This window comes from Caloenas nicobarica, chromosome Z (assembly GCF_036013445.1).
Source record: "Caloenas nicobarica isolate bCalNic1 chromosome Z, bCalNic1.hap1, whole genome shotgun sequence".
Classification (NCBI taxonomy): Eukaryota; Metazoa; Chordata; class Aves; order Columbiformes; family Columbidae; genus Caloenas; species Caloenas nicobarica.
In genome coordinates this window covers 3944175-4088353 of record NC_088284.1, presented here as the reverse complement: position 1 = coordinate 4088353, position 144179 = coordinate 3944175, and the positions used below count along the sequence as shown (strand labels likewise).

Here is a 144179-nt window from a genome sequence, read left to right as displayed (position 1 = left end):
TGCTATACGCTTAAACAGATTTTTCCACTTTGTTTTTGCTCAGAAAAACAAGATGATGAAAAGAAACATGGCCACAGATGCCAACAGACACAGACTTGAAGATGTTCCTGCCTCCAGGATGGCTCAGCCCTTACCTGGCCAAAGGAGCTGCCTCCTCAGCCAGCTTGGGGCTGAGCATCACGCTCCCTCAACACACCATGTGGTTGTCTCTCCCTACAGCCATACCTTCATTTCCATTCCTACCCCTCCAGAGAAACCACAGATTGCAAAAAATTCTGCAAGTTAATTATTTTCTAATTTTGGGGGGGTCAAAGTCAGCCTTACAGCAGGAGTCTAGACCAGATGAAATGCAAAGATCCCTTCCGACATGTCTTATCCTATGGTCCTATGGTAACTGGTGTAGTTTTGAAGCATCATTTGGTTTTGACACTCTCTGCTCTAACTTCCTCATAGCCAAGCTAATGAAGTATGGGCTAGATAAGTGAACAGTGAAGCGGACTGAATGGTTGGGCTCACAGGGTTGTAGTCAGTGGCCTGAGTTCCAATTAGAGGCCAGCCATTAGTGGTATAGCCCAGGGGTTATACTGAGGCCAAAATGGTTTAACATCTTAATTAATGACCAGGGTGATGGGGTAGAGTACACACTCAGCAAATCTGGGGAAGATACAAAACCAGGAGTAGTTTCTGATACACCAGAGGGTTGTGCTGCCATCCATAAAGTCCTCAATTGGCTGGAAAAATGGGCTGACATGAAGTTGCACAAGGAGAGGTGCAAAGTTCTATATTTGGGGAGGAGAAAATCCATGCACCAGTAAATGCTGAGAGCCACCAAGCTGAAAGGCAGCTTAGTATTAATTAAAAAGGCCATGGGGGTTCTGGTGGACACCAAGTGGACCATGACCCAGCAACGTGCCTTTGCAGCACAGATGTCAAATAGCCTCCTGGACTGCATTAGAAGGAGCTTTGTCATCACATCAAGAGAGGTGATTCTTCCCCTTTACTCAGCACTGGTGAGACGTACCTGGGGTACAGTGACCAGTTTTGGGCTCCCTGGAACAGGAGGCTGGGAACATAATGAGTCCAGAAAAGCTCCACTAAAATGGTGAAGGAATTGGAGCACCTGTTGTGCAAGCAGAGGCCAAGAGAGATGGGACTGTTCAGCCTGGAGAAGTGAAGACTCAGGGGGATCTTATCCATTTGTACAAACATCTGATGGGGAGAGTAAGAAGGTAGAGCCAGATTCTTCTCAGCAGCACCCAGCGACAGGAGCTCAGCTCCAGGGAGTGATTTCCCCGCCAATGAGGGATGACAAGGAGCCTACAAACATTGGCTATGTTTCACAAATCCACAACCTGCAGACCAGAACTTCAGTTTTAGCCATCTGCAGAGCTCCATACATGGATTTACATAACTTTAAAGCTCCTGTTGGAGTCCAAGCACTGATGCCGCTCCTTGTGCAGACCTAATTCTTGCAGTGCAACCTGAGTCAAGGAGCACAGGCAAAACCAGCAGTATAATGGCAAGCTGCTACCAACTGGTTTTCTGAACCATGAGAGGGGCGTGGAGACAGAGTGTGTGAAGACGAATTAGGGCCGTAAGAGTCTTTTCTGGCAGATCTGATGAGTTCAAGCACTGTATCCAGCTAACACAACTAGATGGCTCCTGCTTGGCAAGCTGACATAGTCATGGATCACTCAGGCATTTCTCTGGGACAGCTCAGGTACTAAGCACCAACCACCAAACCCTATTCTGTCCATGTCAACCACTGGGCTACATCGAAGGGATATTCTCAGAGCTATCTTCCGGCAGAGCACAGCAGGCAAAAGAAACACATCAACCAGCTCCATCAGCAGACAGCTGATGAGTTAAGCCATAAATTCAGTTCTCCTTCATGATGTGGGACTTATGTGCCAGATACCAACCCCAGCTGCCTTGTGCTCAGCACCAAGTGGTCTTCACATGTGTCTAAAATGAAGAGGCAAGCTGCTGGTCACCTGTGTTACCTGCATGATCAGTTTGTACACCATGGAATCATAGAATATTTTGGGTTTGAAGGGACCTCCAGAGTTCATCCAGTGCCCCCCCTGCCATGAGCAGGGACATCTGCACCAGCTCAGGTTGCTCAGAGCCCCGTCCAGCCTGGCCTGGGATGTCTCCAGGGATGGTTCATCCACCACCTCTCTGGGCAGCCTGGGACAAGCTCTCACCACCCTCAGGGCCAACAATTTCTTCCTCATGTCCAGCCTGAATCTCCCCTCCTTTAGTTTAAAACCATCACCCCTTGTCCTATCACAACAGGTCCTACTCAAAAGTCTGTCCCCATTTTTCTCACAGGCCCCTTTTAAGTCCGGAAAGGTGCAATAAGGTCTCCCCGGAGCTTCTCTTCTCCAGCTGAACAGCCCAACTCTCTCAGCCTGTCCTCCCAGCAGAGCTGTTCCAGCCTTGGATCACTTCTGGGGCTCCTCTGGCCCGTCTCCATGTCTGTCCTATGCAGAGGACCCCAGAGCTGGACGCAGTAAATAACAGGCACAAGGCACATCTTGATCCTTTTGACAAGGAATGGCCTCTGCTTTTGCAGTCTCCCCACCTGGAATCCCAAAGACAGGAGTAGACACCTACACCTTCAAGTGCTCAGCACTGGAGGTTTAGCACCGAGCACCCGGCTTGACACGGACTGAATTACACCTGGGAGGTTTTCTACCATTCCCCCACTTCTGCACCAGTCCTATAGAGAATCTCCATCCTCAGGACTGCTTCGGCTGGCTAAGGCACAGAGGCACTCCTGCAGCTGATTCCAGCAACCAATCTGGGATCTGGTCCTATCCTTTTTAGAAGGTAATTGTTGGAAATCTAGGGATTTCCTAAGGTAATCGTCACAGTAATTAAACCCTCCCCATAGCTGGATGTGCCTATCGTCCAGTGAACCTGTTACATGGCAAAGGAGAACATCACTCCTCTGCCTCTAGATGACAGAGCATGGTGCTGCCAGGGACCTCTTTCCCATGTAGGCATCAGCAGACTCTGATCCTGTTACTTATTAACCAGCTCTTTGATAATCTAAACAAAGCATCTCTCCAAGACATCCATCACAGACCTGAAAGCCAGTGGCTTTTTTATTAACCTCCTCCAATGTGTCAACCACCTCATTACGGTGCCAGAATCGGACAGAACAGACCTGAACCTGGTTTTCTGGAAGGGGAAGGCAGCTGCTGAGCCTGCAGAGCCACCATATCACTCCGGAGATGGAAACAAGGCAGCCCAACAGCAAATCCTGCCTGCTCCACGTGCTGCATCCCTTTCACAGAAAGCAGAAAAGATGCTGTCTTCATTGACACTGGTGCCTTTTTGATGAAGGTTTGTTCATGCAGCAATACTAAACTGACAACTGTTATCAGAAATCCCACTCTTAGAGAATAAAAAAAAGGGCAATCTCCTGTTAGAAAATCTCCATCAAAAGGCAGTGTGCTGTTTTGGCTGAACCCAGTTAATTTTCAAGACATTAGTTAATTTTCTTACTGCTAGTTAGCATGGTCCCTTTGTTTTTGAATGTAGTTCAAGAATAACAAGACAGCACCCTGGGACAGACTGATTGTTTTCTTCTAGTAACTCTCCAGGGTTTGAAAGAACGTAAGAACTCACTGATGTTGATGCTTGTTGGTAGGGAAGCCACAGTCGTCCCTCAGTTTTTCATGTTTTGCAAGGAAGCAGGTGTATAATGCAGGGACGAGCAGATCCAGGACATCTGATACAAGTTGGCCAACAGAAATGTTCAATACAATGAATATCACATTCCATATTTAAGTGGGAAGCTGCGGGGAATGGCTCTCATTCCTCAATGGCCACCATCCCTGGGGGGGTCCTGCTCCTGTTCCTTCTCCCAGGGCCTGGTTCCAGAGCCTTCCCTGTGCCCTGCTTTTATCTCTGCACCTTTACTGAACTTGTGGTGTTCATCTTCTGGCATTCACTGCTGGGAGCACACATTCTAGTGGTTACATATTTGCTTTGTATCACTTTTACTATTATTGTATTTCTTTATTGATTATTATTTATCATTTAGGATGAGAGGAAATGGCCTCAAGTTGCACCAGGGAAGGTTCAGATTGGATATGAGGAAACATTTCATCGTGGAAAGGGTTGTGAAGCACTGGAACAGGCTGCCCAGGGCAGTGGTGGAGTCACCATCCCTGGAGAGGTTTAAAAGATGCATAGATTGATGGGTTGATGGGTTAGTGCTAGGTTTAGTTTGTGGTTGGACTCAATGATCTTATGGGTCTCTTCCAACCAAAATGATTCTATGATTCTATTAAATCTGTTTCTCTTTCATCTCATGATTCTTTACTCCTCTTTCCTTCTCTCCAGAGAAGGACAGATGAGTTCTGCCAGCCCAGCACCAAACAATATCAGACAGGCATCCTGGGAATGAACACAGTGAGAATTACATTGCTGCAGCTCTTGTAGATGCTGAGGCTGTTTCCACAGGGCTGGAGGGAGCAAAGTCATAAAGTTTGATGGGTTCTGGTTCAACTGCAAACCATTCACTCCAGCACCCAGGTGAAGTTGCAGGTTTGCTTGTGTAAGCCATAACTGTAAAAGAGTCCCAAAGTGAATGAAACGGTGGTTTACATCAGCCTAACAGGTTCCTTAAGTTCGCTAACTTCTTCTCTGCCCTTTCTTCTATAATTCACTCTCTCAAGACTTCCTTCTCCAGCCTCTTCTCTGCCTGTCACAGCAATTTCGCAGCCTTATAAACCTCTCAAGTATGCCACACTTCTGATATTTCAGATTCCTCCAGTGAGCCAGGGAGGCCAGGTTGAAAAAAAAGTACCCTTTGACTTTCCCAAATGAATGATGAAAATAAACTGAACAACAGAAGGCCAGCAGGTCCTCCGCTTCGGTGTGTTAACAGATAGTGCCTCTGAAAACTACCCAGAAATGGGAAAACTCGACAGTCTGCTGAACGTGACACATTGTGATGCACATTCCCAGGTGTTCTGAAAGGAAAGGATTCTGAGCTGCCTTGGATAAGGAGGATAACGCTGAGGAGGTCAAGCTCAGGTATACTGAGAGTCTGCTTTGAAGCCTTGAGTCCTTTTAAGTGGTAGAAGGGGAGAAAGGACAGAGTTAAAGGAGGTTTGGCTAAAAAAAAAAAAAACACACAAGCAGCTGGGAAGAGGACATTTGGAGAGGCTTTTGGCAAGAGACCAATGACAGAGCAAGAGGAAAGGTGGAGAATTCAAGAGGGAAACTTCTTAACGTTTGCTTGGAGCTCACCAAGTGGGAGGAGAAACCAACTAATTAGTAATATCAGGACAGGAGCCATGATAGCCTATATAAACTGGTGAGGCATTTTCTTTTTCCCACTGTCTTAGCCCTGCTTTCTTTCCATCCCAGCCAGCAAAGCAACATCTACCCCTGAACTCTTCGGAGAGGTAAGAGCAATCTGTTTGCTTCTTTTAATGCATAGCAATAAACATGCACCCTTTTGCTGAGCTACTTACTTACCCGGAGCTTTTTTCTCTCCCAAAATACCTAAGAAGCAGCATTTGAACAGTGCTCCTGAGTGAGAACAGCTAAGGCTCAAGAGGAGCACGGGGCTTAGGGGATGTCATAAGAAGTTCAGTTATTGAGGATTTTCTAGCAGGGTGAGGATTTACTAGTACTACTTAGCCCAGTTGGCTGAACCTTTGAGGGGGAAAAAAAAAAAAAAGAGCTGGAACTCTTCAACATCTCCTTTTTACTGCCTTTCCATTCTGCAAAATGAAAAATACCAAGACAGTAATAATATATAGTTAATGTGATAGTATCTCTGGATTTCTCTGACCCTGCGAGACTGATCTCTGAAAATTGAATTGCGAATGAGCTTAATGAATATTTGAATCTGAGGGATAAGCTTTCCTTTGAACTAATGCTTTGGAAATATATCTTCTATGGGGAAAACCTGAACTATTTTTTTCAGTGATGGTCAAGTGCATTATAATGTCTTTGTTTTGGGGAGTGTGCTTGTGCACACGTGTTCCTATACATAACACAACACTATACTTCTCCAGCTTTACTAAACTGGTGACATTACACAGGCTGTGCTGGAATCAAAGTTGCTGAGAATCTGGCCCTTTCCTCCTATTGTACTTGGATGCAGGAATTCCTCTAAAAACATGCTGCACACAGAGCTGGCTGCCCGCACACTTCACAGCAACAATTTGGAGAATGCAAGATACAAAGACTATCATTGTGCAGTAGCAGTTCCTTGGACAAACAAATACCATTCGGTAATTTAAATCCTCTAGATTTACAGAGTATCCTGGATTTCATCAGGGAGAAAGGAAAATTCCAGGAAGAAAAGAAAGTGCTAGGTAAAAGTTTGCTGCATTTTCAGAGATAAAAGCCCAACACCTAGTGACGCAGGCACCAGCCTGGAAATAACCACTACCTGGTAGTATTAAAAAATTAGCCAAATAAAAGCCTCTGCTTCTCTCCCAGCTGCAACACAGCACCACTCTAACAGGCATAACACACAATGAATGTGTGACAGGGCTTGTCTCAGTTTCAGTATGTGAATAACAAAGTATTTGCAGGCCAGATGTTGCAGGAGTGCAGCAGCAGCACAGGGTCTGCTTCGCTGCAGCTATAACGAGTCATTGCTGAGATGCCGTAGGTATGGTGTGACATGGAAAAAGTTTATAAAAGTGGAAGAGAAATTGACTTAGGGAGACAAGAAATTGCGTAACATTGGTAGTTTGTTATGAGACATTTATTAACTCTGAAAAGATGATTAAAAAAATAGATTAGCTTCTGGACCCTGTGATGATTTCATTTTCATGCAAGAGAAACATCTGTTAGTTTGGTTTGGATTTTTTTTTTCTATTCTCATGAGTTCCATTTCACAGCTGATACAAAAGTATTTAGATACTTTTAGCTGCAAAACTTTCCCTCTCACTTACATGAGCAGCCCTTAATGAGGATGGCAGTGAGACATTATCCAGTGGCACAAAGATATCTAGGCAAGAATGAGCAACAAACATCTGGAATCACTGGGGAAAACCATCAGTGCCCCAAATCTAGCTCTCACTTTCCACAGTACACTATGGCAAATAGTTTCAAACAGTTCCTCTGAACGCGCAGCAGAACACAAGTCGGTACTTGCACCACAAGAGGTGAAAATCAGATTCAGACTTGCTCTGCCTGGGTCCTGTTGCTACTCCTACACACCAGCATCGGGAGCCCACATTGTATTTCCTACCAAATGTGTGTCTGGAGCAACTCTCCAGAGCACACGTGAGACCAGGCAGCGCACTTCAAGCTCTGTGTCCGAGAGCAGGGCTTACACAGTCCTTAGTTAAGAATCTGAGATCAAAAACCATTTTTTCTACACTGAGAGAAATAAAGAACAAAAAAAATAAACCTGCCCCGCTGCAGAAACCAAACAGTAGTTTTCAGCAGAATAGCACTTTCACAATATATTTCCATTTGCTTCCTCCACATACTAGGAAAAAAAAAAAAAAAAAAAAAAAGAAACTTAACTGAAAACTACATGTTAATGTAACTTCAACAGCAGGTCTTCAAAAGACCTGCTGTAGACTGACCTTCATGGAATCACTGTCGGAACACACACATATCAGGTTGAATTAAAATTCAGACATCACTGCCTTAAAAATCTCTGAGCACCTCCATTATTGTGTAATGAGACACCATTTGTCTTCTGCCCTTTCTCAAATAGCTGCTATTGCCTACTCCCTAAAACAAATTAATGTGTTGGCAGATCCTTAATCTGAGCATTTATGGCAGCTACTGCTTCTTACAACGTCAGAAATTATTAAAATTGCCCAAAATATTCTATGCTGGTGCCAGTTTCTATTTGGTTCATGGCTCCTTTCTACTTTCTTTGGACAACTAAGTAGAAGCAGTGCAAGTTGTCCTTCTGGACAGGTGAAACAAGCCTTACAGCTGTGGTGACAGCCAAACCAACACACACACATAGGAGGCAGCCTCCTCGCAGCACCTGGGATGTGATTTGGGGTGGTGGTGAAGTCAATGGGACTGAATCTGGGTCTTTACATGGTCACAAAGACCCCTACTGAAACTAAGAGTGCTGAAACTAAGAGACCCAGCTGCTCTGCAAGTGATGAGGGTGTTTCATGATGATTTCCTCCCCTTTAGTATAAACAAATTTATGGAGAAGAGGAACCAAAGTTCATGTGATCCTCCTCTAGAAGGACACATCACTTGATAGACAGGGACAGAAAGAACGTAAGTTTGATCAGTGCTGATGGCCAGAAGGTACCTATGATCACCTCTCCAAATCTACTATTTTGAATATTCTGGAAGAACGGGAACATAGAGCTTTGACTCGGGCTTTGTTGGGGGTGAAGTTCAAGTCAGGTCAGTGGAAATGACCCACCTGGTCACCTGCTCTTTTTGCTGTGCCAGGTGCATTGACCTGACTTTATTTCTGCCCATAGAAGCTCAGAGCAGAGGAATTCTGCAATCTCAGGCTTGCACCGTGCAGGACTGCCTTAAGTATGTGATTAAATGCCTTCCTGTGGCAAAGAAATTAATCAGGTTTTGATGAATTAGGGCCTGCAACTTGACCCCTTTTATCCTCCACTGTGCAAGGAGAACAGACAATGACTCCAACACTTCTTCACATGCACATTACACCCCACGCTGCAGACTCCTGTGGTGCTGACAGCTCCTCACTCAGCATGCGTGGAAGCATGTTGGGGATGTTAGCACGGGACACACAACATCACTCTGCAAATGGAAATGCGACAGCCCTTGACTTTATGGATTAGCAACAGAGAGAGCCTAAGCCACATAAAGAGGAAGATTCTTTAAATTGAAAATGTAAATGCACTTTCACCAAATGAAGAACATTTATCTTGGCTGGAAATTTTGATTTAACTGAAAGTGCAGCCAATTCACTTATTCTATTATTTCAGAATAAAATATGAGAAAAGCGAAGGTTAATGAATCAAGGTAATGAATTATAACTGAGCCAAGAAAAAGCCTTCCAGCACCAAGACACCATCCCTAGCAACAGTCTCATCCTTTTCTTTTGTTCTTCCTCTAGTTCTTTTCTTTTCTTCTTCCTCTAGTTCTTTCCTCTTCCTCTTTGCCTTTGTGTTCTACACAAAATCCAACATTCTTCTACATACTGGTCCTGTCTTCAGCCTCTTTCATATGGCACCTATCTTTGCCTTCACTGGGACCTGCCAGAAGGCAGAAAATGCTTGTTTGTTATTTCTGCAAGTATTTACTACTTCCTGAAATGACACCATCAGCCTTCCAATTACATACAGTAAGAAACTGGCCAGGATGTACATTAACCAGCCATTTCCCTACGCAGACTCAGAGCTGCTTGACCATATATGTAAGTGTAATGCCCAGGGGGAGGCTGCTTCAGCTTAAGTACTCAGCACCTGTATTTCTGAACTATGAATTCTCTTCCCCAGGTGCCAAGATGGCTTTTACTGAAGTTGCAAGTGAGTCAAAGGATAGCTCAAATTATTACTTGCTTGTATCATCTTATTTAGACTATTAAGTCATGATCTAAATTCTTCACTTCTTGCACAAGCTGTTAGTGACCAGTGAGACCTGAAGCAAATCTGGGTCTGTATTCATTCAACAACGTACCTCTTCTTGTGATTTCTTTGTCCTGACAATTACCAGGAGTTAGTCCTTCTCTTCAGGAAACTGAGTACACACCAGAGAAATGTTTGGTTGGTTTTTAATTTGCAGCTTAACACTAAGAATTGGCCCTTAAACAAAAAATGAATTGCGTATAAGACATCATCTTTAAAATCTAATGTTTACAGTTAGATGTAAGTCTCTGATCCACGTGCCTGAGTGAAGCTGTCTAGAGCTGTGTGAGGTGCTAAAGGGTGTTCCAGCAGCTCCTGGCATGTCTCTCATATAGAACCCATCTCTGTCAGTCCTGCATGGATGCTCCAAACACCTTAACTTAGGCCTAAACATTTCTGTTTGGCCTATAACACTTCCCTCTCTTATGCAAGTCTTGATATACTGCCTTCTAAATTTGAGTCTTTTCATTAGTCCTTGAGGTTTTCATACTACAGGTCCCAAAATGTGATCACTTATCTTGTCTTATGCTAAAGAGCAAAGACAAGTGTAGACCATCTAACACCCTACTGAGAGAAGAAGGCAACGTAACTAAGGCAGAATGGAAAGCAAGCACCTGAATCTGAGCTTTAATCTCTTAAATTGGGTTCTGGGTACTTCTGAAGGTGAGACAGCTGAAAGTACAATAGAGAAAAAAACTGTGTATGTATGCACGTGAGTAACAGAGTAAGACATCATGAACAACCCTCAAACTAAGCCCATATTCATGAGAAAGGTTGAACTGATCCCAACAGGTGACAGTACAGAGACCTATATACCTAACTTTAGGTGCCTATTATTGATGGCTGACAGATTAATTCAAATTGGAAATATAGGGTTAGCAGCAGGGAAAATTTAGCTATTGAAGCAGCTTTCTAGATTCTAGTTCAACTTCTACCAGCTTCTGCGTTCAGCTTCTTTCAAGTTGAATCTTGAGGTAAGCTTTAACTTCTGTGAAGCCAGTGTCTCCTAATGCCACCTAATGTCACCCTTTAGATCAAGAGCTGCTTGACTTCTAGAAAACATGGTATCGCTAAGCAGCATGTCGAAAAGAGGTGAAATACCGCTATGACACGAGGATCAGCTGTTTCTTCTCATGTTCACATCTATGACTGTATGAAAGTCTGGAAGGACAGCACAGCATCCCAAGAGCACTAGAACAGAAAATGTGCTCATGGGGATATGAGAATCAGGTGTTGGGAGTAAGGATTTTCCTCTTTCTGGCTCCAAAATAACACATAGTGAGCAACAGTATGTGGTAGAGAGAATAAACACAGATCAGTAAGAGGCATTGTAATGAACTTTTTTTTTTTTTCCTTGAATTTTACCAAAGGGACCATGGAAAACAGTGTTGATGTCAAGACAGAAACCAAAGGGGAAAGAAATCCAATAAAGCAGAATCCACTAAGCAAAGCTGGGAAGAGAGTTTGCAGAGCTGTTGGGTACATCACCGGAGACATGAAGGAATTTGGAGCCTGGCTAAAAGGTAAATCTACTTCATCATGACTAATAAGGGGATTCCAAAGAAAAATTACATCAAAGGAGTAATAACTAACTTCTCAGTAACATGATTCAAGTTGGAATAGTACAGAAGCTCTCTCTGCCACAATTTATTTCCATTTTGTAGGGGAAAAAAAACAGCTTTGTGCAGAGATCCACATACTGCTTAAATCTTGAGGATGACTGAGATGGCATTTACCTCCCAACATGCCATGTACAAAGCGAATTTAGTCCCACAGAACATAGCCCAGAATGGTAATTTTGTGCTCTGCCATTCTTCATAATGCTCCCTGTCCTATCGGCAGAACAGTTTCTGTCAAGCCCAATGCCATTGTGAAGTTAAATTACTCGTAGGTAGGTGTGTTTGGTTCCTGTAATAAATCAGTAACGGGATACACACACAATTTGCCATCTGAGGCACAGACATCATAAATTAGCCTGTTCGTATGAAACCAGGCCAAGGTACTTTATAACATGGGACTCTGGCAAACACACTGTTCATCTCAGCTTTCCAGCTGTGAGACTTCAGTATAGACCATATTAAATCCCAGTCAGGTTTTACAGTCTTGTTGATTCATTGCTTCAGTCATGCTGCCAAGTCCCACTGCCAAAACTGTTTCTGAGTTTGAAAACAAACATCCCAAATCAGTCTCATCTGCATATATTTTTTTTATTATTATTTAATTTGATCTCTTCCAGATAAACCTCTCGTGATCCAGTTCATTGACTGGGTGCTGCGTGGGATATCCCAGGTGATGTTTGTCAACAATCCCCTCAGTGGGCTTATCATGGTTGCTGGCTTCCTGGTGCAGAACTCGTGGTGGACGCTCACAGGTTGCTTAGGAACAGTTGTCTCAACATTAACAGCACTTATTCTGGGTCAGGACAGGTAAGTTCATCCTTTTCCCCTTCAAAACCAGACTATAGCTCAATGCCGATTTATGTGTTAAAGAAGCAACATGGGTGAAAAACGTATTTAGCCTTCACTGGCTATGTATCTGATCTGGCAGGATCAGACAGATCTTCCCATCAGCTGCATCTGATGCAAACGGACACTGAACATAACTGTGGAAGGGATAGCTGGGGCTGAGAGGACATAGGACTTGGGAAATTGAAGGTCAGTGCCAGAGTCTTGGCAGGTTGTCATCACAGAGTCACGGCTGCATGGGGAGGGGGTGATGTGAGCAAAGCGCCTGCAAGGGAGAAGATTTCAGGGAAGGACTGGGCAGCCACCATATGAGGAAAGGCTGAGAGAACCGGGCTTGTTCAGCCTTGAGAAAAGACGGCTCAGGGCAGACCTCATCACCATGTTCCACTACTTAAAGGGTGGATACAAGGAAGATGGAGACTCCCTTTTTACAAGGAGTCACATGGAAAAGATGAGGGGCCATGGGTACAAGTTATTCCTGGGGAGATTCTGATTGGACACAAGAGGGAAATTTTTCACCATGAGATCAGCCATTGGAATAATCTACTCAGAGAAGTCATGAATCCCCCAACATTGGACACTTTTAAGATTGAGCTGGATACAGTGCTGGGCCGTATTGTCTAGACTGTGCTTTTGCCAGGAAAGGTTGGACCAGGTGATCCTTGTGCTCCCATCCAGCCTGCTATTCAAAGATTCTCTGAGTCTGCAGCTGTTTCTCTCACACAGATCAGCCATTGCAGCGGGTCTGTATGGCTATAACGGCGTCTTGGTGGGATTGCTTATGGCTGTCTTCTCTGCCAAGGGAGACTACCACTGGTGGCTTCTCCTGCCAGTAGCACTGGTGTCCATGACGTGGTAAGTTGGATGGCTACTCTGCTTCTTATTCCAGCCCCACTGTCCCCACACCAAGACTGAGTTGTTGTATTTTTAGGCACCATACAGACTACAATGAAAAAGAAATACAACTGACACATATGTGCTCCTACATCTGTGTCATTGTTTGCACTTTTAAACTCAAGTGTAATTGTGAGACAAATAAAATACCCACATAATCACAAATAAACCCAATGGGCAAAAGAAAAATCAATGGCTGATCATATCTAATTCAGTGCCCTAAATGTTAGCCATATTGCTGCAATGCGTCAATGCATCTTTCTCTCAAGCAGAACATTATTTTAACTATTCCTCACCACCATCAACCACAAGCATTTAATCTGTTGAAGCCACCATATAAAAATGTCCTGAAAATTTACCTCCTCAGGCATAGAAGCTGATCAGTGGTCTCAAGACATGACAGTTGATGTTAATGAAAACAAACTAATATACTTCACTCATATTTATGACACCATAACCTGCAAGGTACTTGGACAGCAAAAAATTTGAAAGCTGGTCTTTTGCCTCCAGATGTCTAGTGGGAGATTGCTAAACCACGCATATCATCTGTCTGCCTGAAGTTCATGTAGTGTTATACTCACTTTAATAAGCACAGCTTTGATGTCAGCCTTTACTTCTGATCCATTAGCTTGAAAAAGGACACACAGCCACCTTCACAGTTCATGCAGACCTGGCACGGGTGTCCTAAATTCAGTCCACTTCAACTGTTAAAAAAAAAGAGGAAATACTGAGACTGGTCTGTGGAAAAAATTCCATTAAAACACTGGATCCTCCACACGAGTTGGGGATCTTGGCTCATTCACAGCCATCAAACTCACCCCATATATTGCATAATGTGACAGGAATCTATACATTGATAACGGCCTGGGAAGGGTAGGAAATTTGCCAAGTGTTACCAAATGACCCTAGCGTATCTCTGATTTTATCAGAAAGACTAAGGAAATTAAACTTTAAATATATATATATATATCTCCTGGGATTAGTGTTTTGGTTTGTTTTGTTTTTCCTAGCTGACAAGCTCCTAGTGACACCATTTTGCTCTTCTTGCAGCCCTATTTTCACCAGCGCTTTAGGCTCAGTCTTCTGTAAGTGGGATCTACCTGTTTTCACTTTGCCTTTCAACTTGGCCTTGACCCTCTACCTGGCTGCATCAGGACCCCATAACCTCTTCTTCCCTACAACTGTCATCCAGCCTGCAACAGCAACACCAAACATCACCTGGACAGCTGCTGAAATGCCAATGGTAGGATTTTACAAATAAAACCACTACAGAATCATATTTTCTTCCTTTATGTTACTGCGTTATGGCCTGGCAATACAAAATTGCATTTATAAGATATCCATTGTCCAAAATGTAAAGGTTTACTCTAGGAATTGACATTTTTGATAGCTTGAAAATAAGAATCTTTTTGATATCTGGTATGTTTCATTTACAGTTGGATCTAAATTATAATCTCCAAAGAGCCTTTAGAATCTAAATACCTATCACCGTGCAAATACTGATCAGCACCCCATAGATGAGGCTATGCCGAGACTACAAATTAACTCATAGGTTAATTTTCATTTTCCATGTAGAGTGTGCTGTGTTTATAAAATTGCATCTTTCTGATTAGAATGGAACAAGTAGATATTACCATGGAAGAATGGTTACAAACTTGGTTGCAGGCACATGTTCACATATTTTCAGTTCATATCCAAGGGGCACCTTTCAAAAAAGAAAATTATTCTCCTGCATAGTCTGGTAAACAACATAGATACTAGACTAATAGCTTTCCCCTAAGGCTCAGTCGACTATTTTGAGGAATTCCCAGGGAGTGATTAAGGAAGTTAATTGACACTAAATAGCAATCCACACAAGCGACATTTCTAAAAGAATTACTACCATGGTGCATAATTTTATGCAGACTGTAAATGGACTGTCCCATGTGGAGGAACACAACATTTTGACAAAAAGTGTCTGTCCTGGTTTCGGCTGGGAAAGAGTTAATTTTCTTCCTAGTACCTTGTATAGTGCTGCGGTTTACATTTAAAATGAGAATAATGTTGATAATACACTGAGGTTTTAGTTGTTGCTTAGTCAAGGACTTCTCAGCTTCTCACAGTGTGCCAGGTGTACAAAAAGCTGGGAGGGGGCACGGCCAGGACAGCTGACCCAAACTGGTCAAAGGGATATTCCATACCATATAATGTCATGGTCCATGTATATCTTGGGGGAAGCTGCCTGGTGGAACTGCTGCTCAGGGACAGGTTGATTATCAATCACTGGGTGGTGAGCAATTGCATTTTGCATCACTCATTTTTTACTATCGTTATTATTGCTGTTATTATTATTATTATTCTTTCTCTTTCTGTCCTATTAAACTCTCTTCATCTTAACCCATAAGGTTTACCTTTTTTTCTGGTGCTCTCCTCTATCCCAGTGGAGGGAGGGTGGAATGAGCAGACAACTGTGTGTGGTATTTTGCTGCCTGTGTTAAACCACAACAGTGTCCTAAAACCATTTCTAAGCTGTAACCAAGTTGGGCTCTGTCCCACCAACCCAGCAATTCTCATTGAAATTCCTGGTGAATCCCAAGGGAGTTTTAGGTATACAAACACATCAGGAATACAGACTTACCTGAATAAAGCCTTGTAATTCTGTTCTATTACATTATTGGCCACTTCGTCCTCATATCAGCCCACTCAAAGCTGAATACCTTCTCAAAGGCATCATCTATTTCCATTTCCTAGATTCACAGTCATGCATCATAACAGAATGCAAAAATGGCCAAGTCAGCAGCACGTGTAAGGATGATTAAAAAAGTCCTTTCCAAGTCCTTTCACAAAAGACATTTACCTTTGATATTAGAGCAAAAACCTGGCAGAGGAGCTCATGGCTAGGGAATAAGGCAGAACTCATTTTCATCAAAGGGAAAACCCTGTGGAAATGTCCTGACATCTCCTGAGAAGTGTTCAGACTTTCCAGTTACAGTCTAGAAAGAGAGACTGCATACAACAAATGCCAAACATGAACCTGGCTAAGAAAAAAAAAAAAAAAGTTTTCTTAAAAAATAAATGAAATTACAGAGCTAATAACAAATTGCCTCTCTTTTTTTTTGGCTTTTTTTATTTTTCTTTCAAATTTCTGCAGCTCCTACAATCCATTCCAGTTGGGGTGGGCCAGGTTTACGGCTGTGATAACCCTTGGACTGGGGGGATCTTCCTAATTGCTTTATTCATCTCTTCTCCACTCATTTGTCTGCATGCGGCAATTGGATCAGCAGTGGGGATGCTGGCAGGTAAGGATTTGACTTGTGTCACAGGTCTATATAAAAGCATGGGGAATAAAAGAGGAACTGCAATGAGTGGAACATTCACAGTCACAAATGTTTCTCCCATTGGAGAATGACTGCTTGAAAAAAAAATTATGTATACACTTCCGTTTTAAGAATTCTTTTGATTGACTTCCCCATTCTCTTACCTTGTTTTATGATGGTGGAAATCTTCAGAAGAAATAAGACTATTTTTGGCTGAAATGAATTTTTATCATGAAATACTTCATTTCTGAATATATTCTGATGGTTTTAGGAGCAGCTTAATAAAAACCGCAGCCATCAGTCTGAATGTGCAGGCCTCAGGGATGCATTTAGGGCTCACATGTATGCTCTTTCACTTATATATCTTCTGCTGAAATAATATGGACAAATTCAGCTCAGCAGCACCAGGGAAATTCTGCCATGACTGCATTCGACTAAAGTGCCTCTAGTCTTAAACCGTAGCAACACAACTACAGATAGGAAGTCAGCGTACATATGCAGGCTGGAGCCCTAAAAAGTTGAATTCATGCCATTTCTAGCTCCTCTGATCCCTTTGGCCAAGGAATGACAAATCTTCGATTTATTTTGCAGCTCTGAGCTTAGCAACACCTTTTAGTGAAATCTACTCTGGGTTGTGGGGCTACAACAGCTCCCTCTCATGTGTCGCAATTGGAGGCATGTTCTACGCATTCACCTGGCAGACACATTTGCTGGCAGTTGCCTGTGGTACGTACCCTACAGATTTTCACTACTGCCATGTTTCCTTCTGAAGTGAAACAAGATGTGTTTATACTGGAGGTGGGCTGAATCCGGATGGCCACCTCTAGACAGAACAGATGGACTTAGGTGAGACTGAAGAATGGTGGAGCTTGATGTTGGAGCCATCGCTCTAATGTACCCTGACAAAATAAAAGTGGTACTTTTGTTTTCAGCCAAGGTTGTGTTCAAAACAAGAGGTGTAATCAGTGGATGCTGACTAACTGAGGTCTTTGAAATTAGATACTTAATTGTGAGGCATTAATTGTGTTCATTGAGTGTTGCTAGATGCATCATGTTGTTTTTTCCGGTCATAGATAGAATCTCAAATACCTTTCTTTTGGGAAGGACATATCTAAACTTCAAGAAAACTGGAGGTCCAGATCAGTCCATACCTGCAGTTAGACAATAGAGTTTCTTCAGTCTGTTGAAATGGAAACCAAATGCATGAGCTAGGCAACACAAAATGATTGAAGAATTATTTATAAGGCAATTCCATATGAAATTTCAATATCACTGTGAGCTGGGAGTGAAACTATTGCTCATTCAGTGCTCATATAAAAAAGATTTAGCTTTGTATCTCATTGACCCACCCTCTAGCCCTAGGGGCATGAAAGATGGGGGTGGAAGGGTTATTTTCCTCTTTAACCCCATCCATCATGCTACATACTTTCCACATCAGTCCATTTTTCAAAACCCCTTTCCATAGTCACATTTTTCATCACTCCAGTTCTTTTTTATTTTGCCCTTTCCATGAGCTCCAGGTTGGAGGGGACACAGTGCAAAGGAAAAAGCTTTCAGAGGGGCTGTCCAGGTGTGGTCATAAACATTGGCTGAGCTACCCAAGGCAGTGTGAGATGTTTATCCCTGCTATTTTCCTCCATGAGCAACTGAACTCACCAGGAACTACCTTTCTTTTTCACAGCGCTCTTCAGTGCCTACCTGGGAGCAACAGCGAGTAACATGTTGTCCGTGGTAAGTACCTTATCAGCTGAGGTCTTGCTTCCAACAGCAGATCTGAACACTCTATGTTTTCTTGGCTTGTCAGGCAACACACCAAGACTTGGAGAACAATTCAGCCAAAGGCAGAGCTGATCCAGGAGAGGGGACACTATCTGCCCAGGGATTTGGTGTGGTTCCCACTGAAACAGGCCACTTTCAGCCATAATCACTTTTCACGCTCAGAGCTTGCCACAATTTCCACGGCTCAATCCTCAACACGTCTGAGATAATTATATCTCTATACTTAGTGCTAGAAGCTATTGAGTAAAGGGCCCTCCACATGTATAAAGAAACCTCAAATTTGCTTTAGCTGCTTTCCCCAAATGCCAAAAGACAGTCAGTACAGCAGCTCAGGATAAAAATGAATGTTTCTGGCAGCCACTCCTGTCTCATCTCCATCCAAGACTACTGCAGATGCACAAAGAGAAGGCAACCTTCTCACCACAGATGGTAGATGTTGCGGGTTAACGCACAATGTCAAGATCTCATAAATACTGCCTCCTCAAAGAGGGACTCCATGCAAAATGAAGTCAAGGCTTCCTTGGCAAAGCTTATTCCAAGTCGCCTGACTCTAAGTTTTGTTTAAGGGTTAAAGGGTCAAATGAAAGAAAGACACATATTAAATAAGTGGTTTATGTTTTTACTTGCAGTTTGGGGTGCCATCAGGAACATGGTCTTTTTGCTTGTCTGCGCTGACCTTTCTGTTAATAACCACAAATAACTCTGCCATCTACAAGCTACCGCTCTCCAAAGTCACCTATCCAGAAGCCAACCGAGCTTACTATCTGAAGATGAAGAAACATCGGAAGTCTTGCTATGAAGTATAAAGACCAAACATGAGAGATACTTCGAAGATTTTAAGGCAGGAGTGCAAGGTGCTTCCCCCCAAAAAATCCATTATTTCTGTGCTACAAAGTCAAAAGACTAAAAAAAATGGCGCCTTCTGAGTGGGGAGACTTTTTCCATCACATTCATTTGTCCTGTCCTGATTAAATAGGACTGTGCTGTGCTGGAAGGACCTTTCCCAAGACCAATCTGTAATGATTTAAAAGCACATATGCCTGAAAAGACACTTGAATTTGAAGTAGTGGGGAAAGCACCTAGAAATTGGGAAAAAAAGGCAAAAAATCTGTGAAATTTGTGAAATCCAAGTCACAGCAATCGGACATAAAGCAATAAAGAGCAGAGCATCTCTCACCATCTGATGGGACCTCTAATTAACAGCTAAAACCAGCTTATAACAGCAATAGGATGTGTCTTAGAGAGCTTCATAGTAGCAGAGAAGTGAGATAAAGAGTACCCTTTGCTAAGTAGGAAATAAGTGGTTGAAGAATTCTGCCTGAAGAATCTCTCAGGCCCGCTGGAGAGAGATTTCTGCTAGCAATCATCACACGCAAGATGGGCACAGATAAATTGCAGTTAGCATTGCTAACACATGCAAGACTTGTGTAAAAATCACCATAATGGCAGGAAGCAAGTGTCTATAATCCCTAGCTTTTTGATGTTTTAATTTGCATTAGGCTCTAATATTGTTTCATGAAAAAACGTTTTAGGCCTACCCAGCTGCAGAGAAAGATCTGCAGGCTCAAAGCCAAGAAGGCAACTGCCAGTGAAGATAATCTTTTTCAGCAAAAAGAAAATGTAAGAAGTTACATGATTTATGTTGATCTTGAGATTTTTCTTAATACTTGAATTTGGCCATGGGCTAGCAGAGGAGAGAACAGTAGCAAAGTCACTATTGTCCCTTTTCTATACAATAAAATGTATCTGTTCAGTCTGTATACAAGCAGAACTAGTTTGAGCTGATCTTCTTGATGCACACCACCCACCTAGCCCACAGATACCAAGCAGCAAAATGGTGCGCTGTCCCAATCTGTTACCAAAGTCACTTCTATGCCGTCTCTTTCCGCTCCATGATGGGAAGAAGATCACTGGGGGACTGTTGGATGTAGCAGAGATCTGCAGGGGACCAAACTTGTGCCACCTTAGCACAGGGTCCTGGAGTCCTCAGGCAGGAAAGGAGGAAGCTGACCTTGCACCCAACCGGGCTAGTCACCTCAATGGTTTGGTCACCTCAATGGTTTGGTCACCTCAAACTCAGACACCTTCCTACCTGGTTCACTGAGATACTTCATCTCATGTTGCAACTGACATCTTCATCACGAACACTCCGTGTGGCCAGGTCCTTCAGTTGGGATTAGCCTACACGCAGTAATGTCATAGAATTGTAGAATGGTTTGTATTGGAAGAGACCTTTAAATGTCATCTTGTCTATTGCCCCTGCCATAAGCATCTTCAACTAGATCAGGTTGTTGCTCCTGGGAAAGTAGATCAAAACCTGTTCTTCTTGTAGCAGAGGAAATAAAAGGTAGCCTTTGAGTAGTGATACTGGTGATTTTTGAGGTTGGGGAGGGAAAAAAAGAGTCTTTTTATGAAAACCAAAAAGATCTGAATGAAAAATACTTGGGATTAACTGCTGGAAGTATTTTCTGCTGAAGCATTGGGTTTTCAGATGTTTGACAGTATTTCTGTATGACTGACACTCCAGAGATCACTTGTAAAAAACATACCATTTGCTGTGTTCTACTTGGTAAATATCTACACAATATTGTGTGGGGATAATTTTTAAAACACATATTCATACTTCTTTGAGTTTGGTGTAAGTTTTCTTATGTTATCACCACTAAGCTCTTCCAAAGATAGGTTACCTCTTAAATAAGTGGTCTAGAAGACACTGGAAAAGAAAATTATGAAAACAGTGTGTGGGGGATATTTAGGAAATTTTAACTTCTGTATAGGTGGCACAATCAGCTGAAGACAGAGTCTTGTGCAGAACTACAGTTGGGGCTGAAAACTTCCTTGAGACCAGACAGGTCTTGTTCCCAGGGCAGATGCTAGCAGGACCCATAGACTGGGGTTAGACAGGGTCATATTCTGTCCTGAGGGTGCACCTCTCCACTTTTCAAATTGTGATGGAAAAGGATGGTGTCTGAACTCACATCTCCCCACCCAGGAACACAAGTGCCCCAGAGAGTAAAACCTACAAAGGCTAGCTTTCAATCTTTATGTCAAAATCTGCACTTGGATAAGAGCACATACTTTATGAGCAGTGCGAATCATCAGTTTTCCTCTGACTGGTGCTGTTTCAGCTTGCCGTTGCTGAGCAACAGCGACATTTCGGAAGCGCTGTAAAGAAGCCATAGGCACAGAACAGAAAAACAACAAAAGACGAAGGACATGTCTCAGCCATTATAAAGATTTTGCACATCATTCTGAATAAATTCTTCATTTTATGCTACCCAGAGAATTCATTCTTTCCATCATCTCATGCAAAATAACAGTTATTTTGTAATTTGACATGTGTATCAGTCAGAACATGCATATCATGCTTTTTTCCCGTTATTATTCATAACACAGTCTTTGTTAGCAGAACTAATTTAGATTATTATTGAAACCATTCTCTTTTTTCTCTTTACATCAAATAAATGCTATTCAAGCCACATTTTTTTTTTCAAGCACTCTTTGCATTCTTGTTTCTGACACACAGGTGATGTACGACTCATAAGAAACATTTATGCTGGGCAGGAGTTTTGGGGCACTTTCCTGGACTACTTCCTTCTCAGTACCAGTATAATACAGCAAAAGAGGTGTCACTGCATTTAATATTAAAAAAAAAAAAAAAGAAATTGAAATCATCTGTTTGGAATCAGATTTTATCTAAAAGTCTAACTCAAATGGACTGCCTCACTACGAATTCCTAAGCCACTCTCATTGCTTCTGTGGTTCTTAGGGACATGGTTTGGAGGTGGACTTGGCAGTGTTAGGTTAGCAGTTGGACTCTAGGATCTTAAAGACCTTTTCCAAGCAAAATTATTCTATGATGCACATAATTCTCTCCAAGAGTCCCAGTTCCATGTCAAGCAGCTGCCTCAGTCTCCACCATTGGACACTGGTGTGTCTCCTGCCCCCCAGTACGTTCTCCTGTGGTTCGGCTGCCCAGTAGCCCTGGCTGCAGCCACACACCTCGTAGTCCTGCATGGGGTTTGCTGTTGGAGGTAAGAGGAGGGAAAGCATGAATGACAACTTAAGACAAGAAATTGCAGGATGCTGAGCAAGGGCCAGCAGATATTCATCAGTAAAGCCCTATCTTCTCCCCTCACAGATCAGTGCTGCTCTCTCACGGAGCCCAGGGCATCTGGTGGCACCAGCAGTGGTACCAAGAAGTGGGCTACAGCTCTCATTTCCCCTTCCCCCAGCAAACCAGTATCTGGGCAAATGCCGAAAAGGCCAATATTCATCCATGCAGCGAAGATGCTACTGCCTTGGTGATGCTGAACTGGCAGGAGGAAATATTCAGCCCAGGTCACTTAAGAACCAGACCCAAGAGTCAGCTGCAGAAGCAAGACCAAAACCAGGAGGTGTGAGTGCAGCACGGCAGCATTTCAGATGCTCAAACGCGTTAACATGCAACAACAAAATCTCCTTTATTTCATCCTTCAGAGCTGCTGTGGGTTTTTTTTTTTGTTTTACCGTATTGTACATAAAATATAAACAGTAAGAAGAATGCTTGTGTTGGTAATTATCTAATCTTCTGAAACTTGACATTTAGTATAAAGGGTAGCACTGACACAGAATTTGGCCATAGTTAGGAATAATTCACCCACTAAGAAAGACGTCAGCCATTAGAAAGGGAGGGCTGTTCATTTGAAAGAAAAACTAGATTATTTCCCCCTCCCTCAGAGTACAAACTTTGCAAAGGCTACTATGGCAAGCGAATTGTTAGACACAAATGAACATCCCCCTGACGCTTTTTCTTTGTCTTGCCATAGAAATGTGGCTTCAGGTAGCAAGGCCTTTTCCTGTTGCCAGGAGTTCAGCTTACCTGAGGTATGGAATGAGGTGGGAAAATGGTATACCTTCCAAAGCAAAACCAACCCAATGACTTCTGATCCTCATTCTGCTTATTCCCAAAGGCACAGATAGATGAAGGTAATTTGCAGTTAGTTTCCCATGTGTACAAATGGGAAGTGTATAAGCAGGAGCTGGAAGCCCTAATATTTCATAGAACTGGGCCAGACGACTTGGGTTTAGGTCCCCAAAGGCTACATCCATGCTGGTAAATGAAAAGGATCAGCTGCTGGCACACAGACACCCATCCTGCTTGATGGAGCACAGACACTTTGGCATAGTCCCAGTCTTTGTCAACCAGCACAGAATCACAGAACAGTTTGGGTTGGAGGGACCTCCCCAGCTCCCCCAGTGCCCCCCTGCCATGAGCAGGGACATCTGCACCAGCTCAGGTTGCTCAGAGCCCCGTCCAGCCTGGCCTGGGATGTCTCCAGGGATGGTTCATCCACCACCTCTCTGCCCAACCTGGGACAGGCTCTCACCACCCTCAGGGCCAACAATTTCTTCCTCATGTCCAGCCTGAATCTCCCTCCTTTTAGTTTAAAACCATCACCCCTTGTCCTGTCGCAACAGGCTCTGCTCAAAAGTCTGCAGTCCAAAAAGCACTGCAAGGGGTCTCACCACAGCAGAGCAGCGGGACAGAGTCACCTCCCTCCACCTGCTGGCCGTGATCATGGTGATATAGCCCAAAATACGATAGACCTTCTGGGTTGCAAGCACACATTGCCGGCTCGTGTCTAATCTTTCACTCACCAGCACCCCCAGGTCCTTCTCCGCAGGGCTGCCCTCCCTCCCTTCATCCCCAGCCTGTGTTGATACTGGGGGTTGCCCTGACCCCCTCCCACAGACAGTGACCAGACACAACTCAGCAAGCAGCCTGGGCTTCTCTTGTCTCCTCAGCACTTTCCTAAACCAGCTAATCTGTAAAGACATTTCACTTGTAAAGGGGCCCTGAAGGTTAAGCTACCAACCTTGAGGCTGACCCCTTCTGACTTGCTATGACACTTCAATGCAAAGTAAAATAACTTGGCTTCACAGCGTTCCTGCACTTTTGATCAGCAAGAACCCTTTCATGCCGAACGGTTTGCAAGCGCAGCCTCCTGGTCCTGCACTGTGGGGTTGCTGCCCATCCCACCTCCATTGCTGGGGCAAAGATGCCCTCGGCATACATGAGGGGCAGAACACAGGAGACCCTGATTCCTTGCTCTTTACCTGACACAGAAGCACACACCTACGGGTTAAAGAGAGGAATAGAAATAGAGAGGGGGAACATGAGTAACTCCGCACCCTGCTGGTTCTGGGCATCACCCAAGGGTGTCACTGAAGAAGGATGCCACCAAACTACCCTAGTGAGTGATGCAGCTTGAAAGTTGGCCCTAAACGCGAAGTATAGTCAAGTGCCAAGGGAAGGATTTCTCACAACGAATTCAAATGCTTAGAACTTAGCACCAGATCAGTTCTGCAAACAAACAGAAGTATCACTGCTCTGGTGAGACCACCCTGCAGTGCTGGTCCAGCTCAGCACAGGACAGACATGGACCTGCTGGAGAGGGGCCAGAGGAGCCCCAGAAATGATGCGAAGCTGGAACAGCTCTGCTGGGAGGACAGGCTGAGAGAGTTGGGGGGTTCAGCTGGAGAAGAGAAGCTCCGGGGAGACCTTATTGCACCTTTCCGGACTTAAAAGGGACCTGTGAGAAAGATGGGGACAGACTTTTGAGCAGGGCCTGTTGTGATAGGACAAGGGGTGATGGTTTTAAACTAAAGGAGGGAGATTCAGGCTGGGCATGAGGAAGGAATTGTTGTCCCTGAGGGTGGTGAGAGCCTGTCCCAGGTTGGCCAGAGAGGTGGTGGATGAACCATCCCTGGAGACATCCCAGGCCAGGCTGGACGGGGCTCTGAGCAACCTGAGCTGGTGCAGATGTCCCTGCTCATGGCAGGGGGGGCACTGGGGGAGCTGGGAAGGGCCCTTCAACACAAACTATTCGATGGTTCTAAGATTCTATGATTCTACCTGTGTGAGAAAATACATCCCAGTTGCACTTGCAACCTCAGAGTAATTGCTTCCACTTCTAGGCCCAGAGAGGTCAATGAAATTATTTTTGTTAGTAAATAAGATCTCATGTACCTATGATTGCAAAATCAAGAGTTCAAATGCAAATACTTTCTAGGAAAATCTGTATTTTCCTTTCTTTTGCCTCCCATAAAAATATATAGATTGGAAAATGGATGGCAACCATGGGCTTGGAAAATTGACAAACTACAAATCCCCTCTTTTTAGATTAAACATTCTGGGATCAGTCATTAGTTTAATTGGATAAGGCTGAGGTCAGTGGGAGGTTAAGGATCAGGTTTGATAATTAGTATAATTAAAGAAATAATACTAGGAAGAGCATGCCCATAGCATGGCACACTAGGGAGGAAAAGAAGGAATTTTTTGAAGTGGAATTTTCCAGCAAACAGTCCTGGTGCCTCAGCCATAAAGGAGTTATAGAAGACATTGTAATGTATAGTTTGGATGTGGTACTCTAAGAAAATAAGCCACTGTGGACTTCACTGGTGCACAAAGGATTTGCACAGGTGAAGGCACTACTCTCAGAACGTACTGTACTCGCTATGCTCATACCACATAGATACACCAAAGTATAGGACAACCCAGTAGCGTAGTTTTCAACTTTACAGAAAATCTTTTGATGCTCTCCTAACGAGAGTCAAAAAAAAAAATTAAAACAAATTAAACAAAGGCAATTAAGGGTCACATCTCTATCTTTGAACTTTCTTTTCTACTAAAGAGGTCATTCTAATAATCTGATGCTACCTTCGCTTTCCATATTCACTGCTTACAAGCCACAGAAAGAGCAGGCTGCTTAAAGAGATAACAAAACTTGAATAGAGCTTCTAAGAAACAGAGAGGGAAGTTGCAAACTGCTGTGAATGGAAGTAACCTCCCTGCGCTGTCATTGCAAGTTGCGCTGGAATTCAGTCTCATGCACAGGGTGGGACGTTCTGGCAGGTTACATTCTGTATGTGTATTGCAGAGGTTGCAATGTCTATGTGACATGCCAGTCAAATGTGCAGGACAAGATAATTACACATATCTAGAAAAAATAATTTAAACAAAAAAAAAAAAAAAAAAAAAAAAAAAGGAAGAGCAGCTACATCCCCAGATTTTAGGAAAAAAAATGTTCAGAACACTAGTGAGCTACAAATTTTGAAGCCTGACTGTCATTAAGGATCTGGGCATGAATCTCTAGGACTTGTACTGAAAAAAATCAGTATGGGAACTCCACTTTGTGCTGAACATCCGGCATAAAGATGCAACATATGTGCCTCTGAGTACACACATACTGGGCAAACCCTCTGCGTTTTTCTTTCCCATTTCTGAAAGGAAAATGGATCAAACTCTTTTTCCACTTGCCTTTACTCTTTAAATCTCTCGGTAGTCAGGCAACACTTGTCTCCTGCTGTGCTCTCTGTAATTGTAGTGTCTGGTTCTCACCACACACTGCCTCACTAAGTTCTAGAAACACCTCGTTTGACTTCACAGACTCTTGCTGAAATGCCAGACTTCGTAGTCTGGTAGCTACAAACACTTTACACTATGCACAGAGAGAGAGAGAGATTCAAGGCAGAGAGAGAAGCACTTCGGTAAAATAATACAATCATTTCTGAAATAGTTAGCCAAGTAAGAGCAGCTTATCTTCCTCTGTTGACCACAAAAGGGGCTGAGGGCAACTAGACACCCACTTTAATGACAATCAGTTTAGGTGGGACAAATCTGGGCCTTACGTGTAGATCATCAAATGGTTTACGTCCACAATGTAACAGCTCCCAAGAGATACCGCATAACTCTGGTTAACAGCTAACTTAAGCTTAAAGTCAAGATTAGATCCTCAAAGCCCTTACTTAACTCTGCTTTACCCATAAAGTATCCAGAAGACCATGTAGTAAGAAAACTAAATTTAAGGTGTCTCCATGTTGGCATATACATGTGTATTGAGTGTCAAAGTCCTACTCTAGTCAATGGAGATCAAATCAGTGTAAGCCATGGAGTACAGACAGTAATTCAGCTGTCCAAATGTGTGGGTCAGTTTTAGTGTGTGCTGAATCGCTCTCTAGACCCCATGGACAACATTGACTAGAACTACACTGATCCTAACAAAAGCTTGGATGATTGCTCATGTGTGTATACCAACAACCAGGTTTATCATCTTGGGAGATGACCCCACTCACATGCACAGCTCTTTCCGCTTGGACATGTCCAGAACCATCTGCATCCTCAGGCACTCATGCCTGGCCAGTAACCCTCTGGAATGAAGTTCTCCTTCCACCCCACTTGCCTGGAGGGTCTAATCCAGCAGGAAGGGTGAACATCTCAGAGCATGCTTACAGACCTGCACACACAAGAGGAGAAAGAAGAGGTGTTCCTTTCTCTGTCCTGAACCGGTAGCTGCATTCATCACCATACCACATAGACACATACTGCTCTTACCTACCTTGCTGTATGTTCTAAGTATCTCACATTATGTATTCCTGTCGTGGTTTGATTGCGGGGTGACAATGTATTGTTAACCTCCTCTCCCTCCTTTCCCCTTCAGCCCCTCCCTCTCTCCCCTTCCCACTAAGGACAGGTGATTGGGAGGGAAAGAAGGACAGAGAGAAGAGAGTTGGAAAAATTAAAAATGTTTTACTAATGCTACTAATACAAATAGAGAAAATAATACAAAATATACAAAACCAATCTTGAAAGTCCCGGCAACCGCTCCAGCAGATGTAGGGCTGGCACCCGAAGTCCTGGACTGGACTCTGCAGCCAACCGGAGCTGGATTCAGTCTATCACTTGGCCTCAGTTCGCAGGGACGACTCGCAAGGTCCTCTCCCAATGTCAGCCATAAGGAAAAGGGACGAGATCCTCGTGATCCCACACTTTTATATGAAGTATGACATGAATGAGATGGAATACTTTAGTTGGTCAATTTTCAGTTCACCTCCTGCTTGCGCATCTCGCATGATGCATCATTATCAATGACCTTGCATTCCATTGCTATGTCTATCAAAACATGCACCTAACTTTCAGGAAAACTGCAGTTAGTAAGAAGAGAAACTTGTTTTTAACAAAACCGGGACAATTTCCTTGAACAGAGACTGAAGTCTCTACTGTGTCATGAGTAGTGGAAATCTACTGAGAAAACACGAAACAACTTAGTGCCCTAATACTAGATGGTAGCTCAATAAATGGGCAAAGGCTCTAAGAGACTTAAGTCACATCTTCTTCAAAGCCTTCCTGCTGGGCAGCCCAGGAAACTCCCTGCCCACCATGGTGCTCTCCTGGTTCCCTGGTCATGCTAATGAATGACGAGCAAAGCACTTGGAGGCTAAGAGGTGGACTAGTGAGGATTCCAGCATTTCTGCCCTTCTGAGAACTGAGCTTTCATATGGTAAATAAGCATCACAATCTAGGGGGTTAGATCCTATGGAGGACAGCAGAATAAAGCTAGTTTTGTTTTAGGCCGAGATTCTGAACCCTGGTTTCTCACACAAGGAAAGAGAGAAGGAGGTGGAAATTCATGTTACTTTGGAGAAAGCAACAACACCATTTCTAAGTGGAAAAATCCTATTGTCTAAACAGAACTGGGAGTGGATCTTTATTACTCTTCAAAAAAACAGAATGGAATTACACACTCAAAATATTACATTTTCTGGGGTTTCACTTTTTGGGGGAGAAGCAACTACAACACTGATTTTTTTGTGTTGAGACGCTAAAACACAAACAGGACTCTCAGCAAACATTCAAGGGGCATCTGCCTGAGGCCTTTTCACTGTTAATGCATGGAAATGCTGTCACCTCATCTTCCAATCCTAGCGAACCGGTCACTCATCTCATTAGCCAGCCTGATGCTGAACACCTTTTGTGTGGGTAAAAAAGTTAGATGAGGCTTTGTTAGTGATGACAAACAGGCCACATAAGAAGTAGCTCCTGTTACGTCTGTCTCCCTTGACCTGAAACATCTCCCATCTGCAGGACAAGAAAACAAGAAAGCCTCCTGTATCTGGAATTGCTTTGTATTTTTCATTACATGTTCCCAGCTCATCCGCACCCTCCCTTTACTCTCTGCTCTTTTCCTCTACTCACACAACAGAGAACACCTACAGCAAGTGGCAGCTTCTGGCAGCAAATGTAGGACCTTCAGTTACCTCCTGCTGCCTGCAATGTCCTGTCTTTACTCTCAGCCGGAGGAAGAGACAACTCTTCCCTGGATTGATGCAGTCCCTGCATACAAAGCAGCAGCTTTGTCCTGAATAGGAAGATCTAGAATGGTAACCCCCTTGACACATCTCTTTGATTTACTTCAGCATAACCCACCACACCACTTATCTTCAACGTACCCTTATCGAAACTGCATAGGTCACTCAACCCTAACTACACATGGAATATGTTCAAAATACAAACTCTCCCTCTCTGGAGAGAGAAATTCCATTTAACAGTGAGTGTTGTGAGGTGGTGGATTAGCAACAAGATGTACCTCTGTCTGTAACTTCTCTGCCAGGCACCGTGAGCATCTAGTACGTGTATTAAACCCAAGCTTTATCCAAGAGACAAGGAACACATCAACAATTTGGAAGAACTGCAAGGCCAAAAGAATTCTCCTAAGGAGATATTGAACCTCTGCCCTTCACCCCAAGAAACACCTTCCCATTTTGGCCATCCCACCATGGGATGCTCTTAAATGCTCTTAAAGTCTCCATTCCCTTTTCTATTTCTCCATTCCTGGTTTGCTCACAGTGTGTTGTTGGTGATGGACATCATCACCAGCCCCTCTGGGGAAGCATTCTAGCTTCTCCAGCACCACCAACCGCTTTGACTTCACTAATCCTTGAATACCCTCAGCCACAACCCCCTCTGGGGCTCCCTCTGCACCCACATCCCTACAACAGCAGTGTCCATCCATAGTTGTCCATGAGCAGGATCCTCACTGGAGTTCACTCAACCCTTGCTGCCCTCCCCAGGTCATTGGAAAGTACATACCGTTCATTTCTCTCCTGGAGCACCTAAAGGCACAGGATTTAATCTCTGTGGAGTGGAGAATGATGAAAGATATGTGACCTGGCAAGAGAGTCCACAGCACCAGAGACTTCCTTCATCCACATGATACGGAAACACTGTTTGATTACACTAATTTAACTGGAAAAGACAAAAAAAAAAATGCATTCGGGAAAGAGAGGTTCCACACAGCAGTGCAGCAGACAGACCAGCCCGTCCAAAACATAGCAGGGATTTTGCATAAGGGAGGGTGAGATTACTTTTAGCCAAAACATGAGTGATACAGCTTTGGGATGAATTTGACATATGATAATTTTTTATTTTACTAAGCCAAAGCTGAAAGCTGGTACAAAGCAGAGCAAGAAGAACTAGATTAGTTTTGAAAGAGCAAATGCCCCCTAACATACCAAATGATAGATGTGAACTGAAAGTTGTGCTGGGGATTAAGAGCAGAATAGCAGGAACAGAGCAAAAAAAGACATCTGTCCTTATCCATCCCTGAGATGTTTGCAGATGAGCTGAAAAGAAGCAGAGGGGTGTCACAGAAATAAGGTACACCAAATGTGCTTGAGAAATGTGTTTTGTTGGACTGAGATACCCAGATTTTCTCCACTGAATACCAAAATCTTTTTTTTTTCTTTAGTACAGAAATGTTTTCTATTTCGCCTGCAATGAAAATTCCAGAAGAAAATCTTTCCCCTGACTGGTACCCCATCTTGGAAAGCTGACCTTGTCTCTCATCTTCAACACAAACAAGCAGCAGTTGACGAAGAAGAAATTACACAAGAGGGATGCAGTATTCACCGCTTCATCCTGACTCTGCTGGGACCTTGTGGAATGGACCTTCCCAGCAAGTCAAACCACCCATCAGCACCTCTCCAGTATAGCCAAAAAACCACAGCTGTGAGCATTTCGCTGCCTCCCAGGGTGGCAACTCTGCAAACAACCAGGACTCCACAAGACTCGTGTGGACCAGCCCGGTAGAACCAGTGCCACCCTTCAAGGTCCAGCACACGGCAAGCCAAGGACTGCTGAAGCCTACGATAGCAGAGGAGGAATGTCAGCAAGAATGCCGTGCAGAAAAGGCACATTGTCCTCACAGTAATACTTCTCCCGGAGCAGGCTGCTAACCTGTGAGCTGCAGATTTACGTAATAAAGCTAAGGAGGTAACAGAGGCCCCATTCGTGATGTGACTGATAATGGTGCCGCGAGCTTTGCATGTTAGTTTGTTCCATTGTCCTTTCAAAGAATGACAGCTATTTGTAAGACTTGCAGAAACCTGTGCTTTTTAGATGAAGCCGTGAGCGAGCAATGATAGAAATGCACCCAAACAGCTCTGACTTCAGACATGTGGGGTTGCTCCTATGCTCCTTAAATACAATACACATAGCCAGATTTCTCCTGATCATGGGAGAGGTAACCACACACTGGGGCTGGAGAAGACAGCTGCTTTCTGACACCTCAGGAAGCCATTCAGGTTTTAAGTTCTGCTTGGAACACATCCAAAATCATTCAAAGGGTAACTGAGAAACAGTTATACACTCAGAGAAAAAGGGCCAAAGGCCTGATTATTGAAAATAATCAAGCCTGACAGGCAAATGAGTGATTGCACCTCAGAGGACGCACATGTCTGTTCTTCTTTTCCTTACTAAATCATGGACTAATCTTTCTACAGTATGGTTATCTGTGATAAAGTAATGCCCTTTGCCTACAAGGACTTGGCTCTGTTTCATCAGCATGGGCTAGATCAAAACCCCTTCGTATGACACCATCACTTGCAGTCTACTCCTTGAAAGCCCACCGATGGATGACCTTAGTCACCCAGCTCCCTAACAGAAAGAGAAACCTCCTTTCCCCTCTCACTGCTGGAAACTACAATGTGGGCAGTCTAGGGACACATATTTTTAACTCTTCAGGTGTTTAAGGACATGCTGCAACAAGGCACCGTGATTTTCAAACACACCGAGACAAGTTCAAACCCAACCCAGCGGGTTATGGAAACCCCAGGAAGAGTTTGCCTTCAGGGACTGCAAAGCCTCTCCAGTTAACTTGGCCAAGGTCTCTGAAGATATCACATGAGAAGCAGAGATTTGTGAGTAACCTGCCTGCCCTGCCTGCCAAGAATTGCTATAACTGCTCGTTTCATTCATCACGTCCACTCCTAACCAGCACATTCTCCTCCCCACCTGCTCTACCTGATTTCCCAGCTTTAGACTGCCAGTATTTTATTTACCCTGCGGCATGAACAAATTTCGCCTCACTGAAGCCCTGGCTCCATCCTACCTTAAAGCAGGAAATCTCTTTGCAAAAGGGCCCATGACAAAAGGTCACAAACCATGAAGAGAGTTCAAGGTTGGAGAGGACAGAAATGACTATATGGAAATGTTCACCTCATGGAAGGGCCATGCTTGGCTCATAGAATCATAGAATCAATAGTAGAATCGTTTCGTTTGGAAGAGACACTCAGGATCATGGAGTCCAACCATAACCTAACCTAACTCTAGCACTAAACCATGTCCCTAAGAACCTCATCTAAACACCTTTTAAACACCTCCAGTCATCCCCCATGATCTGCTGTTTTCCAACACTGTAGCATCATCTTTGCCCAAACCCAAGTTGCATCTCTTCTTCACCCCACTGTCCCACCATGCTTCCTCAGCTTCCCTCACTTTGTCACCTCTGCCTCAAGCAGATTCTGGTGCAATTTCGTTTTCTAATCTTGCCTGCACAGGAACACTGAGCTTTCAGCAAGGTCCTGCCGGTGAGTCAACAGCCACCTGCACACATGGTTGTGAGCAGGGTGTATAAAGTGATATAAATTGATCTATTGTTTGCTTCAACCCCATGTGTGGTGAGAACTGATAAGAACAATGCACTGCCCATAACACTTCTCTTCCACATTATCAACATCTGATCTCAGTCCCAGGAGTCAATGTCATAATCCATCACTCTTAATGAGCGTGAGCTCCCCTAGGCAGGGGCCTTATCTTGCTTGGTATCTAAAGGGCCGTATGAGGTTATGGCAATAGTGCAATTAAGTAAAGGTTACATTGGCCTGAAACTGTCAGCACCGGCTCTTTGGGAGCATTTCTATGCTATCAGAGACCAGGAGAAGCAAAATTAAATGCCTTTATGTACTACAACTCACATGTTTCTTCCTGGCACTTCCATCGCTGAGACCTTCTGATCCAGCAGATCCCAGTACCAACAACACAGAAAGAGAAACTGCCAGATTTGGGCACCTACCAACAGAGACACAGGTAAGTGTTGTGGTTTGAAGGCAGAATTGAGCATGCTGGAGATGTGCTCAAAACAGTTTGCCATTTATTGCCACTAAATGTTCCCTTTAATACCAGAAACCTTTCCTGGGGTGAAGGTAAAGAGCAATCACACAGGCAGCAACATAGCAAGTCCTATTTGTCTCTGTTGCCTGCATCCATCAAAGCATCACACCCATTGAGCGAGATGAACTCTAGAAAAACAACCCCAAATAAGATAAAACAGCAACACAAGCCCATCTTCAACTTTTCCTCTGGGGAACTGCTGCCATAGAAAGCAAAAATGATTCCTTGTCCTGCTTCTTCCAGAGGAGTCCATCAGGGCAAGGAAAGTTGCTGCTTTCGTCTCATCTAATTTCTGTCTTTGCTAGAAAGGAGCTGATCTTGCACTGACAGGCTCTGCCAAGAACTCAGATGAAGGTCTCCTCTTTCAATAGTAGCTACACTGCCTGACCTTCATATGGGTCATGAGCTACCTACAAAAATTACTGGCAGTGGTCCCCTTAATGGCAGAAGTGTCTACAACGCCCTTAAAACACACTTGTCTCTGATTATGACTCGGCTGCAGATTTAACTGCAGTGTAGACAATCCTGGGACAATCAGGTCAAGGCTGTCAAAGAATATTGCCTCTACACATCGTTCGCTGGAAAGTGTGATCACTCAGCCTTGCCTCGTTTATTACCTCAACAGCTTGGCTTCGTGTCTACAGCTCACCTTTCCTCCCACACTTGTCCAGTGTGGCTGGGCAGGGGCTGCGGGCACTGCCCCTTCCCTCACTCCTTCCTACCACACATGGTAACTCCGTACCTCGGTCAAATCCAAGTTTTGGAATTCAGTTCAGGAGCAAATAGATGAAAACAATCTACGTTATACTAGAAGTTATATATCAGGTCAGATTAGATGGTGCGGTGGTTTCTTCTGGCCATTCAACCCACACCTGAAAGCCATCACTTTCAAATACATGTTGCATTATATTTAAGAGCAAGCACAATGGCAAGATACTCATGCAGGATAGAGAACCTGTGATTGATACCAGTGAGTGAGTTGAGGCGCAGCCAAAACACTTCTGGAGCTGCACAGCAGCAGATAGTGCCAAGATAAAAAATTCAGCTAAAGTTTGCCAGCGAGCAAGGGGAAACAGCTGAACAGTCCAGGCCTTAACCACAATTCAGTTTGGAGCATGACAGTTTGGGGCAGTAAGGCTGAAAAAAAAGCAAGCAAACAACAAGCGAACCAACAACAACATCACTGTTACATTTTGCATTTGGATCAATGAAAGCCAATAGGGTATCAGACATTTGGAAGGACAAAGGACAATCAAACGGTATTTTTCTCAGAGAAGATGGTAGAATAAGCTTCACTCTAGAGAGGGTGGGTGCAGGATCTCAGGCAAGACAGAGTGTGAATAAAAACACAAAGCAGAGAGGTATTCTCCAGAGGCACATCCTAGGGAAGTGTGTTTCTGTTCATTGCCACAGATCTAAGTCCAAGTGCTTTTGAATTGGCTTTGAGTCTGCGAAGTGAGACAGCAGAGACGTGGTGGTGGTGGCCAGAGCTCAGGCCATGCACCAGCCCATCACTTCACCAGCCAAGAGTGTTGTGTCAAGGAAAGGTTCAGGACCTGCTTCAGATCAACAGAACCAGCCCAGCTCCTTCTCAAGCCGCAGCGTAAGGGAAGAGGACACCTCTCATCCCAGACAAAGGCTATGAAATCCACAGCTAAAGGAGCATAAATTTTCTAAGTCACCAGCCATGCTCATTCAGCGAGGAAAGATGGAGCACATAAATCTTCACAGGCTCACTTTTAATAGGAACGGTGGGCAGGGACTTCTTTTCTGGTGGCATTTCAGGCACCTTTAATCAGACTCGGATTAGGCTAAAGGACAGGGTTAGTCTGCTTTGCCAGCTGGCTCACCCGCTTGCTCAGGCTAATTCCAGCGTCAGAGACCAGACCTTCAGAGCTTATTTGGACGACAGGATGATCTGGGCAGGGGAGGACAGTCAGAGGCTGGTAAGCAAACTTGGGTCCGAGGAGCATTGGCTTGTCATAAAACTTTCTGTTGCTACCAGTAAGCAATTATACACATATCCTTCATGAGTCAAAGGTCTCTCAGGGTTGCCATTCCGAATGGCCCCATAAGGCATTTCAGGGCAAAGCAGTCATGAAATCAAGTGCGTCTACAATGTTAGTTAAGCTTGGGACCAAGCCCAGCACTGACGTGAGACAACCCTACTGTAAGCCTATAATAAAAGGTTGCCTTACCCTGAGGTTTAGTGCTGCTTTTAAAAGGTGGGCACTGGCGTTATCATGGCCCCAGGCTCATTTTCTAGGTGGTTTTGACCTACTTTGGTAAGGGAAAAGTTGAGCATACCACATCCCTGCCTACCTGCCTGTATCCAGGACCCAGTTCTTCCTGGTCATAGCAGAGGCTTTACACAAGCCGCGGTGGGGACAGAAAGTCACAGGTCTGGGAGATCGGTCCTCTTCTTCATCTTGATACCTGGATGTGACTACCAAAGTCAACAGACAACAAGTTACTACAAAGATGCTTCCTGTTTCTACTTCTGTCCATGATGCTCTGCCCATAATAAGATGTAAGTGATGTTTTTCACACAGTAGTTGCCCACTAGGCTAAACATACCCAAATATGCACCTAACTTTCTTTAGCTGACATTCACCTGGGGCAACAAGGGCTTATCAACCCTCATTGCCGCTCCACCAATTTGCTGCTGCAGCTTTGGTGATGGAACAGCCCAAGACCTTGCAGCAATGATGTGCAAGCAGGAGAATTTCCCAGGGCAGCACCATTTGCAAGGGGCTGAGCAGACACCACAGGTGGGTGACTGAACCTGTAGATGTTCCAACTGGATCATCAGCAGCTTGATGCAGTGGCGACTGTGCTCTCCAGTGGCACTCCGTACCAGGAAGCAGGATTGGTGCCACCTACAGGAACGGTGTCTGGCTTTGACACCCTGTATCCCTCCCATCCCTTCTACTTTCTTTGCACTGCAGGTATACCTGCTGATTTTTCTTTTTTCCCCTCCACCTCTGTGAGAATGGTCACATCGGGCAGATCACCAGCCCACAGCGGCTCCCCAAGATTCTCAGCACAGCTCCGCTTTCTCCTGCTCAGCTGGCACAGACCATGCAGAAGGAAAATTCCTCTGGTCTCCTGGCTTCACCTCCCAGTGACTTCACAGATGCAATCCCTTCGGGAAAGAGTGCCAGATTTGATAGAACATAAGGCTTTTGCATTGAATGTGTGCAGGCTGGTACACTTTAAGGACAAGGGGCACGACTTACACATGCTGCTGAAGTAATTTAAGTAGAAAAACTTGGAGCTGGAATGAAGACCCAAAGGGAGGGAGGGGGAAAAGCCGGTACCACTCTGGTCCTTCAATAAGCAGCTGCATTATCGGCACAGGTACAGCCACACAGAAAAGCTCGTTGTGGAGGTCCTCAGTGACAAACGTGGGACCAGGAGGCGTGAGCTCTGCTGTGCCCATCTCCAGCCCCCCAGGACCACACAGGTGCTCAGATCACAGCAGTTTAACACGGTGGTCAGCGGAGAGGCGGCATGGAGCAGCTTCTGACAGGTCCAAAGGGCTCAGATAACAAGCTGCCGTCTGCCAACACATGCGGTGCGAGGGGTATCGCTGAACGGGAGGGCACATCTGCTAAGAAATCATCCCGGCACGCTTCTGGGTGGCTCTGCAAATTTTGCCAACCATCCATCATCAGAAAACGCTGCGGGAGTTTCTCAGGGAGTTAGGAGAGGTGAACAGTCTGCAAGAGGCTAATCTCTGCAAGATGTCAGCCAACCAGGAAAGGTTGAGAGGAGCTGGGAAACACTGCGGCTCCAGTAAAACGTTTGCCTTGGCAAGATACAGCTACTGACCACCTCAAGCAGTTTATTTCAACATCATTCCTTCTGTGCCTTCTCCATCAGATCGCGCTTTTAAATTGCAACACGTGCGGCATGGCATACAATGCCTTGCAGTGCCACGGACACACGGTTGCTGCAGTCAAAGCAACACGCACACACCACACATCTTCCACGTTTCCAAGTGCCTCATGGGGCCATCACCTGGACTCAGGGCAGGCAGAAGAGGCAAAGTCCAGGGCGCAAAGGCTGATGTTGGCCTTCAAAACCCCAGGGCTGCTATTCACGGGATGAGACACAGCCATTGATGGGTATGGAGACATAAGATACTCCCTTTCGGCTGTCAAAGAGCACGCCGTGAACTTGCCTTACCATTGGCAGGATGGGCAAATGTCTCCATATCCTTGGCTGAAAATTTGCCCCTGGCCTACATTCGATTGCTACTTACTTGTATTCACAGGTTTCTCCAATTTTTATGTACAGATTCTTTTTATTAAAATGGGTCAATCCATTTTCTGAGCGGGAAAACCCACAAATTTCTAGTCTCTTCTCTTTTTCCAGATTCCATGTATTTTTGTTGCACAAGAAAGCACCAGAAATTGTGGTGTGTCTGGTTGCTTCTGTAAAAGCACTGAGGGAAGGTATTAGTAAAGTACCGTAAGAATTGCTGTCATTACCTACAGGCCTTAAAAAAGATTTACCAGGAAGAAAAACAAAATTTGATGAATGCAGAAGGCATCCTGGTTTTAGCATTGGACCAGAAGCAGCTCTCCTTGCAGAAATCTTAGATACTATTTAAGCACAGACCTGGAATAAAGCGATCACCGATAACAGAGTCTGTGAATGGATGCTTTTGCTTACAAAATTTTTTGGCTTATTCGAATAGTTTGCAAACATTCTCAGCTGTATATTTTCGAGTCTGCGTTTTCAAACATTAAAATACTTCTTTGCAAACAGCTATCTCATGGTCTGAAAATCAAAATTGTTTAAAGATAAAACCTGAAGGATTCATACTTCTGCATTGATTTATCAGATGTTTGCCTGGGAGAAGCTGGAGTAAAACATTAGAGAGGAAGATGTTCATACTAGCTAACTGCAGCTATTCTTTACATTGACCATTTATGATTCATCATAACAACATTTTAAGCATAGATTTCACTTTAATCTTTTACTTCAATCCACTGAGACCCACGGGGAAAAGAAGGGTGAAATGTTTAGAGATAATCACCACACCAAAAAGTTTACACTGCAAATAGATAAAATCAAACAGTGTATGGAGAAAATGGGGAAGGCACACAGAAAAGACACATAACACAGATGGGTTAAGGATACAGGACTCTTATTCATTGTTTCCACTACCCATACCCTCTGGTTTCTCTGCTGACAATGTCATGTATTACTTTTTATAGCTGCTAAGGACGGTCTGCAAAGTAGTTAGAGCACTGGGTCCTGATCCTCCTTCTCCAGGACATGCATAGGACTGTAAGTGACTAGTTGAAACAATACCACGCTCTGCTGAGTGGTGACAGGTCCAAGACTCAGTAAATAGTAACTAGGTACTCTCAGAGCCTCCTCCAAAAAGTTTGTGAAAACAGAAATCCCTCCTTTCGCAGACACTCTAACCGAGACCGGAACAAATCAAAGGCTTAGAAAGCAGCAAAAACACTTAACGCTACCAAGTCTCCATGTCCCTCCTCTGGGAACTTTTGTTCAGCAAGTTGAGAAGGAACAGCAGCAACATCTTATGTTGTCTCTGGGAGCCCTCCAGTGGCTGTGCAACCATCGCTGCCTGCGACAGGAACCGTGTGGGTGCTGCTGTCCCCGTCCCCAAACAGGACAGAGGCAGCAGAACCCTACGGTGGAGTAGCTGCTGAGATGAAAAGAGAAAGTCAGACACCAGCCCTTCCACTGGTCTGGAGCAAAAGGAGCAAACCTCAAGCCAAGCTCTGATAGGGAATACACCCTTCAAAGTTAAACTTGATAATGGCACAGGATCACTGCATGGGAGAGGACATGGAGGGGAGCATGGCCAGCTCTGCACAAGCCCCGAGCCCTGCAGAATAGCAAACTGCACAGAGAGTTTGCTACACCAAACCCAGAAGGACAGAGCAAGCATTTGCACAAGCATTCTAGGCAAAAGCCGGAGCTCAGGCTTATTTCAAATGCAGGTTAACCACAAGGAGAATGACTTGCGACTCATCAGGATCGTGGGAGTCTAGGCAGAGCAGGTAACCAGGGGACTCAGAGCACTTCTGCGCTGCTGGACCTTGGCACAAGCACTCAGATGATTTTGAAAGAGGGTAGGGGTTTTTTTACACCTAGGGATGACAACAGCCAGGCAACATAAGAGGTGAAGCACAGTCGTCTTGCAGGCTCTGGCTTGAGGAAGATGAACTACCTCAAGCCAGGGTCTCACTTGCCACCTCTTTAGGCAGATTGCAAGGACTCCCTCCAGACCGATGAGCTGGTAGCACTTGAAAGCCGTCCCCTCTTGCACCATCCCGTGCACAGAGTGGGTGTTTGCAGCCCCAGTCTGCAGTCCCCTTCCTTTAGATGGAAAACAGTAACAGTCTGATTCCCTCTGTTGGATTTTTCACATGACTGACCACAAAACTATTAATATCTGAACCCAGAGCCGGTTCATCTAGACAGCTCATTCCCTCCCCGGAGAGGAAAACCACAACTTCTTATATCCCTGGAAAAACCTTTTGTGACTGCAAGACCAGCAGCTCAGATGCAGTAGAGACGGTTCTGGTTTGCTGATACACCTCAGCAGAGGACATCAAACAGCATGAGAGAGTTCGGTTTGTTTCTCCTGTGCCTCCTTCACATCTCCAGGAAAGGTGAGTTCTGAGCTTGCTGTGGATCCCTGTCCAATCAGGGATTTTCTTCTTGCTTTTGTCAAAGTGCCAGGAGGATTGCCTGGTACAACAAACTCTCCAAGAATTACACCACCCGTCACGTTGCTTAAAAGGATCGAGAAATTCCAGGTGCATGTGAGGGCGTCAGAAGCCTTTCATGATTTTTGCATTCTTTGCTTTCCTAACTTGTGCAGAGTCCTTCTTCATTTAAGTTTTCCCCTCGGCCCCTCATCATAAGAAGGACACTGAAATACTAGAAAGAGTGCAGAGGAGGCAATGAAGCCGGTGAGGGGCTGGAGCACAAGTGTGATGGGAGCGGCTGAGGGACCTGGGGGTTCAGCTGGAGAACAGGAGCTGAGGGGAGATCTTATCGCTGTCTACATCTACCTGAAAGGAGGTTGTAGCATGGAGGGTGTTGGTCTCTTCTCCCAAGGTACAAGTGATAGGACAAGAGGAAATGGCCTCAAGTTGCGCCAGAGGAGGTTTAGATTGGATATTAGGAAAAAATTGTACCTGGAAAGGGTTGTAAGGCATTGGAACAGGGAAGTGGCGGAGTCACCATCCCTTAAGGGGCATTTAGACGAGGTTCTTAGGGACATGGTTTAGTGCTAGAGTTGGGTTATGGTTGGACTCGATGATCTTGAGGGTCTCTTCCAACTGAAGCGATTCTATGATTCTATTGTCTGTTGGGTGTCACATGTCCATCACCACCCAGAAGCGCTGTTTTGTGTTCCTAGGAGTTGTTATGCAATGGACACGATTTGCTCCAGTTCCACAGAGCACTTAAGTTCCATTAAAGTCAACGGGATTTGCTTAGATATACTGCCAGCATTTGCTAGAGCAAGCCTAGTGTCTGTGGTGTCCTCCAGCTCTTGATCTTCTTGTTGTCTTCATGACCTTTCCACTGGCAACTAGCAGATACACTCACATGACAACTCCTTTCAGGAGTTACCTTGTGTAAGGTGTGCAGGCTGTTTGCCTATGACCTGCCCTGTTTCTTGTGAGACCTTCAATCCCAAGGAACAAATGGATATTAGCAAGAGGAAGCCATGGAAAACCTACCATGGTGAAGCTTTAAGGTTAAATTATACACAAGATGCTGACACCTCCCTCCACTCATAACCTAGGCAAACTGTTTCCATAGAAATGGGTGGAGCTGGTAACATTAGAAGCACTTATTTTTAACACTATTTCTCATGTGGAAGGCAAGGGGATGTTTCTGTGCTAAAAATAATGTTCTTCACTTAAGATTTAAAAAAATGCAAATCGAAAGGGTGGCAAAGAAAAGCAAACCATGTACTCAAAAGCACATGCTCTGCAGCTCTACAAAGTAAGGGGTTACAAACAAACAAATGAAATAACATTAGATAAACTAGAAAGCAATAGCTTTTTCTGTTTTCACTGACAGGTCTTTGTGCTTGAAGTCCATGAGCGTCCTGGAGCTCCTGTGGCCATGTAACCTTGCATATTAGATTACTGAGGCTGCAAAATGTGCTCGTATCATTACACTGAATGACAAGGCAGCCTGGCTCCAGATCTCAGTAATCAAAATGCCAGCTTGGCCCTGATTCCAGATGAATAACGCAACGGTAGAGAATTGGTCCTGTGTTGGGCTTTGTTGATTGTGCAGCACAAAATAGATAATTACAAGCTGCACCACCACTAAGGTATTTGTCAAATATTATAGAGAAGAGATATGTGAACAGGGAAAAAAAATTTATCTTGGACTTTACATGAGTAACTCGACAGCTGAATGCCCACAGACCAGAGTGAAGTCAGCTAGACCAGGGACGGGTGGCAATTATTTACAGGACACCTTTAGACTTTCTGCAGTTATTCTCAGCTACAGAGGGGAAAGCTCCTTTTTTTTTTATGAAGACATTCCATGAGTTTTATAAGACAGGAACATAGCCACAGATGTTCCTCAAGCCACAATCTGCTGCTACAGCTGTTGCAATTATTAAAACAGCGGATAGATGCACGTATCTATATGGCAAGCACTGCTTACAGGTGCTGGTTGTTGATGCTATTGGTTTCTGGGGAAGGGAAACAGAGGAGATGCTGAGTTTTCTCTATATACTTCAGCGGTGAGGAACATCCAGTTGGATGAAGGCTGTTTTCATCAGCAGGCAGAAATGATCAGACCAGCTCTGGCAGCAGCAAGGTTCAGCTCCCCAGCATGCGCTGGGATTTGCTGAGACCCCATTTGGCCAGGAGAGCAAAATCCCAACTGTTCTTGGGCACTTCAGCTGGAAAAATTCAGGATTTCCCCATCACGACACCAGGACGGGGCCGGTCTGGGAAAACACTGGCAGCTGGAGTCTATGCAGTGAAAACCTTCTCTGCTAAGAGGGAGACACTTTCTCCACTGTCAAGGGCATCCTCCTTCCTACAGAAGGAGCTGACACAGGCAACTTGCCCATTCCCACCAGCCCTTGTAAGATGAGTATCTCCAAGTAATTATTCTGACCCTGTCGCATCTTAGGAATAAGAGGCTACTTTGTGATGATAGCAGCACTGACTGTTAGAAATGTCAGCTGTCTTCCCCAGGGTTAATGCAACCGCTGATTAGTGTAACAAATACAGCAACGTGGAGTGTGTGTGTCTGCACATGCCTAAAGCCCCGAGATCACTGAATACAGGCAAAACTCTTATTTTTAGCATTTTTTTTTAGGAAAAAAAAAAAAAAAAAAAAAAAAACAAAACAAAAAAAAAAACCTGTTCCTCCAAGTACATAAATGTCCGTTAAGTGCAAAAGACTACGTTGAACAACTTTAGACACCATTGTTCACAAACAAGCAGCCTGCTTAAGAATTAGGTCACTTCCAACACGAGCTGGTCAGTCCCCTTAGCTCCGCTGGGGACCGGTACCCAGTCCAGCCACAGTAACTGGGCTGTGCAACCATCTGCAAGTCCTCAGCAAGAGCACCAAGCAGCACAGGGCCCACCACGGGAACCCCGCGTCCACTTTCTGAGCAACAACACAGCAGACACGGGAGGGAGGGCCACTTTCCCTCTTAAACACTCCAGATAAATCAGCCTTGATCATCTGGATCCGGCTGGACGGGGCTCTGAGCAACCTGAGCTGGTGAAGATGTCCCTGCTCATGGCAGGGGTGGCACTGGATGAGCTTTGAAGGTCCTTTCCAACCCAAACTGTTCTACGGTCTCTTTTCACTTCTAGGTGTGCAGTCCAACGGCTGGTCCGTTCACGTCCCATCTGATGTCACTGGTGAACTTGGGAAGATGGTTGTCCTGCCCTGTACTTTCACACACCCCTACAAGACCTTTGACCGGACCCTCACTGCCATTTGGAGGATCAAGGAACCTTACAACGGCACGATAGTTTTCAAGTGCGTTAGTCAGAGCACCAGCGAGCTCTGTAAGACTGCCATCAGCTACAAAAACAAATACAAACTGCTTGGCAACCCCCGGCACAAGGACCTGTCCATCAGGATTGATAACCTGACCTGGAGCGACAGCGAGAGATACTTCTGCCGGGTGGAGTTGTCCGGAGACATCCACGACAAGTATGAAAGCAGGCATGGGATTAAGCTGCATTTGATTGGTAAGAGGGCAGGAGAGCCAAAGGAGGCAAAGCCACCCCGCAGGGAAGAGAGAATACCATGAGATGTGGAAAGTGATGAGATGGTAACAGAAAATGACCTAAGATGGTCTTCCAAAGGGTTGGCTTTTCCAGCTCTGGGGATAATTTGTAGCATTTGCACAGGGAATACTCATTGCCTTCTGCAGTCTTCCACTATGAGGTGATGTGCACAATGCAGGGCAGGAAATCGGAACAAAACTGGTAAGGAAATAGCCAGGCTGTGCCTGCTGGAGTAAGAACCAGCCAAGTCTTTAGCATCCGTGCTCATGGCAGGGCAGTTAGACTAGATGACCTTTAAAGGTCCCTTCCAACGCGAACCATTCTGAGACTCTGTGATGCCACCTTGTCCCTGCAGCACAGGACCTGTGCGGGCAGCAGACAGCCGAGCTGGGGTCAGCAGCCCATGGTGTGGGGTTAGAGATGTCCTTGTTATCAGGATTTGAACTGGAGAGCCTGGTTGCTGAGCACACGTTAGTGAATGTAAGTCTGGATGGCAACATGGGCTTGGGAAGACAAGATACCCGGCTCACACGTGCTGTAGGTCTGAACTCCTCTGGAGCAGGAAACATTAAGTACAGACAGGCTGATAACCAGCTCTGACCAACAAATGTCAGACGTGGGGAGCTGGCAGTCTCTATTAACCCCTAAAGCTCCTGGGGCTCACCTCACCATTGAGCTACACACAGATCAGAGGACATAAGGAGGACCTTCACGTCCTCTTGAAGGTTCTTACTATCTCCAGCTTGGGGTGAAACACTATTTTGAAACCTGAGGAAAAGCAAACAAACAAACAAGCAAACAACTGAGCTCTTATCCATATCTGGCTGTAAGCAGCAACCCCAGCTTAGCTAAGCAGACCCAACCCTGTCCTTTTGGAGAGCACACAGGCCCAAGCTCCCTCCAGCTTTACCAAGGGATCACTTAGAAACCACAGGGGAAACAGGGACCAGGCAAAGCATCTTTAAGGCAACACAAGACAACAGTCACATAAGGCGAGGAGCCCGTCCATGTGGTGGACATCCGCATGGAAGTGACATTTGAATCCCCAGATGAGCTCGGGACCCTTTGCAATAGCTGTTGGACAGACGTACACAGCGTGTTGCTCCTTCCCGTGGAACCTGTAGCGTAATTAGACGAAGGGAAGGAGACAAACACAGGGGGTAACGCCCAAGGGAATGTCAGGAAGATGTGCCAGGGGAGGGTCAGTTGGACAGTTGGTTCCAGTACAGGTTGGGGAATGACCTATTAGAGAGCAGTGTAGGGGAAAGGGACCTGGGGGTCCTGGCGGACAGCAGGATGACCATGAGCCAGCACTGGCCCTTGTGGCCAAGAAGGCCAATGGCATCCTGGGGTGTATTAGAAGTGCGGTGGTTAGTAGGTCCAGAGAGGTTCTCCTTCCCCTCTACTCTGCCCTGGTGAGACCTCATCTGGAATATTGTGTCCAGTTCTGGGCCCCTCAGTTCAAGAAGGACAGGGAACTGCTGGAGAGAGTCCAGCGCAGGGCCACAAAGATGATGAAGGGAGTGGAGCATCTCCCTTACAAGGAAAGGCTGAGGGAGCTGGGGCTCTTGAGCTTGGAGAACAGGAGACTGAGGGGTGACCTCATCAATGTTTATAAATATATAAAGGGTGGGTGTCACGAGGATGGAGCCAGGCTCTTCTCAGTGACAACCAACAGTAAGACAAGGGGTAATGGGTTCAAGCTGGAACACAAGAGGTTCCACTTAAATGTGAGAAGAAACTTCTTCCCAGTCAGGGTGACAGAACACTGGAACAGGCTGCCCAGGGGGGTTGTGGATTCTCCTTCTCTGGAGACATTCAAAACCCGCCTGGACGCCTTCCTGTGTAACCTCACCTAGGTGTTCCTGCTCCGGCAGGGGGATTGGACTAGCTGATCTTTCGAGGTCCCTTCCAATCCCTAACGTTCTGTGATTCTGTGATTCTGTGATTAGGAAAAGGTTCTTCACCCAGAGGTGCTGGACACTGAACAGGCTCCCCAGGGAGGTGTCATGGCCCCAACCTGACAGTGTTCAAGAAGAGACTGGACAACGTCCTCAGACACACGGTGTGACCTGTGGGGTTGTCCTGTGCAGGGACAGGAGTTGGACTCGATGATCCTTGTGGGTCCCTCCCAACTCAGGACATTCCGTGATTCTGTGATTCTAGGTGAATCCCACAGCAGCCACAATCTGAGTCTCTAAGTCACATGCTGCCCATCAGCTCCCACCGAAGCCCACGCACTGCTCATAGCACAGAAACCCAATGCAAGAGCCAATCCGCTACAGCAGGTCTCGTTTGCTCCGTCAGATGAATAATATGCCTGAAAAACACCTTATTTTAGAGCAAGCAGGACAGAGACACAGCAGAGCAAGCAGGGGTGAGTCTCCAGCACAGACCACACAGCCCTGGCCATACCCCTCCATGCCCGCAAAGCACATCCCCGGGCTGTGACCTGCTTTGTTCAGACCCAGCACTCGGTTATAAGGAGACCTGGTTCAGGAAAGCACTAATCCCACCTCCCCGGGTGTGCTCACAGATTGAAGGAGCTCTAGGAGACCCAGGTGGCCTCGGGAACAGACTCAGACCTTCCCCCTGAGTGCAGCGGTGCCACATGTCGGATGATTTTGCTTGTGAAGTGAATCACAGAATCATTCTGGTTGGAAAAGAACCTCAAGATCATTGAGTCCAACCCTTAACCCAAACCTGGCACTACCCCATGTCCCTGAGAACCTCATCTCTGTGTATTTTCAACCCCTGCAGGGATGGTGACTCCACCACTGCCCTGGGCAGCCTGTTCCAATGCCCGACAGCCTTTTGGGGAAGAAATTGTTCCCCAGATCCAACCTCAACCTCCCCTGGTGCAACTTGAGGCTGTTTCTTCTCGTCCTCTCTCTTGCCTGTACCTACTGTAGATGGTGGGCATCCAGATGGGACCCAAGGATGAGCTCAGTTAGTTCTTGGGAACTTGTGCTTTTTGAGTCACCCAGAGCAGCTCCCACACAGCATGACCAGGAGCTCCCTGGATTTTAACATCAGAGGAATGATGACATTAGCAGACGTGGGAGTAAGCCTCGACAGTGTGAATGGGAGGTGTTAAATAGTGGTTAAAAGGTTAATTTAAACACCAAAACACCCAGACACATGATGACTATCACAGCTAGCTTTCTTACAGAACAGTTCTCCAGCCTCAAACACCTCCTACATTATATAGACAAGGGGGAAGATGTGCAGTAGGTGGTTGCAAGCGATGCATTCACTGTCCAGCCTGACAAAAAATGGAATAAATATTGAACTCCTGCTTTTCCTCTCTGAAGACACACATTTCGTTTTCTTCAAGTTTTCACAGTGCCTTTAGGAAACAAATGCATGCAATGAGCCAGTGAGTCCAATCGGAGAGGACAAATGGCTAAGACAATCTTGGTCATATGAGTCCTTTGCAGACTAGAAAAAAGACGACATGGTCAACACTGTCTCTTAACATTTTGCATGCCCCAAATGACCTTTTCCACTGTTCATTCAGTCACACAATCCCACATGCCAGAAGTTGGTGGCCCTATGTTGGTATTGGTGTGCTGCCCTAAAGCAACCACAGACCTGCACCAGATATTGAGTGGTCACAACAGGGCTGGAAGAAAACATCAAAAATAGGCTGTAGCAGAGAGTGGAAATGTCCCCTGTCAATAGTTTGCCGCATCTGGCAAGTTTCAGGCACTGAGCAAAGGGCTCACACAAACAGATCCCTCCGTGTGTGCTCTGGAGGTCCAAGACCAAGGGAACAGCCAAGAGATGCCCACAGGAGAGCACCATGGTTGCCTTGTCCTGGACCAGGTGCAGATGCAGTCCAAACAAGCCATCAGCTGCAATTCATGGTGCAACTGCAGAAAGCAACCCATCTTCATGGACGCTACAGCACAGCGCTCTGCCTTCTGCCACCATGGATGCTCACAACAGGAGAAGCTGAGAGAAGCTTAGAAAGCTGTGTAAGGCATCCCAAGGGTAAAACACAAAGGGAGTTCACATCCTTGTGGCCAGGCTCTGCTGGGTGAAACCCTTTGCTCCTCTGTACAACACGAGCAGGCTGAGAGAGTTGGGGGGTTCAGCTGGAGAAGAGAAGCTCCGGGGAGACCTTATTGCACCTTTCTGGACTTAAAAGGGGCCTGTGAGAAAGATGGGGACAGACTTTTGAGCAGGGCCTGTTGCGATAGGACAAGGGGTGATGGTTTTAAACTAAAGGAGGGAGATTCAGGCTGGACATGAGGAAGGAATTGTTGGCCCTGAGGGTGGTGAGAGCCTGTCCCAGGTTGGCCAGAGAGGTGGTGGCTGAACCATCCCTGGAGACATCCCAGGCCAGGCTGGACGGGGCTCTGAGCAACCTGAGCTGGTGCAGATGTCCCTGCTCATGGCAGGGGGGGCACTGGGGGAGCTGGGAAGGTCCCTTCCAACCCAAACTATTCCATAGTTCTATGATTCTAATCTAGGGAAAGAAAGTGCCAAGAAAAATAAGGAAGGGGAGGTTTGATCCCTGGCACAACAACCTAAGGCTCCACCAAAACCAAGTGCTTGTTCCAGGTGTTTTGTGCTAGACCTACCTTTGCAGCCTGACACATTTTCCCTTCCCCGTTGCGGTTTCTGCAGCTTCCCCCAGGATCATTAACATCACCATCAGTTCCAATGGGGACAACACCTTCGAGGCACGCTGCATGGCAGAGGGGGAGCCAGCACCCACCCTGACCTGGACTGGACCACCTCACACCAACATCACCTCCACCACCAGCATGAACCACCACGTCACCAAGGAGCTCCAGTACCTGACCCACGATGGGAAATACACCTGTACGGCTGTCAACAGCCACGGGAGAGCGGAGGCGGCTGTGTACTTCTATAAATTCAGAGCATCCAACAGCTCCTTCTTCCTGATCCTGATCTTCGTGCCGCTGGGAATGAAGGTGCTTGTTTTGCTGGTGATACTGGGCTTCACCGTTTTCTCAAGAGGAGGTATGTATCGCTGTTTCACTCCGTAGTCTGCCTCCATCACACTGGTAACCAGAGATGGGGTATGGCAGATAAAGTCAGGCAGGAGGTGTTGGTTGTGTTTGGTTTTTTTTAGTTGGTTTTGGTTTGGGCTTTTTTGGATTTGTTTTTGGTTTTGTTTTGGTTTTTAATGATGATACGATTTTCCAGCCTAGGAGAGGGACATAATGGGAAATGTAATAACAAGTAAGAAACACCTCCTGGCTGGCCGGTCACAGCCTGAAGATGGGAGGTCTCATTCAAGAAGGAAACTTTGAAAACACAGAGCAGGAGCTTCCCTGTGCCCAAGGAGAAAGGTTAAAAAAATAACAGATGGGCAATTAGCAGAGAACTCCCTGCCCATGCAACTGGATTTTTTTTTAATTATCTTTTTTAAGATCTACCTTTGCTGCATCCCAGTCAATAATTTAATCTCCTGAGTGGGCACCCTTGTTTTACAGACCACCCCTCTCAGTGGTCATCACATAGATGAAGTTCTCAGGGACATGGTTTAGATGTGGACTTGGCCGTGTTGCGTTAACAGTTGGACTCGATGGTCTTAAAAGTCCTTTCCAACCAAAACAAGTCTATGATTCTGTGATACTATTAGTGAAATCCCACCTCCCAGCTACACCAAGGCCACGAGAGCCGGGAAACCCCAGCTTGTAGGAGACGAGAATCAGCTCATGGACTGAGGGATGAGACCTCCCAAGAAGTCCAGAGGCTGCTGGTCCCCAGCCCATCACCCTGCTGTGCAACGGGATGGGACGGAGGAGACCAGGAGGGACTCCGGGCTCCACCTCTCAGGCTGGACAAGACATCACATCATCGCGACTCATCTGTAGACAGTCTGATGTCAGCACGTTGCAAAAGCCACCATTTGCCTCAAACTGTAGAAGCTGTTTAAGACAAATCAGAAATGTTTCGCTCCTTATATTCCAATGCCATATTCCCACCCTCGTGAAGGGGACAGTATGCCTGACAAAAGGTCTTCTCCCCATTCACTGAGGTGCCACCAACACCTTCCAGTGCAACCTCCCAACAGCTCTAGGTCAGTCCTGGCTCCACGGCTCACTCTGACCACGTTGCTAACCCATGTTTTCCTTCCCACTTCACAGGTCCCTCCTCTGCCCCAGCCAGCCTGGCCCGGTAAGGACATCCTGCCTTCTGCTCGTGTTATCCAGCTGGAGGGTGGAGATGGCTAAAGAGAGAAATGCAATGTGTCCTTGGTCTTGGCAACAACCTTCTGGCCTGAGAGCAGGCTCCTGGGACAAGGACAAGGGTTGGGATCACGGCCAGATGAGCTGGTGTGAGGGACCAAGCACTGCTGGGAGGATCTGGCTTGGGTAGTGCTGAGAACAGACCCCACTGACACGAGGACATGGGACTGGGGACGCGGGTTAGAGAGAACACGGCACATGCACGCAGCAGAAGCAAGGGGCTAGCAGAAGTTTAGGTGATCCATAGGCCCAGAGTGTGGTAGGAAGCCACATTAAACCAGCGAAAGGACCATCCACCGGAGGGACAAGTGAGGGGAACAGGCTGGGATGCAGTATGTGCCAGGCTGAGGATTGATGAACAAGAGAGGGGAACTCCCTTTGTACCCCAGTCTCTAATGGAGGGGCAGGAAAAGGGCCCACGCCAAAGCTGATGAGATCTGTCAAGTGTGGAAGAGGTATGGAGACACAAAACAGCCCCTCTCAGAGCCAGATCAGGTGTGGCGGGGCCCGATTCTTCAGCTGGCATCCATACCCTGCTCCCACAGCACCCTTGGTGTTTCCTCTCACCCAGCACAACACCGTTCTTGAGCACTCCTGACAGCTGTGGTGGCCAAGCTAGGAAGGGATGGGGGAAAAAAAAAAAATCCCACAACACACCCTCCAAACTAAAAACCAGAAACAACCCTTAAGCTAAACCTAAAGGAGCTGTATCTGAGGTCGATATAATTACACCTACTTGGCGTTGCTCCCTTCCAACCTGAGCTATCCCTATGTGATGTCTCCTTCCACCACCTTACTCAGGGAGGATGGACGTTTCAGTGGGATAGTCAGGTGTACAGCAACAGCACAAAGCCAGGCTTAGCAGGGAACTTAATCCTACAGTTAAATTTGTAATAGTTATTTGCAAAAGCATAGCTTTGCTATTTAACAGTGCCTAAACCATACTGCACCCTTGATTGTATTTGTAGAGATGCACACATAGCTTAAAAAAAGCTTAAAAAACAAGATCCTCCATGCTCTACCTGAGAAGACTCTTCTCAGGAGAGGTTTGCACCATCTCCTGAGGCTCTGCGCAGCAGAACAGCAGTAGCAGTTAATGCTAATGGTATAGGAGGTCCTTCTGGATGCTAAAACATTAGATGCAACTCCAACACTTAAAAAACACGTGCTGCAGAGAGGAGGACCCATGTCAGTATTGCAGACACCCCTTGACTATTAGCTGAAGCCACTTACGAAGTCTAGAGCAGCCAGAAACACGTCTTCACCTTCTTCACTTCTTCTACTGCCAGGCCACAGCTGCAAGACTCCACCTACGAGAACTGTGACCGCAGACACGGCGGGGACCAGACTTTGCCAGCAGAAAGGAGAGCATCGAGGCGCAGCTGAGGACCTGGGCTGGCACGGTTTGGGTTCCGTACGAGGCCCCCTCGTCCCCGTGAACACAGGACTGATGTTGAGTGATGCACAGGAGGTCAAACAGGCCTTGCAGGTGCACGTTTTCCATCCCTGATGCTGAAGCCTTTGAAGGGAAGACAGAAGAAAGAAAAGGTAAAACAAAGAGGGTTGGACCTGCAAGAGCACAAGAGGATCTACCTAAGACATTAGTTCTAACCAACCTGTGTGTTTTTAGCCCATATCAAATACTGTTTAGCAAGCAGGTAACAGTCTACCATTTCCTCACATATTCATTTTTCAAATGCTACTTTGAAAAGCATTTTTCACCACTCGTCAAAACACATGCAGCTTCCTAGAGTCATGAGTGAAATATTTTCGTGTTCCAAATGCACGCAGAGGCAGAATCTCAGAGCTCTGTGACAAGTATGCTGTGAAAATGTTCAAATAAATCAAACTGGCTTTTTTTAATTAAAAAAAAAATCTTTCTAAACACTGTCCATCTATGTGTTACATGAAAAACTTCCTTTGAGACCTGACAACTCATGTCTTAAACTCTTCTGGCCTGGCTGCTCATCTCTTAAATGCTTGTGAGATGAAGCCACTGCTACAAAGTCACTTGTCACCCACAGACAAGTTTCCAACCCAATGGTGAATACGCTCCACCTGTGAACCAGGTGAAAAGACCCAACTTACGGTGTAGGAAGACACAAGTGAACCTGGTCAGGCAGACAAAGGTCCAGGGGAGGGCTGTGAAGAGCGATGGGTTGACATGGAGGAGGAGGAAAGAGAACAATAAAAGGAGGAGTGACAAGAACCTGCTTTCGGGTTTGAATCGCTGGCTATGATGCTTTGTGCAACCCTTCCAGTGCCACAGCTCCAAAAATCTTCTCCTAACAATCTTCTCCTAACAAACCACTGCTGGCCGGCACCACCATCAAGCCTGTGGTCCTGCTTGCAAGCTCAACCCCAGCCTGGGAGTTATTATTTTAAAGCTCACGTCTTCATAACATCTGACTTGGCCAGGATAATAACAAAAAAAAAAAAAAAAAAAAAAAGCAAGGAAATATTTGAACCTGATCTTTTAAATCCCAATTTAAAATCCCAGCAGTGGCAAAACCAGGTTTAATAAAAACAGGGAAAGATGCAAGGAGGAAGAGGAAGTTACAGCAGACAGCATAGTCATGGGCCAGTCAGCTCAGCTTCACAGGAGGAAAGAGACCGCAGAGATATTAACTAGACAAACTCAATTTCTCAGCCCTTATGATTTATAGACATATTAATGAGAATATATTTCTACCTGTGTATGGGATTGAGGCTTGGTTTACAGGATTTTTCTCTTGAAAACTGCTTCTTTAGCTCAAGTAGGTTGGGTCCCAGCAGAGGCATCGGACCTTGCACCCGAAAACCACCTGGGATGTGCCAGGTGTGCTCTGCTGCATGTTGCCAACACCCCGAATTCGAGCACTGCCAGCAAACACGTCGCAAAATTGCTGCAGCAAAAACTCATGGATCAGCACTACCTGACCTCTGCTTACTCGGCTTGCAGAGCAAAACCCAAGTTCGTGCAGCAAACGGGAGAACAAGGACATCCAGGTACAGGACCCCACCACAGCCCTCGGCACTGGGAAAGGCACAGGAATGAGTTTGCCTGAATCCTGCTCCTCTCCCCAGCCAAGGGACCTCTTTAACCCATCCAAAACCCTGTAGGTCGGTCTTCAGTGAGAAGAGCCCGCTCTCAGCATTCACCTTTCGCTACTCACTGCTTCATGCTTGGGAAAGCAGGAGGTGTGGGGTGATGTGCAGAGGAGACACCTCGTAATCAACAAAACCGCGTGGAAGGAGCCCACTTCGGTGTACGTGGGCAATAAAGGAGTGCCTACAGGACAGCGTCGCGGGGAAAGCGCTCTCATTTTATCTGAGACATCGGCACAAGCAGGTGCCTCTCAAGTAGGGGAGCAAGCAGGAGGAATTAAGAGATCCAGCTGCAGGGCTACAGTCTCACTGGGACGATGGAGATGCTGCAGGACAGTTCACAAGCCCAGGGCGGTGCCACAGATGGATACAGGTTCCAGGATGGGACGGTGAGGACAGGGAGGTGTCCTGTATGTCAGAGCACAGCCGGAATGCTCAGGGCACTGACCAGGGCCAGGTGATGAGCCAGCTGAGCGCTCATGGCTCGGGATTAGCAGGACAACAAACACAGGAGGTGGTGTGGGGGTGTCTGCTACAGACTGTCTGCCCAGAAGCAGACAAGGCCACCTTCAGACAGGTGGAAGAAGCCTCTCGTTGGCAGGCCCTGGTCCTCAGAGGGGACTCAAACCACCCACTAAAACCAGTGTCTGCTAGAGGGACAAAACACAGCAGGGCACATAGAATCACAGAATCATTTTGGTCGGAAAAGACCCTCCAGATCATCGAGTCCAACCATTAACCCACCTCTGGCACTGCCCCATGTCCCTGAGAACCTCATCTCTGTGTCTGTTCAACCCCTGCAGGGATGGTGACTCCAGCACTGCCCTGGGCAGCCTGTTCCAATGCCCCACAGCCCTTTGGGGAAGAAATTGCTCCCCAGATCCAACCTCAACCTCCCCTGGTGCAACCTGAGGCCGTTTCTTTGTGTCCCTGTCTCCCCTCAGCTCCTGTTCTCCAGCTGAACCCCCAGCTCCCTCAGCCGCTCCCATCACACTTGTGCTCCAGCCCCTTCCCCAGCTCCGTTCCCTTCTCTCAACTCGCTCCAGCACCTCAAGGCCTTTCTTGGCGTGAGGGGCCCAAACTGCCCCCAGGATTCGCGGTTTGGCCTCCCCATTCCCAGCACAGGCCGGTCACTGCCCTGGGCCTGCTGGCCACACCAGTGCTGGTACCAGCCGGGATGCTGGTGGCCTCTTGGCCACCTGGGCACACGCTGGCTCATGTTCAGCCAGCTGAATTTCTAGTACTGACTTCACTTGTCCCAAAAAAGCGTGTTCCAGTTCCTCTCCTTTTTTTCCTTTTTTCCCAGTTTTTGTATAAGCCATGCTCAGGGTTTGGGGGATCTGGCCATTGCTGTTAAACAATTCAGCTCCCAGAGTAGCGACACCAAGTCCTGCACCCCTCTGTCTGCACTTTTCATCCATGCTGACATTCAGCTTTCTGGTTTTCCATTCCATTGACTTACAGCCACACTGAGCTGTCATGTCCATTTCTCTATTTGGCCTTACTTTCTTAACAAATATTTAAGCTGTAATGCAGAGGCAACAATTCCTTCCAATGCAACAACTGCTGTGTGAGTCAAGTATTCGAAAAGCCAGAGATATTAGCTCTGCACAAATTATCCAGAAGGCACACTTGTTGTTAAGCAGCTGACATTCCAATTTCATCTTTCCACTGCAATCTCCAGTGCTAAAAACAACACAAAACACAGTTTTTCCCCCCGAGATTACCTGGTTCCATTCACGATGTGAACAAGAACAGTTTGGGGTAGGAGGGAGGGTGGGAGATGCTGAGAACATGAAAGTCTTTCCAGTAAAACCAGCAGGAACAAAAAAATCAAACTGGGCACATTTTGGGGAATGAGAGACCTGTCAGTGGATCTGTTAGCTCCTAAAATTGCTCCCAGTATTTGATGAAAGGACAAGTTCAGACTTCTACCACCCTCCAAGAAGGCAGCAGATCGGTTTGTCGGTAACACATACATGAAAAACAGCAGCTCACTGTGAATTCATCCTATTCCTTAGGACCTACCATGGTATTTTTCAGAGCACAATTTAACCATGATAAAACGCGTTGTCCCCTGCTGCCCTCCACACCACCAGCTTTCCCCTCATTTGGGATAAATACCAAATCCCAGTCTGGGTCAGTCGTGAGTGCTGAAGGACCTGAACCAGTCACATTATCACAGAGGTTTGGGGAATTTTGCGAGGACAGAAAAACATTATTTCTGCCATTACACAGATGAGCTTTCTCCTGGGTTCTGGCATAAAAACAGGCTGTTGTATCCCATACATGTTAAATCCAGAATGTTAAAGAGAAGAGTCTCCAAATCTCTATCAACTGAGCAATGCTGTGGCATTCCCTCATCATACTTTCTTCTCTAAGAACAATTATGCGTTACCTGATTTGGATTCTTCTGCGAGTTGAAAATATCATGATGTTTGTCTCAAATTGCTTGATTTTTCATCTTTATTTTGCATGGACTTTGCAGACATAGCATGTTATAAATACAACATTTGTAAAAACAGCTGAAACAATATCTTATTTTAAAAGTGCATGTCAAACACAGATACTTCTGACTTTTTCACATTTTTTAGGCAACTAATCAATAACATTGAATCTAATAAACCCAGTGCTTTTAAGTCTTTGAGGGGAAAAAAGCAGCAGAATGTGTTCTTCCAGACATTAATTTTCCAAAAGATTCTGTTAAAAAACATGCTGCATCGATATCTGTTTAATATACAGAGGGGCGTACATATGTATATATATGTATATATATTTATAGGCTCGCAGATAGAGCAAAGAACTCTTAAGATCTCATTAAGATGAAGGTGATCCAATGACTGGGCTGGCATAGTTAGCAAAATCAAGAAAAAGGTGATTTTTCTCTCCAGCACTGGAATCACGGTCAAGAGCGACACTTCAAAGCATTATTGACCAGACAGTAGGTAGCACATTTCCATCCCCTGGTGACCTGAACTAATGTCCTAATGTGTAACCATGTTAAAAACATAAAGGCACAATTAACGGAGGAAGAGAAGAAATGATCATTGTTCCTTCATAGATTGGGACTGCAGGACCTCGGGCCACCTCGAATAGATCAAGGGGACATTAGACAAGCAACTGGGGAAACTCACCTTCTGCTGTCCCCCAACAAAGGTGCATCTTATGATCAGACAAGGCAACAAAAAAAGTGATTGTTCAGCTGAAACAACAGATTTACAGTCTCATGGTTCATGCTTTGGCAACAGAATTTTAACAAGTGATCACCCAATTTAAACACAAGGAAAATATCTTTCCATAGTGTCCCCAGTTTCCATATGTCACGTCATGCCCAGCTAGGCAGAAAATAATAAAATTAAGAGGTGAGTGTCCACTTGTTAAACCAGTATGTCCTAAACAAGCCGACTTTTAGAACTAAGGAATCCTATCTAAGATGAACATAACTGACTGTTCCCCTCCCAGACACTGGGTAGCCAGAAAAATAGGTCTCTGGATTTAAATCATCTGGCTTAAAATGAATTTGGCTAGTTGTTACTTATATTTAATCAAGCAATATAGATGCAGACTCACTAATATTTAGAAAATAGGAAAACCCAAAGTTCTTTAGTTCAAATTTTAGTTTGTATTTACAGAAGTGGAAGAAAATGTTACGCATGTCTTTCAACTACAGATTTGTGTGGCGTAGCAAAAAAAGTCAAAACTTAGAATATTATCTTCCCAAACACAGGGATTTCACAAGTCCCCAGACACATATATAAGATTCACAGGTATCCTGGTTAAGAAAGTCAAAATCTCTTTTATACATAATCCCCAACTCACTTAGAACTGGCCTGAGTGACGACACATTGGAAAATAAAAAAAGGCACAAAGCAAAAACTTAAGGTGCTACAGGATGAGCTTTGCTGTCTAATGATGTATAAATCTATCCCCAGGTATCCTTCTCTCAGATGTGCACCACGCACAGGAAGATATTCAAGTGTTTTCAGCCAAAAAACACTAAGCAATTCCGCAGGCCTACAAATCACAAAAAGAAAACCTTAAAGAGCAGAAAAACTTGCCAGTGTGCAGTTCCCATTCACGCTTCTGACTTAATTAAAGTGGAACTCTGAAGGTAAAAATTACTTGTGCAATAACAACATTATACGTAAACCAGAGTAATCGACACTTGCATGACGATCCTGTGAGCTCAGTGCTGCTATCGTATGCTGTCCAAATAATGCACTTCTGGGTACAGCGTGTTAATAAGGAGAGACAAGAGGTTATTGCCGTCTCGAAGACAATGTTCTGGATGCTTGATGAACTGAGAAGCCTGGGAGATTTGCTCTTGGTAATCCACATATTGTTTGTTCGATACCATAGATTCAAGAGCATTCAGTGCCTACAGACACAAGGGAAAATTCTGTTAGCTGTGCGTACTTCGGTCTGTAACAAAACAATTCATGAGCCACCATATCCACAATTCCACTAGAAGATTGTTATTTACTAGAGATCCTGGAGTATTTGGAACAAAACATTTGTAAAATACAACCACTTAATAGTGTTTCAAGTCATCTCATATTTTTCAAGCTGTTCCTTCCCTGAGATCAACACAACAACTGTTCTACCAAGGCTTGCTAGGATTCTGCAGCCCAAATATTGTCGAATATTTATTTCATGAGCTCAGGGCATGGTTTCAAGGAAATTACACCAAACTACAAACTGCAGCACACTTAACTGCTCACCTCAGGTTTTTCTTATGAGCATGTTTGACTTTCATGAAAGTATTATTTTGCTCCCATTAGTAATGCTGCAGAGACATTGTCAAGTTAGAAATTATATGTAAAAGAAACTACGCTGGCAGTACCACCCAGGGCAAATTCTGGAAATACGTCTGAACAAGTTTCATTCATTTCTTAGAGAGGAGAAACAAGCTATAACAAGTTAATTTGCTGTGGTTTCTAATCGACTCCTCCTTCCTCCTCTCATTCCCTTACTGAAACAACCACACTGTCAGTGCAAGTGTTGAAGAGGAATGTTTATTTGCCACAGACCTTTTAGGTCCTGATCTCGCAAAGTTAGTGTGAACCTAGTCCTGCATTATCATGAAAAGCAGAACAATCACAGCAGCATCATTTCTTCCTGTTTGTTTTGAACTCTTTCTACCTGTTACACTCCAAGGTTTCTGAACCCAGGGTTAAGAGAGATAAGTTTATCTGCAGCTCTTCAGTGTTTAAGATGAGAAACCGGTGCCCTCATATTAATACAGAATGTTGTATAAACAGTTTTACTTGCATTCAACCCAGGATCATTTTAGGTTAGGGCTCAGACACACAGTCCTGCTACCGGAGCTCAACAAATTCACATCATCACCTGGCCTTGCCTCTGGCGAGTTCCAAGATGGTGTTTCAATGTATAGCAAAATAGCACATGAGCTTGTGATATACCCCTTCTCTGACAAGATAAGCGAGAGCAACAAGCTATTTCCGAAATTCAGAATTTAGATCCAGACCTAAAGCAGCAGCAAAAAAAAGACCGGGGGCACTCAGGGCTGAATAAAATCAATGCGCTGAGGCAGGACTTAGCTTGAAGCAACGCTTGCAGTGACGCCTATGAGCTTCGGCCCACAAACCGAGCGGGCACGCAAAGAGGGCCCGTCAAGAATCCAGCACACGTTACCTGCTGGGCCTTCTGCGACAGCTTTGGCTCCGACCCTGCTCTCAGGCGGACTTGACCCTCTGCAGGGATCTGCACCAAGAGGAAGGTGGACAAACTGCGGGCGACCACCCGAAACCTTGCACGGGGAGAAGCACAGAGAGAGAACATGGCATGAAATCCGCAAGTCCTCAACAGCAGATAAACCAGCAGTTCTATCCCATGAGATTTCTCTTGTGTGAGGAACACAGTAAAGGCTTTACAGGAACTTTTTCAATGCGTTAGAAAAAAATAATTCAGTTTAATGTATACATAATAGTATATCATACATACTAGACGATAATACCATACATATGAGATGTTACATCTGTTCCAAGCTCAGCTGCAGCCTTAAGACCACATATGATACACTCCTCCATTTCACAGCCTTTGAAACAGCCACATCAGCCAAATCAAAAGACAAGCTGAACAGGACTAAGATTTCAGAACAATTTTAACGGGGCTGCATCCCAGGTGGTCTTTATAAACACACAGTGATGTTTAGGCACTGTGTTGAATTGGTGTTCCACAAACATTTACATATCTTTTTCTTGGCATTCTTCCCATAACAAACTTGGTTTTAATACTTAAAAACCAAACTTGGTGTCTCTCTTTAGAAGGTAAAGTGAATAACAAGCTCTTTGAGCTTCTCTTAGGACTTCCAACACCTCAAGGTTAAGATGGAAAAGGCAGCGTGCATGTGATCATACAAACCTCTTGTGAGGTCAACTGGAAAAGTGTTCCGCAGACCAAGTGAAAGTATTTTCCTCTAACAAACAGCCTCCCTACAAACTTTGCTGGAGATGGATACAAAGCCAGAATCTCTACTACATTTTCTTTCCTTTTCCAACACAAATTTGCAGAAGTTCATATTCACTTCCTAACCAGATTAAAACACGTTTATAGATTTGGGGACAGCCTGGATTCAGAGCATCTTTTGACATTGTGGTCTGGATCCAGGCTGCAGCTTTTTTAACATGATGACTCATATTAAATCAACTAATCCACTGTCCCTTCAGCCCTCACCTGGGTGACAAAGGAGACCTCCTGCCCAGCCCGATAGCACCAAGGATTCCAGAAGTCAGTCTCTCCTCGGCCAGCTGGCTCTGCCTGCCCTGGATTGACAGCAGTGCACGAACAACAGATTCGATCAGAACGGTGTCATCTTGCTCCATCTGAATCAAGGACAACTGCATGGCTTTGTGCCACCAGAGAAACAGCTTTGCCTCTTCCCTTGCTGAGCTTTAGGTAAGATTTGAAGAATAAAATAAAACAAAATATAAATTAAAAAAAAAAAAAAAAGAAAAAAAGTCGGATGAACAGGTTAAGGAGTTAAAGAGTTTGTATCTCTGCCCATTGGGCTCACGACGAATTCAGATGGTTAATTAATGACAGCTAATCTTACTATATGAGGACAGTATAAATCTACTATCCCACCTGTTGTACCACTGTAACTGCTATTGTTATGGATTTGATGCAGACATCAGCCAGCAAGTTTTAAGGGCCTGTGAGAGAACAATGCTTCCTTTTAAGCTTTACAACCGAGAATAAATGATATTGCAGCCATAAGTGGATTTAAACTTGCCTAAGACTTGGTATAAAATGAATGAAGCTGTATCTCTACTCTTTTTTTTTTTCTTTACTTACCAATAAAACACTTTAGAAAGCACTAGCTGTTGTTTCCATAACTATTTAGACTTTTAATATGATCTTCTAGAAAACGAAACGTTGAAGTTTTTTGTTGAGCAAAGCACAAAGTGAAGTTCCCCCTACGATATTTTTAATCTTTCCCCAAACAGTTTGCTGTTTAAATTAACAAGCTCAGACTTTCCACATAAAGCATCGGCACGAGTTTCCTGCAGACGATCCTCACATCACTCTGCCCAGTCATTTCCCACCAGCTTTGATGTTTAGAGCAAGGTTTAATTTGCTGTTTATGCTGGCTTTGCTATCTCATTTATACTTCAGCAATCAAATTACTATGGTACCTACGACAGTATTCTTCAAATTTCAAAAAACAGTGGGAACGTGCATTTTCCCCAAGTGTTCTTTCACTGCATATATGAACATTACCAACATTAATATGGAAAAATATTCACCATGTCCGCTAAATTCTGGCAATTCCAGCAGCAAGTGTAAATACAGTTGTTACATATTTTAAGCACAAAGTATTATCATTTTAACCCCAAAGCTATCCATCCTTTCCCGCCAGAACCCTGTCACCTAATAAGTTGTTTTACAGACCCCTAACTCTGGGTACCCCCCAGATCCTCTGGGTTCAGATTTGGTTCAGAGCTGCTGAACAGTCCCCACTGAGGTTTGAACACCAGGTTTCTCAGCATCATACTGAATATTTAGCGCATAACTCATCCCACCTAGTGGACATTCTGGAAATTGGAACCCACAGTGACATAAGGTTTGCTTAAAGTAATCTTAACCGAGCACAAATAAAGGCTGCCATTGAAATCAAGCTTCTCTGACTGAAAATGGATCAAAAGCGCACCAGAAGTGTTCAAGCAAATACAATTCCCTCTAATACTGTTGTGGTTAAACTGAAGTGTTGGCACTGGGGTTGGGCAGACTGTTATAGTGGATACAGGAGGATTAGTCATTTCATCCAGCAGCCTGGTGAAATTAACCTGGCCACCTTATTATGCACAGCTAGAAGCTTATTTAAAAGCCAAAGCAGATTCAGAAGCTTTGAGTTCCGTACCTTGGGTACACTTGCTCCAGCCATTTGCTGATGGTCAGCAGGATTTTCATTTCATTGGTGAGAGTTTGGTCAGTGTTTAGGCATTGCAGCAGGTAGATGTACAGGGTCAAGTAGCTTCCTAGAGACAGACACTCCTGCAGGAATTCTTCCATGGTAAGCTCAGGAACTTGAAGGGAGACAAGTATGGGGCCCCAGCCTAAATCCTGGTGGTGAGGATAATCTAAAAACAGAACGCAAGGACAGAACAAAGAGCATGTGAGTAAGCAGCACTTGGCAAAACCTAAGAACTGAACTACTTCACTGCATTCCTTTAAATTACAGAATTCAGGACATTTTAGTTGTTTTCCAGCTGATCAATTTGTCATGCAACCCTGACGGAGGGAAAAGAAAACCTTCACTGCCACAGGGCATCTCCTTGAGGTCAAGGTGAGATATTTTTCCAGCAATCCATCAGGATTAAATTTGAAAATTTTAACAATGGAATTTTAAATATTTCCCTCAGGTGTGCTGAAATCTGATCACACAGAATATGGAAGAAAGCAAAATGTAGTTCCACAAGCATTATGTAAACAGAAAGATAAAATACCCTGCACCACAAAAAAAACAAACAAAAAAAACATACCATGGAATTTCAGAGTTTTATAAGGAGTATTTTTTTTCTTATATTAGGCCACAGGAAGGGACAAATATCTGTTTTGTTCTCACGAGATGATTGTTTTTTTAAAAAGTCCTCTCCTTTAGCTGGAAAAATGGCAACCCTTACAGAGAGTAAATCAAGATTCACAGAGACAGATACAGTTCTTAAGAAAATACACAATTAGAGCAGTTGAAAAGCCCAGACCACGATAGCCTCACTTTTCTACATCTAGTTACTACAGTAGATACACGTGTGACAATTGGGAGCCATCAGATATAAATAAAGGAGCTCTGATTTCAGTTCCAGAAGGATAGGGAACTGCTGGAGAGAGTCCAGCGCAGCCACGAAGATGCTGAAGGGAGTGGAGCATCTCCCATGCGAGGAAAGGCTGAGGAGCTGGGGCTCTTGAGATTGGAGGAGACTGAGGGGTGACTCATTAATTGTGATCAATATGTAAAGGGTGAGTGTCAGGAGGATGGAGCCAGGCTCTTCTGGGTGACAACCAATGGTAGGACAAGGGGCAATGGGCACAAACTGGAACACAGGAGGTTCCACTTAAATATGACAAGAAACTTCTTCCCGGTGAGGGTGCCAGAGCCTGGCCCAGGCTGCCCAGGGGGGTTGTGGAGTCTCCTTCTCTGCAGACATTCCAACCCGCCTGGACGCCTTCCTGTGTAACCTCATCTGGGTGTTCCTGCTCCGGCGGGGGGGTTGCACTGGATGAGCTTCCAAGGTCCCTTCCAACCCCTGACTTCCTGTGATTCTGTGATTAAGGAAACCAGATTAAAACCCAGTTCCAGTACTTGGCAGCATGAAGCCATAAGGATTTCAAGCAATTTGTATTTAATGGGCATCCTAGATTGATCAAAGCCTTTGGGACGAGCAAGAGAAGAAGACAGGCCGCTACCTTCGTTGAAGTAGGCGGTGATACAGGCTTCTGTGGTCTCTGCCATGTGCCGCACGGATGCCAGGCTCTGGCACGCTGCTGTGAGCAGGGGCATTGCCAGCAAACCCCGAACTTTGCCGTCGATCCACTTTCGCAAGCTGCCCCGCAGAGACTCGGCTGTGGCGATGCTGGAATTGTTCATCATCATCAGCGTCTCTGTGAAGAGGCTGCTGAGGGCCATGTGGCGTGTTTGCAGATCCATATCTGGTAGTCAGAAACAAGAGAAACGTTTCAGTAAATGGAACCCAAATTCAGCTTCACCACTGAACACCTTCTGCGGATACTGGGAAAAGCCTTTTGCTCATTATACATACCAACTCCTTGTTTGTACTTACGGAACTGCAGTCAGACACCCATTCCTCACAGTCGCTTCCCTTGACAAGACAGTTCATCATTTATTAAACAGAGAGACAGCTGATAAGACTGTACAGCAGAGTACACTGGAGCCCATCTTTCACCTAGGGTCTTTTACCATGACTACAGAGCAAATTAATTGAATTATAACGCACACCTACAGTCTCCAAGAAAACCTGGGTATTAAAACACACTTTAAAGCACAGCTTAGTGTGAAACAACCAAGATTTCCAGTTATTCAATCTGAAACATGACCAAGGTGAGCCCTGAAATGTCACAATCTGCTCACACATTTCCAGTATTCTAGATTTCCTGCTAATCTCAGTGTGCAGCTCCAGAATATTTTTTTGAAACCATCTCTTGGCACTGCCTGAACACATTATCATGGGCCACCTGTAACAGTACCCTCGAAGCACAAACATTTCCTGCACTTGGGTCTTAGAAGTCTAACTACAGAGTAGACCTTTGCACATATTGATGAAAAAAGCCACTGCTGTTATAAAAGAAAATTTTCAAGCAATATTAGGCATCGTAGAGGGAATAATTTCAGCTAGTTATGAAGAAAAGTTGTGCACAAAGAGGGATTAATCACTGGAAAAACATCATCCAAAGAGGCTGAGACCGCTGCACTTGCAGATATTTGGCAGCTCACTGGACAAGGCCCTGAACAACCTGTTTTAACTTTGAAACTAGCCCTGGTTTGAGGAGGGGGTTGGACTACAGCCCTTCAGAGGTCCCTTCCAAACTAAACTATTCTGTTTGTATCATCTACTTAGTAAGAAAAAAGGGAAAAAAAAAAAAAGCCCCAAAAGTCATCTGCCGTGGCAGAGCTCTCCAGTAAGGTAAACATCTTATCACAGACCAAAGGAGAAAGATGATGTCAGGAAGTCAACTGACTTGCCTAAGGCCATAACCAGTTTTACAGCCACCGAGCAGGACTACCACCAGACACCAGGGCCACCAGATCCCCGGGGACAAGTCCTGGCACGGTGCCCCTGCCACAAGTCCAGCGTTCTCCTCTCCAGCTGTTGTCAACAGAAGGTGCTGCCCCAGAGGTTCTTCCAAAATCCTTCGCCAGCCCCCTCCAAACCTCACAGAGAAGCTAAATCCGATACCTCCCGCACTCCACAGTATTCTCTCTTTCAGCCTTTCAAAACGTAAGAGTGTGCACAGGGGTTCACGAAACAGAGCTGCTTCTCTTCTGCTGGAGCTCCTGTGTTCTCCAAAGCTTCTCAGCTACAAAGACTGTGAGAAGCAACAGGCAAGTCTTCGCTTCTCTTCAAGCCACAAAGAGCTTTACTGACTACAGTGCTGTCCTACAGAGCTTCCTCGAGCAGCAATACGAGTACTGACAGACAGTGGTCGCTCTCTCGGATTTTCAGACACTTTCTGTTCGCTCTTGCTAGCACACCTGTGTGGGTCACAGACATAACAGACGAGACTCATGACAAGTATTTCTGTCCCGTACAGTGAGACAACTCATTTCATCCGAAGTTTGACAGAGGAAGGTCGTGATGGTACTAGTACTAAAACTGCAATTAACATAAATGCTGTGGACACACCATACCACCAGAGTATGTCCCCTTCTTCAATATAGTCAGTGTTCTCAAATGCACAACAGTTTAGAATCCTTTCTCAGAACCCAATCCCTTTGTGCCATCCTTCCTTTCAAAAGACGCAAATGCCAAATAAAAAATAAAACAACGAAAAAACTTGACAACAAAGAAAAGAATGCCTCAAGCTTCTGTGTATCAGTCAGTTTTACTCACACCATAACACCTGTTTTTTCTGTTGGTTCTCCCACTCTTGACAGCTCTACAGGGTAACATTTTGTTTTGTGTTAATCTACCACCTGTAGATACACCATCAAAGCAACATGCCCTGCTACCCATAAGGGAGACATTATAGTAATGCAAATAATTACATAGTCACAGATGTTCAATAATCCGCACAGTAGAATAAAGGATATTGGCAGCTTTAAAGTGATTTGCTACTTCTTTAACACCAACCTGGAGGATTAAAGATGATTATATCATCCAGCAACTTGAACATCTCTTGTTCCAGAACTGCAAGAGTAATCTTCCCACTTTGTTCTAAGGTGCTGAGAAATTGAACCACCTGGCGAATGTACGCTTGGCACTTCAGAGTTGCATCCTGTTAATCAAAATTAAAATAAATTAGAAAATAAATCATGCCTAGAACTCCTTCCACACTCGATAACAGACAAAAGCAGAACATCGCAAAGAACAAGAACAGCTCAGAGACACTGCAAAAGCAGTTCAGCTTACAAGGTGGACGTGACTATCCGAAGATGTGCCAAAGCCTGCTGAGACTTTCAGGAGCTTCACTATCAGTTCAGCGGCAGCATCCTTAGCGAGGACAACAGAGGGAGGGTAGTGACTGTTGCAGTAGCTGATGATGCTTTGGTAAGACGAAATACCCACGAGCTGCCAAGGAAGGGAGCTGGTCTGTCCAAGAAGATTTATGAGTGGCGATTCCTGAAGATTTAAAGACATCAGTTTAAGTTCCGCCTTCTTTGCCGTTTTAAATTCATATTCACAGTACTCGATATTGGAAAGAAGCCCAGACTCCAAAATTTGAAGGAGATGGAGCAGAAACCCGACAGAAATAGATGACCACTGGGAGTCTGGCTGAAAAGCAACTCTTCATTCAAGCAACACACCAACACATGTATGTCATCTCCAGCATCCACAGAACAGTACTCAGGACTGCTGCAGCAGTGCTAACCAAGCACAAAAATCTGTGAGAGATGTCAAAATTTGACATGTACACATGTAAAGGTTGCTAGAAGGAAATGGAGACCCTACAAGGTAAAGTTATTTCTGTAGAGGTCTATAAAAAGGCATTAAAAATAATTGAAAATTAATCTAAGTTCACAGTAGAACCACTGACAGAAGCCAGGTCCCTTAATTTTCCATTTGGTGAATAACCTACCAAACTGGGGGTCTCTTCAAGTGCTTATTCTTATAAATACCATCCTGAACAGTACAGCAGCCTACAGTGTCCACATCTCACACAGGCAGCGCAAGTGCACATGTGAAAAACTCCCTCTGTCAAATAAGCACCGAAGTCAAGCCTCAGATACCTCTACCTTCCTCTCACGGGTTCGTTTACATCTGCAAAACAAAAGCTACCCCAGACACTAAGAAGTACCAAATTTCGAGACGTTATAGAATGAACAAATACTAGAATTGTGTTGACAGCCAAGACCTTAAATATCCAGAACTAGCCCAAATTAGACTACATGATTCTATGATTTTACATCAAGAATGCAGCACTGGTGCATCAAGTACTTCTCAAGTTGCTCATGGACTGGAACGCAGGGCTAAGAACGTTTGAGATTTAGGTCAAGGTGTCACAGGAGTTTCTGGGAGGTAAAAGAGCAGTGACAGTGTGAGAGTTTAACACGCTGCTGGAGGCCAGGAGGGAATTCCTGAGGCTGACTCACACAATGTACAAACAGGGATCTTTTGAAGCTTGAGAAGCTTCTGATAAGCAAATATTATACATTCAGGTCAAAAGCACGTGAATTACAGTAATTTTCCTAAACTGGAATACAGCGTAGATCAAATGCTGCTGGTGACACCTTGAAAGAGCATCTCATAATGCATCAGAGGAAAGAGAAAACAGAAGATGCTGCAAGTAGAAGAAAGCTTGCAGATGTGAGATGGGACTTCTTGAAAATTACCCAGCCCCTCTGGAAGAGCCCTCCAGAAGCAATGGACTTAATTAGACTATGCTAGATTTACCCACACAGAGCTCTTAGCAAAAGCAGGATTTGGAAAGTTCATCCTCACACCCGATGCTTCTCTTTCCTATTCTGGCAATTCAGAAATACTGGAATGCAACCATAAATGGGAAATCTGTTGAGAAATCACAGATGATGAAATCCCCCTTCAGAGCAAAAGGACAAGAAAACACAACCTAAGATTCAGCAGATGAAGTAATCTGTCTCCAGTAATTCATCAGAAGCAGACAGTGACATGCTTCTTAAAGATGTATCTGGGCTTCGAGATGTTGTTACATCATTGTGACTTGTCATCACACCACACGGAGTTACAAGGGGAGCATTTTATGGTAAGAAATACACGTTTACAAAAGCAGTTCTGAGATTTATAACTCCCAAGATAACATGTTCAAGCAGACAAATAAATATTTTCTCATCAGACAGCTATGAAAAAAGCTACACTGGGATCAAGTGCTGCTCCTAACCCCACAGGGACTAATCCCATTGCTGGGTTCAACACAACCAGTTTGAAGCATGACCAGCACTGAAGATCAGGTTGGAAAACATCACGAACATGCGCAGTAAGAGACAGAGCCAGGCTTAAGCTTTTCACAAATGAGTGATTCCTTACCATCCATCCACACACTCATGTTTGCTACTCAGAAAAAGAATCAAAATGGGCTGATGCCCAACAGCCTTTTCACTCAGTCTGTCAAAATAAACTTCACTTTAAGTTACACGTAATATTGCATATACATACATATACACATGTATCACAGGTGCACATGTAAATTCTTGCTAATACTACCTCTGCTTTGCATGTGCTTATAATAAAGCCTCTCCAAAACCAGGGAAAAGGAAACAGATATTTTAATTAAGGGCTGGCCTAAGAGACAGGAAGGATACACTATGCAGCATCCCATACTTAACTATGAAAACAACTGCATGTAGCTTTACATATATTTTTTTAAACACTGATTAAACTAACACAAATATTTGTTTTTTCCAAAACCCAGAGAGTCATTTTGTAACTCCAGGAGACTGGCTGTGTCTATTTGCCTACTCTTTACAACACTACTGAACCACAGGACCTACAGAAGCTTCTTAAAACAAACAGCAGCTCTTTTTTTCCTCACATAAGTTATACAAAATGCCTTGCATAAGGATTTAGTCTTGCCCATCTCTAGAATACTATTTGGGGTATTTTACTTGGGAACTTCTGAGATAAGCATTCTGCAAGACAGAAAGTCATCACAGACTGTGTCCTTGCTATCAAAGGATTATTCTTCTTCTAAGACAGGCAGGTATGAACCTTCTCAAAAATTACCTCTTTGCCTATAAGTTGTTCCTCCTTTCCCAACAGGACCATCATATACAGCAAGCAGACAATCATGTTGTGAGTCTGAGGATGAGGGTTGGGATTCCAGGCATCAGAGAGGACACTGACCCAGTTTATTTCACACAAAACATAACCCAGGAATAAGAAACAACTCTTGGGGCTGCCTCTTTCGATCTAGGGAGGAGAAAAGGAAAAAAAGGCAGGTATGTAAAACAATGTAAGATATCAATACATTCAATACTTTTCAACTCCTTAGCCAACCATGACTCTGCGGCAGCACTTTAGGTCAGCAGAGGAGCAGACAGACACTGCTTCTCCGTCATATTGCATCCCACCAGAAGCACATATAACTTTCTAAGCCTCTCAAACAACCAGCACAGAACATCAAGCTGCTGCAAACCAGAAAGAAAAAAAATCTATTTTAAACCCTTAGCTGCACTACTGCAACTATTTCTCTTCACTATAAGAGAAAATAAGGAATTCTGAGCCTATTTAGAACTGCATGAAGAACTCATCCTGAACAGAGAAGCAGTAAGTCCTGGAGTATTTCCACACCTACCTGCAGCTTTAAATTGCGTCAGACAACTTGGAAGTGAGAACACCATGGCAATGGTAAAATATATTGGTTCTAAATAAACGCATATTAAATACATACGTAATGAACCAGACATTCAGATAGAGTAATGACAGATTACAAAGACTGACAGCTTTACAGATCCCCGCAACTTTGTCTAAGACTCAATAGCACTCATTTGAAAAAAAAAAAAATCCATCACAAAATGAGCAGCTGTGAACGCTACAAACTTTAAAAGCTTACTTGCTAAAAAGAACTGTCTCCAGCTCTCTAGTTATTTTCAAGGGCAACAGTGACTATGAGCTTAATTCAACAGATCTTGTTTACTCACTTTAAAGAACTCTTCCATAAGCATCTGGTCTGGATGCATCTCCTTCCACGGAAGCCTTCTGAACTCAGTATGGAAAGTATAGAGAATAAACTCTGGCATTTTGGGGGCTGTGCAACATTCACAGTAATGCATGAGATGTAACCAGAGAGCCCCATGGTGGCTTGGAAACAGCTTATCTAGATTCAAAGACAACAGCTGAATTAACAACAGAAAAACTTCAGGGAACGCTTGATTACAGAAAGTCCACTTTTGAAGATGAAAAACCATAAATGCAAGTTAAACTAAAATACATTAGTCAAAGAAAAAAATGCAGATGAAGCTTTTAGATTTTTTTCTCCAAATCAATGGGTGGGGAAGCTTATGATTTCATGCCTTTCCTTTTGAAGAGTTGCTGCACAATAATCTGGAGTTATAACATACTCCTTCCACGTAGAACTCCACTGCTTTTATGTTGGGTTGTTTGGATTTTTTTAAAAAACATGTTTCTTAAATTTTATAAAATGCAAAATAATACTTTTTTTTTTTTTACAGGATAAGTTCGAATCTAGTTCATCCCTAAAAGCTGTGGAGAGGTATCGTGAAATTACTTTTTTCCATTCTTATGTCTAACTAGGAGCTCAAAATCCTGGAGATTAAATTACCCTTGAGACTAGCTGTGGAGACATGTATTGGTCATAGTGACATGCTACTGCATTTGTTGTATGGGAACAACATACAGACCTGGAATGAAGTCACACGTCTCAAGACAACTCATTTTCTTTTGCTTTCCTTCACATTAACTTTGTTATCTGACAGATATGCATTTATCAAGCATGTCATCTACCTTGCCAAGGAAAAAAGCTGTCTTTCAAAGATTAAACAAAGAAATGCTCCTGGTGCCACTGCAGCAATCATGTTGGCTAGAACTTCATAACAAAATCCCCCCGTGTGCCACAACTCAATCAAAAAAATCGGTTTGGGTCTGATAGAGCAGAAAGTGCCACTGCATTAGAACAGTGTGGACTTCACCCACCTTTAAAGCTCTCATGCAAAAGCTTGATGCAATCTGTAAACGAGCAGACCGTGGTGGATGCCACAGGAGTGTCGCTCTCCAACCAAGGGTAGCAGGGCTGGTTACTTAAAAGAAGAAGTGAAGCAACACATATTTCAGTGCCGAGTTACCAGACCATAAACTGATCATAAACACTTAAATAATTTAAACATTCTAAAGCACGGTAAATCAATATTGTAGGTAGTACACGGTAAATCAATACAGCAGGTATCAGCAGTCCTTTAACTCAAACTCAGCTCATTAGGACTGCCTGCTTCTTCCTCAGAAGAGGCACATATTGTAACACCACACTGGAGATCCGGATGCCATTGAGTAAGCAGAGATTGGTTGTTTGATACTTCATAACTGAATTAAATACCGAAACACAGGAATTTCTGAACGACAGCACATGCCACCTGCAGTCAATCTTCTAACTAAATGCTGGGGGTGTGCTCACAGATCAAAAAGCTTTTGGCTTTGGAAGAAAATAAAATTTAAGTGTATAACATTACAAATAACCCTCCATGTGAAGACAGAGGTACACATGACAGTAGATCACCATAGGACTCATTTAGTCTACAGTTTCTTTAGTTACCACTGGCATTTAGGGTTCTATTTGTTTGGCTTTTTTGTTTTATTTTGAACTAAGGAGTTATCAGTATTACAGAACCTAAAAAAAAAATATCTGAAAATTAACTTTGAGTGTTTCCAGAACTAAGTGAAATCCATATTTTTCTCATTTCTGCTTCCTGAACAGAGCTTGGTTATATTTTTTGTATCTAAAACAATTACTCAATACAAGTCTTGGAAAATTTGACTTAAGGAACTCATAAATTAGTTCCGTAGTTGTTAAGGACATGACAAGTCACAGCTATTTAATGAAAGGTCATAACACAGTCATGAATTATAAAAAATCAGACAACAATGAAAACCATTTTTATAGGGTTAAGGTCCTTACTTTAGCAAAAATTCACTTAATTTTGAAATGCAATATATACCTTGCATCTTCCTTATCCAAGACCAGTATCCATGGTTTAAAGAGTCCAGCAATGACTGAATACAAGGACTGCAATGCTAGAAGAAAATAAACATAGAAGTTGGGGTTTTCCACCCTCAAATTAGCAATAGTGAACGTATTTTAGTTTTCCAAACTTGAATAAAATATCCTTGGCTTATTCCAATATTAAATTAGTTCTTCCTGGTCAAATAAAAACTTAAAATATAATATGCTCATTCATAACTCTGGTTAACAATAACATCATTTTAAGAACAATCATAAGCATTTTGCATTGCTTAGATGTTTTGCTAGTATCACTTTAACACATGAGATTGTGGAGGTAATGATGATTCACACTTCAAAGCTGCATATGCTGAAATAAAGGATGTTTTGGTGATTTTCTGCAACTCAAAATTACATAATGAAGAAATTCAGCAGTCCCTTGTTCCCAAACCTCTGCTCAGTGCAAAAGATCATGTTTTTCTTCAAAGGAAGTATGATCTCCTCATAAAATGATTTCAAAGCAAGCTCAAACATAAATGAGCTTCCTCCAACAAGCATAAAGCACGAAGTTCCACATGGCTGGTAAGCTGCACGAACGTATCCCGTCTGTATTTTAATGTTCTCATCACTGTACCAATGCAGAGCAAGAGGATTCTACTGTATATTTAAATGGTCTTTAACGAGGAAATTAGAGAAACTGACTGCCTGTTGTTAAGTAATTTGCTTTTAAGAGACATTACCCGCTAGAATTCTGTTACTGCCAACAGGCTCTTGGGCTAAATTGTCAACTTCGGTGTCAATAAGTCGTTTGATAAGATATTCTAGGAATTTATTCACTTCAGCCACATAAGGACTCCATTTTGAAAACAGGCCAAACGTCCTGAAGTCCACCGAAGCCAGACGGAGTTTGCAGAAAGATGTGGAAAGCCATTCTATTGTCTCTCTAACCTGTAAAAAGAAGGAAACTATTAATCAGCAACAGAAAGACTGCACAGCAGCATTATTTGTCACTGGTGAGCACCTGTTTTGCCTGAAAAACATAATAAATCAACCAGAGAGGCACCCACCTGTTCTGCAGACAGGAGAATTTTTGCACTGTCCTGCAATACAGGACTTTCAGTAGAATCACTTTTCTTGAAGCTTCCCTGTTCAGCCACTGATGGACCACATCCCAAAGCTTTAAGTGATGCCTTCCAACAGTCAGGGCTTAAGAGCTGCTCTGAAGAGCCTTACGAGAAAGAGAGGGGAATGGATTTGTGAAAATCAAGTGAAGGATATTAATCTCTTTCTCAACAAGAGTCAGAAAAGGTTTATATTAGAGTTCCTTACTTAAAAAAAAAATTAGACAAGGCTTTATCTGAAAGTTCCAAGCTTATGAGCAAGACATATATCTCCCAAATATAAGAAATCCAACATTCCCTTTTTGCATCTACATGTTCTCTGCTTAGACAGTTTCCCAGACACTTAGTACACCTGGTTTTGTGTAGGTATATGAAGAGACACTTGCTGCCTCAGTGCATGCGATTCGACAGAAATGAAGTACTTCTGTTCTCATTTTAGAGGCACAGCAGATTACAGGCAGCATCTAATGTCAACCAGGACATTTTCAGCAGATTTCAGTATCAGTCCCAGGTCTCCATAATTCCAGTTCTCAGTTTGACACCGAGGGGTGCTCAGGAACAACGATGCTGCTTTACAGATAGTGGTGCAATTACCAATTAGTAAGTGCTTCCATTAAGAGAAACCTCTCCTCTGAGCTTCTCCTACAATATGGGCTGAAAATCTGTTGGCATTGGTGTCTACACTTTGATTGTCAGAAAAGTTTTTCTTTGTAGTAGAGCTAAAATACATCTAATAAAAATGCATCACATAGCATGCACATAAATGTGCCTACGGAAACTTTTTAAAAGCTTTTAGTCACTTTTAGTCACTATTTGTTGTTATGTAACTCTACTGCATGCAGTTCATATCTTCAAGCCAGAAGAGTTCCATACAAAAGGCTCAGTATGCATTGACTCAGATACTCACTTTGCACGAACAATCTTAGGAAATCACTATAGTGATCAGGAAACTGATACTGGAGAAGGTTAGTCCAATGCTTGCAGAAGATATTAAATGGCATCAAAATATCTTCTTCGGGTTCAAGGCCACATGCATTGAGAGCCAAGTGAATAGACTCCAGAAGCTTGGTACGCTCAGACAGAGGTGGCTTAGCAATGCTTAACCACTGCGTAAGGTCAAACTAGAACAGAGGACAGGAAGCATTAGTGAGTAAGAGCTTTAACAGCCACAACACCTTTAGGAGAAGGGAGAAATTCTTAGGGGAAAAAAACAAAACAACAACAAAACCAAAAAAAACCCAAACACACAAAACCAGAAGTTTTTGTATCTTTAAGAAAAAAAATAATGAATTTGCACCTCATTAGCTCTAGCTCAAATCTAAGGCAACACTCTCTGAAGGTTGCAATTCGGAATATTAGAGAAGTTTCTAAATTTATGGAACAGGGACAAAGCTGATCTTTGCCAATAAGGACAGCTCAGGGTCATCCCCAGAACAGGCTGCCTGCTATCCACGGCTGTTGAACCCCGTCTCTGTGCAACTAATGGAGAACCAGAGCAATGTCAAAGCCTAACAGTAATTTCTCCACTGACAATACAGATAGGCAGCGTCATGCAGCCTTGAAACACGAGATGCACAAGTTGCTTGCTCTTACCAAGCTCTGTATGTTTTAAGATAGGCAGGAAGCACACAAGTGCCAGAGACAGAAGATTCAGACACTGATCCAATTTTTTGGTTGTTGTTTTTAAGATACCTGGGATTCACTGGCTATTTTGATGAATGTCTCCACAGAGATACCAGGCAGAAGAAGCCATCAAGAGTCTGCTTTAATTTCAAGAGTAAAAGTGCACTGAAGAAAAGCCCTAGGAAGCACATACTGATATTATCCGGGCTACGAAATGGCAGTTTAAGCTTATTATTTGCTTTTGCCTCCAGTTCCTCTTGAGCTTAAATAAAACAAATGCCATTCAAGATGAGCAACATAGATCTATAGTACCTGTCAATGCTATTTCAAGGTACCAGATTTGCACCTCTTTTTTCCTTAGCCTGAAGTCACAGTCTTGAGTGAAAGAACATCCACACAAGCAATCTGCAAACCAGACACAGTATTCACAAGTACTTTACCTTTGTCAGCAACATGAAGACAACATCACTGTTATCCTCGCTCAGAAAGGCCACGACTTTTTTGTATAAAGCCACAAACTCACTGGGAGAGGCAGCAGGAGTGAAATAAGGAGAGAGGAGAGTACAGAGTCTCCAATTCCACAGGATCGTCTGGAGGAGGTGTTTGCACTCTGACTTGGTCCCACTGATGAACACCTGAGGAAATCAGGAACAGGAGAGAAAAATGAACTAGAATGAATCTATTGGGAAAAAAAAAAAAAAACCACACACAACACCTCTGAGAGCTTTTTGGACAATTCTGGATCTTTAAAAAAAAAAGTTTCCTCAAAACGACAGACTGTATGAGATTAGTTTCAACTAAATACTGCTGTTCCACAAAATATAACATAAATGTTTCCCCAGCATACAGCTATAGGAACAGCACTTGTGACCATACATGTTGTATAGAAATACAATTTTTCTGATAGGACAGAAAAACAAAAAAAATGCCTATTTCAGCAGCCCTGCCTGATATTTAGAAAAATTTAAACAGAACTATGGCTATGGAGAGCTTTTCAGCACTTCAGCTGTTAGAAATGCTTAAGAACAGCTGCACATGGAAACAAACTGTATCTAAAAAATGAAAATAAATACCTGGACTCAAAGTGGAAGCTATTGTTTTTTCTTAGAGCACTCGCATAATGTGTTCCCATGGCAAATATTACCAAAAAAGAAAAGCACCTACATGCTCTAGCAGCAAACTTCTGGCTAACTCTCAACAGAAAGAATATTTATTGCAAGGCTGTAGACGGAAAGTGTCTAAACACAGAAGCTGACAAGACATATGTCAGCTAGAAAATGATCAATGACAGCAAAATACATGTCCAAACACTCTTTTATGCACTGGAACTACCCAAACTTTAATTACCCGTCCAAAAACTCAGCCTACCTTAGCGTTTAACTAATACAGTGAACATTTAACAGCACTAAGAAGGTATCTCAGAGCAACAGTTTTTCTTTGGCTTATAAGCAAGCTTAAACTCTCCTAAAGACTGCGTATATTATACAAGTAGTTGAACAGAAAATGGGATAGAAATTATAAGTTAATTTTCAGGCTTCTGGATGTTTTAGCCCCCCAATAACAGCAGCCAGTTGGGATAATCACTAGGTATCCAAAAATCGGAGAATAAACTCACTTGGCCTAGAATCTCGATGCAGGATGTGAAAAACTGCCTTGTGGGAGGATTGCGTTGAGTTTCATCACACACATATTCCACTAACGTAAAAAACAAACTAATTCCAACTTTCTTAATCGCAGGCAAAGGCTGCACCTTGTAGATATTTATTAAGGCTCTGCAAAAAAAGAAAAAAGGGCAGACTAAAATTTACATACAGAAAATATTCTGTGACAATAAAGAAAGGTTTCTTGCCAATACATAGACTTGAGTATTTCTGGTTATGTGTCAATCAAGCGTGGTGTGGGAGAGTCACAGCATAGCTGAGGTTGGGAGAGACATCTGGAGCACATCTGGACCAACCCCTGACCAAGCATGGCCACCCACAGCTATTTGCCCAGGACTATGTCCACATGACTTTTGAGTATCTCCAAGGATGGAGACTCTACACCCTCCCTGGGCAGTCTCTGTCAGCCCTCACAGTAAAAAAGTGTTTCCTGGTGTTCAGAGGGAACCTCCTGTGTCTCAGTTTGTGCCCGTTGCTTCTGGTCCTGCCCCTGGGCAACCCTGAAAAGAGCCTGACTCCATCTCCTTTGCACCCTCCTCTCTTCAGGTATTTCTATACATTGGTGAGAACCTCCCGAGCCTTCTCATTTTCAGGCTGAACAGTCCCAGGTTTAGCTCAAGTAATTTTGATGCCTGAAATGGGTACCTCCAAAATGAGTCAGAAAGTGATCATCAAAACACTTTTCACAGCATAGTTCCAATAGATTATTTATCTGTCAAATCACGTTCTTAGGCCATCTCGACTACATTTGTACCGCGAGAAAATTTCCCTCATTTTACTTCACAGGCTCAGCAATAAAAGAATCAAAACAGAATCAATCTTTTCTTGGGTATTGGCAAATAAGTGTTCCATTGAGCTTGAACCACTATCTTCACTGAATCTGAATTAAAACATCTGAAAACCAACCAGTTCCACAGATCTAAGTCCCAAGAACTAGCCCATCCACTGAATTTTTCAGATTAATGATCAAGAACATGTAGAAATAGTAATCAGATAGTTTTTACTTGTACAGTGAGTACAGTGTGTAGGTAACCAATTACACTAAAAGAATCCCAGCAGAAATCTAGGAGATTGAGAACAATAGTGTTGCAAAAACTGCACCTCAGGGATGAACTCTAAAAGGCCTTCAAGAGGAAGGTGGCCTTGGACTAATCCATTTATTCACCTCCCAAAAAAAGTGATATTATATAGTCCTCTTCCACTGCACGATTTTGTTTCACATATTGAAAAGCTACTTCAAATCATAACTCCCTATTAAAGAACTATAAAAGGGAAAAACCTGCACTATAAATGGGAAAAACCTACAAAGAGAGATATTAAAAACATATAGTTTATGCTATAACTGGGACAGCTGTGGTAGAAGTTTGCCATTTCCTCAAGTTTAATACTGCATCCCTGTCATCACTCAATGTGCTTTTGCAGGGTTATAAGGATATTCTAATGCAGAATACAATAAACGGAAGTAGAAAACAATACTGTGTGCCCCATAGGGGCTGAATGACGAGCAGTTAGCTCTTCCAATAATACAGTTATTCCTTTAGAGGTCTGTGTCGCAAATATACAAGTCTCAGGATTCCAGCTCTGTTGTTGACCCAAAGCTGACAAGCATTACAAAAAACACACAAACAGATTCCACATTTTAACTCTAATATACAGAAAAAGAAATATAAAACATCACTACCTAAAGCAGTGTCTGAACAACCTACGTTATAAAATTTTCCACATGTACTGCTGCTCCCACAACACCCAGAGAAGGTGGCTTCGTAGCTGCTGCCTGCAGTTGTCTCACTTCTGCACGCAAAGCATGGAGCTGCTGGCTCACTGCTTCATTTTTATGTTTCCCTTCAAACTAAATGACAAAAAGACACATATTCATTTCAGAATAATATATTTTGCTAAAATTCTTTGATGTTGCACCTATTTGTAAAAATGAAGCAGAGCCCAGTATGAGAACTCTGAACAGAGATGGTTTTCCCCTGAGAGTTTTGATCAGAGGTAATACATTGTGCTCAAGCACACATGCTTGGTCACGTTCCTATTTAATTATCACACACCAATATAATTCATGTATTTTATGCAAGACTTTTAATCCACAGGGACTGTGGGATCAAGAAATTCATACAGCAAGCAACAGGGGAATATATGTGTAAACATTTTCATGCTTCTATTCCTATGTGAGCACATTCCCACATTCACACATTGGGAAGCAGTTCAGAATGGACACTGTGAGCAAAACAAATTTTACGCAAGAATTTATTCTTCAACTGTTGAACTGCATCTTCTTTTGAGCATTACATATTAGTTATTAAGTTAACTATTATGTCTCTATAGAATTATTTGGTCAACTGCTACTATTCTTATAACCATTTGGTCATTTCACTTCCATTACCCATGTCCAACAGCCCCAAAAGAGAAGCGGTGCCACGTCTCTAACCTGGATTGTTAGAAGAGCTGCTCCCTGGCAGCCTTTATTTGAAGTTCCCCGGCACTCCACATGGAGAGTGATCTGCTCTTCCCGATTGATGTAGAGCTTAGGTAGAGCGTCGAGTATTTCACTGTTGAGAGCAACATGCTGAGATTCCCAGAGTGCTGCAGTTCTGAAAAGCATTTATTAATAACATTACCAAAAACTTTTTTGAAAAAAAGTAATGCTAAGAATTTATAAGCAAGAGATGAGATTTCAATTTAATGTGCTATACAAAGACTCATGACACCTTCCTTGAAAACATAAAAGGTTATCAAATGAAACTGAGTTAAAACCGCAAAGTAATAGCACTTCAAATAATAAAGAAATAGGTTCATAAGAAAAACAATTACTCAAGTCTGCATGAGCTCTTTTTAATTATTCTACATGACAACCTGGAAGGAAATTAAATAGATGACCTTCTGTAGGAAATGTAATTTTCCATCAGACAAATAAAAGGCTGGAAAATGGCATGATTCAGTCAACAAAATAAAGCCCACCCAGAACTGCTGCAGGAATTGTTTAGACACATCCTGTCTTGGGCTTAGCGAGTTCTGGTTTTTTGTTGTGTTTTGTTTTCTGTTTGGGTTATTTTTTTAATCATAATATAGATACTAAATGACTACATTGGGCAAGAACAGCTACAGATTCACCAGCTGTGTTTGAAAATACTTCAGCTGGGTTTTCTTAGTAGGAATATTAAAAAACAAAAAGTCTCTTCTCTTTCACACACAAAGCTAACAGTCCTAGAAATCAGATTTCTCTCTTGGGGGTTCCAGCGCTTCATATTGTAGCTACAACATTAGTGCAGAAGGGTTAATTAACTTATTGTCAACAAATCTAGGCTAACAGGAGGTTCTATTTTCAGAAGAATGCAAATGAGAAAATAAACTGTAGAAGTTAGATGTCACCTGATGTAATCTCAGTCATCAGATAAGACTTGTGTAGTCTTATCTTAGTTAAAGGAGCGGAATAATAACATGATAGCCAAGAAAAAAAAAAAAAAAAATCAATACCCTGACACAAGAAGTCGTCAAGTACTGACAGTCTTGTGCCAACACCACAAATGAGGCTGCTGCAAAGGGCACCTGAAGACACTGCTAGACAGGCAGAAGGAAAACAGCTGTAACTTACTTGGCGTGTTGCTGCAAGACGTTAAGGTCCATGCGCATAAGCCGAATTGCTTCTTTCTGACTTACTAGACTGGCAGAGGAAATAACTGGCACAGGAGCTTTCATCGTCTGGAGCGGAAGAAGGGGCTTGGTAGTATCAAACTTCTTCAAATTATTCATTATCCTCTCTTTGGCTAGAAAGAAAGCAAAAGCAAGTTTTGTCAATAAGAAAACTTTAGGAGAAACTGAACAAAACCATTATTATTTGCAAGAAACATTTTTGGCAGCACACAAGTATTTCTCAGGATTCCTCCTTTTTAAAAACGAGAAAAATCACTCAACTAATCCAGCTGTTTTTGTGGACAAAGTTTATTTCACACAGCCAATTTTCACGACCAGCTCCACCACACAATATTAAGACCCAAGGCCTCGTTGCTTTCCTTGTTTCCTCCCACTCTTCCAGTTTTCCTCTTATAGCCCCATTTATTTCCCTCATCTGACAGAGCCTCCCAAACTGAGACTGCTGAGCCAAATTTATCTTCTTTTCCCTACAATTCACCTTTCCCTCTATTCCCTCCCTCGTCTTTTTTAATCAGTCCCCCCAAATTCCAATCTCATCATATCCTTAATATACCATGACTATTATCCCCTTCTGTGCTACAACAATCCTTTCCCCATGCCACAATTCCAGCAAAACAGTAAGCAAAGGCATTGGGAACAACAAAATAAGAGAAAATCTTTCTGGTTTCAGTTACAGTGTTTTTTGCCTTTGCTTTCAGCTGTCTCTATCTAAACTTTGGGAAAATTTAAACCAAAAACATGGATGTTAACTTCTCACGTGGCATCTTAGTGAGAACAGTATAAAGACTTAATGTAAAATATTGTACCTGTTAAAACAAACAGTATTCATGTCTTTATTCACAAACGTCATTATGTTCCTAAAGCAACCAGGGCTTCAATATGCCAATAATTCTTTCTGGCCCGGTTTCACTAACAATATTCTTATCTCTTACCTGATAAAGGGTTGGTGAAATCTGTTTGCCCTGCAGAAACACAGGTTGTATGTGATTCAAGCTGTACCTGCAGCCAAAGGTTTAGAGCTTCCTGAAACTCATGGTGTATGAGTTCAACGTTGACATACTCCATCCACAAATCCTAAAGCACAAAAGAATTAAATTATCGTTCCCATTTTGGTCAGCACTATATACTGTGCATCCATCCCAGTAGCTTGGGAACCAAAATAAGTACATACAACTAGACTTTGTTGTTTTAAGTAATAGGAAAATTATTACTAGGGAAAAAAAAAATCTATACTGAAAAAAAAAGCTGCAGAATTTGTATCACATGTACAGATAAGCCACTGAAAAGCATTCATGGCACTTAGAGATCTGACAAGATACACAGTATAATTTTAACAAATATGTGAGAAAGTGTACAGATTATTAAAACTCTGTTCCTAAAGATAGCCTAAAACATCATGGCATGATTAACAGTAATCAGGCTAAAACAGGCTTGCATTTCCAGTTGTCACATCCACTGGAAGAATGAAAACAAAGCAGGCATGAGAAAATGCCCTTCCAAAATCTCCCCTCTCACAGTTTTAGTTCTACTAACTCTTTAAGCTTACTAGACATCATAACATAAGCTGCCCAGTCACTAACTTACATTAGAACCTGACATGTTACAGACTACCAAATGAGCAGATTTCAGCTTCCAGTCTTTTCTCATTTCAAGTTTCAACTTCAATAACTCTCTAAAGTTATCTTGGAAAGAATTTCAGAACAGCACAGAATAAGGACTGTGTTCTCATTAAGATATGAAAGAAATCTACTCATGAGTCCTCGCTCAAATATAGAGGAAGACAGATTAGCACAGGATTCTTAGGAAAAAAGAGCTGTAAAGTTACTATACATCCTGTATACATGTTAAAGACCAGTAACACCACATCTCTCACTACTTTACACGACCCATGTTAATAAGTAAAGTGAATTTTGGATCCCAGATTGCCAGTGTGATTGGCACTTCACCTGTTGATTCTGCATGACTTTAGCAAGTCTATGTGCATCGTATTGCTTCGGTAAAGAAGGAATGTACGTGTCTCCTTTCTGGAAACTCTCTTCCTCCAACCACAAAACAAAAACATTACAAAGCCTGAGGGGAAAAAAAAAAAAAAAAAAAGAAAAAAAAGAAAAAATAGATCAATGTGAACTTTAATCGTATGTGTAGCACGTATTATACAGCAGTCTCATTCTGGGGTTTATAGTTAAGGCAAAAATCATGCTAACAGGTGACGCAGCTCAAAACACAGATGTTTCAGACCAGTGGAAAGAACAAAAATATGATGGACAGTAACCAAAAGTAACAGGACAAATTTTGGAAAGGAAAACATTTATTTAAATTAGCAAACATGACCCTGGACTGGAAGCGACTCTTATACCAGGAAATCATATCAACAATCCCATTCGAAAGACCAATGAAGAAAAAAAAGACTATGCCTGAGCAAGTCTGGCTGCTCTAAAAAGCTCACACCTGAGTTACACCTTTTAATTTCTTGTCGGACTCAAATTCATGGCTACTTTATTCCTATTTCCTTCTCCACTAACACTGCACTTTAACATAAATGTACTTCTTTCTTCAGCTGTAGTCACCCTTCTGCGGGGTACCCATTTTATAATCATAGCATTCAAGTTTTCCTGATTAATTACAAAGGAGAACTAGAATACCACTACATCTTTGCAGTGTGGTATTAGATATCATTAGCAAACTCCTGGTTTCTGTATCAGTGTGAAAACATTGAAGTATGCTGGTTCCAAGCCTCAGCTCTTGAACTCTACCAATATTTTCCCTCCTGTCTAGGTGGCCATTAAACTTCCCGAGTGTAAGATCTATTTGGCTGTAGAGCAGTCTGTTTTTATGCTGGAGTGGGGACCTCCTTAAAAATGAAGGACTGACAAAATATTAATCAAGTTCTACGCAGTCAGCACCTCTAGATTATTTTTCACAAATGACCAAGGAGGATTTATGATGTTCCTTGTTTGTTTGTCAGTACCTATTGATTATTGCAGAGGAAACACTTAAAAGAAGCTCAGATCCTGGATGCAAAAAACCCCTGTTAGGGAACAGACTGCCCTAACATATTGAATTATTGAGTATACTGCTTCTTGTAGAACTCTGTTAGAAACTGCGTAAACAGAATTCACTTAGCATAACTAAATCTGCTTAGCATAACTTCTGCAAGCTGCGAACCTTTGAAATTTTCAGCTTTGTTACGTAAAAAAGGCCTCAGAGTCTTCAAGCTAGAAAAGAAGGGGAGCTGTGTCCCTGGAGATAAGTAAAGGAACAGAACAGCATCTAAAACTACACAGAAGAATGTTGTGGTTATTGTCAATAACTTATTTTCTCCATCTGCAGGTGAAAAATAACAACCAAAGGTCAGAACTTCGAATGACAGCCTGCCTGATGAAAATGGGGAGATGCAATGAAGAGCAGGGAGACTCCAGACTCTAATTTTGCAATTGTCCCGTAGTGCCGTGTTGAGGGTGGGGGCTTGGATTGTTGGGATACAATTGTCCAAGTTTTTTTCTGCCAAGAGCCCCTTTTCAGGAGGCACCCAGCTCGAGCTGCTCTACACTGTCCCCTGTGAATAAATTACTCATTTTAGAAGAATTTCTGGAATCCATGCCCGAGTATCTGCTACCGGAAACCTAGGTAAAAGAACCTTCTCTGACACTCCCCGAACAAGGGACTCCCCTCAAATAATCTTTTCAACAATAGCTTCTAGGAAAATCCAGACACTGTAATACTGCAAATACTTCTTACGGTAGACTTCTCAAACCATGCCCATCTCCTCACCCTGCTCCAACACAAGGAGACAGTCTTGCGCTAAGGTTTTGGTTAAGCAGAAATATCGCTTTCCAGCTGGCACAGAACACACTTGTCACAGCTCAACTGGGTAAACTGCACTAACTGAATCATGTGTTACAGCCCCTGTAAATTCCCTGATGAAGTGATCTTATTCAGACATAAATTTAGGCCCTAGTCTGTGACAAACAGACATATACACACAAAGTACCACGTTACATTTACTGTTAGTGATGTACATAATGGTAGCAGATGTGTCTAAACAAACATTTTACCAGTATGGGGATACCATTAATTAAAAAGCAAAGCTCTCCCATAAGGGAAGCAACAACTCTATCAACATTTTATCTTTAGTAGGAAAATCAGCCCTCCCTCAAACAAAACAAGTTGTATCAACAGAGGAACAGACTTGACCAAAATTATGCATAGAACAAGTGCCTGTGGTGCATTGAGGTCAGCCAAGGCTCACGCCCCTTCACATCTCCTGCAGCTAAGACCGTGCTCTAGTAGTTGTTCAGGTGGTTGCATTGAATGAGATTGAACTGGGCCATTTTTCTTTACCTGACAAGTTCCTTATGCAGTTCTGGTGAAGTCAGGTAATCTGGTGAGGAGCTCGCCTTCTCTGGTGACCTGTCGCTGCCTTCAGCAGGACTCTGCACTCTTAGGGCTTTACTGGCAGCGTGGTGGAAGTCTGCTACCTCTATTAAGCGCTGCTTCATTTCATTCAGTAAGTTAATATGAGCTGCGCTTTGGAAAAAACGTCTTCCAATACAGCCATCTACAGGTAACCTAAAAATGAACGAAAAAAGCACAACAAAGTCTTGTTGCAAGTGTCAAATTGGCACCTTTGCAAATGTTAATAAATTGACTTTTTAGAGAGATGCTGCTTTCAGATGGAGTCTTACTGTGAGGCACTTATTAATCTCACTTGCAGCACAAACTTCTTAGCGCTTGCTGTTCTGCCAGAGCCCTTATGATCAGACTCACCCGTATTGTGGTCCTGGTCGATGAAGGTAAAGGAGGAAGAATTTCTGCCAAATTAGTGGCAGGAGAGGGTGATCGGCAGGGGTAGCGAGGGCCTGGTGAGCCCAGCGGTAGATCATGAGCCTCTGAAGGGAAGGAACAATGGGCAGCTTCAGCTGGGCCTGTGCTTTCTGCAAAAAGAACATTTTCAGCGTCAGGTGTTCTGCAGTTCCTTGTAACAGGCTGTCACAGTTTAACTCAACAGATTAACACAGGGTGAAAACAAAATCTAAACAATACAAGGGAACACTTTTCTCCAGTAGTTCTGCCTGATAAAAGCAGATGAACAGTTCTCTCACCTTCAAAGCTTGATCAGGAGTCAAAGCATTAATAACCAACTCCCCCTCCACAACTCTGCGAAGCTGTGAATCTTCTTCAAATATTGACTCCATATTTAGCACCATCCATGAAAACCACACCTGTATAAACAGCAATAACAGAAAAATTGATAACAAAATGGCAGGGGTAGGATCAGGAAGCTTGCTGTTTTCCTGAGAGGATTATGTCTTTGCCAGATTCTCATTGCACAGTTGCAAAAGCAGTATCATATCTCAAAAAGAAAACTGAGAGCCAGTTTCCTCCTTATCTACATTCAAACATCCTCTTTGTATTCTGTACAGTCGTGAGAAAGAACGGGGAAAACAGGGACAAGTGACAATTATCCAGAGAGTTCTGGAGGAAGCAACCTAATCAAACCCCATAAAATAATATCTCCTCTCTCCCACCTGCACTGCACATCTCCAGTTGAGGTACTGCAGGTTTTATTTCTTTTTGCTCGAATGAGGAACTTGATTAAGCAGAAAGAAATCGATTAGTGTTCAAAATATTCATCAGAAAATGACTGATCTAATAGAATAGCCAGGCTTTATGTATTTTCTCCCATTAAATATACTGAGAGCAATTGAAGATTAAAATAAAAATTTACTAATAAATCCCATTATATTAATTCTTGGGCACAGATCAAAGTTTTCCTGTACAAAACATTCCATGTTCCCTTTAGCGTAAAAATCTCACAGCATTCTCTTAGGCTAAATTAGGATTTTATTACAGGAAAACTCAGAAACACAAGGACAGGAAGAGAGAAGAAGAGAAAAATCTACAAAACCTTGCAAAAGCGTTAAAAAAAACCTAAATACTTGCATATTGCTTATCAGAGGGTTGTTCATACAAAACCATTGTCTCACTTACCTGAGAGGAATTGGCATCACCCTCAACAAAAGAAGGTGTCACGTTGCCTGCTACGATCCAGCTAACAAGTGAAGACAGCAGACCTTTGTCACAATGATAGCCCAAAGCATTCTGTGTGGAAGCAGAAAACATTTGGGGTTTTTTGTAAGCAGCCTAAGAGATGACTTACATGCCACAGGTATGCCACTGTGCCTTCATCCAGCTTCCCTGCTGCCCCATGCTGGTACTTCCCAACCTTAGCTCAAGCAGCTACCTCTGAAATACCTGCGGGTACTTTATTTCTTTTTCAGTGAAAAGACTGTTACAGTGACAGCATCTGTTTTTTCAGGAGAGGATGCCCTATTCATATTATAAATACACAACCAAACATTTGAAATGCAAAGACCACAAACTAAAATACTATGATAGAACTCATGAATGAGAAAAGTGTTCCAAATAGGCTTTAATTCTTATAGTTATTATTACTCACTTATCAGATATTTCACTAATCTTGAGCTACTCATAAAGAAATCAGATAACGTAATTTCATTATGGCTCATCACCATGATTGTTCCTGCTGCATTTCAGGAAAATACATTCACATCAAAATTAGAACAAGCAACACATGAACTGACCATTTACTCAGCAGCCATACCATTATAACAAACCCATTTACCTTATGTTGTTGGTAAAGCAGCTTTTGCACACAGTCCTCTTGACTGTACTGAAAAGCAGCTTTACACAAGTCATCCAGCAAGAAGAGTGTTGCCCGGTCCCTGTGCCACAGCTGCTGGCTGGTGAGGAGCTGAACCCAGAACTCCAGCACTGCAGCTGGCCCCACTCCATTTGGCTGGTCACTCAGAAAAATGTGCGTCTGCCAAATTAAATAGTAAAATAACTGAAGGGATTCCAGCTTCTCTTAAAGCTTAAGAATTTCTTGAAGAGCTGTTTAACTTGCATAATGTTGTGGGCCTATCCTTTAAATATTTATGACGTTCTCTATGCCTATGTAAAAAAAGCTCTGTCATCTCCAAACTCCAGAAGAAATTCTGCAGCCTAGAGAGCTGAGCACCTTGTGCCATCAGCAAAAACGGACAAAAAGGCCATCAGTCTGTCTCTTTACCAGTCTCTGATGTTAACAGGCCTTGGTTCTTGACCTCTCTGCACATTTAGAAAAAAATACTACTGTTCCCCAATACATGAACTTGTTTTCATACCAGCACTATAGATTAATGGTAAAAAGCAAAGCTTTCAAATATTAATATATCTGCTGCATCACTCGACTAACACAAGCGAGAAAGTAGTGCTGCATATTACATTGCCTTTTTAGGCAGTTTTGACCTGGTATCAGAAAATGTGTTTTCCAAGAAGTCTGAAACACACGTACCACTGTTATGTCCAGTGTCACATGCATCACCAGTCTTAGGTAAGTCTAAGCAGAAGTGTTTCCAGAAACCACACACAGCTATTCATACTTGACACAGGGTACTTTGTGGCTGAAGAACTGACAGATTCAGTATCCTATCTAACCTTAAGCACTAACTCAGTCAAAAAAGCCTACTTGTTTCTAAAAAAAAACTCTCCACTGTGTTAATAATCTTCTTACCTGTATCATACCACTGAGCAGCTTAACATTTTCTCCATAGCTGACTCCTGTCAAGTGCTGTGTTACTTTATGCGTAACCTGCTGGGTCACACCTTGCGGGACTCCACTATCCAGATGAAGGAACAGTTGTATGTAAGATAAAAACCTAGGGATGCCAACAAATTAAATTAATTCTAAAATTTTTCATACAGCACCATAGACAGAAAATCCGCTTCTAGAGAATTTAAAGCCACCTCAACAGCACTGGTTGACACCCATATATGAGGCTTTTGATGCATGACCATGCTGCAGATTTAATTGCTCCATTTTATATATGTCATAGGCACAGCATGAGCAGTTCATGGCAGACCGTAATTCCAGGCAGCCCATTAGGACTGAATATAGGTCTTGATCCACATCCACACCCAAATCCAGCATTGCTTGGGAAGCTGCCAGGTGTTACAAGCCAAAAACACCCCAAGGACCACTTTACTAATTAACCAGGACGGACAGTGAGATCCAGCACTTGAGTACGCTCCCAGCTGCTCACCTTACCAGTAAGAACACAGTTAAACCAGTATTGCCTGCTTGTCTTTCTCATTCATCTAAACACAACAGCTACTCGTCAATACCACTTCTGTGGCACAGCAGCAGTATTGGTGGCAACTGTACTTGATGTCAGTAGGAGATATTTCTACAACTATTTCCTCAACCGCAGTCAATACCAAAAAGTTACTTGGCAAATAAACCAGACATACTTCCCCATCATCTGAGTCACACTCTCACTGGATGCAAAACCCAGGATGAAGCCTGATAAATTTAACAGTCAAGACTAACTTTCATTCTTCTTTATCAATAAATGTATTAGGAATAAATAATGCTTACTGTTCATTCTTCAGGAGATAATACTGGCAAGAATAAAATAAAGGTAAAATTTTATCCAGCACATGGACTACTGTTCTCAGATATCTTGACTGGACGAGTACACCCAAAAGAGGGATCCCTTCAGCACAGAACTTCTCAATGCTGTCAAAACAAAAACATAATAAACAAGGAAAAATACAATTACTATCAGTAGAAAGAGACAAGGGTGTTGTCTTCTTTTTTGCAAACTGAGAAGTAGAGACACTTATCTTTACACATAATCTCTGAAATCCTAAACAGCTAAATCCAGATAGTTTTTTTCTTCAGCTGTAGCAGTCATTCAGTTGCTGACAGATTCGGAAAGCATTTCCTGCTGTTCTGGGGGTTTGTGTCCTGTCTTCACTGGAGACAGGGGGTCTTCATCAAGTTTCAATCAATACAAAGCTCAGGATTCTGGGCTAACGTAGCCAACTTGCCTCCCTCTCTAGGCAAAGAAAGAATCATAGAGGCGGAGTTTCATCTTGGCTAACTTTGATGTCGCCTCAGGATGGACGATGCTCTGGACATCTTCCTTCACTACCTATAGATGGAGCTCGGAGGGTTTCTTTACAGTAGGTATTTCGATGGTTGCAGTCATCAGAGATTAATCCTACTCTTCCTGACCAGAAAACTAATTAGCAGCAACTTATTTGGTATATTGCTCTGCATCAAGTTGCTAACTGAGAAGAGCTGCACATTAGGAAAAGATGTAAAACATTAATCATGTGTTTAATCTGAGGTCATGAAAATGAAATGTTACATTGTCACTACCATACAGTACAGCGCTTTGTTTCTTCTGCTCATTACCTTAACTGGCCTTGAACTTTTGCACGTGATTAAGATCAGTGTTATGGTTTAGACCGGAGCGAGATATTAAATGGTTGCTTGCAAGGACAAAGTGTTTGGAGGAAAAAAAAAAATCCAAAAAACACACACTAGAAAGAGATTCCTTATTTTTCATTTCATGCTCAAAGTCACATAAAAACTTCAGCTCTCAAACCAGAATACCTTCATATCAGTCTCAAATTACTCCAGTGCTTTGAAGAAGCACGTATGCACCTATGGCATAACCTTAGCACCAAGCAAGGGCTGGGGGGAAGAAAAGAAAGCCAAAACAACTTCTCTTTAAAGATTAAAGCAATGTTATGTGCAGAAAACAACTGGTCAATATTTTGAATTGAGTAAGGGATAATTAAAGAGATGACAGATTCAGGGAAAATAGACCTGGGAGAGACTGATTAATCTATCCCTGGCTCTTTACTTTAATCAACTAGTGCATTGGATTATGTCCAAGAGCTTTATCTACAAACCAACTGAAAACACTGGGAAAGACAGTGTTGGAACACAGAGAGGGCTAGGACGTTCAGTTTCAAGGTTATAAAGCTCTCTATTTATCATTACTGGCATGAGTGGCTTTTTTCTCCTCACTATTTTCTGAATGCTTTGCTGCAGCCCTGCTAGAAAAAGTCACCTGTAGAACAACCCTTTCAGTAAGTGTGGTTAAAAGTTATTCCTGTCCACGGCAATCACGCTAATCCCTTGGTTTCAGTACTATTTCTAATGACTATTTTGACTCTAACACACAGAGGCAAAAAACAGTATTAGCAAAATAAAGAAAACAGCACATTGTTTGAAACTACAGCCCCTGAAAGACTGCTCAATCCCTTGCACCAGAAGTCCTTTGTTCTTTAAACACGCATAAAGATGTTAACAGACCTCAGCTCATCATCAGGTAAGTTGCTCGGTCACTGGGGCCATCCACGCACGGCAAACATGAAAAATCACACGTACCTGTGACCTAACGTGGTCATTGCCAGTGCCAGGTAACAGCCGAACGGGATGTTGGCTTTAACAGCCTTCAGGAGGGGGTGAAGCGCGACCGACTCCATCATGTCGAGCGCGCTGCCCGAGGTGGGGACCGCCGGCCAGCCTTGCCGCATGCCGCAGTCGTTTCTGTGGAGCTTTAACCTCAAAATCAAACCCCAGGCCCACTGGTTAAAGGAGGTCTCTGGTGTTTCTCCATAACGAACAATGCTGGCTAAGTAGGAGACCTGGAACAAAGCAGCAGGAAGGGGAATGAGAGGAATCGCAGCCATAATACAGCACGAAGAGCACCAGAACAGGACTTGGGTCAGCTTGGATGAGTTTCCTCCTCTATCACAACACCGTGACACTAGATCAGAGCAACAGCAGTTATTTTTCAGACGTACCTCATAGCACCTTCAGTTAAGGTTACGTGAGAACTCTGTTTCTGTGGCCTTGATTTCCACCTCCCTTCTTCCCCCACCCACCCCTTTAGTAAAGCTTACCAACCTATAAGGGTTTGGCTAAAGTTTTCCAAACTAGATACCGGTCTCGGATTAAATTTTATTTTTATTATTTAAAAAAAACCCACACACCCACACAGAACCTTCAGTAATGTTTAAGACTGCTAGTGAGAGGAAAGCAAAAAATATATATACATAAGTAACATATGTCAGCAAAGAGCCTAAAACCTGGCAGCCTCCCCCCAGAAAGAAGTCTGGAATGTGCACAGGCAGAGTCTCTGTGTCATGTACATGTGTCCATTATCATGAAGACCCTGTCTAGATCAAAAGAATTATAAATCTTTTGGAAAAAATATTGTACATGCTCTGATAGACCAGTACAAGTTGCAGAGCTGGGAGTCAATGCAGATATTTCATCCTCTCTGAGTGGAGGTACAAGAATCTAAGCGTTATTTTCTCTCAAGTTCCAGTTACAAGCTCATGCAAGTTAGGACAGATTCACCAATATAAGGGGCACCAAGGCAGAAACAGGCTTAAAAAAATAACTCGTCTAGCTGGCACGAGACAACAAACCATGATTAAGTAGTGCAGAGAAACAAGTCAGAAAAGAGCAGATACAATAAAGAACATTCAAAGTGTGGAAAGAAAAAACTGGGGAAAAAAGCACCGGGAGGGAGAAAGCACTGTACAAGAAATACTGAGAAGACAAAGCACAATGCAATATTAAAAGCTCTGAATAAATAAATAGAAGCATCTTGGACTGAATAACCAAAAACGGGATTTTTAACCTTGATCTTCCTATCCTTCCATTCCCCTTCTGTAATTGGAGCCATACCTTCCTCCGTCACCAGCATGCTGTAAAATCAATGTAATAAATGTTTGTAGGATGTTCAGGTAACACAGCACTGATCACTACTGAAAAGCTCCTAAAAAAAAAGAGTCTTTAAATAAGTTAACACTACGAGCTGGAGACACAGGAAGGATGTCTCTTACATTCACCAGTAGTAGTAGCACTTTATTAAGCAAGTACTGTCCAACTCCATATGAGTAAATGATCATCTGCAAGAACAGTTTGCAACTAACCAACACAGGCTGGATAATAACGCAAACCAAAAAGGGGAAGAAATTTACAATTTCTACATCTCACACAGATGTTCAACCTAAATCTAACAGTTTCTTCAAATAGGTCTGTGGATACAGAAATACTGAGAGTTGGTGTAATTATCATGTTTTAGCAGTATCAAGATAGCATAGCTTCAAAAAGATAAGCAAACAAGGTCTTGGTCGGCAGTTTTTCCTGTCTATCACTATCAATAAGCTATTCCCTGTAATTCTGAAGAAGAAATACCTGGTTTATGCTTTCAGAAATCAGCCCAGCATATGGTTTCTGAGAGAGATATTTCTGATATGCTTCCAGGACCATTAATGCAACTTCAGAATGGACAGCTGGATCCAGATGAAGAGTATCCTCCTAAAAACAGAGTGATATCACAAAACTTCGCCTCATTTAAAAGGTCTTTACAACTGTATCATTCAGTTGCACTACAGAGAAATAAATCTTAATTTGAACGGCCAGAAAGATATTAAGGATTGTAATACTTAGGCAAAATCTTGGCTCAACATTGAAGAATAATGAGCTAACAAAAACCTAAAGAGCTAGATTATTTTCAGAAAAAAAGTGACCATAATCACTTCTCACATGCATTTTGTGTATTTATAGCAATTGATCCAAAGATCCATAGATGACATTTTAAATTGCGTAGTATAGACACTTGAAATCTTGCCCTTAAAAGCAAAACAAGTCAAAAAAGTATCATGTTTTTTGTATCGAAGTATAGCAAATTGTCTTATCAGCAGCCACATTAAAGAACTATTTTTCCCCATACCAAAGGGTACAGACATGACACTGTTATTGCACAGTGAAGACCTCACAGTTCATTCTTTTGTTTTCATGTGTCATCAAGAAACAGGGAGAAAAAGTAAGGCAATCTTGATGTACAAGTATCAGCACAGGGAAGTGTTCAGTACGATCAAATGTTACAGATTACAACGGATCACTGAACACAGGCGGCAGAATTTTTTCCCCCTAATTTTTTCAAGCTGATAAAACATTCACCCTCCATTGGTTACTGAACTGATGGAGCTCCAAAAGTAACCCATTCCATGGAATATTTTCCAATTATTTAAATAATGCTCAGGGCTTTGAAATCTCTAATTTCAATCATTAGTTTTCTTGCACTGTGAAAAACATACTGGGATACCAGCCTGCCAACTACAGTTACACCAGGCTCACACATTTCTTGGAGGATTCCTCTATTTCTGCAGCCACAGATATCTCAATCAAGTGACGCACTAAAATTGTCCTGTCAGATGTTTCCTCTTGTTTAGAAAGAGGAAACTCCTGCTTAAATATCTCTTTAATTTCAGCACTACGAGAAAGCAAGACAACCAAACCTCAGGCAGAACGCTGTAAAATTATTGATAAGTTCCCACCCTATGCCATCAAGTACAACCATCATATAAAAGCACGTAATTAACTGTCTTCAAATTAAATTATAGTCTCAGGTTGAGTAACACTTTTATTCTGTAAAACTGACCAGGTTCAGGCCTCCTGTTTTTAATACATACATGCTCACCGAATCCCCAGTTCAGCCCTTCCAAGATAATGCAGGCTAGTTTATTCTCCACTGTCGTTAGATTGTAATTTAATAACCAGTTGCCAATCAGTGCTATCTCAGATGAAGAAGGCTTCCACAGGTACAATGGCAGTTCTTTAAACAGATATAAAGACACCTTTGAGGGCAGAAAAGAAAAAGGTCTAATCAGTACTCAGTATGGAACAATAATCAGCATTATGCCCTTCTAGCTTAAAGAGTAATATGCTAAAAAAAAAAAAAAAAAACCACCAAACAACAAACCATGGGCAGGTCTTTAACATGGTCCATTCATACATAGCTGTGTCTTATAACAGCTTGTGTGGCCTCTAGTTTTAAGTGATGGACGTTAGCACTTACCATCCCAACTTTCTCAATGGTGTCTCTAACTCGATCCAGCAGTACAGAAATAATCTGTGTATGGATGCTGGCAATCGCTCCCAAGAGCTGTCGACCGACTTTTGAAAATGTCTCTCTTGTGGAAAGACTAACATAAGACACCTGAGAAGATGAGTAGAGAGGAGTTACTGGTTGTAGCTGACCTTCACTAACACCGCAATAAAACGTCTTTTGGAAAATACAGAACCAAATTGCTCTTGGTGATTCTGGACAAAGCTGATAAACGCCAATATTAAAACTGAAACTGATTGCCTTAGAAGATAAGAAATTATTATGTCACAGTGCCAAAAACAAAGTCCAAAACTAAACACAGGCACAACAATGCCACACACACAAAAACAAACCTACACACCACAACAAAAAAACCACTATGTTAGGGAATAGACCACCCTAGCTTATTGAATTATCAGGCATACTGCTCTTACACAAATTGTGTAGAAACTGTTCATAGAGAATTCATTTAGCATAACTAAATTTGCTTAGCAAGCTGCGAACTTCTGAACTTTCTCCCTTGTTAAACAAAAACCTCAGAGTCTTCAAGCTAGAAGATGAGGGGAGTTGCATCCCTGGAGGTAAGTAGAGAAGCAGAATGGCATCTAAAACTAGACAAAACAAAATAATGTTTTGGTTATTGTCAATAACTTATTTTCTCCAGCCGCAGGTGTAAAATGATAACTGAAGGTCAGAACTTTGAGTGATGCACTGGGGGCAGGGGCTTGGGCTGTTGGGGTATAATTGTCCAAGTTTCTTTTCCCTGAGGATCTCTTTTCAGGAGGCACCCAGCTCACACTGCTCTACACTGTAACTTGTGAATAAATTATTTAAGAACAATTCCTGGAATTCATGTCTGAGTCTGTGTATCAGGAAGCCTACGAAAACTTCCTTAACAAGCATACAACAAATTTCAGAGCTATAAGTTAGACCTGTATGAGAAAAATAAAGCAAAATAAATTTATTTTTGTTCATTTGTTTCACTCTGGGTGGGTCTACAGAAAAGCTGTTCTTTCTCCCAGAAAAACATGCACTTGAGAATATTTTAATTCAGTACTAGATTATAAACTTCAGAAGTAGCACTTTCTTGGTTCCATGGTAGAACAAAATACAGAAGCCACGCGTGTTTCGCACCTTCCGATGCTAGAAAGGAAGAGAGCACATTCATCTTTTTCCTGAATGAGCCAGTAGCATTACCCACCTCGTATATTTCCAAAACTATGATCCTAATAAAATCCTCATCAACATCAGCCCGTTTGGTTTGTGCCATCTGAGCAAATGTGGTGAGTAGACAAATTTCTTCCGAGCAGTTCATTGATTTGAGATACTTTTCAAAATTTTCAAGGTGCGCTGGGTCTAGAAAAAAGTCAGATGAAAGAAACATGACAAAAGAAGTGTTACAGGACACACATCGTTAATACCTATACATTTATTGACAGCCCAATCCCAGAAAAGGAATCAAGGACAAAGGAATCATCATCACTGGGTTAGTGTCCTCTCTTCAGAAGTGGCTGGTATCAGCTGCTTTAAAATAAGGTGCAAAAACCACCGTAATATGTAGAGAGTCCATATGATTTAGTAAATACACTAACAATTCATAATGAAAGCTAAAACAGCTTCAAGAACAGCTGGAAATCAACTTTTAATATTATTTTAACTATGCAAAGTCAAGCATCCACAGGAAGAACTGCTTCAATCTTTCTGCTTTTAAAAAATGTTAGCATGGTTTTGGCTTCCACACATATCGGAGCAATTAATTCCACAGATTAAATCCAAATTATATGAAAGTATTCTAATCAGAACGCAGTCAAGAGAAGACTAAAACTAAGCCCATCCAAGCACAGCAGAGAAGTTTTGATCAAGTTGAGAGCTCTGTCCATTCCATGATTTCAAGCAGCAATTTAACTGGGGAGATCATTCTATGCTAATTACAAACAAAAGTTCTTCGAGCATCTAGCCCTGGGCCTAGGTTATTTTCAAGAGTTACAAGGAAAAGTTGGTTTCAGTTTCTCAGACTCAATACAAGAAAATTACTGAACACACTTGCTTGGAAAATATTTCTGAAAACAGAGAACTCAAGTTGCACAGGACAGGAAGGCCAAGATGCTTTCACTTGAATTCAAGGCAGGTTTCCTCTTTAAACCCAAGTAACATGTTGCCAAATGAAATAAATATTTCAGCCCTCAGGGTGAGGGACAATAGGAAGGGAAGGGTACAACGAAACCTCAACAGGACTTGAAAAGAATTTTTATTTCCTCCAAATGACTTTGAATAGAGTCTGTGCAGTGAAACAAGCACTGAAAGCTGCATTTGAGCTGCAAAATGGTTTGGAGAGTGGTCTGCTTTCTCTGAAGTATACCATGCCAGTAAACACTGTTTACAGTGACCTTATCATAGCAGTTGAATATCCAGAAGCAGCTCTCATGGTGGTACTCAACTACTTAATCTGCATAGGCACGAGCTCAGCTTGTTTGCAATTAAACACTTCCACTTAGGTTACATTCTATTTTAAGGGCTTTCAAGAACTTTGCAACTGTTCTTCAACCTGAGAAGGTCAGACTTGTACAGCCAAAACATCTCATGAACAGTGTGATAGAGGATTGTGCAATTAAAATGAAGATTTTTTTTCCATACAGTAAGATAACCCATACTCTGATGGATACAATAAACACACGGACGATGTCCCATCCGTTCATCTCCCTTTCCTAATGCTTCCTTTTACCCTTATATCACAAGTTACAGACCACTGTGTGTTTTGTTGTTGTTTGGGGTTTTTAAGGTAATGCAGAAGGAAAAAAAGACTATATCATTACTATATATAAAGGCATTGCTTGTCAGTGAAGATGTGTGTTCCACAGTGAATTTATTAACATTTGGTCCACTCAAGAATACCCCAAGTAACTGGACTTCCCATATTTCCCCAGGAGGTCATTTTATATCTGGTACCTCCCATAGTCCAACATTGTCCTCGTAAGTGCAGCACCATCACTGCACTTTGTTTTACAATGTTATTTCTACCTCTCCTTTAAAAGCGACTGTGCTCCCATCTCTGTGCATGCAAGCCTGAATCTCTCATCAAATACCAAGGCTTGCTAACACACCTGCAGATTCACCACTCCTAACACTACTTAAACTTAATCTGTGAAGGGAATGAAAAAAGGTTCTCTCCCAAAATAAAGTTCATGCCATGATCTTTCAGGGTATGAATTACAGGAAATTCAGTCAGCATTATACTCATAAGTGTCAATCAAAAGAAGCTATTTAGGAACATTAGATAGATTGCACTGAAAGAACTGTTGATATTCCCTGTCTAGACATTTGTGAAAAATAGTATTGTGCTGACATAATCCATCCAGGAGAATGAAGAGGATAAAAATATCCTGCATCAGCATACCAGGGACTTTAAAACATAAAAGTTAGCTAGAAGCAAACAGAAGCCTGAACAAAACAAACAAAAAATGTGTTTGTTACTGTCAGAGCTGCAACCCATCACATCATATTATATCATCTTTGCTTGAGATGCAGCAAAAATTTATAGTAAAAAAAAAAAGTCCTACTGAAACAGTGTAACTGCAACTGTTTTGGCAGGCAAGTGCTAATCAGACCAGCACTTCACAACGCGTACCCTGCTACAGGCTTGATAACCCTCTCCCACTCTGCGTAAATTGCCTTAAATGTCAGCTGAGCTTGCACAGAGTCAAGACACTCAGTAACCTCTCAAGATTGCCATTTTCTTCTGCTTCTCCATCAAAAGACTTGGCTGATGTGGTAACAGCTATCTGGGCTGCCGGCTAACTGAAAAGTAGAACTGATGGAGTAAGATTTGCTCTCCCTGAAGACATTAAAGAAGCTGTGACGTAGGGAGTCACTGTTTTGTTTACCTGTCCCCCTTTCAATCACATCCTGAAATATTTTCCATGAAGAAGGCAGCAGAGGGATAGTGTTCCAGTTGGTTTCTAAATAACTCTGCTAGAGCTGAAGGCACCACAATCAACGTGGAGAAGAACACAGGACAGAAGTCAAGGGGAAACAGAAAGAAAAGGTGGCATACAGGACAAGAAAAGCATGAAAAGAAAGCTTGGGATACAGGAAACACCTGTAGGTGTGGAAGATAAGCACATCTCCCATGACGTAAATTACTGAAGCCCAAACTAGCAAGCTGGCGGGGTGGGGCATGGCGGCAACAGTCAACAGCTCACAAAAAACCCTAAGTGACCCAAAATTCTGTATTTCAGGATTTAAATCTCACTCTCCAAATACTATGAAAGGTCGAGCTGGGACCTGATACAAGAATACACAAGATGTACCTACTGCATGGCACTTTCACAGCTCTCTAAAGCAGCCAGTAGCAGTCACTGTCAGAGAAAAAAGTAAAAGGACTGTACATACAACAATTCCCGTTAAAATTTGAGTTTGGTCAAAATACTGGAAGCCCATGAACTGCCCAAAACATTTCTGAGGCCACGGGACAAGTTGTGCTGCTGCTAACACAGCACAATGAAATCTGCAAAAAATTAAACCCACGGCTAATGCAGTAGTAGCTGAGAACCGGTTCTGAGTGAAGGAATCCAACCTTTGAGCCTTTGTTTGCAGTCAGCAGCTTGCAGCGTAGAGCAGAGCTGTTCCTGGTGCTCGCTGTCTGCACAGTGCATGACAAAGAAGAGCCTCCAAAGCATGTCGCTGGATAAGATTCCATAAGGCATCTCAGACATGAACAACCAGACTCCCAACCTGTTGGATTTGAAGAAAACAGAAACAGTTTCGACTTGATAAATCCCAGCATTTGAAGAAAGGAGACATATGCCCACGTCTCTGCCATATAACAGAATTAGGAATATGAGGATGTGTCTTAGCATCTCAAATTCTGAGTTTAACCTCATTCTGAACTGAACAAGTCCCCAGAACTTCTGCCAGATCCTAGAATTCAAGGCATGATTTCTGCCATTCTTGATACTACCAGTGTAATGAAAAATCCTGCATATTGCAGCCTTGCCTAAAGCATTAAGTATTTAAAGCTACTGCAATTCCCAGTTTGAAATATCTAACTTCTCCAAGATGAAGCCAGTATCAAGCACATGGGACAACCTACCTTTTTGCCTTCAGAACATGTAGAACAGCTCTAAAAAACAGCTCATCAAACTCCAGTTGCAATTTTTCCACAGAGTAGGGATGCGCTACTGTTCCATATGGTTTATTGCTGCTAACATACTGGGCCCAGTGGTCACTCACATTGCAAAGGGTCATCCTGCACAGCAGAACAAACAAGCCAAAGAAGGAGCGTTCAGTGGTGTCACCACCATATAAAAACAGACGAGTGCAACCAGATCAGAGTCTAGTCACATGAGACATGTTCAACACTTTGTCCTCTGGTTCCCAGAGATTCCCATATAAATAGCATTTCCCTCCTCTCTTCAGACAGGGCTAGTCTGAATTTCCTGTGTTACCTTTCTTTGGCTTTTCAAGCAAACAATGCACAATACTCTGTTACACTAAATTAGTTTGTGTCTGAACTTTGGAGCCTTAAGGTAATCCTGTATGATGAAATGGCAGCAAAAAGTTCATGCAGGAACTGAGAAAGTTACTGCTGTAAGAACACAAAGGAAAAACATGGATTTTGTTCCTGGTTTAACTGTATCTCCCTTGAAAATACACTCATAGAAGCCATATAAAATGACTGATAGAGCTTTAAAAATAAAGAGCACATTCTATGTCCCAATCACATTTGCGTACTGCAAGAACATGACGATATCAAGGAGCAAATCAAAAACACTAAAACAATTCTGGACACCAATAGAAAAAAGGCAGTTACACGAGTTATAAAAAGGGGTGATTCAAGAAACTGTTGGGTATCAGTGACCTTCCACAACAAGACAAGCACATCACTGATGGAATCAGCCTGGTGTTCCACAGCTCACCAGCTCCTTTGTACCCACAGCGTTCAGTTTAGACTCAGTTCCCCACTTCACATGCAGCTTTAGAGCCAAGGACTCAGATTGCAGCCTCCCAAATCAATCCTAAACTAACTCTCAGAGCAAAATCTACCCAAGAACTGTTAAGGGTTTTTTTTGTTTTGGTTGGTTTAGTTGGTGGAGTTTGGTTTTATTTATTTGTTTGGTGGCTTGTCAGGGTTTTCTGTAGCAGCTCTAAACTTTAAATCAGACTATATGAAAAAGATTTAATCGTATCACAGAGAAGATATTCTCTTACTTGATCAGCTGACCAATTCGCTTCACAAATTGTCGATACCGTGCTCTGTTAAATGTTTCTAGCCCCGCAGAGAGAAGTTCCACTAAGGAGTTTGCAAAAGCAAAAATCTTCATCATCTCCTGGGGAGTTGTTTTTTCAGGAAAATAAGCACCTAAGACCAAGACAGAAAAATAAGTTTCAAAAAACCATGTGAATCTGAATTTTTTAAGTAACTTAACATGGACTCAACACAACAATTATCATATAGCTGGCAAACAGCTCATTTTTAGTTAACGGATTTTTTTTTTTAATGAAATGAACAATAAATACCTGTTAAGCATAAAAGTACAAATAACCTATGCAGGTTGTAAGACCTCTAGCAAGAAATTATCTTCCTGCACTTGTCCAGAGATTTAGTAAAATAAAGAATTAGTAAATAATTGCAGAAAAACCACTATAACATTATAGCTAAGACGCAAAGAGGAAAAATTAGTTCTGAAAGCACATCTGTGAGTATAACTACCGAGCAGATCAAAACTAAGGGAAAGGACTCCAACGTTTTCCATGATAGTAGTGCTGTTAAGTTTTTAAGTTATCCTAAACACATGGCATACACTTCCATCTCATCACACTCTCACCTCATTCGTTTAGTCTGTGGGCTGTTGCATAGGCTCATTATTATTTCACTCAAAGATTCTTATAATGCAGTAGCATTCTTACCAGTTTTAGTCATCAATACAATTATTCTAAGCAAAATGAAGAATAAGTCTTTAGCAGCTGATTTACCTCCAGACGTAAACCCAAGGAAATGCTGAAAGAGTTCATGAAATGGAAACTGAGACAACAGGGAAATCAAGTCATCTTCTGAAAGCAGAATCCAGCTTGTTTCAGGATCCTCATCCTATAGACAGATACAGTGGCTTTCAGTAGCTTTACAATAAACATGTGATAAAAGGGCTTCACTATTATAGTAATTACAGGTTGCTTGTAAGAGGAAAACAAAGAAAGCACAAATGAACGCTCTTTCACATGCACGACCTCCTAAATTCCTCTTCTGTCTGTGTTTCTACACAAAAGCCCTCATCATCAGGAAACAGAACTATGTTAGTCCAACCAGCTTCTGAACAGAAGCACCTATTCAAACATATGTCTATTTCCATGTACCTTTTGCACACAATAGCCGAAATGTTTAAATTCTATCTGTTAATACTCATCCTTGGAAGCCCCACTATCTACAGTTGTATCACAGAGATAGAAGAGGAGCAAAATAGAACTGAGTTTCATATTATGCGTTTTAAGTGAACAACGCAATTTTTTTCCATTTCACAAAAACAATACAACAACCTTGAGCAAAAAGCACAAAGGGAAAAAAGTCCTTTGCAGTACCTCTTCTCCTCCTTCATCCACCAGGGTCCAGTTTCCAGATTCTTTCCCAGATGAAGAGGAACTTTTCCTTTCACTTGGTTTCATATGGCACAGGAAATCAACTCGATTTCTGATTTATAGAGAAAAAATCAAGTTTACAAAAAATTAGAAAATTAAAAATTCTGAATTGTCACCTTTTAGTTAAGAGAAGATATTTAAAAATCAGACGCAAGGACAAGAAATTAACAAGCATGTCAGAAAGCTGCCTGGCAGAAAAGGACCTGGAGGGGTTGGTCAACAGCAGCTGAACATTAACCAGCGTGTGCCCAGGTGGCCAAGAGGCCACCAGCATCCTGGCTGGTACCAGCACTGGTGTGGCCAGCAGGCCCAGGGCAGGGACCGTCCTGTGCTGGGCACTGGGGAGGCCAAACCACGAATCCTGGGGGCAGTTTTGGGCCCCTCACGCCAAGAAAGGCCTTGAGGTGCTGGAGCGAGTTGAGAGAAGGGAACGGAGCTGGTGAGGGGCTGGAGCACAAGTGTGATGGGAGCGGCTGAGAGACCTGGGGGGTTCAGCCTGGAGAACAGGAGCTGAGGGCAGACAGGGACACAAAGAAACGGCCTCAAGTTGCACCAGGGGAGGTTGAGGTTGGATCTGGGGAACAATTTCTTCCCCAAAGGGCTGTCGGGCATTGGAACAGGCTGCCCAGGGCAGTGGTGGAGTCACCACCCCTGGAGGGGTTGAACAGACGGAGATGAGGTTCTCAGGGACATGGGGCAGTGCCAGGGGTGGGTTAACAGTTGGACTCCATGATCCAGAGGGTCTTTTCCAACCAAAATGATTCTATGAGTCTAAATGTTTCTATGATAATCTGATATCCTCCAAGACTTGCACCAATCTGCGGTTTTCAGTAAATGATCTTCCAAGCAACATTCTGTATGTAAATTGCCATCAGCCCTGTGCAGCGAGCACATTTAAATATGCAAGAAATAACACTATTCTTGCCCATGCGTAAGAAAAATCCTTTTAAAAAAAATCAAAATAAGGATATCCTATTTCAGAAGAGGTCCTCTACACCAACCATTTAAGGTCATCACCTGGTGAGTCAACAGCAAGATGAGTGCAGGCCAGTTCAACTACTCAACTTTCACAGCTGCTTTAGCTGGACACCACCACATTAGCAAGACTGGTCTTGGGTACCCTGAGCTACCAGTGATAAAGACCTTGCAGGAAACAGTTGCCTCAAATCAAGCCAGCTCCAGTTCCATGTATCAGGCCACCTTAAGCCTGGGATGCTAGTTTTCAGACTCTGTACCGTATAAATCCTTAGTTGTTCACACATATACTAGCAAGTTAAACGAACATACAGAAAGGTTATATAAAAAGTTGAAATTATAACATGCAACTTCCTTCTGACCAGAAATGGTCTGGCAGAACTCTGCACACAGTGCCAGAAAATTCCAGCACAGTATCACCCTCCTGATCAACTTGAATTTATACTCTGATAACATGAACATAGCACAAGTGAAATCCAAGTTTTATGATACTGATTTCACAACCCAAATTCAGAATTCTGACTTGTTCATGACACGCAGCAGCTGTAACAGAGAAGCACCAGCACTTTTAACAGAAAGTACAGCTATTGTGGGTGCTCTGTGTCCTTCTATCAGCAACTATCAGTGTCACTCCATACAACGTGAATTATTCCTTGTTCCAAACACAAGCACCAAAATGCACTGGCAGTAGGCACACCCTCGGGATATGCTTGGTTCCCCAAGCAGCTCCACACAGGAAATGTAAAAATAAAATCTTTTCAAATAATAGCCTCCAATAAATAGGACCCCCACTTAACTCAAGGTCAGACTATTGATAAAGATCACAATGACAGCCCTAAATATCAGCAGCTTGATTGTCTGACATTAAAATCTGGACAGTGAGGGAGCCAAGTTGTATATTTTAACTGAAGCACGTAACAGTTTTCAATCATGATTGATTTCATTAACTAGCTTCTCCAAGCACCATTTATTCTTTCTAGATAAAAAAGGATGAAAAAAAATAAAGCACAACCAGCATATACATCAATTTAACAAACCCTTTACTCAAGGGCTTCTGTTGCAGAGACAGTATAACAAACAGGCCACCACAAAAGGCAAGAACTCTAAGAATTCACAGCAACACAACATGGGTATCTCAGTTGTCACAAGCTATTTGACAGCTGAAGGCAAGCTGCATCATTCTGTGTACAGCAGAAGAACGTACTGCCAAGGCTGTATTTGAAGATGAAGGAGTAAAAAGAGTTTGAATTTAAATGGTGAATCACTTGTTTGTGTCTGCTTTTATGATTTTGCCAAAAATGAATTTTCAGGCTTTCACAAGTAGATCTGGTGTCATGTTTTCTACTCTTAAATAATCATAACAGATTTATAAAATCACATCCATACTTACTTGACAGGAGACATAAGCAAGGCAAGAGATTGCATGAAATGAAAGACACCTGATGGGTTATCCAAGACTTTGATCTGAAATTAAATGCAATAATCTAGGTAAATCTAAATAAGTAAGAGAGAGAACAAAGTAGTTTTATCAGAGAAATTAAAATTCTGAGTTTCACATTTTTCACTAGTTTTTTGTTCAGACTAAAAAGTATCCATAAAAGACAGTACCCACAACCTAGCGAACATATTGATATGGTAAAATACTGGGAGATTTCAAAAAAAAGTACTTAGAGAAATTAAAGGAAAAAAATGCACTCCACACACAGCACAGGGGAAGTCAGGATGCTGCCATTTTACGTTAATGGTTGGATTTGATGGTCTCAAGGGTCTTTTTCAACTTAAATGATACTGTGGTTCTGTTCTATCCTTTTATTTCATTATTTGCCTTCCCCCTGTTAGTGTAATTGCAATCCTTTTCCTACTGCTAGATTTGAAACATCTTCCCCTCTTGGAGGAGCAAAAATATTCTTTGCAAGAACACCCTGGTGCCTTTGGATATTTGCTCTCCCTTTGATCTATGCAAAGTAAAAACCCTTTCCCTTGCCCATGAAATTAGCTAACCAATGAACTTTCCATGGAAACCAGCCGCATTTCAACATGCAGGATATAAAATGGTTGGCTAAGAAGGGTAAACATATCCCTTCACAAAAACCCCTCACTGGTACCACAATTCCACACACCTGGAAACACGGTGTCAGTCAGGAGGGATTGACAAGGCACAAGACGTTCTCCTACCCACTCCACCCCCACTTCCACTTTCTGACAATAAAAAACGAAACATTCACACCTGAACAAACGGACAAGCCCATTCGCTGATCCCAGCCGGACACCGTAGGATGTGGTTGAAGATGAAGAGATGGTCGCCTGGACAGCCAATTCTTTGCAACACAGACACCTAAGAGGAAGTATACTGGAAACTTGTAAACAATTTAAAGGTTCCTTCCTCTATAGTCTTGCTGACTAGCGCAATACTGTTTCTTCATTTCTCTTCCCATGCTTTCTAGCAAACCTCAATTTTCAGAGCGAGTTACAGGAGAACAATATTTAAAAGTCTGCTTGCATGGCTTATGAGCCAAAAGCTGTTTTCTTTGGTGTGGAAAAATTAATTACCTTACAATTGCATTACAAAGTAATTTATTTAGATATCAGCAAGAAGTTTTTCAAAAATGAGAAGTCTATATAGTTTTGCTTTCAAAATAAGTAAAAACATAGTGAATATTGAGTGCTAAGTCCACTTTGAGCAGTGTTGGCTGCTCAGGTGCCAGTCCTCATTAATGCTGCTGACCTCCATTGACTTCATTAGACAAGGGAATTCATTCTAAAGAGTCACTAGCAGATTCTATTCCTCAAGTAGAACAAATTAAAAAAAAAAAACCAACACAAAAACCACCACAACACTGCATGTGGGACTGCAACAGGAACAGTAATATTTCCAGAAATTAGTCCTGAATTCATCCCATATGTTGGATCAAACTGATCTATCCATGCTTACTCCCTCCTCACCAGTCTCTGCAGCCACAGGAGAAGGTCACTCTGAAACTGAGGATCTTCGATAACTCTGCGAGTGAAACTGAAAAGGACGCTGATACATTCCTTCAGCTGGCCCATGTCTGAAGAAAGATTTTCTGACTGTTTTGAAACTGTAAATTAAAAACAGAAATAAGGAGCTTCGATGAGCAGTTCTCAGAGTAACAACATAAGTAGTGGGTTTGGGGCTATATAGAAAGCTTGCTCTCTGTATCTACAGATACCGAGATATTTCAATGCAGTTACTTGCTAAATTGGACAAAGAAGAACACTTATTTATTTTATCTTATAATTAAGCACTGGGTCCTAATTACACAAAGAACACACTATGGTTACTCTCATAACAAGTTTATGTTGAGGGAAGACCTTTTAAGAACCATCATTTACTATCCATATAAACTATCTGGCAGTTGGGGGGTAACGGGAGGAGGACCAGAAAGGATAAATATCCAGAGTGGGAGGAACACTTCAGCTAAAAGATTATATTGGCCCAAATCCAAATAAGTAACACACTTAGGATGAAAACAAAAAGAAAGTTTTCTAAGTATTAAAGCTGTGAGATTTCAAATGGCCTTCCAAGAGGAGGTAAAACAGGAAAAATATCCAACTGTTTTTAGAATTGTGCATAACCAATTTGGAAAAGGGACTGTATTATACATTGCCTTGATAACAAAGGGTTGGAATCCAGGTGTCCCTTCCCACCCAGTGTTCCTCTACAGTAATCAGTGACACTATGAGGCTCAGACAGAAGAAGGTACTCCTGCATTCAGCTTCCACTCTGGGTGAACAAGTTAAGAGAGGTGGAGACTTTCCCTGCAAGAAAAGAGTTTCACTGATCCCCACATCAGACCAGCAGGTTTTAGTATCAGAAGAGAAACACTCCAGTATACAAATTCCACCACAAGCCTTCAAAACTGCAGGTGAACAAGGTGGTGGGCACCCTAAACATCCTGGGGAGCGGTCTAGACCAGCAACACACCTTGTTCTTGCTGCTGAAGAGCCACTGATCTCAGCAGGGACGAGCTGCTGAGCAACCTGTAGACATATGACTCCACCTGCAACCGGGACAGCACCGAAGTGTATGAGTGCAGCGCCAGTGTCTGATGGACGTGCTCCGCTTTGGCTTCAAACAGCTTTTTGAGCTCCCCCAACACACTTTCATTCAGCTCCACTGTCTGGTAGCGATGGTGACCTGTCACTTTGCACTGATCGGCACAGACACCCTGAAGAGAAAGCAATTATTTTATTTAAGTGGTTTGTCATTTTGTTGGGTCGAGCATGCTTACAGAAATTAATCTTGACATAACCATCCCACCAACAGATTTCAAAGCTTTCATAAAAAGGGCCCCTTCACAGGTGGAAAAGACAAACATGACAGAACATCCTCCATACTTCTTAGAACTGCTGATTACTGAAGATTCATATCCCTGACTTCTGAAAAAAATTACTCTGCAAAACCTCAATAACTCAGATGTAGAAAGAGATATGACTGACTTGTTTGTATCACCGATAGATGTAACAAAATGAGATCTCTCTACTCCCAGCCAGTGCAACTGCTTCTTAGTTTATAGATTTTCACAAATATTTGGGTCTGATACTTCAAAGCTAAGACATGTACCGAAACAAGATAAATATTTTTCTAAACTGCTAGAACTGAATATTTTTAGCAAATCTCCATTGTACATTTAAAATTTTCAGAAATGAACCGTACTCTTTCTCCCAAAATGGAATTAAAAGCTGAGGCCAGTCTTTGTGTGTCCTATCCCTAATTCTTCAGCACAAGAAAACCACAATACATAACATTCCTGTTAATTCTTTTATGCAACCAGAAAGCATGCTTCAGAGGCAGCACTTTGGAAGCTTAGCTTTAAAGTAACCCTGTATTTCCTAGGTGAGTAGTATAAGAATTTTAAATTGGTATAAAGGTAACCACTGTTCTGGACATAGAATAAATACATAGTGAATTGAGATGGAAAAAAACAAGTAGCAAACTTAGCCAACTGTATGATGCCCAGTGGGGATATAAAAGTGAAAACAAAACCACTTTCAGTGTAGAAAGCAAGCAACACAAAACGGAGAGTCCAGTGAGGTTCAGTGTTATTCTCTAGTAAAAAGGAAAAGATTTAAATCCATTCAGTGGATGTCTCTTTAACATCTCAACTCCAAGGAACTCCGCAGGAGAGGCACTGCACTTACAGAAACAACAGGAAAAGCCACCACATACACAGGTATTATACTTAATACCCCTGGACAGTTTTGATGATGTGTTGGGTATAAGTGAATCAGAGCACCAGTACAATTTCATTCACTCCCACTGTAATGTCCAGCTCCAAAAATCAGTTACACAATGATTTTGAGGCAAAATTTTTGTGATGTGTGAACCAAAGAGCTCCCCAGTCCCTTCTGGTTTGCAGACACAAATGCTGCAGAGTACCATGACCACCCTGGAAGCAGCTAAAACCACAGAGCTACAGTTCAAAATGGGTGGAACTTGCGTTCCCTATGCTTTGAGCAGCAGGGTCACCCATGAGCGTAGCGTGACTCGAGCTCCTCTGCAGCTGCCACCTGTGGCAGCAGGAATGATGTCAGCAAAAACTGTCTCTATGGGCAGGCCAGATGGGACATCACCGCTACCATCATTCAGAAGTCTTACTCCACCGCATATCCCTTGCATCTACCTGAAGTGGCACAAACTTCACCAACTCTACAGGCAGAACTGGCTGTACACAGCTCATTCTTAACTCCAAGAGATCACTAACAGAGATCCCCCTATCCTACACTCGTCAGAGTTCAAAAATCAAACAACAAAATGTCTTAAATCTCAACAGAATGATAGGCTGAAGTACCAGGGGTCAGTGGAGAGACAGAAAGCAAAGGCAAGCATCTTTTTTAGAAGAAAACATAATCAATACAGTAAACTTGACAGCAAGTAAAATTAATGTCTGGAATGACATCCAAATAGTTCGGGTTCAAAAGTAGCTTCTACAACAGCACCTGCACAGTTTTCTGTTCTTCTTTAAATGTCCACAATCTTCCCTTGAAGTTTTGACAGTCAGCTGTCATAGCCTGCAGCTCTGCCTCAGCCAGCAACAGCTGCTTCCTGCAGCGCAGGTAGTTGAGGAGCAGTTCGTAAAATTCGTGCCTGTCCTGATGAGCAACACTTTCGAATTCCTCTGCGTAGGATTCAACGTTCTCCAACCATGAACACGGCTCAAAAATTTTCAGCTGTTCTCTGGTAAATGGCACCAGTTCTGGTTCAGTTGGGAGCTCTGGATAAAGCCTTTCATTGTGTGACAGTGGTTTAACTGCTATTACGGTTGGTCTCTCACGGGACAATTCAGCCGACAATTCTGGATAAACTGGTTTCAAACCAGAACGCTGAATACATGTTTTGGGTTTCTCCAAAGACAGCTGTGAGATACTAAAAGGAAGCTTCTCAGAAGAACGGACAAGAGGATTTTTAACATCTTGTACGTTTTCAGTTCCTTTGTCCCGTACAAAGCCCACTGCTGTCTGGGAGCCAGCAGCACTGGAATGAAACGTGCTACTCAGCAAATCTGAGTTTCCTGATCCGCTTGCAACCACCTCCACAGGGCTGTGAGGTTCGTCAAACTTGCTTTTTGCACTCTTCTCAACATCTCTCCCACACTCCTCATGGGAAGGACCAGCTTTGAGCTCTTCTGTATCTGTGGTGGGCTCTAGAGTTACTGTTGAAGACCCTTCATTTGCTGAAGATAAACCACTCTGGGGGATGTCGCACACATCATTTATAGTTTTTCCATCTTCTACATCATCACTGAGACAAATTTCTGTAAATTCTCCAGGATGTTCCACTTGCACTTTACTGGCTTGAGAAGATACTTCTGCCACAGGAGGGAGGAAGACATCATCAGACTCTTGTATCTGGGTCTCCTCCCTACATTTTTTCTTTTTTTCCTAGGAGAAAAAAAAAATAATAACAGAATGTCACTACCAAGTGAGCCTCTCCCTCTCACATCCCAAATCCCACCACCACCAAAACTAGTATTTGTCAACCCCACAACTCCAAAAGCTCTTAACACATTAATTTTCACAATATTAAAGGAAAAAACTAAGGTACCAAACAGATCCTTGTTCTTTAGCTGCCCTTTAAAGATGGTCTATCAGTGTATATTTTCTTAGTCAGTTCTTGAACAACGTTTCAACATTTCTATGTAAAAAGCTATAAATAGTACAAGAGAAATGTTTAATTAACATATAAAATAATCAAAATAACAGGACCATGACTTCTAGAAAGAGTCATTGGATTCCACTCTATTACCAAAAAACAAAAAGTTACCTTGTGATTTGTCTAAGTTATACAGAAATACTTTATTGAATGGAATAATTAAAAAAAAAAATCAGAGCAGAAGAGTCTGGAATGCACTCCATAATTACATTTTAAAACCATCACAACATCTTTACAATTACTGAAATAGCTATTTTCATTAGGTATTACACACCGGAGATGTAGAAAAATTTAGTGGTGACATCAAAGTAGTAAACCAACTGACCATTTTTAAACTGAGATCAGTTTCGGGGTAAATAGTTCCCATAAACCTCATCTAAGATGTAAATTCGCCTCCCTCCGAAGGCACAGTGTGGCAAATAATGCTGCATGGGAAATCAACAAAGATTTTGTCAATTTGTAAATCATTTGCCAATTTATAAAACAAAAAACTGGCCACGTGTTTTGCCAATTTGTAGATTGTGTATACCTACCAGTTTATTAGGAGCAGAAGGGAGAAGAGTTACGTTACAACGCTTCCGTTTTGGATGACTCAAATTAATATAACAAAGAACACAGCTGAAATTAGGAAAAACTCTCAATATTCCTCCAGGACTGGGGAAAAGATTATAGTTTTGGAAACGTGCTGAGAGTATCACACACGCTTTCACTAAGCAGCTGACATGACTTGGCCTTCTGAGAAGGCATCATGAAAACAGCCCAAATCAAGGCCCTAGCTAACCTCGATCTCAAGCCTAATTTTACTCCAAACATATGTTCACAGCTCCTTTACAAAATGGCAAAGCACTAGCTTTGCTTTCAGACTGTGTTTTCCAGTATATTAAAACCAGTAATCACAAGTTCTGATCACAAAGCAGCTCTGACACACTCCAAGCCTAACTAAAGCTACAGGCGACAGGTTAAAAATAGATCAGCACAATTCTTTAAACTAGGACTTGTTGTTATAATAAACATCTCATGACAATTAACTCCAAGTCAGTAATTTCCATAGGACACTATACCACTAAATCATTTTTCTTGACTGTGTACTTGAGCCTCATACTTTACAAACACATGCTGGCTCTTTTCCCTCTACAGTCTCAAAGTTCCCTCTTGCAGCTCTTGTACAGAAGAAACCACCTTTATCTTTCCGTAGCATCCTGTATTCCTCCCAAACGCCACTGTTAGATAAAATATTTGGGTTTAAAATTTACAAAGCGCCTTTCAGTTCTCAGTTTCCAAGGCAAAATCCAGGGATTTCATCTGAGAAAGGTTGCGAGAAATGAGGTTCTGAATTAATATGAGGTTTGGCCTTTAAGTCAAAGATGACACCTGCTCCTTAGCCTCATCCCGTGCCTAACCGCTCTCCAACCACGTCAGTAAACAACAGCTCAACCTCCAAGGACACTTGCTATTTTTCAGGAAACATCTCTGCAGTAACTGAGTGCAACCCAATGAGATGCACACAAACATACACCATCATGTTCGCCAGTTCCATGTTAACTGTTTTTGCCACCTTGCTGTGTTTGAATCACTCTGGTGTTACAGGTGCTGGACAAGCTCAGCTTTGGGGCTCCTATTTTCAGAAAGCCCTGGGATCCATTACAGAATCACAGAATGACCCTCCTTGATATGCCTTGAGATGGCACCAAGGATAAGTTGTTCCGTTCCTCTACTTGCCAGCTCCATGGCTGAGCCAACCCTTCTCCCAGCTCACCAGAATTTCAGCTTTTCAAAGGATTATCATAGATAAATCATAAATCACGCCTGTTCCCGAGGCACAGGAATGGTAAAGTCCTCAGTGTGCCCGGACCACAAACTGCATCCTCGAACCCTCCTGCCAATTAACAGAGCTGAGCACAATAACAGCAACAAAAATATCAGGAATGGGTCATGTGTAACACTGAAGGATTCTGGATTCTCACACGTGACATTGCCAGCGAATTGTTTCACAGTGAATTACACCTGTAAGGGATGGCCAAAGACAGGAGCTGCTGGAGTCACCATACACATGTTGTTAATGAGCTATCAGCGTCATCTGTGACTCATCACCGATTCTCTTAAGCAGCAGCCCTAAGATCTGACTGCCCTGTGTATGACATGGGGCTGAATCAAAACAAAAACAGTGACACATTCTTCTGGGAACGCTTTTCCCTCCAGTCTTTACTTGCCTTGAGTTTTGACACTTAGGTCTACCTTTTCTTTTACAGAACAACGGACAATTAATTAATTAATTTATTTTCAGAGGGCTTTGAAAGCCACAACTTCAACCTGAGAGCTGCCCAACAGGACGACACATTTGGATCCCTGGCGGTGACTATCTCTTGCTTATCTTCCTGCATGCTTGCTTAACTTTCCTCCTAATTTCTCCCCCTCTTTTTTCTTTGTTGCTCTAGCTTTAGGTGTGAAAATGAAATAGATTTACTCTGTCTTTAGGCATAAAAATAAGATCGTTTACCAGCCTCTGACCTCATTTGTGTCTTAATCTCACTCTTGGAATCATTTTTGAACCTTCCTGAGTCCGAAATTGGACTGGAACCCCACAGCCATGCAGTTTACAACATGGAAAAGGTTAAGCAATTAAGGTAAACATTTCCTTTTTGACCGAACTCTGAAGCGAGATATTTCAGCTCAAATCATTTCCACAAGCTACTGAAATTCTGCGTAGCACAGCTGCAAGGAAAACCAAGCCTTCAGAAAGCTGTAGACACTAACATCATAAGCTAGGAACACACTCACAAGAGGATTAAAACTGGGGAAGAGTGATATTAACAACTAAAACACCAGCTACTGAATAAGAAACGGCATCACTTGCCAAACACAGCATCAAGTTTTCAGCATTTCAAAGACAAACCTATACATGTGAGATGGAATCATGGAATCATAGAACGTCAGGGACTGGAAGGGACCTCAAAAGCTCATCCAGTGCAACCCCCCCGCCGGAGCAGGAACACCCAGATGAGGTTACACAGGAAGGTGTCCAGGCGGGTTGGAATGTCTGCAGAGGAGGAGACTCCACAACCTCCCTGGGCAGCCTGGGCCAGGCTCTGGCACCCTCACCGCGAACAAGTTTCTTCTCATATTTAAGTGGAACCTCTTCTGTTCCAGCTTGAACCCATTGCCCCTTGTCCTATCAGTGGTTGTCACCGAGAAGAGCCTGGCTCCATCCTCCTGACTCCCACCCTTTCCATATTGATCCCCATGAATGAGTCGCCCCTCAGTCTCCTCCAAGGTCCAGAGCCCCAGCTCCTCAGCCTTTCCTCACACGATAGATGCTCCACTCCCTTCAGCATCTCCGTGGCTGCGCTGGACTCTCTCCAGCAGTTCCCTGCCCTTCTGGAACTGAGGGGCCCAGAACTGGACACAATATTCCAGATGCGGCCTCACCAGGGCAGAGCAGAGGGGCAGGAGAACCTCTCTGACCTACTGACCACCCCCTTCTAATCCCCCCAGGTCCCACTGGCCTTCCTGGCCACAAGGGCCAGTGAAGAAGGGCCGCCACCCCACACTATAACAAAACACTGCTAAATGTTTCTATAAGCTCTACAGGTTCCCCAAGGGCAGCTCCAGCCGCCTCACTGCGCAGGACTATTCGGGAAGGCCAAAAGCTATAGGAATAAAAAACTCGTTTACACCGTTTTACCCGCCCCCTGGCTGCCAATTACTCTAAACCTTGTTGCATCGCTTCAGAAAAGCACAAACAGTTATTTTAGAAAAACATCCCCCCCCTCCCCTCCCCCCCTGCTTTCAACAAACGCGGAAACACCGCCCAAAGCAACCACGAGCAAACGAAGATAAAAGAGCGACCCCAAACCGCTTCACCAAAGTCCCGCGGGGTGTCACACGCACCCCCACCCGCACCGGACCCCCCCTCAGCGCCGCTCACAGACCCGAGCCCCCTCCCCGGACCCCGGGCCGGCGGAACGACACCCTGAGGCGCCCCCCGCCGCCCTCCCCCGGCCCGGGCCCCCCTACCTTGGGTCTGGCCCTGTCGCGGGCCCGGCGGGGGCCCCTCACGGCCTCGGCCATCCCCGCTGCTGCGGGCCCGGCCCGGCGGGGCGGCGGCGGAACGGGCGGGCCCGCCCCCCGGGCGATCGCGGCCAATCGGCAGCGCGGCAGCTACGGGAGGGACGGAGGGACAAACCGAGTCGCGGCGCGTCCGCTCGTTTGGTGCGGAAGGAGTTTAATGGGAGGCGCTGGAGCGAGTTGAGAGAAGGGAACGGAGCTGGTGAGGGGCTGGAGCACAAGGGTGATGGGAGCGGCTGAGGGAGCTGGGGGTTCAGCTGGAGAACAGGAGCTGAGGGGAGACAGGGACACAAAGAAACGGCCTCAAGTTGCGCCAGGGGAGGTTGAGGTTGGATCTGGGGAACAATTTCTTCCCCAAAGGGCTGTGGGGCATTGGAACAGGCTGCCCAGGGCAGTGCTGGAGCCACCATCCCTGGAGGGGTTGGACAGACACGGAGATGAGGTTCTCAGGACATGGGTTGGCGCCAGGGGTGGGTTATGGTTGGACTCAATCTGGAAGGTCTTTTCCAACCAAAATGATTCTATGATTCTAAATGTTTCTATGATAATCTGGTTCCAGTGTAAGTTGGGGAATGACCTATTAGAGAGCAGTGTAGGCGAAAGGGACCTGGGGGTCCTGGGGACAGCAGGGTGACCATGAGCCAGCACTGGCCCTTGTGGCCAGGAAGGGCAATGGGACCTGGGGGGGATTAGAAGGGGGTGGTCAGTAGGTCAGAGAGGTTCTCCTGCCCCTCTGCTCTGCCCTGGTGAGACTGCATCTGGAATATTGTGTCCAGTTCTGGGCCCCTCAGTTCCAGAAGGACAGGGAACTGCTGGAGAGAGTCCAGCGCAGCCACGAAGATGCTGAAGGGAGTGGAGCATCTGCCGTGTGAGGAAAGGCTGAGGAGCTGGGGCTCTGGAGCTGGAGCAGAGGAGACTGAGGGGGGACCTCATTCATGGGGATCAATATGTAAAGGGTGGGTGTCAGGAGGATGGAGCCAGGCTCTTCTGGGTGACAACCAGTGATAGGACAAGGGGCAATGGGCACAAACTGGAACGCAGGAGGTTCCACTTAAATATGAGAAGAAACTTGTTCCCGGTGAGGGTGCCAGCGCCTGGCCCAGGCTGCCCAGGGAGGTTGTGGAGTCTCCTTCTCTGCAGACATTCCAACCCGCCTGGACGCCTTCCTGTGTAACCTCATCTGGGTGTTCCTGCTCCGGCGGGGGGGTTGCACTGGATGAGCTTTTGAGGTCCCTTCCAGTCCCTGACATCCTGTGATTCTGTGATATCCTCCAAGACTTGCACCAATCTGCTGTTTTCAGTAAATGATCTTCCAAGCAACATTCTGAACAATGTAAACTGCCATCAGCCCTTGTGCAGCGAGCACATTTAAATATGCAAGAAATAACACTATTCTTGCCCATGCGTAAGAAAAAACCTTTAAAAAAAATCAAAATAAGGATATCCTATTTCAGAAGAGGTCCTCTACACCAACCATTTAAGGCCATCACCTGGTGAGTCAACAGCAGGATGAGTGCAGGCCAGTTCAACTACTCAACTTTCACAGCTGCTTTAGCTGGACACCACCACATTAGCAAGACTGGTCTTGGGTACCCTGAGCTACCAGTGATAAAGGCCAGTGCTAAAGGAGATGAGGTTCTTAGGGACATGGGTTAGTGACAGAGTCTTTATCAACAGAGCTGTTTTCATGTGGTAAATCATGTGTTGGCTTGCAGGTACAAAAAGGGAGAGCTGCGTGTGACTCTGCCCGAAGGCAAGGTGCCCAGCATCTATCCATGTTACTCTTCTTATTCTGTTATATTTAAGCACTTGTCTTATTAAGGCATTTGTTTTCTCTCCCTGGAGGGCACCCGGTGTCCCTAACACCAGGAACTTCTATAAGGGTGTGGGAGGAGGCCAGACCCCCCTATAGATGTTTGGGAGGAGGCCAAGAGTCTTCTGCACCTTGGAAGACAAGCAGGCAAGGGAAGGAGCTGAAGATAAAAAGCCATTTCAGCACTCATGGGCACACAGACTTGCTTCCTAGTAGCTCCATGTCTGGACACTCCTCTTCCAAGACAAAGTGCGCTTGGCTTTAGGTCTGTTCAAACGGTTGGTATGTTCAGAACCAGCACCCTTATTTTGGGATAACTTATGTGCATTTTGTGAATGTGTGAGCCAAGTTTCAGCCTCACTGGGGACCTCTGCGTCCAGAAAAGCCTGACACCATCAATTGTGCTCAGTCAGCTGAAAAATACCAATAAAGAAACCGTGCAATGTATTGCAGAGTAGATAACCGTTGCAGGGGAGGCAGCCCTATGAGACAGTCCTGCAGTTTGTGGCACTTTTTCTCATGCCAACACTGTGATGTTTTCTCCCATAACTGTCTTGGTTCTGAGCAAATATTGAAATAGAGGCTGAGCAAGGATATGCTCTTGTAGGTTTCCTTCCAGGAGAGGAAACTTGCACCACCCAAACATCCTAGGGTGCTTTGAAGGTGTACCAGCCCCAGCCTCAAGAGAAAGTGAACACGAAAGCCACATTTTTAAAAAAAAAAAACACCACCACACACACACACACAAAAAAATAACCACCACAGAACCATATCCAGCACACACAAGTCTCAAACTTATTTTTAAAATATGTATTTAAAGGACTACGACTACAGCAGGCTCCTTCAGAAGAATATTTGTACACTTGGTCATTTGGAAATAAAATAGGACAACTGGTTCCCTGACACATGCACTTCAATGCAGCAGGACAGATGTTAAAGCTTACCGAGATCTTCTCCACACAAGGAAACGCAGTAAAAGCCCCAGGGACCAGTGGGCTTAGGCACACACTGAAGTCATGGAGATTCAACTTGAAGAAAATCACGCAGCTAGCAACTCCTGTTGCTCCAAAGTCAGCGGGCAGCAGGTTTGTGTGCTGGTCCCCATATCCCCTGTCCCCGTGTCCAGTGTTGTTAGACACTGAGGAGCTGTTAAGCAACACTGCACACAGGGACTTCAGAGAGACCAGCAGCACAGAGGCATGTGAGCTTCTGAGTCAAAGCCATAATCATATATACAATAACAAAAAGGGCACAAACTTTGAGGAGACCTGGTCAGAAGATGAGTTTCACAGCTCCAGCCTAACACTAGTAGCTACGTTTGTTTCTGGTCCTGCAGAGCCAGAATGAGTCCAAGTTCACAGATTCCCAGAAGTTAATCAAATTGAGGTCTCCAGAGCCTACCAGGGAGAAGCTATACCATGAACCTAACAAAAAATGCAAGCCCCTCATCAGAGAGGCGGTTGGAGGAGCTGACTGACTTCCTTCAGATTCTCAACAAGGCTGTGGGACTTCCCAGCAGGTTCATGGTGGCACAGCCTCTCGCGAGGTAGCTGTGCTGCAAACTGCTGCACCAGGCAGGATGTAGATCAGCTTCCAGCGAGCCTGGAGCACACAGAATCACAGAATGGTTTTGGTTGAAGGGACCTTCAAAGCTCATCCAGTGCCACCCCTGCCATGAGCAGGGACATCTGCACCAGCTCAGGTTGCTCAGAGCCCCGTCCAGCCTGGCCTGGGATGTCTCCAGGGATGGTTCAGCCACCACCTCCAGGGGTGTTGAAACTAGATGATTTTCAAGGTCCCTTCCAACCCCAACCATTCTGTGATTCTCTCTGGGCAACCTGTTCCAGGCACGTGGTGTAACCGTTGGTGCTCCTCAAAGTAAGTTCCCTGAGAGACGTGACCGAAATTAAACCTAAAGTACAAGTTTAATCACCATTAATGAAAAACTTTAGAAACAGGCAGAAGTGTGACCTGAGATCTGAGTGGGATACATATGCCCCGAACGCATGCCAGTGTACCCAAAGCATCATGTAGCAATCCCCTTGGTACATATGACTTCTCAGTTATCCGGAGAGTGGGAGGTTCCAGCCTGTGTCTGGGTCCATCTCTTATACTCCTTTTCTTCCACGTAGTGTGAAGATGGGATATCCGTCCAAGGAGTTTGTTAATCAAAGTCACAGGATTTTAGTAGGCACTTTCTGAATGTATGAATAATTATCAGAGTCCTCAAATACTTTCTTAAAACGGAGAAGCACTTCAGCTCTGTGCGGCTGGGAATAACTGGAAACACGACCTCTGCCACGCTGTACAGACCAACAGTGTATTCTGCCTGGAGAACATACAGAACAGGATCAACAGTGCCTAAACCACACCTCCAGTTCAGACAAGTGATGGGAGGGCTGACATGACCATCACTTCCAGCTGGTCACCTCAAACTGTGATCCCTTAACCAGTGGCCTTTCTTTCTCCACTCTGCCTCCTGTGCATAGCCGCAAAGAATCATAGGATCACTTTGGTTGGAAGAGACCCCCAAGATCATCAAGTCCAACCATTAACCCAACTCTGGCGCTAACCCATGTCCCTGAGAACCTCATCTATGTGTATTTTCAACCCCTCCAGTCGTGGTGACTCCACCACTGCCCTGGGCAGCCTGTTCCAATGCCCGACAGCCCTTTGGGGAAGAAATTGTTCCCCAGATCCAACCTCAACCTCCCCTGGCGCAACTTGAGGCCATTTCTTTGTGTCCCTGTCTCCCTTCAGCTCCTGTTCTCCAGCTGAACCCCCAGCTCTCTCAGCCGCTCCCATCACCCTTGTGCTCCAGCCCCTTCCCCAGCTCCGTTCCCTTCTTTCAACTCACGCTACCATCTCCTATTAAATCCTTTCTGCACCAAATGTGAGTACTTACTGTGGCTGTTAGTGACTTATCAAGCTGTAGTCACCAATTGTAGCGTAATCAGGATCACCTGAAACACAGAGCACATAAAAATTAGGTCTGTTCACGAGAAGCGCTCATTACGAGATGTCATCATGCACTGACCACCCATGTTAAAGGGATGGCATGCAGGGGCAAATGACGCTCAAAGAGATGACTTGATTTGCCTAAGAGCCATAGCAGGACCTGGTTTTACCAAGTCCCACTGCAGTATCCCATCCCTGAAGCAGCACTGGGAATGGTACGACTCATGCTGCTGAAGCAGAGAATGGCCCAAACTGCAGAGACTGCTGGTATCCCAAGTTTAGACATCCATAACCTTCAGAAGTGCCTATATGGAGGGCTTCGATCACAACTTCTGAGTAAAAACTTGCCTCCGAAGCCAACCCCTGACTTCTCAGTGTCTTTCAGCAGGCACCACAGTTACAACAGGAGCTTCACCTAAAGCAATCCCTTTAGAGAGCTAAAACAGAGTCATAGAACCATTTTGGTTGGAAGAGAGCCTTAAGGTGATTGAGTCCAACCATCAACCCAACTCTGGCACTACCCCATGTCCCTGAGAACCTCATCTCCATCTGTTCAACCCCTCCAGGGATGGTGACTCCACCACTGCCCTGGGCAGCCTGTTCCAATGCCTGATAACCCTTTCCAGAAATAAATTGTTCCCAAGATCCAATCTAAACCTCCCCTGGCACAGCTTGATCCAACAGGGAAGAACAAGAGCAGAAAGAACCTCTGTGGGGCCAGAAACCACACAAAGCAAGTGACTCACCTGGCGCGCTGGTCGGGGTGGGTAGAGGTCCCCTCCTGCAGAGAAGGAAACACAGAGGTGAGGATCTGCGTGCCTACATGTTGTCCTGGATCTGTGCTCCTCAGGTGCCCTCCCAGAGCTGGTGGAAGGGCAAGAGGTTTGGCCATCCTGGGCTTTATGGAGACCTGTTGCCAAGGCATGTCCTGGTGGGTTCACCACGGGCAGCCTGCTTGGCAAACACGGGAAGCGAAGCCGATGCGGGGGGCGAGAGGAAAGAGTAACCAAAAAGCAGTGATTTGGGGAAACATTCACAAGTGAGCCTCAGGGCATGCCTTTTTACGTGCCTTTTTACAGAGTGAGACATCAGGAGGCATAATTGGACATGACTCCTCTCCCAGTATGACAGCCAAGGTGGTACACTCATCTTTAGCAGCAGTCTTTTGCCCTGAATCCCCATTTTTCCCCCAGCAAAGTCATCCTTCACGCTGACCTCCCTGCCCAGCTTCTGTCCCAGGGGAGTGAATTCAGCCCCACACGTGTTTTTAACTGATCCATCTCCCCTCTGACAGACAGACCACATGGAGAACCATGCAGGGAAGCCCAGAAGGTTTCATTCTGGTACCAAAGGCTGCTATAGAAGGGAGCTCACATAGTTCCCAGAGAGAGCAAGACATGGAATTCATTATCCCCCAGACTGCCTTGCTTTTCTGCTGTCCAAGCATCACAACCCATCACCTCCATGCAAAAGACTGCTGGAATACAAGAAAAAAAGAGCAGACCCTCATCACAAGCACTTTCAGAATAAGATTCCTAACCATGAGAAGGAAGAAATGACCCCAAAAGGGGGAGCAAAAACTTCTGACTGGGCTTGAGGAGGTCCTTGAACAGCTTATGGTAGGTATAACTCTTGCTGTGAAAAGTGATGCACTACACAGCGTAAGAAATGTTTTCCTTTAATACTCCCAAGTCAAGCCTCCAATAGACTGAAAGCAATAAAATAACATTTTCTGGGGGGGAGAGCATAATTTGCAATAGCAAATGCAATTGTACATGTTATGTCCCTTACCTTGATATAGGTACAGGAACCGGACTTCTCACAGGAGTTGGATTTCTCTGCGTATTATAGTAGTTTTCATAAACAACAGGAGCTGGGAAAAGTTAACAACAGTAAAGTACAGACCTTTTATAGCCATAAACTACTTGTCCTACCAACATTCAGCTGCTAAGTCTTTCCCTATCTCTGGGGAAATGCTTGATCAGAAAATTAAAAGTTACAGAAAGGGGAGATTACCATAAGGAGCTGGTGATAAATGGCAGAGACTAGTGCTGAATGCCAGTGAATGAAATGATGGATGTTGCAAATTCATTGTTTTTTGCATCCAAACTGATGCTGATCAAAGCAGCAGCTCCATGAGAAGTACAGGGAAGTCAGCACTACTGTGTGAGATTGTACTGAACTCTTACCTGGAGCCGAGCTTCCAGTTTTGCGTAAATTTACAAAAAAATCAATATCCTTCTCAATGCTGCACATTTCTAAACTCTTGCGGATTTCCTCATATTTCTGCAAAAGGGAAATAAAAAGCGTTTCTATGCATCAGGTCAAAAAAAGTGGTTTTTTCCCCATCATTGATCACACATGGAGTGAAAGCCCAGTGCTTACCCAAGACACAAGCTTCAATGGTAGGGGAACCATAGAATCATAGAGTAGTTTGTGTTGGAAGGGACCTTCCCAGCTCCCCCAGTGCCCCCCCTGCCATGAGCAGGGACATCTGCACCAGCTCAGGTTGCTCAGAGCCCCGTCCAGCCTGGCCTGGGATGTCTCCAGGGATGGGGCATCCACCACCTCTCTGGCCAACCTGAGACGGTCTTTCACTACCCTGAAAAAACGTGTGAATCGCAGAGAAAACCTCATCTGCAAGAGCTCCAGCCAAACCCTTCTGCCTACACGCTCACGCTGGCGCCCAGTGGCTGATCAAAGGCCACAGCCCAACTCAGTTGTAACACAGCTCAGGAAAGCAAATTAGGATCTGCTTTCCCAGCGGAAAAATGAAGGTATGGAGAGACCTTCATTTGACGTACCTCGTCATTCTGGACGCAGTCCTGCGAGAGCTGGTTGACATGGAGCCAGAGGGCGTTGCGGAAATAGTTGATCCGCTCCCACTCCTGAGTCTCAAAGAACTGTAACGACACAGACAAAACAGCCCTGATGACTTTAAAATGAGAGCAAATCTATTTTTATCCTGAAATGTTTCACATCCCCAAGTACCACTACAAAGGTGACTGTCCTCAGCCAGGAGGAGCAGGTCGTGATGGTCTTCTGCAGCAAATATGGAAACCATGAGTCCTCCAGCTCATCCAGAGGAGAAACCATCCCTCTACACAGCCAGGTGTTTGAAAGATGAGTGTTAAGCTCAGGAAAGTCTGCAGAACTGATGTGGAAGGAGTCACCTGGCACACCACTCCCTCTGGGAGACCAAGCCAGTTTCCAAATCAGTGCATGTTCCTTAGGTCGTGCCATCCCAGGTCACCTCCCTCCCACACCTATGGAGCAATAAAAAAGCACCAGGGATGCATGAAAACAGAGTTGCACTGACTGGCTACTCTTCTCCCTCCTTGCTGCTCAGCACTTTTCCAAGCAGGTTTAAACTCAAATCTTTCGAAATCTGCTGTCTGGTATACCTCAGTTTCACACGCCTTTACACATTTCCGTGAAAGATAACATTTAATCCCGAGTGTACATATGCACTTTTTATCAGTTATGACCCTGGCAACACATCAAGGGGAAAACCTCCAGGTCATCTGTCTGTGGAAGCAAAAATACTCCTTCCAGTGGTCCACGTTCAGAGGGGCTTTTGGAGACCCCAGACACCACAAGCACACGAGCACTGAGACGCTGACACCCGCCGAACAAAACAGACTGCAAATTCCGTTTCAAAAGGAAAAAGCTAAATAGAGGCCTGATGAGAAGTAGTTTGGGAAGGGATCAGCACAGCTGGGAGTGGGAAGGCCATTTGCAAGCTTGCAGCAGACCCTGGATAAAACCCTGATTTCTGTGGTCCCTGTCCATCCCTTGGTCACAAATCACAGGCGGCTGCAAGACATAGGTCAACAGCACAGCAGCTGCACGCTCCTCTCGCCACCACCTCTGGACTTCCCCAGCATGTGATAGAAATCCTTGCTAGACCACTCTGCAATGGGACAGTCCGCTTTAGGCTGATGCAGTCGCTCAGAGGGGTTCCCGTGCTGCCGTGTGGTCCACGAGACACAAGGCGAAGGGCTCCTGCTGCATGGGGATGGCTTCACCCTGCCTGCATCCCCAGCCCAACAACAGCCTCTGCTGCAAAGTCATTTAAAATCTTTCAGAGTTTGAGATGGAGTCTGCTGGGTGGTGGTGTGGCTGTAGAAATATAGAATCACAGAACAGTTTGGGTTGGAAGGGACCTTCAAAGCTCATCCAGTGCCCCCCCTGCCATGAGCAGGGACATCTGCACCAGCTCAGGTTGCTCAGAGCCCCGTCCAGCCTGGCCTGGGATGTCTCCAGGGATGGTTCATCCACCACCTCCCTGGCCAACCTGGGACAGGCTCTCACCACCCTCAGTGTAAAACATTTCTGCACATATTCACCAAGGGGAAGTCGTGCTTGACCAACCTCATAGCCTTTTATGAGGACATAACAAGGTGGATTGATGATGGCAGAGCGGTGGATGTGGTCTACCTTGACTTCAGTAAAGCATTTGACACCATCTCCCACGCTTCCTCACGGCTAAACTGAGGAAGTGTGGTCTGGACGATTGGGTAGTGAGGTGGACTGTGAACTGGCTGAAGGAAAGAAGACAGAGAGTTGTGGTCAATGGGGCAGAGTCCAGCTGGAGGCCTGTATCTAGTGGAGTGCCTCAAGGGTCGGTACTGGGACCAGTACTACTCAATATATTCATCAGTGACTTGGATGAGGGACTAGAGTGCACTGTCAGCAAGTTTCTGGTGACCCCAGGCTGGGAGGGGTGGCTGACACGCCAGAAGCTGTGCTGGCATCCAGAGACCTGGACAGGCTGCAGAGTTGGGCGGGGAAAAATTTAATGAAATATAATAAGGGCAAGTGTAGAGTCTTGCACCTGGGCAGGAACAACCCCAGGTTCCAGTATAAGTTGGGGAACGACCTGTTAGAGAGCAGTGTAGGGGAAAGGGACCTGGGGGTCCTGGGGACAGCAGGGTGACCATGAGCCAGCACTGGCCCTTGTGGCCAGGAAGGGCAATGGGACCTGGGGGGATTAGAAGGGGGTGGTCAGTAGGTCAGGGAGGTTCTCCTGCCCCTCTGCTCTGCCCTGGTGAGGCCTCATCTGGAATATTGTGTCCAGTTCTGGGCCCCTCGGTTCCAGAAGGACAGGGAACTGCTGGAGAGAGTCCAGCGCAGCCACGAAGATGCTGAAGGGAGTGGAGCATCTCCCGTGTGAGGAAAGGCTGAGGAGCTGGGGCTCGGGAGCTGGAGAAGAGGAGACTGAGGGGGGACCTCATTCATGGTTATAAATATATAAAGGGTGGGTGTCAGGAGGATGGAGCCAGGCTTTTCTCAGTGACAACCAACAGTAAGACAAGGGGTAATGGGTTCAAGCTGGAACACAAGAGGTTCCACTTAAATATGAGAAGAAACTTCTTCCCGGTGAGGGTGGCAGAGCCTGGCCCAGGCTGCCCAGGGGAGTTGTGGAGTCTCCTTCTCTGCAGACATTCCAACCCGCCTGGACACCTTCCTGTGTAACCTCATCTGGGTGTTCCTGCTCCGGCGGGGGGGTTGCACTGGATGAGCTTCTGAGGTCCCTTCCAGTCCCTGACATCCTGTGATTCTGTGATTCTATGATATTGGCCTCAAGTTTCCAGATGTGCAAAGGTGACTGTGGCCATGACTGTTCAACAAGATGGCCACAATGAATGTCCAGACAAAATATGTCACTATCCAGTGCATTGAGTCTGTCAATTTTAAAAGATGGAGGAAGACAAAAAAAACCCCTAAATAGTAGTGGAAACTATACTGGAAGCCAAGCATGAGAAACCCACAGGGTTAGCTGCAATTAATCCTGCTTCTTCACTGTCTGGGCAATACAGAGCAGAAGGAAAATCTGAACCATCTCTCAAGCCCGCAGCAAAGGATGGACATCCAGAAGACGACATTGCCACATGGCGTTTTGGGGCATTTACCTCGCAAGCTTTGATGTGCTCTTTCTGCCATTCTTCTCGGATCTTTTCCAGTGTGGTAACGCTCTGCTGGTAATTCCTGTCTGCAAGGGAAATCACATTGTCATCTGATTAACACTATTAAAAAAAACCCAACACCTTCTCTAGAAGGTAATATATGAAGCCTGAAATGGCTGGAACATCAGGGAGAAAGCAGCAGTAATGTGTGACCTCAGCTGAGGGTGGGCACTGCAAGGGGATGTGGAACCACACAGCAAGGTGGAGGGTCCTGCTACAGGAGCAGCCTTGGTGGGGCCATGCAGGCTTCCCAATGGCAGGTGCCCACCTCCGGTACCTTGGGCACGTGTTTCTGAGGAGCCTGACCCAAGACTACTGCTTGCCCAAGAGCCATGCCATGGCTTCATAACCCCGTGCTCTGGGAAACGCGCTCCTCGCCCTTCAAACGTTGCCGTTTCCACGCTCACCAGAGTCCTCCAGAGCTGATTTTGTCTGAGCCAGCTTCAGGAACAGCTGCCAAAAATGAGAGAGAAGCACTGGTGAGGCTGCATCTCAAATACCGTGTTCGGTTTTGGGTCCCTCGCACCAAGAAAGAGGTGCTGGAGCGAGTTGAGAGAAGGGAACGGAGCTGGGGAAGGGGCTGGAGCACAAGTGTGATGGGAGCGGCTGAGGGAGCTGGGGGTTCAGCTGGAGAACAGGAGCTGAGGGGAGACAGGGACACAAAGAAACGGCCTCAAGTTGCGCCAGGGGAGGTTGAGGTTGGATCTGGGGAACAATTTCTTCCCCAAAGGGCTGTGGGGCATTGGAACAGGCTGCCCAGGGCAGTGGTGGAGTCACCATCCCTGGAGGGGTTGAACAGACACAGAGATGAGGTTCTCAGGGACATGGGGCAGTGCCAGGGGTGGCTTAATGGTTGGACTCGTTGATCCTGCAGGTCTCTTCCAACCATAGTGATTCTATGACTCTAAGAAAGGTAGAGGAGAACCCTCATGAATCACCAGTCCTCCCATCTCACCTCAACACCCAGAGCCGGGAGAAGAGCCATGGGGCAGGAGAGCTGTGAGAAGAGACATCCCTTTATCGCCCTTCCCCATGGCCACCCCTCTCTCCATACCTTCTCCTGCTGCTTCTGTGTCACCAGGTTTGCGTTGCGGTGCACAGCCTGTTCCGCCTCGTCCTTGTCCCTGCAGCGCTGCTCGTAGAGCCGCTTGGCCTGGGAGAGCCACCAAACAGGGCAGGAACGTGTCAGCAAGTAAGGACATGCAAATACAGCTCACACGGGAGGCTTTGGAGGAAAGCCCAGCCTAGGAGTGAAGAGGCGGGCGCAGGCTGCCAGCAGAGCAGGGAATGCCACACAAGGTTCAGAAGTCCTGCAGCTTGGGCCAAACCAACCTCACAAGACAAGCTGCTCTTTTCTCAAGATGAAAAGCTTGTGGCAATCGAGTCCATGGCATCTAAATCACCCATATCCAGCCCTGAAAGGCCACCACCAGCCTTGCGTACTCTTCAGCTGTGCTGAGCACAGCCTGCACGCCACAGACACAACACAGGGACTTGCAGCAGAGGAGAAAGACCCTCGCATCTAAATGCACCATGGCCATGCATCTGAGCAGTGTTAACCCACACGACAACAAACAGCAGCACATTTGCTTTACCTCCATGGTCTTCTTGTACTGCAAATTCCTGTTTTTGTGAATCGCCTCCATTATCAGTTCTATCTGTGAAGACAACAGACATGGAGTCAGCACATCACCGACCGTCGGAGCTCCAGGATGAGCTATATGGCTTAGGAAAAGGAAAAAGCCTGGACCAAATTGAGACGGGTTTAAGGACCTTCGTCTATCCAAAGCATCTTCCCAAAAGCTATCCAAGACATTAATCTTCTATGCATCTATCTAAGCCTCCACTTGTGTATGCGAAAGAGCTCTACAAATGAAATCCTAGCAATATATAGTATGGTATTGTCTCCATAGAGTCTGGCAAAAGTGGAAGCCCACTCACCTCTGCTTTGTCGAAACCAGCCCCTAGTTCTAGCTGTTTTCGCTCATTCTCCAGACCAAGCCATCTCAAGCCAGAAGTTAAAAGGCTTGCCAAGTTTAGTGAACCCTATGGAGACCATACAGCACTACATATATGCTTTAAAAACATTCCTGGTTGAGGCTGGCACCCTTCGAGCTGAGCCCCTGCTATCGCTGACCCCAAAAGCCACCCGAAGGAGAAGACACAGCAGCGAGAAGAAGGAAGTTGGAGGTTGCAGCACACTTCACGAGCGCGGTTGCCACATGTAGGAAGGAGCTCGGGACTTCCCGGCAGCCACAGGAACCGAGGCCATGGCCAGGGCTGGGGCACAGCAGGAGACACCGGCCCCATCGCTGGGGCAGGACCAGCCACCTGTGGCCAAGGCGTGTGGTCCCACAAGGCTTGACCTTTTTCCGATGCAGTTTTTGCTTTTCCCTGAAGTCCTCCATTTTCCTTGCTTCCTCCCGAAGGGTTTGCGCCAGCTGGATGTGACCTTGCCCCTCTTTGTCTATCTCTGCAAAGAAAAAGAAAAATTAAAAATACATGTATATATTCCTAAAAAGACTCTGTTGCTCAAGTCAGCTGTTGTAGCTGATATCAAACTGACCCAGAGGCCCCCACATCATACATCCCCTTGCAGAAACACATAAAAGCAGCAGCACTTTTGAAGAAGCCTCCAAGCAGTGCTTGCCTATGTAAGGATCTCTTCCGGATCCGTCCTGCTCCTGGAGCCTGCCCTTTAGTTTAAGAAAACTCATATCAGGAGAAGTTATTCAAATGAGCACAGTCACATCTGCCCTTCATCCAGATGAATCCAGGCACATTTCAACGCATCACAGACCTAAGGAGCTGTCTGAATGGAGCATTGCCCTAGGCAACCAATGTGGGGCACAGAAAAAATAATGCTAAAAAAAATAAATCCAGGAGGATAGCCTATGCCTGACCCCAGCTTCACGCTGCTTTGGAGGCTTCTCTGCTATTTTCTTCCCAAGCTGTTGCCTTCAGGCTTTGGTGCTGCCAAGTGTCCTGACAAACACAAAGAAGAATTACTCACGTTGTTTGAAAACGTCCAGTGATCTCTTCAGCGTGCTGAAAAACAGGCAGAGCATTAAAATGAGTGGCAGAGCACAGCCAGGTGCAGGCATCAGCATCTCTCCCAAACCAGGTGGCAAGTCCGTCACTCAACACAGGCCAAAGCAGCTCCTATCCAAGCAGGTTTATTTACCTTTTCTACACCTCTGGCTTTTTCCCTCTTGGTGACTATAACACAGCTCCCATGGTTTGGGGGCTACTTTTTGTCTTTCTGGACATTGGATGCGATCAAAAATCCTGACTTTCATGAAAAATGTTTCAGGCAAACTCCTAAGAGTATCACTTGGGACATATGAACACCTTCTACGTGGTTCATTGGCCAGCGTTGGGAAACACAGGGAACATTTCTCCCTGTAAATATAGTACAGTTAAGATTTCAGAAACACTTTATGTGACATCTCAACACAAAGCTGTAAAAAAATGACGGGAGAATATCAGATCAGGCATGTATAAAGCGCAGGAAGCAGAAGGTGCCAAGGGTCACTGGGGAAATGGAGACCTAGTCATGGAGCCAACTTAAGCACCAGGGCAACGTGCTGGGCATTGAAGATTTGCATGGTTTGAGGCAAGGAAGTACCTTTACTTCCTTCTGGCCACAAAAACAGCCAGGAGCAAACCCAAGGTCTCATGATCCTCCTCCCTCTGCTGAACCACCAGCCCACATCTCACCTATCTGATGCTTTGGTTAGTCTACAGCTGGTGGCAACTTGGTGGAGTCCAACATGTTTATTAGCAAAGGCCAACCCAACTGTGCACTGTTCGTTCACAAGACTGATTTCAGATCACCTTCTGTTAGTATCATAATCACATTTCAACGCTGTTTTGTCTCTCACAGCTTCCTTCCTCCTCGTCCCCATTCATTGCTCCAGGTGAGGACACCCATAAAAGCAAAACACACACAGGACTGTGAACTTACTTCAGCTCTGTCTGCCCGCAGGGCTTCTTCTTTGACAAATTAATGAGCTCTTTGCCATATTTTTCTTCTATAATTGCCCTGTGCAGGAAAGAGGTAAATGAGAGGAAGTTCTAATTTCAGAAACTGGTACTTGGTTACAGCAGAGGCCAAGACCCGGTCTTAACACCCTTCTTATCTTCTGACCTGCTGCAAACCAACAGTGCATGGCTGGATGAAGGAAGGCTGTTTTCCACAATTACCCAACGGCCTCTCAGCTCCCCGCATCTCCCCACAGCCGATGTGTGCCAGGACCACCTCAGCAGGAGATGGAGGACTAAGCAGCCAGTGCAGTCGGTGGCCACATGCAGCCAGGTGAGCCACCGGGATAGTTTTTAGCTCCATTTCCTGCAGCAACAAGGCTTGTGCGATGACACGTTTTCTGCATCTCAGCCATCAGTGTCTGTCAGTCCATCCACACAAAGTACTTTTATGTCCCCTGGCTGGTTTCAGCCCAATGTGACATCTCAAAGACCACTCAGGCACCGTACATGCACCTCAAAGCGCAGCTGGGCCATTTCAGCTGTTCAGGACTTTTTAAAATGAAGCAAGGGGTACTCTTTCCTGCCCACCTCTGGTCCTTATGGAGAACATCTTGTGGAGGCAACACATCTTGTGGAGGTAACATAAATAACACCTTGAGAGATCTAATTGTCCTCCCCTCTCAGATGAAAAAGATTGGGGAAAGAAAGCCTGTGTGTTACATTCTAGGAGCAACCAGCTTTTTGCAGTTGCTTTGAAACCTGTGCAGGCAACCAGGGCTGGACTTGCTTGGTCACATGTAGATACCTCCACCTGGGTGAGCCACCCTACCTGTCTGCAGTCAGGGGAGAGAAATAAGTACTGCTAGAGGCTTGCATTAGAAGGTCTACTGGATAAAATAAATAGCTTCCTAAAATGCCTGTATCTCTAACGCAGACACATATGTTGTTGTTTCCTAGAGTCTGGCTGTGGGGCTCACCTAATTTAACTCTTTAAAAACTCCAGAAGATTGTAGGGGAATGAAAAAGATAAAGATTATAAATTAATTTTTTTTTCCTCTGCCTAACAACATTCCCATGAACTTCCTTTTGAGACAAAGCTTCAAGTCCAGTAGGCGTTTTGTCCATGGCTGGGACCATGTAACAGTCATGCTGTACATGGAGAACTTGTCCGTGTTCAGAGACAGGTGCCAGTAGCAAGTCCAGATCCAGCATAAAACCATGCCTGAGGCAGCCTGGGCTTCTGTAATCTCCTCCTGGTGAGACACATCACTGGGAATCTAAACCTTCTTCAAGAGGAACAGGGCACAGCCTGTGGAGGAGTTTTGCACTGCCTCCACTGTCAAGAACACAGTTCTCAGGGTGCAGCAGATGGTTCCTGGGGCAGGTAGAAAGCCCAGATTTTCCTGGAACATGGGGTTACAGCCTAGACAGATGCATGAGGTGCTTTTAATCGCAGGTTCTCCTGTTCTTCATCCCCATCACATTTGCTCCAGGCTGCTTTATACCAACTCTTTTATTCACAGGTTTGTCTTCTCCAGTTCTCAATACCAAAATTACATTAATTCAGGGTTGTTCTACAACTGTCTTCATATTTTGACACTGCTAACCAGGTGAACCATGAAGTCAAAATACATGGCCAGGGCACCTCAGTTGTGCCGCTGCAGCCACAGAACCTCCACTTAGGTCGTACCCTTTGATTAATAAACACACTATCTAATGTTACTACTTTTTTTTAACTTAAAGTCTGTGCACTGTCCGTAAGGTACAAAGACAAATTCAGGACAAAGCCAAGCCTCTCATATGTCCAGGTCCTCACCTGAGCTTCTAAAGCTGATCTGCAAGGTGAACTTCACGGGAGAGCATGTGGCCTGGTATGGGAATATAACAGAAAGCTGCCGAGAAGAATTGTAAATACACTCAACTTTAGCTGGGGTGTAGAAAAATAGATATATCACACTAATTGTTGTTTAGCATTGGGTGCCCGACAAGAACCCCTGTGTTTAGGTAACACAGGCCTGTGATAGACTTAGAGGCACCTTATGGAACATGTTTGAGGTTCCTGCTCTTCTGTGGAGAAGATCAAAGCCCAGCAGAAAACTGTGCCTGTGTGATTCCTTGAAATACAGGTGCAATCACCAGAAAATTTAAAGGAATTTTTACAGATCTATCAGCAGAAGAGTGGGGAAGGCATACTACATGGTTTTTGCAAGCTTGGGATACTGGAGCTGCATCTATCCATTTATTAGAAGGTGAAAAAGATGTATTGAGCCAGATAGCCAATGGTGACCAGATAGAATGTGGATTTGCTCAGCTGTAAAATATCAGAGGTCCTGATGAGTGAGACATTATTGCACCTGCATTATATCAATGGTTGTGTGCCACAGTTTTAACAGCATACGCAGACCTATCAAATTGGTGCTGTTCATACAAAACTGGTGTACAATGGAGAAAGGTATTAATTCGGTGCGGCAGATGGGGATGGCTTATGCGTTGCTTTTGGTGTAGCAGTAATGAAAAGTGTCAAAATGAAGTTTTCGAGAGGAGCGTCTGCCTCACTATAACCCTTGGTTATACCAGCAGTGACAAATGCTACAGGTTATCATAGAATCATTTGGTTGGAAAAGACCCTCTGGATCATTGAGTCCAACCGTTAACCCAACCTTGTCACCAAACCATGTCCCTGAGAACCTCATCTCCGTTTGTTCAACCCCTGCAGGGATGGTGACTCCACCACTGCCCTGGGCAGCCTGTTCCAATGCCCGACAGCCCTTTGGGGAAGAAATTGTTCCCCACATCCAACCTCAACCTCCCTGGCGCAACCTGAGGCCATTTCCTCCTGTCCTATCACTTGCTACTTGGGATATAATGTAGGTATCCTAGAAAATTCCTTGAGGGAAATTTGTGCTGTAATTTCAGGACACTCTGTTCAGGTGGTGAACAAAGGAATGCCATCAAAACCAAAAGGAGATATAGCACAGGTGATGAGGAAACAAATGCCTGGAAAGGGCAGAAACAACCAGTCACTCCTGACAACCTAATGCACCCATGTCTCCCTGATACCTGGATCACAGCCCGGGCAGGATGGTACAGAACTGCACAATCGGAAAAGTTCTGGACATAGGTAAATGGCAGAAAGCATCAGAAATTACTTCGTCCTAAGAGTGGCCAGAATGGAAATTCACTGACTAGAATCAACGATCTCATGACCCTATAAATAGCGACCCTAAAGCGAGACCCTTTAAGTTCTCCTGGATCACAGCGGGCTGTCACCAGCATCTCCTTCCGATCAGATGTCTGCCAGGGCTGACTTCAAGAAAACTCAGTAATGATCTACTGACGATTCTGCAAGGATCCAAAGGTGTAACTCTGCACACTCTGACAGCAAAGACGGATTTTTCAAGACTCAACAAGTGCTCATTGAGAATGCCGCACCAAAAATTAGCAATTTGCTAAACTCAAGAGGGAAATTTTAGCTACAGCTATATCTCCACATATATTCCACATACATGCGCACAAAGCTGTAGATTAGCGGTGCGAATATATTCAGATAACCATGGATTAAAGCACTTTAGTGTGTGTGTGATTTATAACCTTGCATGTATGTGTTTTATTCCCATGACTATGTGTGGTTTTATGTGTATATAATTTGATTTATCTCTTTTCTAAGTATAGTGTGATGTTGCCATCATCAAATCTTTAATTAAGTCACTGTATTGATTATAGCAAATTTCATTGAATTGTTTTTAAACCACTTTATTAATCACCTGTTGATTAAGAGTTATTAGAAATCATATACTAAACTGGTGATCTACCTCAATAAATCCTAAATTGCTGCTAAATCAAAGTACTGTTATAAATCCACTTCTGTGACACAAAAGCAATATACTTTCCAAGCATTGCTTCAGGGATATGAACACAAATGCCACCAAATGATAGCAGCTGAAGCAGCACTATGGTCGGGTACCGCTACCGTTTGCAGTTAAATTGATGATCTGTTGATTACAGCAGCATCACAACAAGAAATTGAAGCAGCTGCCAAATTTTTGAAAGTGCATTTATAGGATCGAGGCTGGGCAACTAACCCAAAGAAAACATAGGGCTCTAGTACTACTGTACTATTTTCGGAAAGAGTTTGGCATAGACAAATTAGAGAAATACTAAATTAAGTACAGCAAATAGTCCAGCGATTTTCTGTACTAGCCACAGTAAAACAGCCACAGACCTTTTTGGGCATTTTTAGGGCACTGGAGAACGTTCATCCCTACATCTCCTGTGGAGGGCCCACCCCTTGCAACAGGTTAATAGAAAAGCACAAAAACGTGCCTGGTTTACTGATGGAGGTACACCACCTCCAGAATGTGATGGGGACTGAAGTTCTTCTAGGTGGTATCTGTCCCAAAATGGTAAACGTGGGGGAAACCGAATTGTTTACACAGATGGATTGTGTGGTGGGACCACGACGTGTTGGTCTGGATGTGAAGGTTCATATAATAACCCCTAAGAACACTGTATGGCTTTGTGCCCTAACTCCTGCTCTTATTTTACATCCCTTGTTGATATCAGATTCTCGAGTTCTTGTATGTCAGGTATCTTCAATGAATACCTGTACCTTATCTAGTGGAGACACTGTGTTATTGGTGTCACAAACCCAACATTGAATTGAAGTTCAAATTGAAAAAGCACGAGCCAGAGCTCTCCAAACTGTGTGGGTAATTAACCCACACCAGGTTATTAAACTATGAGTAACATTAGCTGAAGGAGCTGGAGCAACACATATGTATTACTGGAAGGTGGTGACACCCCTGTTTTCCTCCTCTATTGCAGGGTGGCTTGTTGTGCTTTGTAATCTTGTACTAGAAGCACATGCCCAAGATCAACATGTAAATACTTAGATTTGATTAGCCTCTCCTGTAACTAACTCATCTGCCTTTGGTATTAAGGGAAAATTAACAGCTACAGATCTTTTAACAACATCTTTTATTGGCATGGCAACCCTGGTATCTGTATTATGGAATTATACTACGCTAAGAGATTTTGGTATTAATGTTTCTTATTGCTGTTTTTTCTGAGTACGTAATGGTGTACGCCAATGAACATCACAAAATTGATTGACAGTGGATTGTTTCCTCCTTCGACACCACAAATGCTGCTTCAATTTTGAAGGCATGTATTGCTTTAATATGAATGATGAATCAGCCAGCATGGAAGACGACATTTAACATCTTCAGTACTCAATGAATCAAATGAAACCATCTACTGATAATGCCTGGCTGAATGAGTCATTGAATTCCCTGACAAGATGAGTGGGACACCTGATTCAAAGCATTGTTGTAGAGATATGTTTATTCCTTTTTCTATATATTTATTGTGTGCTCTGTGCTACACCCCGCAAGTCCAAATGAACATCTGCAGCTTCACCAGCCCCAGTGGAAGCATCTCTTGAGGAAGGGGTGGAATGTGAGAATATAACAGAAGATTGGTGAGGAGGAGAATATGCTCAAGCAGCTGCACCTAGGGTGTAGAAAAATAGATATATCACACTAATTGTTGTTTAGCCTTGTGTGCCTGACAGGTAGAACATCTGTGTTTCGGTAACACAGGGCTATGACAGACTTAGAGGCACCTTATAGAACATGTTTGAGGTTCCTGCTCTGCTGTAGAGAAGATCAAAGCCCAGCAGAAAACTGCACCTGTGTGAATCCTTGGAATACAGATGAAAACAGCAGGTTTGGTGATCCTCTAGCAAGGACTGAGCTCCTCAGTGCCCTTGTCCCCACCTGCATGCCTCTGCCCAGGTGCTTTTTTGGGGATCCCCTGGTTCATGAGATAACAAAAATAAATTTACTCTTTGCATTTCATCTACGGTTTTGTGGTTGTTCCTGAGACCTGCCTGCATCATCTCGCACACCTCTGCTGACTACCAAGAGCTGCAAACACTTCAGTATGGGTGTCTGGTAACATGTAAGACTGAATTATTAAACAGCTCCTGATTCCTCTTTCTCTTTCACAGAGATTTCAAAATGTGAGCGTCAAGCCCTGCCTCACAGCTGCGGATTCCCGGGCACAGACGTCATACCATGGTACCAGCTGTTCAAGGAGAAAACAAGTTCCTCATCAGTCAAAAATCAAAAGTGTTTTAACACAGCGGACAGTTAAACACAACAGAAACTAAACTGGGAATACAAGTAGAAGTAGTGCCACCGCCTCTCTTCCCAGGTTCAACCCAACCCATTTCCAGAGGCAGCTCTGTACCTTTCCTTCAAAAAGTCTTCAAACTCTTTGCAGTTCTTCCTGCCATCATTCAGATGCTGTATGATGCTGTCGTAGCCCACCGTGCTTGTCAGATCCGAGCTCTGAAAACACAAGAACAGTGGTCACATCTCCGTCAGTGCTGTCCACGGCCACTGCCACCTCCAGCAGCATTTGCTCAGCTGGGAGCAGGTGTGCAAGTGCCTCATTCTGATTTGCCTGTAAATCACATGAAATAAGATCTTTTGGGGGTGGGAGTCGCTCCAGAATGACAACGGTGGTGGCAAATTGGGACGAGGCACTTGCCTGACTTTAGAAGACAGAAAAGCTCGGTCCTACCACATCCCGTTGGTCCCTCCTGGCCTGAGCACAGCTGTCCCCATGGCACACAGCATCTCCTTAGCTGTCAGCTCTAACTTAATGAAATAGAACACTAAAAACCCTCTAAGTCTCTAGATGTCACCCATCTTGCTGCTGCTCCGACCGGTTTCTGCAGACACAGAGATGGATCTCGGTTAGTGTTGACTCGCACTATCCTGGGCATCGCCCTCATATCTGGCCTTGGTGTAGGAACCTGCACTTGGGCCGGAGGTGAATTTAGCAGACATTTCTGCACGGGATCACTGAGTTATGGGCTTCCCTCACTGCCCTCAGCAATGTATGGATGTACCCAATGACCACTGCTGCAACAGCCTTCTCTTTGGTCTTGCAGGAAGCAACCCTTTCTCACACATCAATTCAAAACACCACTGCAAAGATCATTTCCCTAAGTACCAGGTCCCCCCACCACTGCTGTATGCCCAGGGAAGTGGTTGAATCACCATCCCTGCAGATGTTTGAAAGATGCGTAGATAAGGTTCTTAGGGACATGTTTTAGTGACAGTGTTACGTTAACAGTTGCACTCGATGATCTTGAGGGTCTTTTCCAACCAAAATGAATCTATGATTCTGTGACCTCCTACACATCACACAAGGACAGCTTCTTCACTCCCCAAAAAACATCACAGCCATGAAGAGGTGCTGCCCTCACCATCTGTGGAGACACGTCCCATCTCCCAACCCAGGGCTCTCAACCCCACCATGCCACTCACACTTGGGGAAGCTTCCCACAGACTTCTGAAGGATCATTGCTTTTCTTCAAATTACTCCTTAAAAACATATATTGTACTGTGATGGCTATTAAAAAAAGAAAGAAATATATATACATGCAGCAATGATGTAGGTGGGCTAGGATGAAGGCTGATTAACTCTACCCTATTCTTCCTTCATCCCTGTGCCGGGAAGCACCTTAGGACAAAAAATGCATTTGTGCACTAAGACTGTTTAGGATTTACCACCCTGGAGATGTAGGCCAAGAGCAGGGCTCCTAAGTGCTATGGTAATACAAAGAGATGCCCTGGCCATAAGGTCTCCTTCTCTGCAAGAAGCCTGAAGCAGATGCAGGGAGCTGAGCAGAAGGTGCTGCCTGTCGTCTTCTGCAAAGAGAACAAGTCGGTGTTGCATGGAACAGCACATACGTGAGCAAACATTATTGGGAAAGAGGCTGCAGATATGAAACTCAGGGACAGGAAGCAGAAGCCACGAACTGTTATTAAGAAGCCTGAAAAGGAATAAATGCAAGACAGAGAGATTCAGAAAATGGTTTGAATCCAGGATGAGAGCATGCAGAGAACTGGCATGAAAATGTGGGCAGCAGAAGAGGGAACTTCTTGTGCGTTTGTACCTGCTGCAATAAATGAAGAGGAACAGGTCTGGTGTTAGTGATAAATGAAGAATTTAATCATGTGGACTTCCCTAAGAAGTCAAGGACTTGAATGTCAGTGGCCAGAAAGCAAGAAGTGGCGAATAGGTGGAGTGGGACCTGCAGGAAATCCCCAGGTATCCCAGGCCAGCTTTGCTCCATCCATGACATGCACGAGAAGAGAGGACTGTGACAAGGACCCAAGCAGAAACCAAAACCAGTTTCTGTTGCTTTACAAAGCACAAACATCCCTTCAAAATGGGCTTATTACTGATAAACCCACAACCTATTCTCAGTTTGCATCGCATCTTTGCTAATCGTGTCTGTGAAAAAGGAAACACCCTTGCACAGAAGCCAGTGTTCAGGACAGTTGCAAAACACAGGAACATTCAAAAGTGCCTTCCTGCACCCAGTTTCGAAGGAAATAAAATGGACTCAGAGAACAACCATTGGTGGCTGCAGGACAGTCAGACCCACATCACTGCGTGTCGGGGGCACCCGAGGGTTCCTGCATCTGCTGTGCTGCCTGGGACACATGCGCTTGCTGCACCAGGCAGAAGTGCGCCAGGAGAAATTGGGAACATCCATTAAAAATGTGCACTAAGCTCTTTATTTTATCTCCCTTCCTCTTCCAGTAGGATTTAATTCATAGAATCATACAATCGTAGAATAGTTGGGGTTGGAAGGGCCCTTCCCAGCTCCCCCAGTGCCCCCCCTGCCATGAGCAGGGACATCTGCACCAGCTCAGGTTGCTCAGAGCCCCGTCCAGCCTGGCCTGGGATGTCTCCAGGGATGGTTCAGCCACCACCTCTCTGCCCAACCTGGGACAGGCTCTCACCACCCTCAGGGACAATTCCTTCCTCATGTCCAGCCTGAATCTCCCTCCTTTAGTTTAAAACCATCACCCCTTGTCCTATCACAACAGGCCCTGCTCCAAAGTCTGTCCCCATCTTTCTCACAGGCCCCTTTTAAGTACGGAAAGGTGCAATAAGGTCTCCCCGGAGCTTCTCTTCTCCAGCTGAACCCCCCAACTCTCTCAGCCTGTCCTCCCAGCAGAGCTGTTCCAGCCTGGCATCATTTCTGGGGCTCCTCTGGCCCCTCTCCAGCAGGTCCAGGTCTGTCCTGTGCTGAGGCCTCCAGCACATATGTATTTCCTAAGCATCCAAGGCTGGACCAGACCTCACAGTGCAAGGTTTTACATGAAACATGGGAGGTAACAGAGATGGTGGAGGTTTCCATAAGAGCTGCTTCCAGACAGGAGGAGCTTCTGGCCCAGAAGGAACTGGGCAGGGCTGTATGCCATGAAATCAGCCTTTGCAACAGCCTTCTGAGCAGAGGTTGGCATGGAAAGAATAAAAAGGACCAGCGTGACTGCCCATGAGACATCCCAAAGGCAGAGCTATCGGGAAGCAGTGAAAGAGGAAGAACACCACAAAGAGCACAGAGCCATATGCACAGAAGACAAGATTTAAAGACATAATAAACTAAGTCAAAGACAGGTATGGAGAATGGGGAGTTCCACCAAGCTCTTCCCAGCCAGAGGGATGCAGGAGGATGAGCATCTCTCCCCCCACCCTCTGTCCTGGTCCTCCCCGCTGGGAAGAGCTCTGAGCCCCTGTGCTATTTAGAAGACAGCCCATGGAAACAACAAACAGATGATTTCAAGGTGACAAAGCAGCAGCTGATGTTTCTCGAGCTCGCAGGGCTCAGCAAGACGTGGCCCCCCCTCCACAACCCGCTGTCGGGGTTTGTGCCATCCTCCTGACAAAGGAGTAGGAATTCGTGTGTTTGATGTGATGATTTGGGGGTTTGTTTGCACTTTTAGATGATAGAGGAGCTAAAATGCTCTAATGGGGATCTGAAGACACGTTATAACCTTGAGTGAGTCACAGCTAAAAGGCAAGCTGCTGAGATTGACATTTCTGTCTTCTACCCCAATTTACGTGGAAAACCCCCTCCAGACAATGACATGAGAGAATCATAGAATCGTTTAGGTTGGAAAAGACCCCCAAGATCATCGAGTCCAACCATTAACCTCATATTGCCAAGTTCACCTCTAACCCCACGTCCCTGAGAACCTCATCTCTGTGTCTGTTCAACCCCTGCAGGGATGGTGACTCCACCACTGCCCTGGGCAGCCTGTTCCAATGCCCCACAGCCCTTCGGGGAAGAAATTGTTCCCCAGATCCAACCTCAACCTCCCCTGGCGCAACTTGAGGCCATTTCTTTGTGTCCCTGTCTCCCCTCAGCTCCTGTTCTCCAGCTGAACCCCCAGCTCCCTCAGCCGCTCCCATCACACTTGTGCTCCAGCCCCTTCCCCAGCTCCGTTCCCTTCTCTGAACTTTATCCAGCACCTCAAGGCCTTTCTTGGCGTGAGGGGCCCAAACTGCCCCCAGGATTCGCGGTTTGGCCTCCCCAGTGCCCAGCACAGGCCGGTCACTGCCCTGGGCCTGCTGGCCACACCAGTGCTGGTCCCAGCCAGGATGCTGGTGGCCTCTTGGCCACCTGGGCACACGCTGGCTCATGTTCAGCCACTGTCACCAACACCCCCAGGTCCTTTTCCAGCCGCTCTTCCCCGATCCTGCAGCGTTCGTGGGGTTGTTGTGACCCAGGTGCAGGAGCCGGCACTTGGCCTTGTTGAACCTCAGACGACTGGCCTCAGCCCACTGATCCAGCCGGTGCAGATCCCTCTGTAGATCCTTCCTGCCCTCCAGCAGTCCATCCCAGCCTTCCCAAAAACGAAAGGTTTGGGGCACTGCACTGCTCACAGACCACCTCTTGAAAAATCCTTTATTTAAGCAGAGCTCTTCATATATCTCCTCAGCCTTATCTGCTCAGAGAAACACAGTGGAAGCTGGATGTCTATTTTAGTAGTTGGAAACACCATGCAACAATAAAAGTGTCTGCTATTCTTGCTCATATATCACTCAGGGTCCTGTGGAGGTTGCTGAGACCTGGAGAAATGGTTGTGCTGATGCCCGCAGGGAGCGGGGTGAGGAGAGCAGAAGATGCTGCGAGAGGATACGGTTCCTCCCCACCCCATAACCAGGTGGGTACAACAGGACAGACGAAACCCATCACAGGGAGGAAAAGGACCGACTGCAAATTCACCCACCTGGGAACAGCATCCTGAGAAGAAAACGCTTTTTTGCTTCATAATTTTCCATTTGTGGTTTCCTCCCCTCTGTGCCAACACACCTACACCTACCCAGCCCACCCTAAAGACACAGGAAGCCATGGACCACCCTGCCTCAGTGCAATTTCTCCTGCCCACGAACCCCACGTTGTCGCTTCCAAACGACGACCTGAGGATTCCATCACACTGCCGGTGAGCTCCGCCAAGCCAGCCGTCGTTTAGAGAAGGAGAAGCAGGGGCCGAGGGGAAGTGAAACGGCCCAACCAGTGTCCCATCGCGAGTCATCAGCTGGGGAATGAACGCCGGGCTGGCAGATGCCCCGCTGCCTGCCCGCACCCCTGCCTGCTCCCCCGGGATGCAGGAAAAATTAGGAAGAGTTTATCCCAGGTCAGCCTTGTGGGGCTAAAAAAAAAAAAAAGAAATACAGCTGGTCGCAGCCCTGGCAAAATAACATCCATAACTCCTGGCAGCGGGTTCATGCCTGAGCCATGGATGGTTTTAGCAGCATCACTTTTTCTTGGCGTGACAAAGAAACATTTGATAGTGCCTGCAAGATTTAGATACCTAAGTCTGATTTTCAAAAATCGATTGACCAGACCAAGCTCGGTGCAAGGTGTTAGCCAATAGATCAGACAAAGTATGCTTTAGCATTATCATCGTTTCTATTTTTCCCACATAGTTTCACCAGACCAAAGCGCTCTGATGAGACCCAAAGCTTTGCTGTTGGGTTACCCGAAATACACTTCAAGAACAGGCTTGGGGAGAACCAGACACATGCCAAGGAAATTATTAAAGCGAAAGAGGAGACCTCCTATAGTGAAAGAAGAACAGCAGGTTGCAAAAACAAGTGAAAACAAAACTCCACACTTGCTCAACTCATGGCAATCCCTACAGGCAGGACAAGAGGAAACAAACATGATTCGTGGAAGGAAGCGTCACACAAGTGGGGGCATTTGAGGCAATGCACGTGCAGCTTTGAGCATCTCCGGATTTTGGCCCTTGGGTGAGCAGCAGCAATGAAAGTGCAAACCGCTTTATTTAAGGACATGTATCAGCTTATGCTGAGACCTAAGAGCATGAGCAAACTCGAATGCAGAGAGCAAAGTCGCAGTGTGCTTTCCCAACACGGTGCATCATGAGCTTCACAGCAGGACCAGGTTCCAGTGCAGGAAAAGAGACACACGCACCTCACCGGAGAAACCAGAACTACCGGGGTTTAAAGCTAAATCAGTCCCCAGTGAAGTCTGAGGCACAGCCCCACCAGCCCAGCAGAGCAGGAGGCTCGTCCCCATGAAGAAACTCATCCGTCACCATTCACGATCAGCTGCATTTCACAGAATCACAGGCTGGTTGGGGTTGAAGGGACCTCTGGAGATCACCCAGTCCAACCCACCTGCTCAAGCAGGGTCACCAGAGCAGATCACACAGGGTCGTGTCTGGGTGGGTTTGAATGTCTGCAGAGAAGGAGACTCCACAACCTCTCTGGGCAGCCTGGTCCAGGCTCTGGCACCTCACAATAAAGAAGTTTCTCCTCATATGCAGATGGAACCTCCTGTGCTTCAGTCTGTGCCCGCTGCCCCTCATCCTGTCGTTGGGCACCACTGAACAGAGTCTGGTCCATCCTCTTGACACCCACCCTGGACATATTTACCAGCATTGATAAGATCCCCTCTCAGCTTCTCTTCTCCAGCTGAACAGCCCCAGCTCAGTCTCTCCTTATAAGAAAGATGCTGGAAGCTGCAACACCAAAAGTGGTTCAGCTTCTGGCGGGTTCAGTTGTTTTTTACACCTTGTTCCATCAGTTGTCCCATCAATTAGACCTTGTCCCATCAATTAGACCTTGTCCCATCAATTAGAACATCCCTCCCCTGGAGCCCTCACAATATCTCTCCTTTCCTGTCAGGCTGCCCTGATCACTGCAAAATCATTTGCTTCAGCAAAGAAGAGCTCTCCTTCCTTTTTTGGTTTAAGCGAAGTTATCTAAGAGGAAAAACTGCAGGAGGAAGTTTGCGCTATCTCATTGCACTTAACAGCAAACCAAAGCTGGACCAGCTCCGCTCCACACCTTGTCCAGATTTGGGCTTTTCTGCTCATCTCTTGTCCCCCCTCCCCAGCCCTTGCAGCTGATGCACAGTCACCGGTACGTGGCGTGGGGGCTGCCTGGGGTGGTAACTGCCTTTTCCATGGGCCAAACCACCGCAGCAGGGCCTGACCTCTCCACTGAGTCACGTCCATCACGCTCCCACCCAACCTCCACCGCAGCTGCCTGCCCAGGCACGGTTCCTCGGTCAGCGGGGCGAGAAGCACACAGGCTTCGGAAAGGAAAAAGCCAAGCAAAATCCCTGGCAGCACTGATAGTTCGGGCCCAGCGAGGACAGGGGATTATTGAGTAAACAGCCGTGTTTGCAATACAGGGTCGGGGCAGGAGCGGGCGCCCCGTGCAATGCCCTGGGTTATCCTTGCCTTCGGAGCCTGGGGCTGCTCCTGCCCCGAGTTTTCTCCCATTGAGCCGCCTTCTCCAGGATCCTCCTTCAAAAAGCATCACACCACAGCAGGAGAGGAACAAACTGGGCAGCGCTACCCGAAGCCAGCCCTGTGGCGAGGACCTCTTTTTCGATCCAATGAAGCACGACAAACTATGTCTGCTCAGCTCTCCTGGCATCACAGTTACCCCCCGCAGCCTGGGGGATGCTGCCACCGCACTGGCATCCCTCCCCTGCTGCATGTTTGCAAAGCAAAGGGAGCACCGTGGAAATTCCTGCGCAACAAATAGCTGAGAAACTGCCACCGGGTGCAAAGCTGGCTTTATTTTCCAAGCCAGGTTCGATACCTATGTGGGATTTACGAACCTGACAACGCTACGGTGGATAACATGGTAATGTGCCAGGTGAACCCTGTGCTCTACGCTTGCCCCCTCTCATTCCACAACATGCAGGAGCCCCAAACCCCGTGCCTACTCCTCCCAAGGCCCATGTACCTTCCCCCTGTCCTCCAAGACGGGAGCCACTGCCCAGGCACAGCCTGGTGAACCCTGAGTGCCACCATACACAGGCTGGGACTTTCTGCCCCAAAAGCCAAAATTTTGTAATCTGTTTCCTGGTTGCCACTACCTGCCGTGAAGACATGCACACCAAGAGGAACTAAGCAGCCGCAGCGCCAACGCTCTGCAACACTTAAGTGGGTACTCGACACTTCTCCATTCCCCAAAAGCACAGTTGGGACTCAAAATAATAAATCGTGGCTTTCCCCGAAACGGGGCTTTTCCTCCCCAGCCTGGCAGCAGCACACAGAGGCACTCGCTGCTAGTCCAGTATTAACTCGAATCCAAGGATGCTTTTTTGGACAAGGCGCCTCCGAGTAGTTCACTGGCGGACAATTAATATTAGCAAACCCTCAGCCCGTCACCGATTCCTCCATCGCGGCATCGGCAGCTCGGCGGGGCACATTTTGGCTGCACGGGGCGGGCTGCGAAGCCACGGCTGTGGGGACACGCGTGGACGGGCAACACCAGCCAGGGGGTTGCTCAGAACCTTCAGCAAAGCCACCCCAGGGCCAGGGAGCCAGGTCTGAGCAGGGAACAGTGACCCCCCCCACACCCAGCTGTGATGCCTGTGACCCCCCCTGCTCCAGCCGGGTCCCGCCGTGCCCCCGCTCACCCAGAAGTTGTCCCTGAACAGCGACTCCCGCATGTTGCTGCTGCTGCCGCCGCGGCCGCCGCTCCGGGTCCGCCCCGTCCAGCCCCGTCCCGCTGGTCCCACCCCGCGGCGCCGTGTCCACACCCGCCCCCGCTCCGAAAAAACACAACGACACCGATCACGGCTCCATCCAGCCCTCTCGCTGCGTGGAGCCCCGCGGTGCGCTCCTGGGTCCCCGCGGGGAGCGCTGCTGAGACCGCATCTGGAATATTGTGTCCAGTTCTGGGCCCCTCAGTTCCAGAAGGACAGGGAACTGCTGGAGAGAGTCCAGCGCAGCCACGAAGATGCTGAAGGGAGTGGAGCATCTCCCGTGTGAGGAAAGGCTGAGGAGCTGGGGCTCTTGAGATTGGAGGAGACTGAGGGGGGACCTCATTAACGTTTATTAATATGTAAAGGGTGAGTGTCATGAGGATGGAGCCAGGCTCTTCTCGGTGACAACCAGTGATAGGACAAGGGGCAAGGGATACAAACTGGAACGCAGGAGGTTCCACTTAAATATGAGAAGAAACTTCTTCCCGGTGAGGGTGCCAGAGCCTGGCCCAGGCTGCCCAGGGAGGTTGTGGAGTCTCCTTCTCTGCAGCCATTCCAACCCGCCTGGACACCTTCCTGTGTAACCTCATCTGGGTGTTCCTGCTCTGGCGGGGGGGTTGCACTGGATGAGCTTCTGAGGTCCCTTCCAACCCCTGACATCCTGTGATTCTGTGATTCTGTGGAGATGGATGTGGTGGCTGGGGATGTGACCGATGGGGAGAAATCCACCCATGAGGGACAAACACACGGTCTGAGGAAGGAAACACAGAGCAGGGGGTGAGTACCTGTCACCTGCAGTGCCTTCCCCACCGGCCTTGGCCAGAGGCTGCTGGAGTATTTTGGGAAGGTTTTCTCTATCTTATCTTTAGATTGGGGGACACTGGGTGAGCGACCTCTGAGCGGTTCTTAAAAAAAGATGAAAGCAGATAGAATCATAGAATCATTCTGGTTGGAAGAGACCCTCAAGACCATCAAGTCCAACCATTAACTCAACTCTGGCACTGACTCATGTCCCTGAGAACTTCATCTCCGTGTCTGTTCAACCCCTCCAGGGATGGTGACTCCACCACTGCTCTGGGCAGCCTGTTCCAATGCCCGACAGCCCTTTCCGGGGAGAAATGAGAGTAGCAAGTTGTAAAATCTGCCCTGGAAGGGACAAACCAGAGCAAAAAAGCTCCACCACAGCATTCCCACACCTCTGAAGCCTCCCATCCACTAGTTCTAGAGCTGCCTGTAGGAGAAACAAGATTGTGGAAGACACGGGGAGCTCTGCAGGAAGCCCTCCTCCAACAGCACAGCACTATTCCAATGTGTCAGACACTTCTGAGTTAAAATGTTTGTTTTTTCCTCTCAAAGCACTCAAGCCATTCACAGAGAAGCTTGCTAGCCTGGAACTGTGTGAAAGGCTTGGAGAGGCTTGTTTTCTGTTTGCAGCGCTGCAGGTTTGAACTTGGAGGTGGGAAGCTCCCATGGAGTAAGTTAACTGGGGACATAGCGAGCAGCCCCAACAGGAGCCCTGACGACAGGGGGCTGTGGTGCAGGGGCTGAGTGAGGATCCAGGATCAAGTTCCAGGGTATCAGGTAAAGCTGAACGCACCACACAAAGCAGAGCGACTTTAAACTGAACTTTCCCACCCCCCAGGTCACAGATCTAGCACTAGGATCTCGGACCTGACGTAGCATGCAGAGAAAGTCAGGA

General features: G+C 44.5%; 4 protein-coding genes across 5 annotated transcripts; 2 read left to right on the top strand and 2 right to left on the bottom strand.

Moving 5' to 3' along the window:
• The first annotated feature begins 5286 nt into the window (after window positions 1–5286).
• Window positions 5287–19783, top strand: SLC14A1 (solute carrier family 14 member 1 (Kidd blood group)). Its single transcript, XM_065655538.1, has 9 exons — window positions 5287–5429; window positions 10949–11101; window positions 11815–12004; window positions 12770–12898; window positions 13988–14180; window positions 16068–16215; window positions 16825–16959; window positions 17915–17964; window positions 18642–19783. Exons 2-9 carry the CDS (start codon window positions 10954–10956, stop codon window positions 18816–18818), a joined length of 1170 nt encoding a protein of 389 aa, XP_065511610.1. The 5' UTR covers window positions 5287–5429; window positions 10949–10953; the 3' UTR covers window positions 18819–19783.
• Window positions 19784–39893: 20110 nt separating this feature from the next.
• On the top strand, window positions 39894–51185 carry SIGLEC15 (sialic acid binding Ig like lectin 15). Its single transcript, XM_065657574.1, has 5 exons — window positions 39894–39945; window positions 43147–43530; window positions 48205–48564; window positions 49698–49728; window positions 51089–51185. The coding sequence occupies exons 1-5, from the start codon at window positions 39894–39896 to the stop codon at window positions 51183–51185; spliced, it is 924 nt and encodes a 307-aa protein (XP_065513646.1).
• Window positions 51186–55343: 4158 nt separating this feature from the next.
• Window positions 55344–112934, bottom strand: EPG5 (ectopic P-granules 5 autophagy tethering factor). 2 transcript variants are annotated; one of them, XM_065656271.1, is made up of 44 exons: window positions 112852–112934; window positions 107625–108566; window positions 105610–105853; window positions 104607–104743; window positions 103891–103998; window positions 103054–103127; window positions 100632–100740; window positions 100032–100146; window positions 99267–99417; window positions 98149–98304; window positions 97633–97790; window positions 94261–94415; window positions 93030–93170; window positions 92644–92808; window positions 91364–91486; window positions 89540–89799; window positions 87731–87871; window positions 86867–87011; window positions 85937–86134; window positions 85282–85392; window positions 84393–84512; window positions 84058–84224; window positions 83632–83859; window positions 81237–81360; window positions 80223–80364; window positions 79232–79403; window positions 78068–78230; window positions 77340–77482; window positions 75588–75744; window positions 74413–74607; window positions 73257–73470; window positions 72296–72456; window positions 71969–72176; window positions 71227–71302; window positions 70211–70314; window positions 69199–69374; window positions 68282–68467; window positions 65495–65704; window positions 65216–65360; window positions 62814–63056; window positions 61270–61489; window positions 59583–59798; window positions 58542–58656; window positions 55344–57264 (listed from the first exon to the last, which is right to left on the bottom strand). In XM_065656271.1, the coding sequence occupies exons 1-44, from the start codon at window positions 112903–112905 to the stop codon at window positions 57082–57084; spliced, it is 7755 nt and encodes a 2584-aa protein (XP_065512343.1). In that variant the 5' UTR covers window positions 112906–112934; the 3' UTR covers window positions 55344–57081. The 2 variants fall into 2 exon arrangements, with proteins under 2 accessions (XP_065512343.1, XP_065512344.1); XM_065656272.1 differs by lacking the exons at window positions 55344–57264; window positions 58542–58656 and having other exon boundaries at window positions 59629–59793.
• A 4055-nt stretch (window positions 112935–116989) lies between these two features.
• On the bottom strand, window positions 116990–142444 carry PSTPIP2 (proline-serine-threonine phosphatase interacting protein 2). Its single transcript, XM_065657103.1, has 15 exons — window positions 142412–142444; window positions 133882–133982; window positions 127610–127687; window positions 126656–126690; window positions 126009–126115; window positions 125238–125300; window positions 124697–124795; window positions 124050–124095; window positions 123589–123668; window positions 120478–120576; window positions 119863–119959; window positions 119465–119546; window positions 118420–118454; window positions 117621–117678; window positions 116990–117044 (listed from the first exon to the last, which is right to left on the bottom strand). The coding sequence occupies exons 1-14, from the start codon at window positions 142442–142444 to the stop codon at window positions 117629–117631; spliced, it is 1005 nt and encodes a 334-aa protein (XP_065513175.1). The 3' UTR covers window positions 116990–117044; window positions 117621–117628.
• Between the last annotated feature and the right edge of the window lie 1735 nt (window positions 142445–144179).

Excerpts from the sequence above, each read along its gene's own strand:
- SLC14A1 (XM_065655538.1), top strand. The coding sequence starts at position 10,954 with ATGGAAAACAGTGTTGATGTCAAGACAGAAACCAAAGGGGAAAGAAAT. Across the intron at positions 11,102-11,814 it reads ATTTGGAGCCTGGCTAAAAG|ATAAACCTCTCGTGATCCAG; the intron begins GTAAATCTACTT and ends GATCTCTTCCAG. Across the intron at positions 16,960-17,914 it reads TTTGCTGGCAGTTGCCTGTG|CGCTCTTCAGTGCCTACCTG; the intron begins GTACGTACCCTA and ends TCTTTTTCACAG.
- SIGLEC15 (XM_065657574.1), top strand. The coding sequence starts at position 39,894 with ATGAGAGAGTTCGGTTTGTTTCTCCTGTGCCTCCTTCACATCTCCAGG. Across the intron at positions 39,946-43,146 it reads CCTTCACATCTCCAGGAAAG|GTGTGCAGTCCAACGGCTGG; the intron begins GTGAGTTCTGAG and ends TTTCACTTCTAG. Across the intron at positions 48,565-49,697 it reads CACCGTTTTCTCAAGAGGAG|GTCCCTCCTCTGCCCCAGCC; the intron begins GTATGTATCGCT and ends CCCACTTCACAG.
- EPG5 (XM_065656271.1), bottom strand. The coding sequence starts at position 112,905 with ATGGCCGAGGCCGTGAGGGGCCCCCGCCGGGCCCGCGACAGGGCCAGA. Across the intron at positions 65,705-68,281 it reads AACAACTTATAGGCAAAGAG|GAATCGCCACTCATAAATCT; the intron begins GTAATTTTTGAG and ends TTAAATCTTCAG. Across the intron at positions 58,657-59,582 it reads AGGTCTCCTTTGTCACCCAG|GTTTCGGGTGGTCGCCCGCA; the intron begins GTGAGGGCTGAA and ends TCCCCGTGCAAG.
- PSTPIP2 (XM_065657103.1), bottom strand. The coding sequence starts at position 142,444 with ATGCGGGAGTCGCTGTTCAGGGACAACTTCTGG. Across the intron at positions 123,669-124,049 it reads ATCAGCTCTGGAGGACTCTG|ACAGGAATTACCAGCAGAGC; the intron begins GTGAGCGTGGAA and ends TTTCCCTTGCAG. Across the intron at positions 119,960-120,477 it reads ACTGCGTCCAGAATGACGAG|AAATATGAGGAAATCCGCAA; the intron begins GTACGTCAAATG and ends TCCCTTTTGCAG.